The following is a 144,179-nucleotide window of genomic DNA, read 5'->3' on the forward strand; positions in this document are numbered from 1 at the left end:
GCTAGGTACTAAACTAAAAATAGTGGATTAACCACCATTTTACAAACAAAGAATTGCTAACAACTTTTTCATGTATTGTACTTCACATATTCTCAGAAACGAAGTCAGAATACTTGTCTTTATTGAGCTAAATAATAATATGATAAATATACTTTATCACCCATTTTTTTCTTTTTACATTTAACACTGAATATTAAAAATATTAATTACTCTGCGATTTTAGGAACAGGCTTCTATATTTCGTATGCTATTTTACTTAACAAGGAAATGACAATCTCTTTGGCTCTTCTTCTTTTGAAAGAAACTCGTTAATCCGAAAAAATATTTCATAACCTTCTCTACAATTAAGACTGGCTTAATGAAACAGTCTTCGAAAGTCTTAGCGAAAGATGGAAAATCTTAAAATACCTCAAAACGTTCAGCAGTAAGTAACAACTGAAATTTAAAAATAAGAAGTATGTGTGTTAGAGATCCGTTACTGTTATACTACTGATACTGCATTGCCAGAAACATTTTTGCAATTTTATATTTAACATTCTGAAACTCATAATATGGTGCAATTATCTCAATAACCTTTATGGTAAAAATAGCTGCTTCCCCTACTGTTATACAGAGAGAAGGGGCAGGAGGACTGTTGCTTTGGATCTTTCATTTACTATCAAATTCAACCATTTTAAGTCCTTAAAAGAATGGGAAAAGTTGACTCCAGTTGTCACTGGAGATGATGTTCAAATTACACATGTCAAATTATTAATAGAATTCTTTTGTAACATGTGAAGTACACAAAAATATAATAGTTAACAATCATAGCAGTAGTGATGCAGTCAGTTTTGCAGTACTATTGCAAAGAAAGAAATAAACAACAACTACAAAATTGAATCGCTCAGCCATTTTGCTGTTCATCACCCCACTACTAGATGTCTCTACTAGTCACTCCGCAGAGTTTTCCTGACAGAGGTCTCCAGCTGTTCGGGTGAGGACGCCCCCTGGTCAGAGCCAGTTGGCATCACCGCTAAACCCCTTAGTCGAAACGAAAAACACAGTAACACGAGTACCAAGGAAGACAGGTGCAAGTATTACCGAACTATCAGTTTAGTACGTCTTGTTCGAAACATCTGACTTATTATTTGCAGAGGAAAGGAATGGCTGGTGCGAGCCAGGTGGAAGGTCAATCTGGAGGGATCATACAGGCGTTACAGAAGAAAGACAAATCCACATTTCATTAGAGTTGCAAAAGACAGTAATTAACCTGTACAACTTGTACAGGTGTTTGACAGTTCACGATACATACATCTAGGGGTTGTAGAGGGGACGTAATAGATCAAGTTTTACGTAGGAACCCATGTCCAGAAGTGTCATCCAATGAAGCTATATATATATATATATATATATATATATATATATATATATATATATATATATATATATCGACAGAGAGAGCGTGCGTGATTACGTGATGAAGTTACACACTTTCAGGGATGATTGCGATGGATAAATGTATCAGTTTGAGGTAAGGGTCCCTCGTTCCGAAACAGGAAAAAGTCAGAAGCGAAAATGATTATGGTACCTCCGACAGTGCAATACATATGCCGGTACCGTTGTTGCTAAGACTATATGGTAGGCAACTTTCGCATATGGTAGTATGGATGAGAACAAGGAAAAAATGCCCAATAAACATGAGCTCTAAAATTCATATGTAAGGTTGGTTCAAATGGCTCTGAGCACTATGGGACAACAACTGTGGTCATCAGTCCCCTAGAACTTAGAACTAATTAAACCTAACTAACCTAAGGACATCACACACATCCATGCCCGAGGCAGGATTCGAACCTGTAACCGCAGCAGTCGCGCGGTTCCGGACTGAGCGCCTAGAACCGCGAGACCACCGCGGCCGGCATATGTAAGGAACTATGAGCCCTTGCTCATCTTCACTGGTTAGAAAAACATCCCCCCCTATTGACCAAGTGCCCATAGCTCCTTACGTATGCATTTTAGAGCCCAACCACCTCTGAAAATTGCCCACCCTACAGTCTTAGCAGCAACAACTGTGGTGCATGTAACCCACTGACAGAGGTATCTGAGAAGTCTTCGCTTCTAACTTTCGACTACTTTGTTTCCATTACAGGGACCCTCACCTCAAGTTGAGGCATTCACTTTTCTCCATGATCGTAGAAAGTTTGTATCATCACCACGGAACCACCCTGTCTATACGTACATTTACAGGTGCCGGCGCCTATAGCTTCAACGCTCTGTAGCGTCATTGGATGACGTTTTAGGACATGGTTTCCTATTCCAAATTTTATGTACTCACTCGCCCCTCCAAGTCCTATAAGTCTGTAACGAGAATTTTCGAACACCCTGTAAAATTAACGAATGACACTTACCGTGAAGCCCACTTACAATTTCACAATTATAACACCTTGTATCCCCTAATTTGATAACAAACATTCGTGCAATAACTTTCTACGGACATGGGTAGAGAAATGAAAAAAAAATAATAAAACCAAATAAAAAGCAAAAACAGGGTTTCGAAGGCGAGATACAAAACGAAGTCCACGACGATATATATATATATATATATATATATATATATATATATATATATATATATATATAAGCTGTATATGAGAAAAGTGAACACACTGATTTCAAAACCTTTCTCGTCATGTAAAGCGGCCTTTAGGAATCGTATTCGACTGCTTAGCAAAACTGACAGTTGGTTGACCCTAGGTGTAGTGAAATAAAGCTTTAAGCTTCACGAAAAGGAATCTAATTAATTGCCAAAAGAAACTAATTGTGAGCTCAGTGTAGTGTAACTGAAACTCAGTACCGAAGTACATTACGAACGCTGTGCGACGTGAAATGCAATGTTTGACTTGAAATATACACAAAAGTAAATTACTGGTCTACTCGGAAGAAAATAACTGTTTGAAATTAGCAAAACTGTTCACTGAAAATTAATCTGCTTGCTAGCACAACATCTCTCAATACTGACTACACATTGTTTGCTCAAGATCGCAGGGCGAGGTCTGCCCTGGAATAAAAGTGGCTTTCCTCTTGCTAAGCATGCTGTGTTTGTGTCTGGTGTACTGTAGTTCTCGAAACCAAATACAAATCAGCAGATCCACCAGCTAAAGGAAAACAAAACCACTTACTGCTAATTTGCTTCTTTTTGCTTGTCAGAAAGAACCTGTTGCTGCCTATGGCGTAAGGTACAACACACACACTCGACAAAATAGTCAAAACTTTAATATAAATCGTGGAGGCGGGTTCCGCTTTAAAGAAATAGTCCTTGAAAAATTAATCTGTGATTATTGATAACAAGGACTGTACAACATAAGAAGACTCTAACTGCGAAAATGTCTAATTACACGCATCTCAATCAACTTCGCAATTTGTGAGATAATGAAAACAAAGAGATGAAATTAACACTAATTATAAAAGTTATTAATTACCTGAGAGACGTAGCTGAATTGAATAAATAGTCCAGACAAACACACATTTCGTGAAACTTCCTGCAGGTTAAAACTGTGTGCCGGACGGAGACTCGAACTCGGGACCTTTGCCTTTCGCGGGCAAGTGCTCTACCAACTGAGCTACCTAAGCACGACTCACGTCCCGTCCTCAAAGCTTCACTTCTGCCAGTATCTCGTCTCCTACCTTCCAAACTTTACCCACGAAAGGCAAAGGTCCCGAGTTCGAGTCTCGGACCTGCACACAGTTTTAATCTGCCAGGAAGTTTCATATCAGCGCAATCTCCGCTGCAGAGTGAAAATCTCATTCTGGACACATTTCGTGCTTGCGCATGCTTTCATTACCTTTAAAATTGCTTTAAAATCTTCTCCATCTACATAAAGAGGAAGAAAGTATTATGAGTTTATGGAAACAAAGGAGTCGAAAGTTATAAGCGAAGACTTTTCAGATACCTCTGTCAGTGGGTTACATGCACCACTACTGTTGTTGATAAGACTGTAGGGTGGGCAATTTTCAGAGGTAGTAGTGCGGACCGAAACAAGAGTCGAGTGAACTTGGGCTCTAAGACGTATACATAAGGAGCTATGGCCACTTGTTCAATATGGGGGAAATATGTTTCGAACTAGTGAAGATGAACACGTGCTAATAGTTCCTCAGGTATGCATTTTACAGCTCATGTTTACTGGCCATTTTTTTCCTTGTTTTGGTCCATACTACCACCTGTGAAAGTTGCCCACCCTTTAGTCTTGGTAACAACATTACCGGTATATGTGTTCCACTGTCAGAGGTATCGGAATCATTTTCACTTCTAACGTTCGCCTCTTTCTGAACCAGGGACACTTATCTCAAACTGATCCATCTCCATTATCCCTGAAAGTGTGTAACGTCATCACGTAATCACGTTATGTTTACTGGCCTGTAGCTTCATTGGTTCAAATGGCTTTGAACACTATGGGACTTAACTTCTGAGGTCATCAGTCACCTAGAACTACTTAAACTAACCTAAGGACATCACACACATCCATGCCCGAGACAGGATTCGAATCTGCGACCGCAGCGGTCGCGCGGTTCCAGACTGAAGCGCCTAGAACCGCTCGGCGACGCTGCCCGGCTGTAGCTTCACTGGATGACACTCCTGGATATGGTTTCCTATGTAAAACTTGATCTATTAAGTCCCGTCTACAACCCCTAGAAGTGTGTAACGTGAATTGTCAAACACCTGTACAAGTTGTACAGGTTAATTACTGTCTTTTTCAGCATTCGAGATAGCTTCTCCCAGATTCACAAAAAAGCAGATCTCAGAACTGCTGGCTATTATTCCTCAAATGGGAATGCCCCAGCAGTGCACAACCGACTGACTAGCAGGTCAACCGCAGATACAATTAAAAACAGAGTCAAAGATGTTATTAACTACTCATGGCGTGCGCTCAGTATTCTTTGTCCCAGTACAGTAAAGGTCAGTTATTTACAATGTCAGAAATCACGTGAGAAACTTACAGAAAACATAAAAATTCCAAAGAAATTGCGCTGCTGAGCGCCACACTGCCGGTTGTTCTAGTTCGCAGGTACAACAGTACGCCGCCGTACGGAGACTGGTGACGGGATATTTCGCAAGCGCGAGCCGCGGATAACATCGAGCCGGCGTTCTTACGTGGGGCCGCGCGCCACGCGAAATACCTCAGAGCGAGCGGAAGCGGTCTGCTGTTACACAAGGAAGGACATGGTGGAGGGGCGGGAGGCTGATAGTGCCGTGTCAGGCACAACCGGCGCTGTTCCAGAATGTATGGAACACGACACATGTTACGCCACGTAGCGTAGTGAGCCCCAGTAACACACGGAACATACACTCCTGGAAATTGAAATAAGAACACCGTGAATTCATTGTCCCAGGAAGAGGAAACTTTATTGACACATTCCTGGGGTCAGATACATCACATGATCACACTGACAGAACCACAGGCACACAGACACAGGAAACAGAGCATGCACAGTGTCGGCACTAGTACAGTGTATATCCACCTTTCGTAGCAATGCGGGCTGCTATTCTCCCATGGAGACGATCGTAGAGATGCTGGATGTAGTCCTGTGGAACGGCTTGCCATGCCATTTCCACCTGGCGCCTCAGTTGGACCAGCGTTCGTGCTGGACGTGCAGACCGCGTGAGACGACGCTTCATCCAGTCCCAAACATGCTCAATGGGGGTCAGATCCGGAGATCTTGCTGGCCAGGGTAGTTGACTTACACCTTCTAGAGCACGTTGGGTGGCACGGGATACATGCGGACGTGCATTGTCATGTTGGAACAGCAAGTTCCCTTGCCGGTCTAGGAATGGTAGAACGATGGGTTCGATGACGGTTTGGATGTACCGTGCACTATTCAGTGTCCCCTCGACGATCACCAGTGGTGTACGGCCAGTGTAGGAGATCGCTCCCCACACCATGATGCCGGGTGTTGGCCCTGTGTGCCTCGGTCGTATGCAGTCCTGATTGTGGCGCTCACCTGCACGGCGCCAAACACGCATACGACCATCATTGGCACCAAGGCAGAAGCGACTCTCATCGCTGAAGACGACATGTCTCCATTCGTCCCTCCATTCACGCCTGTCGCGACACCACTGGAGGCGGGCTGTACGATGTTGGGGCGTGAGCGGAAGACGGCCTAACGGTGTGCGGGACCGTAGCACAGCTTCATGGAGACGGTTGCGAATGGTCCTCGCCGATACCCCAGGAGCAACAGTGTCCCTAATTTGCTGTGAAGTGGCGGTGCGGTTCCCTACGGCACTGCGAAGGATCCTACGGTCTTGGCGTGCATCCGTGCGTCGCTGCGGTCCGGTCCCAGGTCGACGGGCACGTGCACCTTCCGCCGACCACTGGCGACAACATCGATGTACTGTGGAGACCTCACGCCCCACGTGTTGAGCAATTCGGCGGTACGTCCACCCGACCTCCCGCATGCCCACTATACGCCCTCGCTCAAAGTCCGTCAACTGCACATACGGTTCACGTCCACGCTGTCGCGGCATGCTACCAGTGTTAAAGACTGCGATGGAGCTCCGTATGCCACGGCAAACTGGCTGACACTGACGGCGGCGGTGCACAAATGCTGCGCAGCTAGCGCCATTCGACGGCCAACACCGCGGTTCCTGGTGTGTCCGCTGTGCCGTGCGTGTGATCATTGCTTGTACAGCCCTCTCGCAGTGTCCGGAGCAAGTATGGTGGGTCTGACACACCGGTGTCCATGTGTTCATTTTTCCATTTCCAGGAGTGTAATTGCGTCAGATGACAACTTCAAAAACCCCATCCACCTGAGCCCATTGTATGGAAAATCACACTGTCCTTGGATAAAACGTTCTCGGTTTTCCGGCCGCGTCAATTCGAATAAAATCCTCGAGCTTTCGATGGCCATCTCCTCCATGGAGGATGGAGGAGATGGCCATCGAAAGCTCGAGGATTTGATTCGAAATGACGCGCCTGGAAAACCGAGAACGTTTTATTCATGTTTAAGAGAAGAGTAACACCTGTCTAAAAGAAAATCATTGTCTCGCTGGTAGTACCTTGTGGGGACACTTAGTAATGGTGACGGCGAAGAACCCAACAGTAGTCAGGGCGAAATTGGAGACCTTTGGAACGACTCAGCTGACGGAAGAGGCATCTTCAAAGCAATCTCGAAACACCGCTGCAATGCGGAAACAGGCGTTGACTCGTCAAGGGCTAGAGGAAGGAAACACCTGCCTCTTCTGGATGGTGGTTTTGCTGTCGGTCTGTTATCCGGAAGTGTAGAAAGATACACAATCTACACTCTCACACCAAGCCTCGGAACAAGGCCAGAGATGGAGTAAGGACACGAAAAACCGATTAACAGACGTATTAAAATGTAGGCAGATGGAACGTACAGGGACGAACATTAAATGAAACAGAAAAATCGTTCAAATGGCTCTAAGCACTATGGAATTTAACATCTGAGGTCATCAGTCCACTACACTTACACCACTGCCCATTAAAATTGCTACACCACGAAGATGACGTGCTACAGACGCGAAATTTAACCGACAGGAAGATGATGCTGTGATATGCAAATGATTAGCTTTTCAGAGCATTCACACAAGGTTGGTTCCGGTGGCGACACCTACAACGTGCTGATATCAGGAAAGTTTCCAACCGATTTCTCACACACAAACAGCAGTTGACCAGCGTTGCCTGGTGAAGCGATGTTGTAATGCCTCGTGTAAAGAGGAGAAATGCGTACCCTCACGTTTCCGAGTTTGATAAAGGTCGGATTGTAGCCTACCGCGTTGGCGGTTTATCGTATAGCGACATTGCTGCTCGCGTTGGTCGAGATCCAATGACTGTTAGCAGGATATAGAATCGGTGTGTTTAGGAAGGTAATACGGAACGCCGTGCTGCATCCCAACGGCCTCGTTTCACTAGCAGTCGAGATGACAAGCATCTTATCTGCATGGCTGTAACGGATCGTGCAGCCACGTCTCGATCCCTCAGTCAACAGATGGGGACGTTTGCAAGACAACAATAATCTGCACGAACAGTTCGACGACGTTTGCAGAATCATGAACTATCAGCTCGGAGACCTTGGCTGCGGTTACCCTTGACTGCATCACAGACAGCAGCGCCTGTGATGGTGTATTCAACGGCGAACCTGGGTGCACAAATGGCAAAACGTCATTTTTTCGGATGAATCCAGGTTCTGTTTACAGCATCATGATGGTCGCATCCGTGTTTGGCGACATCGCGGAGAACGCACATTGGAAGCGTGTATTCGTCTTCGCCATACTGGCGTATCACCCGTCGTGATGGCATGGGGTGCCATTGGTTACACGTCTCGGTCACCTCTTGTTGACATTGACGGCATTTTGAACAGTGGACGTTACATTTCAGATGTGTTACGAGCCGTGGCTCTACCCTTCATTCGATCCCTGCGAAACCCTACATTTCAGCAGCATAACGCACGACTGCATGTTGCAGGTCCTGTACGTGCCTTTCTGGATACATAAAATGTTCGACTGCTGCCCTGGCCAACACATTCTCCAGATCTCTCACCAATTGAAAACGTCTGGTCAATGATGGTCGAGCACCTTTCTCGTCACAATACGCCCGTCACTACTCTTGATGAACTGTGGTATCGCGTTGAAACTGCATGGGCAGCTGTACCTGTACACGCCATCCAAGCTCTGACTCAATGCCCAGGTGTATCAAGGCCGTTATAATGGCCAGAGGTGGTTGTTCTGGGTACTGATTTCTCAGGATCTATGCACCGAAATGTAATCACATGTCAGGTCTAGTATAATATATTTGTCCAATGAATACCCGTTTGTCATCTTCATTTCTTCTTGGTGTAGCTATTTTAATGGCCAGTAGTGTAGAACTACTTAAACCTTAGGACATCACACACATCCATGCCCGAGGCAGGATTCGAGCCTGCGACCGCAGCAGCAGCAGCGCGGTTCCGGACTGAAGCGCCTAGAACCACTCGGTCACATCGGCCGGCAAATGAAAGCGAACTAAACAAAATTCTGAAAGAATGTGTAATACTGAAACGAAGAAAATGCTTAATGGCACGAAAGTGCTGGAGGAGTAGGTCAGGTTTTAAAGAGTAGTGACAAACATACCAGCAGCACGTTTTGGTGCAGGAAATTTAATACACAGCGACATGCCCTACGTCTAACTCTGGACTGCCAACAGAAAAAAATTATGATAATGATGATAATGATGATGATGATGAGCTGGAGGAGGAGAGGGACGGGGAGGAGGAGGAGGAGGAGGAGAGTAGGAAAAGTAAAGCAATTCGGAGCAGACTTTTTCGAAGTAGAACCTTTCCTGAACTTTAAATAAGCAGACTTCTATAACTATGACCACTGTCAACTGATTTATAGCTGGAAATAATATGTCTCACTGAAGAATTGTGATCGAACTCGTCGATTTTCATCGGTCTTGGCTCTTCAGGCATTTTCCATTGGGAAATTTTGGCGTCAGAATGAAATTTTCACTATGTAGCGGAGTGTGCGCTGACATAAAACATCCTGGCAAATTAAAACTGCGTGCCGGGACGAGACTCGAACTCAGGACCTTTGCCTTTCGCGGGCAAGTGCTCTGCCAACTGAGCCACCCAACCACGACTCACGCCCCGTCCTCACAGCTTTACTTGCGCCAGTAGTGTATGGTCTGAGACGTCTTGTCACGGTTCCCGCGGCTCCCCTCTTCGGAGTCCTTCCTCGGCATGTGTGTGTGTGTGTGTGTGTGTGTCTGTGTGTGTGTGTGTGTGTGTGTGTGTGTGTGTGTGTGTGTGTGTGTTGTCCTTAGCGTAATTTCATTTAATTAGTGTATAAGCCTAGGAACCAATGACCTAAGCAGTTTGGTCCCATAGTCCTTACCACAAATTTCCAATTTTTCCGCCAGTATCTCGTCTCCTACCTTCCAAATTTCACAGAAGCTCTGCTGGGAAACTTGCAGAACTAGCACTCCTGGAAGAAAGGATATTGCGGAGACATGGTTTTGCCACAGCCTGGGCGATGTTTTCCCGCGAAAGGCGAAGGTCCCGAGTTCGAGTCTCAGTCCGGCGCACAGTTTTAATGTGCAAGGAAGTTTCAGTTTTGGCCACAGTTTTCGACATCATATCCTCACACACATGTTTCATCACCTGCTATAGCCTTAAGAACGAAGAAATTACTGACATAGCCTGCGAGCAGGCATTGACCTGAATCAGCGGGGAAAGTTGAAAAAATGCGTAGGACCGGGATTCGAATCTGAGTCACCTGCTTACTAGGCAGATGGTCTGACAACTTAGTCGTCAGGACACAGGATCATCGCAACTGTATGAACTACCAAAGGACGCCTCCCGTCAGACCCATTTCTCAAGCTATCCACACACTGAAAATGTACTGCCCCTTGCCCATTACCTTCATTACTAGCGGCATTTTGCCGTCTGACGCCGCTAGGCGAGTGCCGATCGCGTATATTTTTGTGTGTGCGTGCTCGGCAGCTCAGTTGGCATCCATCCGTGACAGCGGGAACGTCTGTACGCCTCTGGTTTTCTCAATAATCGAATTTGAAATGTGTGCTGCAATCGAAAATCCCACCAGTTGCGAGATGCGGTCTGTGATTCGGTTTTTGTTGGCAAAAAACCTAAAACCCATAGAAATTTATCGCGAACTGTGCCAAGTGTACGGAAACAACGTAAGGAGCGAATGTTCCGTCCGGAAATGGTTCATTTGGTTTAAAAATGGTCGAACCAACGTTCCATGATGGAGAGAAGAGTGGACGCCCGATCATTGTGACTGACGATCTTGTCGCTGAAATTGATGAAACGATTCGTGAAAACCGTCGCTTCACAGTAACGGAGCTTTCGATTTCTTTTCCGCAAGTTTCACGGACTTTGTTGTTAGAAATTGCCACTCAAAAGCTAGGAGGCTACCACAAATTTTGTGCACGATGAGTGCCCAAAATGCTTGCAGATTACCGTAAATATCAGCGAATGGGGGGAACGATGACATTTCTGGAGGCCTACCACAAACATGGCGATTCATTACTTGATCGAATCACAACCGGTGACGAAACTTGGGTGAGAAACGTCAACTGCGAGACAAAATCACAGTCCATGGAGTGGGGGCACAGAAGATAACGCACTAAAGTACTCCGTAATTCATTCAAATGTAAAATTTTCCCTCATCCGCCCTACAGCCCCGATCTTGCACCAAGCGACTTCCACTTGTTTCCCGAGATGAAGAACTGGCTTGGAACTCAGCACTTTGATGACGACGCGGAACTCCAGGCGGGCGTGACTCACTGGCGGCAGAATTTTACGACGAAGGTATTTCAAATCTTGTCCACCGCTACCTGCCTCAATATGTTTGGTGACTATGTGGAAAAGTAGTACGTCAGTCGTTCTTTCAGAGGTATATAATAAAATGTATTTCTTAATTTTTTAAATGCTAAAACGTTTCCTACCTTTGCAATAGCCCTTGTATGTTGTGTCTTTCAGGCTCTTACGATAATCTGCGAAATGCCCCGAGTAACGAGGATAATAGGCAATGGGCACTACATTCGTTTGAGGATGCGCTGAGAATTTAATTCATAGTGACTGCTGGATAAAAATTAACATGAAATGTCATTGTTGAGACTTTCCAGGCGACTAGTTCGTGTATTTCCTTATTGCCTCTCTCTGCATCTTCGGACGACATTTGTTTAATGTTCTTCGTCATGTGGCTGTCATTGTCAGTGGTTTTCCTCTTCATTAGTGTGACCGTAAGGTGCGATGTGGGTACGTTGAGAGGAACGACGCGGCGACATCCTAAGATATCTGAACGTTCGCCATCATAAAATTTTCGATGAAGATAGAAAAGGACTATCAGCTATAGTTCCTAAATACGCAGGAATTGTGTGGAGCTGGCCGCTGTGGCCGAGCGGTTCTAGGCGCTTCGGTCCGGAACCGCTCTGTTGCTACGGTCGTAGGTTCGAATCCTGCCTCGGGTATGGATGTGTGTGATGTCCTTAGGTTAGTTAGGTTTAAGTAGTTCTAAGTCTAGGGAAGCGATGACCTCAGATGTTAAGTCCCATAGTGCTCAGAGCCATTTGAACCAATGGTGTGGACCTGAGCCACAGCGTGTATCGGAAAACGACAGACGAGAACCGATAACTGCACAGTGTATCAAATCGTCTCTCAAGCCAGAAAAGATGAGTGATTGACAGGACCGTAGCGCGCTCAAGATGAATCTCGAAAACTAGATGCAACAACTGGCGAGCGTAATAAGGTGCGATAAGAACTACTAAAGCTAAATAAGCGTCAAGAAATCTAACATCCAGCGAGGAAACACGTCGGAAGAAGAAATGTTGCGTGCCACCTTATCTGCCATATATCCCTACGGTGGCGAACAGAATCGGTCGTTTATTGCGCAAATGCGGTGTAAGACTATTTACAAACCGATCAAGAATCAAGAGTGTTTCTTGCATCGACAAAGGGCACACAAAGTCGGGAATATACCACACCCCGTAGACATGACAGATCATCTATGTTTGTAATAAAATATAGGTTTTCACGGCCGGTACTGATTTCACTTAAAACTTCCGGGCTGACAGGCCGCGGTCAGTCCATAAAACTTTTCCCACAACGTTTCGTCTCGAACTGCGGGAGACGTCTTCAGAGGTAAAGTGGAGAAGTGCAACCAGAACTCGAGGGAGCGCCGAGTATATGGGTAGTGTAGAGGGCACCAACGTCATCACATGGCGTCGGACACGAGACTGTCTCTGGTGATGCCAACATTCTCGATTGAAAATAATCGATCGTCGTCCTACGTTGACATCTAAATAAGTTTCCTAAACCTATGTTGTATAACCGGGCGATCTATCAGTACCAAAATAGTCGAACGCATAAGGTACACTCATGCTCATAAATTAAGGATAATTGCAGAATGTGGTGCCACAGAACGTGGCACTACACAAAACTGGCGCCAATAGCACAGGCACATAGGGAACACACACGACACAGATCTGTAAGTCCATGGTATTGGTGATAAGTTGAGAAAACCTTCCCGAAACACGTGTGCTACAAAACGCCACAGTTTCCTGTGCATGTACATCAATGTGGTATATGATCACCATGCACACGTACACAGGCCGCACAACAGGTTGGCACACTTTTGCTCAGGTGGTCGAGCAGCTGCTAGGGTATTGTCTCCCATTCTTGCACCCGTGCCTGTCGGAGCTCCTGAAGTGTCGTAGGGGTTTGAAGACGTGCAGCGATACGTCGACCGAGAGCATCCCAGACGTGCTCGATGGGGTATAGGTCTGGAGAACAGGCAGGCCACTCCATTCGCCTGATATCTTCTGTTTCAAGGTACTCCTCCATGATGGCAGCTCGGTGGGACCTTGCGTTATCATCCATCAGGAAGGTGGGACCCACTGCACCCCTGAAAAGGCGGACATACTGGTTCAGAATGACGTCGCGATACACCTGACCTGCTACAGTTCCCCTGTCAAAGTCATGCAGGGGTGTACGTGCACCAATCATAATCCCACCCCACACCATCAAACCACTACCTCATACGTGTCCTTTTCAAGGGTCTTAAGGGATTGGTATCTGGTTCCTGGTTCACGCCAGTTGAAAACTGGGCGAGAATCCCTGTTCAGACTATACCTGGAATCGACTGTGAACATAACCTGGGACCACCGTTCCAATGACCGTGTACTGTGTTCTTGACACCAGGCCATACACGGGCTCTCCTGTGGCCAGGGTCAGTGCAATGCAACCTGCAGGTGTCCGGGGGAATAAACCAAGGCCGTTCAGTCGTCTGTAGACTGTGTAACTGGAGACAACTGTTCCAGTAGTTGGGTAAGGTCCCGAGCAAGCTACCTGCAGTACTCCATGGCCATCTGCGGGCACTGATGGTGAGATATCGGTCTTCTTGTGGTGTTGTACACTATGGACGTCGCGTACTGTAGCGCCTGGACACGTTTCCTGTCTGCTGGAACCGTTGCCATAATCTTGAGACCACACTTTGTGGCACACAGAGGGCCCGTGCTAAGACCTGCTGTGTTTGACCAGCCTCCAGTCAACCCTCGTATTCTCCCCCTCATAACGTCATCAATATGTGTTATTTGGGCCATTGCCAACACACAGTGACCATTAGCACGTCTGAAAACGTCTGCACACTTACTCGCTGCACCATACTCTGACATGCACCAACACACCTCTGCGTATGTGGACTGCTGCCAACGCCACCGTGCGACGACCACATGTCAGATCCACCACATGGGCATACCCTGAGATGATTTAAACCCACAAACCACCCACGAGAGCGTTGTTCCACCATGTATCAGCATTATCCTTGATTTATGTGCATGAGTGTATTTCCGGTTGGGATTGGTAGAGAGCTATGTGAGACCGAACATTCGCCGACACGGGGGTTCTCGCTGCAGAGAAGAGCTACCACACCCATTTGTTCAGCGAAGATGTAGAAATCCACAAAGATGACAACAGCTTCAACAAGAAAGAGGGACGTCTCAAGGTGAAAGGATGCTCATCCTCCGTGCTGCAGAGAACTACAGTTGCATGTATCAGGGGGAGACCACTGGTAATGAACACTGAAAATTTGGGGAGACAGGTACATGAAACACACGGCCTCCAGTTTGAATACAGTGCGCCGCCTGCAGTGGATGATGAAGCTCTGACAATGCCAGCCACTCGCACTGAAAAAATGACAGGAAAATCGCCTAACGTTGGCCAAAGAATGCGAGACCAAAGTCAGTAGTGGGACAAGCTATGTTGTGTTCCACTTTGCAATGTTGCCAAATTTATTCAAGATGACGGCGTATAAAGTTGGTAACAGTGCATGACGTCATCCAAGATGGGGGATTTGGGCGGGAAAATAGAGCAATTTTGCTATCTGCACTAACCTAACCTCCAGAAAAACGGCGCCAAATTTGAATTTTTCGGGTGGTGGGAGGGGTGGGGGTTGGGTTAGTGGAGGTAGCACAATTGGTCATTTTCCCGCCAAAATCCGCCATCTTGGATGATGCATGTGCTGTTGCCAAGTCTACATGCCGCCATCTTGGATGACGTCATCGCCGCCATCTTGAATAAATTTGGCAACGATGCAGAGTGGAACAGAACATAGCTTGTCCCACTACTGAAGTCAACAAGAAATATGTCGCTACCAATAACAGCAAGTTTCATAGTCGCTGTTTCGTATGTTCCTAGTGATAATTTGAACCTGATGACTAGCGATCATTAGTGATCAGTAATCCACTCCTCTGACCTGCCCGCAGGCTGGCCTCTGGAGGAGCGGCTACCCGTTCCCCTACTGCGGGGCGACCGTGGTCGGACCCAGGCATGTCGTGACGGCCGCCCATTGCGTCTGCATCGCCGACGACCCTCCGTCCCTGTGAGTTTGACAACGCAACTATTGCTATGTCATCCGCTTTTTTTTTTGAGTCTTCAATCTTCTGACTGGTCTGATACGGGCCACCACGAATTCCTTGCCTGTACCAACCCTTCCATCTCAGAACTGCAATTACATCCTACGTCCTCCCTTTTTTACTGCATGTATTGCAGTGTCTCCCTTCTTCTACTGCTGTCCATATTTTCTTTTACTAGCCGATTCTGCAGAAAACCTCATTCCTTACCTTATCAGTCCACCTTATTCTCAATTTGCTTCTGTAACACCACATCTCAAATATTTCGATTCTCCTCTGTTCCATTTTTCCCACGGTCCATGTTTCATTACCATACGAGGGTGAGTCAAATCAAAACCTTAAATTTGTAATAACAAATCGAAATTTCGGGCCGTTGTCCTGTAAGTTGGTGAGCGTGGCACAAACAACATGCAGAATGGCGTGTAGGCCGGCCAGAGTGGCCAAGTGGTTCTATGTGCTTCAGTCTGGAATCGCGCGACCGCTACAGTTGCAAGTTCGAATCCTGCCTCGGGAATGGATGTGTGTGATGTCCTTAGGTTAGTTAGGTTTAAGTAGTTCTAATTTCTAGTGGACTGATGTCCACAGGTGTTAAGTCCCATAGTGCTCAGAGCCTTTTGAACCATTTTCTGGCGTGTATGTGGCAGTATCAGTATAAAGATGGCCACCCCACTTGCGACTTGCACCAGGGAAGAACAGCGTTCTGTTATTCGGTTTTTGCGTAGTGAAGATGCGAAACCTACTGAAATTCATCGATGAATGAAGGTTCAGCACGGTGATACATGATTGTCACAGCAGCAAGTCTACGAATGGAGTAGGATGTTCGCAAATGGTGTGACTTCAGTGGAAGATGCTCCTCGTCCAGGTCAGGCACAACGAGTTGTGACTCCACAGAACATTGCAGCAGTTGAAGCCATAGTGAAGGAAAACCGCCGAGTGACACTGAGTGAAACTGCAGCATGTTTACAGATTAGTCATGGGTTAGCACACCACATTGTGCATGATGTACTCCAGTTTCACGAAGTGTCTGCAAGATGGGTGCCACGGCAGCTGACTCCTGAAAGAAGAGAACGACGTGTTGATGCTTGTGAAGAACTTCTTCGGCGCTTTGAACGAGAAGGTGGTGGTTTCCTTGCATGAATAGTTACTGTCGACGAAACCTGGGTTCACTTACACCATCCGGAAACGAAGAGAGCGAGCAAGGAATGGCGACATTCCTCATCACCAAAACCAAAGAAGTTTCGAACAGAACCATCAGCAGTGAAAGTTATGCTGACTCTCTTTTGGGACGAAAAGGGCGTCATTTTGGAGCATTACTTGCCTAGAGGGACCGTTGTCACCAGTGCATCATACACAGATCTCCTAAAAAATCATCTGCGGCCTTCAATCAAATCAAAGAGACGTGGATTGCTGTCAGCAGGTGTCCTTTTTCAACATGACAATGCCTGAAAACCTTCTTGATTCGAAGACTTTGTTCTTTGTCTTCCCTTCGCATTGTTCGGTCTTCGCCCTTCTACATATTATATATTACCCGTGTTTCCCTATATCATACCCCCGTTTTTGTCAGTACTTTTAATCTTGCACCAGCTGACATTTTCGAACGCTTTTTCAGGTCGACACATCCTATGAACGTGTCTTGATTTTTCTTTAGTCTTGCTTCTATTATCAACCGCAACCTCAGAACTACCTGTCTGACCCCTTTACCTTTTTCTTATTTTCAATTTTTACGTTACTTACACTGCAAATAAACAGTGTAATGTGTTAAAAATATTTTCATAAAAGACGTGACGACGAAAGGAAAAGGAAAATTTGGGATTGCAAGATAATTCCCAGCAAAGGATTGTAAGGCGCACACAAAACATTCGTATATGAAAGTGTACTTTTATTAATTTGATTTGATATTTTACACATGCTGAGGCGATATTCACTATGAAAACGAAGAAACAGTATTTGCCTCTACATCTTACACACATTATTGTAAGTAGGCTGTTTAGGTTTTTATGTTGCTAACGCCACGCCATGTAGTGCTCTGTATGAAAATCGCTGACTGTGCTGTGTGCAGTCTGAGGCTGGTTGGACTCATTGTTGGAATATTCGCTATTGTAGCGTTGCACAGTTCGAGGTGAGCCGCCAGCAGTGGTGGATGTGGGGGAGGTGGGAGAGGCCAGAGTTTTGAGAGCGGACGATCTGGACGTGTGTCCATCAGAAAAAGGAAATTTGTAAGACTGGATGTCACGAACTGATATATATATTATGACTGTTGAACGCTATTAAGGTAAATACATTGTTTCTTCTCTATCAAAGCGTTTCATTTGCTAACTATGCCTATCAGTACTTAGTGCCTTCAGTAGTTTGAATGTTTTATTTAGCTGGCAGTATTGGCGCTCGCTGTATTGCAGTAGTTCGAGTAATGAAGATTTTTGTGAGGTAAGTGATTCATGAAAGGTATAGGTTATTGTTAGTCAGGGCCATTCTTTTGTAGGGATTGTTGAAAGTCAGATTGCGTTACGCTAAAAATATTGTGTGTCAGTCTAGTGATGATCAGAATAAGTAAAGGGAGAACTGTCTGAGAACGTTCAGTTTTGCTCAGCTGTTTGAAAATCAAATAACGTAAGAGTTTTTCCAGCACTGTCATTCTTTACATACAAAGGGGAAGTTTCATTATAAACGCCACATTCTTATAATTACATGACTGTCTTTAAATTGTATATAGAGAATGGTAACCGACAATCAATTGGAAACTGAGTTACTCATTGCAAAATTTAGTAAGTGATGTGCTTTGATTTTATTAGTAGAACGTTCCGTGGTCATCCGAGGCGTATCAGCTATGTCTCGATATTCGGATTCTAGCCAGTGACAGCTTTGACATGATGTGTGCGTATGAACAGTAGCAAGTGCCATAAACATCGCTGGCTGTAGGCTTAACGTGTACTGTTGTCCTGCCAAGAAAAAGCTTCCCAGAACCTAAATCTACGCATCGGGAGATGATACGGATACGTATGACTCCGATAAAGATCCTGCCTATATTCCTGAACGGAAACGCACATCAGAAGGTGTTACCAATCAGGCGAAGGTGCATGTTTCGTTAAGCGAAAAGACAGTGTTAAGTCGCGTCGCTTACGACTGTACGTCCATTTATGTGCTAATGCAATGTTGGTCAAGTTAAGCGCCGTCGCTAACGTTGTTGCCGTGTTGTTGGCTTCTAATAAATCATTCTCCTTTTTCTTGTTTTGGTCCACGCTGCCACCCCTGAAAGTTGCCTATCCTACAATCTTAACAGTACCAGTGCATGTATTGCACAGTCACAATTATCAGAACGATTTTCGTTTATATCCTTCGACTCGTTCGTTTGTGGTACACAGATCCTTACCTCTAAGTGATTCATTTATCCATCATCCGTGAAATTTTGTAGCATAAGCACGAATCACCCTCTATGTGCATACATTTACAGACCTGACGTCTATAATTGTAACGCTCCGTAGAGTCGTCGGGTGATGTTTTCAGATGTTGGTTTCTGTGTAAAACTTGATCTGCTGAGTTCTCTCTACAACTTCTACAAGTGAACTGTGAAATTCCCTGTACATTCTGTAAGGTGTCTCTTGCCCATGTATTTAAATTTGACGTATGCAGGGTGTAAATTTTAAGTTGACAAACCAGAAAAACTCCAAAAAATGCTTCACGCGAAAAAATGTGTAGATTCCAGAGTTATTTTCGAGGGGGACACGTGCTGATGGTAAAATTAGCCCGCCACCCTAGCCCCCATGGGGTGGGGTGGGAGGCAGCTTTAAAATTTCAAATGGGAATCACCATTTTTTATTGCAGAGTCAGATTCTGCATAAAAGACTATGTACATTTGGTCTTAAACGTTTGTTTTGATTCTTGGTAGTTGGCGCTGTAATTCAAGAAAATCCATGTTCTCATTTTTGCGTGGAAAATGGTTACGGATACATAAAAAATACTTATTTGCTTCGTAAATCTGGATTCGCAAAAACTAAAACTCTCCCTCTCTCCTGACAGGGTGGGCTATGAGAGACAGGAATTAGAGTTTTACTAATGTAGACCCAAATTTTAATTTTTTCCGCAGATTCCGATTAATTTTGTTTGTTTTGTGGTCATGAGGCCACATAACTTTTAATTATCAAATAAATCATCTGACTAGCTAACTAACTAATCAGACATCCTTCGAAGTAGATAAGTATTTTTTATTTATCAGTAACTATTTTCCACGCAAAAATGAGATCATGAATTTTCTTGAATTAGAGTACCAAATATTTTGGTTGCCTACCGCCCCACCCCAGCGGGCTGGGGTGGTGGGCTAATTTTAGCACCAGCAGATGTCCCCCTCGAAAGCAATCAACTTTGGATTCTACACACTTTTTTCGTGTGGAGCTAATTTTTGGAGTTATTCTGGTTTGTCAACTTAAAATTTATACTCTGTATAAAGGCTATTGACGAGTATATTCTACGAACTATCGAGGGACGTAATCTACTTTTCTGCGGGAGATATTTGGAAGATGCTGAGCTTATATGAGCTTATAGCTCTGAATTTTTATAGGTTCAGAGGAACATGACAGAAATGCATCCTTCCGAAGATGCACCATATCCTGACATTCTGCAGATAGATACAGTTGATGCAAATGACCAGCAGAGCCGACAAAGAAAGTCAGAAGATAGTAAAACATGGAAGTGTCTAGCACCAAATGGAGAAAGATAGAACGAAGCAAAGGCACACACAACAATATAAGGCAAGCGGAGATGGGAGATGTCATATGAAAACATATAGGACCACCATGTGCATCGTGTGAAAAGTATTTCGAGCGTGTAGTGCAGAAGGTAAGCAATGCATATTCGGGAATTTGTAGCGGCGCTTATTTGCCGTTATAACGCAAAATAGGTACCTAAAATGTCGGTTACGGTCGAAAAGTGTTATCCATAAAAGCACTTTTTAAATTAGTGTTTTTGAGGTACTTCTCAGTAATGTTTCGTTAAGTCGTCTAGCAAGTAAACGTTAGTAGGTCGATGGTAAATCACGTTAAGTCCACTCGGTTTACATGTAAACAATGTTAACTAGCATTGACGAAACTTTAAGAATGGAATTATAGAATTTACTTTCTTATATTTGGAAATTTGTGGTAAGGTGTTTTTGGGACCAAACTGCTGGGGTCATCTGTCCCTAAGCCTACGCACTACTTAACTTCAACTTACGCTAAGGACCACACACACACACACACCCACACACACACACACCCATACCCGAAGGACTCGAACCCCGGACGCGGTTACCGTTTTAAGAATACGTCTATACGGGAGATACATGTGAAAACAATCACGTATACGGGTAAAAATATTACACTAAGTGTACATGCAATATCTTCTTTACGAGAATTTGTTGAAGTTTTGCTGCGCGATTTCTCGAAATAACCAAAATTTTCGCTACAGCCAATGTCTTCGTATGGATAAACAAACTTGGTTTAATCAAAATATCCACGGGTATGCTGCCGGTCTATAGTGTCCAACGGGCACAATATTTCGGCGATCAAACATGTCGCCATCATCAGGTGAACTGACGGACTGAGCTCCTGTGAACGTACCGGCACGGAGATCCGTACGCTATGGCTGCTCAGAGGGAACTGGGTTCGGTCGCGGCGGCAGCCGATTTAAATACCCTCCGCCCGCGGCGCGCTCCCTCCGCCGTCCGCGCCCAGCGCCACGGTCGCGCGGTGGAACAGCTTGCGACGGCGTCTGAGATGACGTCGGTGTGATGGCTCTGTCCGCCGTGGTCGTCACAACTATACGTCTGCTCGATTTACTCTTGATTAACCCGATCGCTGGTTCCCAAGCCTTGCTAAGATTATAGCCACAGTCCCGGTTTATGAGGTCGTCATTGGTGCGAATTTCGATGGCCTCTCTAACAACGCTGTCCCAGTATCTCGACGTCTGTACCAGAATCCTCGTGCGGTCATACTCCATGGCGTGATTTTCCGACAAACAATGTTCAGCGACCGCCGACTTGCTCGGATACATCAGTCGAGTGTGCCTCTGGTGTTCACGGCATCGATCCTCGACGGTACGCATCGTCTGACCAATATACGACTTGCCACATTGACACGGAATCTGGTACACGCCGGCCTTCCTCAAACCGAGGTCATCTTTGGCGCTCCCCACCAGTGCACGAGTTTTATTTGGAGGACAAAACACAGTTCCGACCCGGTGTTTCTTCAGAATGCGGGCGATTTTCCCCGAGAGTGCGCCTGTGTATGGAATAAATGCAGTGCCTACCTCCTCCCTCGTGACTTCATCCATCTCAACAGGTTGTGCTGCAGTGGTTGGGCGGAGAGCACGTTGAATCTGCCACTCTGAGTACCCATTTTTTCGAAATACAGTTCTCAGATGTTCCAATTCCTGGGGTAGACTCTCTGCGTCAGAGATAGTGCGCGCCCTATGTACTAGAGTTTTAAGTACCCCATTCCTCTGTGAAGGGTGGTGGCAGCTGTCTGCATGCAAATACAGATCAGTGTGCGTAGCCTTCCGATACACCCCATGACCTAGGGTGCCGTCAGCCCTTCTCTTGACCAAGACGTCAAGGAAAGGTAATTTACCCTCCGTTTCAGTCTCCATAGTGAATTTGATGTTGGGGTGTATGGAGTTTAGATGTGTAAGGAAGTCAAGGAGTTTATCCATACCATGTGGCCAGATGACGAACGTGTCGTCCACGTAACGGAAAAAGCAAGTAGGTTTCCATACGGATGACGACAGGGCTTCCTCCTCGAAGTTCTCCATGTACAAATTCGCTACCACCGGTGAGAGTGGGCTACCCATGGCGACTCCCTCCGTTTGTTCGTAGTATTCTCCATTAAAAAGAAAATACGTGGAAGTCAAGACATGCCTAAAAAGTTCAGTGGTCTTCTCATCAAACTTCTGACTAATCAATTCTAGTGACTCTCGCAGGGGTACCCTCGTAAACAAGGAAACGACATCAAAACTCACCATGATATCTGACTCATCCAACCTGAAGCTATCAAGGCGTTTAACAAAATCCACGGAATTACGGATGTGATGAGGGCATTTACCCACATAAGGACTTAATATTCCCGTCAGGTATTTGGCCAACAAATATGTAGGTGCCCTGATGTTGCTGACAATGGGGCGTAATGGTACCCCCTCTTTGTGAACCTTCGGGAGTCCATATAGTCTAGGCGGTACCGGACCTTGGGGTAACAATTTCTTAGCGTCACCCTCCGGTAAATCTGCGTCTTTGAGAAGCGCCCTCGTCTTGTTCTCCACCTTCTTTGTAGGGTCAACGCTGATCTTCCGGTAGGAATCGTCATTTAGCAGGCTCTGCATCTTATCAGTGTAGTCCTTATGGGAGACAACAACTGTAGCATTGCCTTTGTCAGCTGGTAAGACAACAATTTCAGAGCGCTCCCTCAGATCACGAATGGCCGCCCTCTCTTTACTGCTGATATTTGACTTCATCGGCTTGGATTTCGTCAACGCACGACAAGTTTCACGACGTATTTCCTCGGCTGATTCTGGCGGAAGTCGAGCTGCACACTCGACTGATGTATCCGAGCAAGTCGGCGGTCGCGGAACATTGTTTGTCGGAAAATCACGCCATGGAGTATGACCGCACGAGGATTCTGGTACAGACGTCGAGATACTGGGACAGCGTTGTTAGAGAGGCCATCGAAATTCGCACCAATGACGACCTCATAAACCGGGACTGTGGCTATAATCTTAGCAAGGCTTGGGAACCAGCGATCGGGTTAATCAAGAGTAAATCGAGCAGACGTATAGTTGTGACGACCACGGCGGACAGAGCCATCACACCGACGTCATCTCAGACGCCGTCGCAAGCTGTTCCACCGCGCGACCGTGGCGCTGGGCGCGGACGGCGGAGGGAGCGCGCCGCGGGCGGAGGGTATTTAAATCGGCCGCCGCCGCGACCGAACCCAGTTCCCTCTGAGCAGCCATAGCGTACGGATCTCCGTGCCGGTACGTTCACAGGAGCTCAGTCCGTCAGTTCACCTGATGATGGCGACATGTTTGATCGCCGAAATATTGTGCCCGTTGGACACTATAGACCGGCAGCATACCCGTGGATATTTTGATTATCAAATACGCCGGGAGAAACTCAAGAATCACAAACTTGGTTTACATTCATAAAAGATTCTTTCTCTTCATACAGTATGGCAGCAAAGCACGCACAATGCACCATTTCGCCAAATATTGGCGGGGATAGATGGTGATGTACAGTGGAATGTACTTTGTTTGATGCTGTCTTCTCGGGATTTGATTTCTTTTTCTCTCTTGACGGGTTGATTTTAACAGAAACATTAATCCATTATTCGTATCGAACTGCCGAGGGCTGCTCGAAGGTCGAAATGGAACTGACAGAATACGAATTTCTATACGCTTTAATTACAATCCGTTGTTGGAAAATTATTTTCTGACTCCTCATGGACGCCGTAGGTACAATTCTTTCGTCAAAATTTATTTGCAGTCCTAATTTTCCTTTGTCTTTCCTTGTCATGCCTTTTATGAAAATACTAGCTTACAAAACCGGCATTGCTAGGGTACTGATTTGCCTATTTTCTATTAGAAACGAAAACAAAAACGAACTATCTTTGTGGTGAAGTGTAAAAAACATATCATTTCAATGTATTCGCGAAAACAACTCTGAAATTAGGATACATTCGCACAAAGAAATAAGCATATTGTACAAATGTATAAAGAGCAGGATCCAAATTAAGAAAGCTGATCCCACACAGTTACTGCACGCTGGTGACAGCTGCTTCGCGTGTCTGCCACGCGATTCTATAAACATCTCCATGGTAACGTCTCTTCAAAGGTCTACAGACGGCTATCGTTTTCGCCTACAGCCGTTTGCACATCGCAGTTGGAAATTGTCGAAAGTGCTGATGACAGAGGTGTCACGGATTTCCTTAAGTTGACTTGACTATAACGAGTTTTTCAGTAGTAAAGAACAAACGTATAAACGTTGCAGCATTTTTTCACATATCTCAGTGTTCATGACGTCATACCTCCTGAACTATGAGTGGTACCATGATATAATTTTGTCGGTGCATTCAGCGACAAATATGAATTCTGTCTGCGAAGTTTATTGCGAATACAATTAATAGCACAGAAATGGTACATTTAAACGTTATGCCTGATGTGGCGGTTTTCCACACGTCTCATTGCTGTCTTACCTTCTGAACTATGATAGGTAGGTAGTTCTTATCCTCACAGCGATTGTTGGCGGACAGTAAGTGATGTGTGTAGCAACACACACACACACACACACACACACACACACACACACACACACACACAATTTTTATAACATGTGTAGATTAGTAAAAACAATATACTGTACTGAGCATTGTTTCGATTTATTTGAAGTGTAAGTAACATAACAGTTGAAACTTAAAAAAAAAAAAAAATATTGTCCGCAAGGAGACTCGACCCCACGACCATCGGATTACCTTTCAATACTCTCTCCGCGCTTCCAACCGCTGCATGGAAACTATGCTAACATAAATAGTTGATGCCTCGTCCGAGTGGCGTCACAAATGATACAATTTTTTTTCTAAATGCCTGGCCATCTGGATCTGCCATTTTTGTCACTTTCATTTCTGGGTGAATCCAGCACAGATCATAAACTTGTACGACACCGATGTCGACGAATAGTCGCAGTACCCTTGTCATTTCGCCCAGAAAGAGACTCCACAAGTTTCTGGAGGTATTTATTTATTTCATCACTTTTTTTCCGTCGTTCATTAGCGGCTTCTATATTTTTGGAGACGTGGACCGTCTATATCGCTCGATGAAAGGGTGTTTGTGATACAGGCGTTTCGCTTCTTTTTATTTCTGAAGCATCTTCAGTGACCTGTAGTGCATTACTAAAACAATTATCATACCGTATTGGCCCGAAAATAAGCCGCACTTTTTATCCAGTTTTCACCTTCAAAAAGTTAGGGTGCGGCTTGTATCCGCTACCTTGTCTTTCTAAATACCCATATCGGTAAAAACATAACAGACCTCATCGGGCCGGCCGGTGTGGCCGAGCGGCTTTAGGCGTTTCAGTCTGGAAGCGCGCGACCGCTACGGTCGCAGGTTCGAATCCTGCCTCGGGCATGGATGTGTGTGATGTCGTTAGGTTTAAGTAGTTCTAAGTTCAAGGGGACTGATGACCTCAGAAGTTAAGTCCCATAGTGCTCAGAGCCATTTTTGAAGACCTCATTGGTGTATTGCTGGTGTTAAAATTGTGAAGGCCTATCAGTATGATTTCATTGCCTTGTAATTCAGTTTCAGTTGGATACTGGTAAGAAAACCTGATTCATGCCGATATGAACGACCATTCTAAAAGAAAAGTATCATCAAGTCACGGAATTTGGCGCAGTAGTGATGCAAGCTTCAAAACAGCTGCGCGTTATGCTGAAACCACAACCAAGTAACAGGCCAGAAGAAATTATGGACTGTAGAGTGTAATGTGCGACGTTGGGTTGCTTCAGAAAAAGAAGGAAGAAGACAGTTCCAACGATAAAATTATCCAGAGGACCGAAATGTGCCACATGTCCGGTTTTTTCATATATGCTAGATAAAAGATGAAATGTCTATCTCACGAGAAATAATCCAACTGAAGGCCTTGGAAATCTGAATCGTCTTAAGTACGCCCTAATGAGTATTCCGTGCAAGTACTGGTTGGTGTCGTCGGTTTATATGGAGAAATGGTCTCGGTCTCCGAAAGATTATCGCACTACCACAGAGAATGCCAGAAGATTCCGAGGAGAAACTGGTTATCTTCCAGCACTTCGGCATCCAGTTGCGCAAGTGTGACTCGAATCATTTTCATTGTAATGCCAACTGCTGACGAAACGCCAGTATTTTTTGACATTATGAGCAGTACGACTGCTGACGAAACGCCAGTATTTTTTGACGTTATGAGCAGTACGACTGTTACGTCTGCCACAGACGACCCCTGCCAAGCAGACTACACTCAAGGCACCCCTGTGTACCATATAACATACACAAGCACTTGCAGGCGCAACCAAGAGGAAAACAATTCTTCAAAACAAACAGAACTTGCTAGAGACTAAAGCGAACCTTTTTCTGCAGAGGTCGCCTCACAATACGGGGAAAGATGGAGTACGCCGCCGGCCTCCGCCAGCTTTATAAGGCCAGCGCAGCAGCAGTACAGCCAGTTCCTCGCCGAGCCAGGACCAGCTCTGACGGACCTCACCGACGCTCTTGATGAATGGTCATCTACAAGTTATTTGTTTTTGTGTGTATATAGTGATGGTTCGAGAAGTGTAGTTCAGTTTCAATAAACGACATTATACTGAGTGAGTGTTCTACAATACTGAGTATTCTCCCGTGACAACAAGGAGGGATTAGAACCCACGCATGCAAAGCACCACTGGAGAATACTCAGTATTGTAGAACACTCACTCAGTATAATGTCGTTTATTGAAACTGAACTACACTTGTCGAACAATCACTATATACACACAAAAACAAGTAACTTGTAGACGCCCATTCATCAAGAGCGTCGGTGAGGTCCGTCGGAGCTGGTCCTAGCTCGGCGAGGAACTGGCTGTACTGCTGCTGCGCTGGCCTTGTAAAGCCGGTGGAGGCCAGGGGCGTACTCCATCTTTCCCTGAATCTGTGAGGCGGTGTCTGCAGAAAAAGGTTCGCATTACTCTCTAGCAAGATCTGTTTGTTTTGAAGAATTGTTTTCCTCTTGGTTGCGCCTGCAAGCGCTTGTGTATTTTATATGGTACATGGGTGTCTTGAGTGTAGTCTGCCTGGCAGGGGTCGTCTGTGGCAGACGTAACAATGACAGTTCACATGAAAGCTACAAAAAGTATGCCACTTACAATAACAGGGAATGAAAAAAAGAATAACTTGATTTTAGCTGTTACAGTCGATAGGGCAATGATGATGATTGGTTTATGGGGGCGCTGAACTGTGCGGTCATCAGCGCCCATTCAAAGTCCCAATTTTTTACATAATCCAATTTTTTTAACAGTCCAATCTAGCCACTGTCTTCAATGATGATGATACAGTAATGATGAAAATACAAACACCCAGTTCCCAGGCAGAGAAAACCCCAAACTGGACGGGAATCAATAGGGCAATGTTAACCCCTTATTCATTCTGAAGAGGAAAACTATACCCGTCTTGCTACGTAAGAGAGAAACCTTGTTGTAGTACCCGGAGGAAAGACTTCAAAACTACAGGTGCTAGATGTGGGTATAAAAAGAAAAACATTTAAGGCAACCTTCGGAAAATGTATTCGGATTGGCTCCTGCAAAAAACAATGTTCTTGCATCATCCGGTTCGATGAGGAGGCCATTAGTCACGTCTCTGTACGATTGGATTCTTGCTTCGTGGTCCTCCGTATCATCAGATTCCATAACCAAGGGGTTCAAGAAATGGTGCATACGGAATGTGCTGGACAGCAGTGACGACTACGTACTGTGGGAAGAGAGCAAAGAAAATGATGCGAATCACAGTGAGAGTGACGAAGTGAATACCAGTACTGACAGTAATGACAAAGAATACGATACCAGTATGTTACGTGTCAAAGAGTTGCACCACCTTCTCTGCTGGGCCAGCATATTATGAGATCTTATTTGTATTTTTGACAAAATTAGCTGCAAACTGTTTATTTCTCATTGATTAAGCAAGTTCACGACAAACTTGTTTCGTTATATGTGCGATCATCAAAAGTTTCTGCTCACATTACATTTGTATCCCATTTTATTCTCAGTCAATGTAACAGTATCATGAGATTTTATCTTATACTAACGTCTCGATGAAATGATGTCCATAAATCATTTTGGAATGTTATTTCTTTTATGTACTCTGTTGTTAATATTGGTCACGTATTTATTTTGTATGGAAGAATAATACCGAAATTTGGAATTCTTTTTGATCGTTATAAAATTTTAGATCGTTGCAATGTGAAAGTAATAGTAAATGAGACTTTATCTTATACTTACGTCTAATGGACTGACGTCCATAAATCATCTTAGAATGTAAGTTCTTTAATATACTATGTAGTCAACACAGGTCACATATTAACTTTTTACAGAAATTCCTTGTTACTTTTTGGCAGTTGTGAAATGAAAAACGATTCCAATGATGCTTTATGTTTACAAGATAACTATATCTTACATGGAGATATTTTTTTACCAGAGATGGTGTGCATTATTTAGATGTACAATCTTATAAATCGTCTGAAACTAGGGTTTCCTATGAGAGCCACCATTCCACTTTCTTTGGATACTGATGCATATAACAAACACCTTTTGAATTTTTTTACGAACAGCCAAAATATTTTCGTAATAATAATCCAACTCTGGGAACTATGTCAAGTTATGTTAATATGATTTTATATGTATAATTATTTGTACTTGGGCTCTGAACAGCTGTATTTCTAGAGCTCCTGCTCTTTCCTTTTATATGCTTTCTTGTAGTGTTAATCGTTAAGGTTGTTTATTTGTATCACCGATACGTCAATGTGCAGGTTGTAGTAGTGGTGGTGGTAGTAGTAGTAGTAGTAGTAGTAGTAGTCGTATCCGTAGATCTCTTTTCACAAGGATAGAGGACATGTCAAAGTATTTACAAGTTTATACCAATTTAAAATAAGCTAATTCGTATACACATATATTTACAGACTTCTAGTTAGAGACGATCATTAGATTTACTCCTGGTATACAATACTTTTTCTTACAAGTAACTTATTCAGTAATGTAATGCCACACTGTTCACTTATATCTAATTATGTCACTGCACACAAGATACACACATTGTTTCATAACACTTCACACACACACACACACACACACACACACACACACACACACACACACACACACACACTATTATTATTATTATTAATTTGTATAAAATGTTTTATCAAACCCCTACTCTGCTTTATCTAAGTAATCCTTCCATGTATAAAATGTATTTCATAACAGGTACTTTTTAGTTGCATTTTTAAATAAGTGTATTTTTGCAATTTCTTTAATCTCTTTTGGTAATTTATTGTACAGTTTTATTCCTTTGTAGAAAAAGCTGTTTCGATTTTTATGTTTATTTTTTCTTGGTAAACGTATGTTGAGTCTCTCTCTCTTGTTGCATGGTCATGGACAGAACTGTTTGCGCAATAATTACCAATGCTGTTTTTGATGTGTACAAGTGACTGGTAAATGTACTCACATGGAACACTTAAAAACCCCAGTGTTTTGAACAGATCTTTACAATGAGCTCGACTAGAATTTTGGTTGTTATCTTTATGGCTCCTTTCTGGAATTTAATAATTAAACGTTTAGCTGGCTAAAGGGCCGGTAGCTGCCGGAGGCCAAATAAATAAATAATCTTTATGTGGTGAGTGGAGCTTTTTTCATCGTGTTGTGCTCATCCCGTTTCTTTTTCTGTTGTGTCAATAAAATTTACCGGATAATTTTTATGTTTGAGGTCCGTCTGTTCGTTTAGGATGTCATTCGGTTATCTATCTGAGTGTGTATAAATGTCTGCTTCTTCCAGGATATTAATGGTTTGACCTTTCGGTATCCTACGTAGAATTTTGAAGCCTTTTCGATTGTGTTCGCTCTGCGACTTTTTCGTAAGTGTAGGTAAAAACTTGATTGGTTGCTTTCACAATCTCTCGCATGTTCTTGAAATCTGATACCAAAACTTCGTCCTGTTTTTCCAATCTAAATACTACCACAGTCGTCGCAGGAAATTCTGTGTACACGTTGATTAGAAAATATATGAAGATTGTATATGTTCTTTCGAGCCTTCTTCTTCTGTGCTGGATGCACACGCATTGACCTAACTCTTACGGGACTCGGTAAGACTGTCTGCCGCGAGTAATGAGTGTAATGGACAGGGGCACAACGAATGTAGTGCGTGGACGTTAAGTTTGGGGATGTGAGTCTCACGGGGAGCGTGCAAGTGATAAATCCCTGCAATCGCACTATCCTCTGTGCCCTCGGTGGCTCAGATGGATAGAGCGTCTGCCATGTAAGCAGGATATCCCGGGTTCGAATTCCGCTCGAGGCACACATTTTCAACTGTCCCCGTTGATGTATATCAACGCCTGTCGACAGCTTAGGGGTCTTGATTTGATTATCATTTCGTCCATTAGAAAAGGGGGGGTTCCTCGCTTTTTCACGTTCTCAACTTGGTTCGTAAGTTAGTGGTAGTGGGAAATACTAGTTGTGCCTTCGTATTCCTGAACGATTTGTTTACTTTGTGTGATATGGTGCGTATGTAAGTTGTTAGTACAGAAGTGGGTTTGGCTTTGGTTTTGTCATCTCTTTTCGGTGTTGTGTGTTTACGCATGTTGTCTGCTTTTGGTTTAGTATAAGCTTTGTAGACTCTGAGTACTTTAAGCAGGTCGAGACTATTCTTTCTACTACGTATTATAATGCAGTAATTTCATTTTTTACTCTTCGTTATTTCGGCACTACCAGGAACTTAACAAAGATATGGAAAAAAAGACGTGACCTGTGTTAACAACATAGTACATAAAAGAAATTATGTTCTAAGATGATTTATAGACATCACTCCTTTTAGAAGTGAGAATAAGATAAAATCTTATAATGCTATTATTAAGACATAAATACAAAATCAACAAGAACACTTGATATTGACACATATGCCAAAGCAAGCTTATGCAATCGACGAAAAATAAACAACTTGCAGCCGGCCGGAGTGGCCGAGCGGGTCTAGGCGCTACAGTCTGGAACCGCGCGACCGCTGCGGTCGCAGGTTCGAATCCTGCCTCGGGCATGGGTGTATGTGATGTCCTTAGGTTAGTTAGGTTTAAGTTCTAGGGGACTGATGACCTCAGCAGTTAAGTCCAATAGCGCTCAGAGCCATTTTTTTAAACAACTTGCAGCTAATATTGTGAAACGTATAAAAACGATGTGTTGTATCATATGTCAGAAGAAATGTTTATGGCACTCTTACACATATTACATGTAAGTCCAAGCAAATTTCTGGTAATTTTTCTCATATAAATTAGTGTGCGAATTACTTTGGCGCAATATTTTTTTTATTTCTCCGTCGAAACTAAGGTATGCAGCTTATTATCGGGCCAATATGACATACGCGCAATATAATATTTACAGATTGTTAGTAGTTAACAGTGTTTTGTTATCCTCATGTTTTTAAGTGAGAGACAACGTTTTTAGCGCAACTTGTGTAACATTCAATTACTATTTCTTTCTACTTGCGATTTATGATCGTGTTATTGCACGTGTGCCATTCTGGAGCTCTACTTCGTACGTCTGCTTTACCAGGATGTCTTCTTTTGTTTGTTTCTTTGTAATGTCTGTGTCTGTGTGTGTGTATGTGTGTATGTGTGTGTGTGTGTGTGTGTGTGTGTGTGTGTGTGTGTGTGTGTGTTTTCATTAATTTTTCATTATATAGTCTGGTTAAGTGCAATATAATCATCGGCCACGTAAAAAATGCATTTTTTTGTAAACTAATCACGAAGACATGAAGCAAAATTCTTTACTGGTAAAGATTTGTGGATTATATAGTCTGTATGGTAGATGAACCAATAGAGGCAATAAATATTATACATAAAAATATCAAACTCAGCATAGAAAAAGAAATAAAAATACAGACAGACTTCTTGGACATAACAATACAGAGAGATGACTATAACCACAGACTTGACATTTACGGAAAGCGAACAGCAACATACACGTTATACATGCCACATCAAATAGCACAGGAAACTGTGAACTAGGAGAGCGCGCTGGAAAGAAATACCTCCGAATTTTCTGTGTGCAAAGTCTTAAAGCTTTTTAGATAAAACGAACTTCGTTAGCATTCTCCGTCTTTATCCTCCATGTCTTCATATTTGTTTCTCGACATAGTCACCTTGGCGCCAAACACATTTCTCCCACCGACAGACCAGATTGTTCATATCGTCACAGTAGAATGTTCGACTTTGCTGACGGAACCACAGCCTCACAATTGGTTGCACCGCTTCATGACTGTCGTGAAGTCTTCGAAGGTGTTCTGCTACTTTAATGTATACTGTACAATTTTATACTGGAAAGAACGGTTTCTCTAATAAGTTACATTCATACCATTTCTATTCGTACAGGTGCTCTGCTCTCTGTTATTAAAAAAAACACTTGAAAATGCCTTAAAAAGGAGAAACTAGTCATGAGAAAATAAAATAAATACGAGAAAATGGAAAATGTCGCCTTATTCTAATTTTGTCTGGTGCAATCATATTGCTTAAGAATTTGGGAATTATGCTACTGAACTCTACCTAGTAGTGGTGTAGTGTTTGCAACAGAGCCGTTATATATTTTAGACTATCGCCGAAGTTGCTGAAGGTGTCCGTTGGGAGTATCAAGTACACAAACGCCAAGAAGATCCAAGCGGCGGCCATTTTCGTGCACTCTCTGTTCAACGCAGCCACGATGGAAAACGATATAGCAGTCATCAAGGTAAGTCACACTTGCTGTAGACGGAATGTTATCAAGCTGTGACGTACTTCTCGAAAAACGAGTCTCGTTAGTCATGATTTCTTTGCATAAACTTTCCAGTTTTTGACACTCTTATTGAGTTTTGTGTCATTTGGGATGATACCGATATCAAATACGAGAGTTTGTCAAATGAAAACCTTAAATTTGTAATAAAAAGTCCAAATTTTGCGCCGTTATCCTGTAAGTTGGTAAGCGTGCTACAAACAGCGTGCAGAATGGCCTGTAGCTGGCGGCATAGTGCAGATGCACACATACCGTCGCGGTATCAGTATAAAGATGGCCGCCCCACTTGCGACTTGCACCAGGGAAGTTATTCGGTTTTTTCGTAGTGAAGATGTGAAACCTACTGAAATTCATCGATGAATGAAGATTCAGCACGGTGATGCATGATTGTCACAGCAGAAAGTCTACGAATGGAGTAGGAAGTTCGCAAATGGTGTGACTTCAGTGGAAGATGCTCCTCGTCCAGGTCAGGCACAATGAGTTGTGACTCCACAGAACATTGCAGCAGTTGAAGCCATAGTGAAGGAAAACCACCGAGTGACACTGAATGACATTGCAGCGTGTGTACAGATTAGTCACGGGTCTACACATCACATTGTGCATGGTGTTCTCCAGTTTAACAAAGTGTCTGCAAGATGGGTGCCAAGGCAGCTGACTCCTGAAATGAGAGAACGACGTGTTGACGCTTGTGAAGAACTTCTTCGGTGCTTTGAACGAGAAGGTGATGGCTTCCTTGCAAGAATCGTTACTGGGGACGAAACCCTGATTCACTTCCACCAACCGGAAACGAAGAGAGCGAGCAAGGCATGGCGTCATTCCTCATCACCAAAATCAAAGAAGTTTCGAACAGAAGTATCTGCATGGAAGGTTATGCTAACTCTCCTCTGGGACGAAAAAGGCGTCATTTTGGAGCATTACATGCCTAGAGGGACCACTGTCACCAGTGCATCATACACAGATCTAAAAAATCATCTGCGGCCTGCAATCAAATCAAATGACATGGATTGCTGTCAGCAGGTGTCCTTTTGCAACATGACAATGCAAGGCCCCACACTGCCCGTACAACAGTTGCAGCATTTTGAGTGTCTTCCTCATCCACCATACTCACCAGACCTTGCCCCAAGTGATTTCCATATGTTTGGACCACTCAAAGACGCAATGGGAGGAGAGAAGTTCCGTTCTGATGAAGAGGTACGCCACGTGGTGCAAGAGTGGTTGCACGGACTACCATAAGATTTTTTTCTAAAGGCATTTACGCACTTTGTAAGCGCTTGAGGACTTGCATTGAGCGTGGGGGGAGATTATTTTGAAAAGTGATACAAAATGGTTCAAATGGCTCTGAGCACTATGGGACTCAACTGCTGAGGTCATTAGTCCCCTAGAACTTAGAACTAGTTAAACCTAACTAACCTAAGGACATCACAAACATCCATGCCGAGGCAGGATTCGAACCTGCGACCGTAGCGGTCATGCGGTTCCAGACTGCAGCGCCTTTAACCGCACGGCCACTTCGGCCGGCAAAAGTGATACAGCTTTGAACCACTTCTGCACAATAAATAATATTTACAGAAATATTTAAGGTTTTCATTTGACTCACCCTCGTACATATGAGACACGGTATCGTAAGACCACTATGTGGTTTGAGTTCAATCTCAAGAATACCATTAATAGGCGTGTAGAAAATTTCCTCGTTGTTCAGACAGCTTGAAATCGGTGTTAGAATTCAAGCTTTGGAAAGTTATGATCACCTTCTTCGTCAGGAGACGATTGTCTGCTGGGAGTGAAGTTTGGTTCAGTTATAATGACTCATTCGTTGGATGACGCGTTGGAAGTGATATCACCCAACTGCTCACAAGCTTGAAGGACACTATGAAGGGAAGACAGGGTTCATTCATGGCAGGAGCATCTCCTGACAAAGAAGATGGTGGTAATCTTCGAAAGCTCGAGTGCTAACTCCGATTTCATATTGTCTAAATGGCGATGAGATTTTATATAAGAATGCCACATTTATTTCAGCACTTCACTTGCACTTTTCACTGTGGTGGTTGCACCGAGTGGTTCCATCCTGTACGTCCGCCCCGGTAGCTTAGTGGTCGCTGACACGGTAGCTCATCATGTTCGGTCAGAGAGCTGGTTGGCCTCTGTAATAAAAAAAACTGAGTGGAAGGATCAACAAACGAACTTGAACGGGTGTCATGTGACGTCCGCAACGACCAAACACAACGATCAACAACGAACAAAATGGAAAAAATGGTGGTCAGTTCGACAGAATGTCAATCCTAAGGGCCCGGGTTCGATTCCCGACTGGGTGGGAACTTTTCTCCGCTCGGGGACTGGGTGTTGTGCTGTCCTAATCATCATCATTTCATTCCCATCGACGCGCAAGTCACCGAAATGGTGTCAAATCGAAAGACTTGCAACCGGTGTATGGCTCTACCCGACGGGAAGCCCTAGTCACACGACATCTTACCGCATAGTGAAATGTCGTGTTCGACCACGAAATGTGTGGATATCAACGCTCCAAGGTAAAGGGTAGTTGTACTGATTAATCTTATGCCACTCCCTAAAGCCTTTTCTTGTAGATTCTGAGTAGCGGTGCACTTGAACTCTTTTCCTCGGCCATTTATAAGGAAACCGCGTGATTTGAGCGCTGGGTGTGATGGTCCATCGCAGAGGCGTCAAGACAAGGGGTGAAATGTCGGTAAGAGAGGATGGGGGTAGCAGTCTGACGACCTTCCTATTTATGACACGCCTCACCGCGCCACGCTTTTGTACCATAACAGAGGAAGTTTGTACCGAACTTTGCGTCAGATTTCGAATTTATGAATCGTATTGGAAGACAATTATGGTGTTTCAAAAAAGCTTCCCATTAATTCATCATGAAATAGAGACAAATCGCCCTTGCAGAATAAGGATAGACGAACTGACCTAGTCCCACTACTGGTCACAGCTGAGCTGACACTTGTTGCCATATGCAAGGATGATCTACACAAATCGTTAACCCACACTCATCAGTACAGTTGTACAACAGGGAGATGTCCCTCAATAAAGCGAGAAGTATGGCTTTAATGGGGAAGAATCTAAATCTTAACAGATAACACAGTCCTCAATAAAGGATAAAAAAAAAAAGGTTCTGAGAACTATGGGACTTAACATCTGTGGCCATCAGTCCCCTAGAACTTAGAACTACTTAAACCTAACTAACCTAAGGACATCACACACACCCATGCCCGAGGCAGGATTCGAACCTGCGACCCTAGCGGTCGCGCGTTTGCAGACTGTAGCGCCTAGAACCGCTCGGCCACCGCGGCCGGCGGGCCCACGTCCCGTTCCTAATCCATTACATACGGAAAAATTTCTACACATCTTTCTTACATTCACTGCGCCAGATTTGCACCTGGTAGCCTAAACTCGAACTAATTTTTTTCCAGTGTCAATTGGTTCTGCATTAACACCTTGGAATATCTACCAAGTTTCGCTGCAATACGACAGTTTCAGCGCACAGTGGACCTCTTTGAGTAGCTGCACTTTAATTGAAACCACCTAGTACTTGGATGGAGACTGGCCAATTCCCCAATAACACTTCAAACACCAACCGAGAGACAGAACAAATTAGGGAGACAGACTGAGATCTGACACTCCACTTGGCTTAACAGCAGATACGAACAGGGAAAAGTTTCTGTACAAAATCTTATGTAGGGTGGTCCAGATGAGTCTCCTGCAACGGCCTTGCCACAGTGGTAACAGCGGTCCCTGTCAGATCACCGAAGTTAAGCGACGTCCAGATTGGCTAGCACATGGGTGGGTGACTGTCCGGTCTGCCGAGCGCTGTTGGCAAGCAGGGTGCAGTAAGCCCTTGTGTGGCCAATTGAGGAGCTACTTGGCTGAGAAGTAGCGGCTCCAGTCACGATAAGTGACAACGGCCAGGAGAGCGGTGTGCTGACCACGTGCCGCTCACAAGGGAACCTCCCCATCGCACCCCCCTCACATTTAGTTATAAGTTGGCACAGTCGATAGGCCTTGAAAAACTGAACACAGATCAATCGAGAAAATAGGAAGAAGTTGTGTGGAACTATCAAAAAAATAAGCAATATATACAAATGAGTAGTCCATACGCAACATAGGCAACATCAGGGATAGCGTAGACTCAGGAGCGCCGTGGTCCCGTGGTTAGCGTGAGCAGCTGCGGAACGAGAGGTCCTTGGTTCAAGTCTTCCCTCGAGTAAGTAGTTTATTTTCTTTATTTTCGCAAAGTAATGATCTGTCCGTTCATTAACTGAAGTCTCTGTTCAATGTAATATGTTCAGTGTCTGTGTTTTGCGACCGCACCGCAAAACCGTGCGACTAGTAGACGAAAGGACGTGCCTCTCCAATGGGAACCGAAAACATTTGGTCGCAAGGTCATAGGTCAACCGATTCCTCCACAGGAAAACACGTCTGATATATTCAATACGACACTGGTGACGGCATGTGCGTCACATCACAGGAGTATGTTGTCGACCCACCTAATTTGATCTTATGGATGTGATAATCACTCCCAAAAAAGTGATGAAAACATAAGAATTTGTCGCATAAACTGCAACAAATGAATGCAACAGTTTCACAGTCGCCCAGTTTTCCCTGTGCTCTATCAAAACATATGTTTTTAACGTTTTCAAATTTTTCCGTGTGCAGACCGTCAAATCCCGCATATGTCCAATCAAATCTGAACATGTCCTGGAATAATCACTCCCAATAAAGTGATCAAAACATAAGAGTTTGTCACGTAAACTGAAAATAAAAAATTAAAGTTTTCACTCGAGGGAAGACTTGAACCAAGGACCTCTCGTTCCGCGGCTGTTCACGCTAACCACGGGACCACGGCACTCCTCAGCTCACAGTTTCCTTGATGTTGCCTATCTTGCGTATGGACTACTCAGTTTGTATATTTTGCTTACTTTTTTCGTAGTTCAACACAACTTCTTCCTGTTTTCTCGATTGATCTGTGTTCAGTTTTTAAAGGCCTATCCACTGTGGCAACTTATAACTAAATCTGAGGGGAGGCTCCCTTGTCAGTATCCGCATCCGGTGATGCCTAAGGGCTGAGGATGACACGGCGGCCGGTCGGTGCCGTTGGGTCTTCAAGGCCCGTTCGGACGGCGTTCGCTTTTCTTTCTTATCTAAAATCATTAACAGTAGTTGGGAAATAAAAAGAGAAACTGAGTGAGGGATTTGATGTTTTGTCCCTCTGCGAATTCCGCTGTTGCAGTTGAAGCAGCTCATCCCAGTGGGGGAGGAAGTGCTGGTGCATCCGCTGGCGCTGGCACACAGGAGTCCCGCCCCCGGCACGTCGTGCAACGTCAGCGGCTGGGGCGTCACCACCTTCGTAAGTGACCACTGCTGACACTTGTCAGCCTAACATCTAGAACTGTGAGCTACTATTTCTGCAGTAAAGGAACTCCGTGAAGATAATTTCTATTCTGGCTGGAGCCATAGTCATGGTAAATTTTTTCAAACATTCTGTAACCACTATATGTAAAACACATGTTTTGTTAGCACTTCAGTAACTTTTATAACAAGGACTCTACAAAGATTTTATTTATATTCGTCAGTTAGTATGCATCTCAGTCCAATAACCATATGATTTTTGGTTTCCGCCCAGGCCCCTTTCGGTATCCAATTCTCAGACCATCCCCAGCCCCTGAATCCCCCTCCCTCCAATCTTTGCCACCCACTCTATTGCCACCCCTATCCAGTCTGAATAATGCCTCATGTGCTGTTGGCTCCACAGATGCATCCATGTTCCTTCCCTAACCCCAACATTTCGTTGGGTTGTGCTTCTCTTGATTGGCTGTGGTGATGTGATGGACTCTTGGGAACATTTGCATAGTGTTGTTGCAGTTTTTTCACGATACATATTACTACTCGCCTATATAGTGCACCATGTTTTACGTAATTAACTATATTACAAGGTAGAAATTCCATGGTTTGTTTGTTTGTTTACCACATGCTCTATTACTCAAATTCCATGTTTGTTAGCCATCTGCTGTGGCCGAACGGTTCTAGGCGCTTCAGTCCGGAACCGCATTGCTGCTACGGTCGCAGGTTCGAATCCTGCCTCGGACATGGATATGTGTGATGTCCTTAAGCTAGTTAGGTTTGTTCTAAGCCTAGGGGACTGATGACCTCAGATGTTAAGTCCCATAGTGCTCAGAGCCATTTGAACCATTTTGTATTCCTGATTTTCCCGGAACATGTTTGTACTTCCTCCTTTCATCAATCAACTGAAGTATTTCTTCTGTTACCCATGGTTTCTTCGCAGCTACCTTCTTTGTACCTATGTTTTCCTTCCCAACTTCTGTGATGGCCCTTTTTAGAGATGTCCATTCCTCTTCAACTGTACTGCCTACTGCGCTATTCCTTAGTGCTGTATCTATTGTTGTTGTTGTTGTCTTCAGTCCTGAGACTGGTTTGATGCAGCTCTCCATGCTACTCTATCCGGCTGTATCTATAGCGTTAGAGAACTTGAAACGTATCTCGTCATTCCTTAGTACTTCCGTATACCACTTCTTTGCGTATTGATTCTTCCTGACTAATGTCTTGAACTTCAGCCTACTCTTCATCACTACTATATTGTGATCTGAGTCTATATCTGCTCCTGGGTACGCCTTACAATCCAGTATCTGATTTCGGAATCTCTGTCTGACCATGATGTAATCTAATTGAAATCTTCCCGTATCTCCCGGCCTTTTCCAAGTATACCTCCTCGTCTTGAACAGGGTATTCGCAATTACTAGCTGAAACTTGTTACAGAACTCAATTAGTCTTTCTCCTCTCTCATTCCTTGTCCCAAGCCCATATTCTCCTGTAACCTTTTCTTCTACTCCTTCCCCTGCAAATGCATTCCAGTCGCCCATGACTATTAGATTTTCGTCCCCCTTTACATACTACATTACCCTTTCAATATCCTCATACACTTTCTCTATCTGTTCATCTTCAGCTTGCGACGTCGGCATGTATACCTGAACTATCGTTGTCGGTGTTGGTCTGCTGTCGATTCTGATTAGAACAACCCGGTCACTGAACTATTCACAGTAGCACACCCTCTGCCCTACCTTCCTATTCAAAGGGAAATGCAAAGGCTCAATTTAGAGATGCTACCACTGTTGTTTAATCCATAGGCGACGTCGTTGACAAGGTTTTTCTTTCTGCTGTTGACAGAAGGGCGTGAAGCCGAGGGAGACGCTGCGCTACGTGGAGGTGCCCGTGGTGGGGGCGGAGGACTGCCGGCGCCAGCTGCCGGGACTGCTGGGAGAAGGCATGCTGTGTGCCGGGGGCCAGGGCGGCCGGGACGCGTGCAGCGTGAGTACAGCACACAGCCTGCGGCCTGCCGCCCTAACCAGCCCTTTACGACCTACAGTCGTAAATTTGTAAATATAACCACGAAAAAATAAAGTTACTATATTAACTTTTTACGTTCATTCGATCTACAAGCTGAACACCTGGTGCTGCCCCGGTAGATATTTATTTTAATTCCATTGGGCCAGGTCTGCAGCTGGTGGTCTCGCGGTCGCGTTCTCGCTTCCCGAGCGCGGGGTCCCGTGTTCGACTACCGGTGGAGTCAGGGATTTTCACCTGCCTCGAGATGACTGGGTGTTTGTGTTGTCCCCATCATTTAATTATCACTCATCAAAGTGACGAGTTTGGACTGAGCAAAGGAAGGGTATTTGTACGGGCACATATAAACGGGTAGTTGAGCGCCACACAAACCAAATATAATCATCATCATCATCGTCATCCATTAGAGCAGTTGTGGTCAATATGGTCTGCGCTGCCCATTCGTAGGAGTTTCAGCTTTCATGATGGGCGGTAGGTGGCAGGGATTTTAAAAACATTTTCATTAGGTTTTAATAAAATATTGACAAAGTATTTGTAAGTAATTATTGTTATATAGTCAGCAAAATTCTTGTGGGATTGAGGCAGCATTGTCATCTATAAAATCCCGACGTTTCGGCGACTGTTGCAAGACGCCTTCATCAGAGTGTATTGCTAACTGCTGAGAAGAATTTGACTGACTACGACAACGGCCGCGGAAGCCTACGTTTACATATTGTTATATATTTTTATTTGCTTTATCTTTGATTTTCACATTTTACTAAGTAAGTTGGCAACAGCCTTGCCGCAGTGGCTACACCGGTTCCCGTGAGATCGCCGAAGTTAAGCGCTGTCGGGCGTGGTCGGCACTTGGATGGGTCACCATCTAGGCCGCCAAGCGCTGTTGCCATTTTTCGGGGTGCACTCAGCCTCGTGACGCCAATTGAGGAGCTACTCGACCGAATAGTAGCGGCTTCGGTCAAGAATACCATCTTACGACCGGGAGAGCGGTGTGCTGACCCCACGCCCCTTCTATCCGCATCCTCCACCGAGGATGACACGGCGGTCGGATGGTCCCGGTAGGCCACTCCTGGCCTGAAGACGCTTTTTCTTTTACTAAGTACAGTTAGTACCCAATCTACGAATTACCTTACTTTGGAACTTGGGGCCAGTTGGAATATTTTGCTATTAACAGAGATACCTCTTGCGCTCCCTGCAGCCTCTGTGTTCCAGTACCTCTCTGTCAATCTGCTCTTCCCCACACTTTCTGTACCTCTACTCCTGCCCCTCTCCTCCTTTCTCCCTCTATCTCCTATTCCCTTTCTCTTTATTTCCTCCTCCTCTTCTCAAGCTTTGTCCACTCTCCCTCCCTTTACCATGCACATCTCTTCCTCCATCATATCTATGTCCGTGTCCTCTTCCACCCCCCCCCCCTCTATCTCTCTCTCTCTCTCTCTCTCTCTCTCTCTCTCTCTGTCTGTCTGTCTCTCTGTGCGCGCGCGCGCGGGTGTGTGTGTGTGTGTGTGTGTGTGTGTGTGTGTGTGTGTGTGTGTGTGTGTGTTTTCATCTCTTCCTTCCCTCCTCCTCTCTCCACATGATCACCGCCAGTCCCATCGGATGAAATTGCAGTCTCAGCGGAGGTTCGAGTCCCCCATTGGGCATGGGTGTGTGTGTTTGTCCTTGGGATAATTTAGATTAAGTAGTGTATAGGGACTGAAGAAAAACAAATGGTTCAAATGGCTCTGAGCACTATGGGACTTAACATCTTAGGTCATCAGTCCCCTAGAACTTAGAAGTACTTAAACCTAACTAACCTAAGGACATCACACACATCCATGCCCGAGGCAGGATTCGAACCTGCGACCGTAGCAGTCCTGCGGTTCCGGACTGCAGCGTCTAGAACCGCACGGCCACCGCGGCCGGATAGGGACTGATGACCTTAGCAGTTAAGTCCCATAAGATTTCACACACATTTGAACACATTTGTTTGATGAAATTGCAGCCGCCGCTGTGGCAAAGCGGTTCTAGGCGCTTCAGTCTGGATTCGCGCTGCTGCTACGTTCGCAGGTTCGAATCCCGCCTCGGGCATGGATGTGTGTGATGTCCTTAGGTTAGTTATGTTTAAGTAGTTCTATGTCTAGGGGACTGATGTTTAGATTTTAAGTCGCATAGTGCTTACAGCCATCTGAACCATTTTTGATGAAATTGCAATGAAGTGCAGACCATTAGCTGGTTCCAGGCTTTGATAAGCAATGGTATGTCCGAAAGAACAGATACCATCTCCATATAGTCCCATAGGGGGTGGCTCTTACCACCCTCCACCCTCCCCCCAGCCACAGTACTTCTTTCCAGACAGCAAGTAGTATGTGTACGACGTTTGATAGAAATCAATTCAGGGGTTTAGGAGCAGCATTTTAGCCGTGGGTCTGCCAAAGTACGTCCGTTTCTCGTATTTCAAGTGTATTTAACATATTTCTACGGATATTTTACCTGCTCCACAATTAACTTCGTCCTGCACTTCCAGTTTCACACAGCTCAACCTCTATAACTTCGTATCTCCTGCGCTGTGTGTCGTACAGTGACACAACTTTGCAGGTACACTCAGTGGCATATTTTTGTAGTGCCTGCGAAATCTGTTGCGAAGAGCTATCTGTAAAGACGTAATAAATTAGTACCTCAGACAAGATGCAGCAGTTTTTCACATAACTCAGTGTTAATGTTGTTGTTGTTGTTATTCCTTTCTTCTTCTTCTTCTTCTTCTTCTTCTTCTTCTTCTTCTTGTCCATTGCGCGAATTAGGCAAATTGCCTGTTGCAGTACCCCTCTCTTGCATGGTCTTCCTATACTTCTCCTTCGAGAACATTTATAATTTAGAGCGTTTACCAGGACTCTTCCTCCAACCATGCTGTCTACATGTTCCTTCCATTTTCTCCTATTTTCCTTTATTTTCTCGATTATGTTATATTTTCTTAAATATTTATTTATGTCTTCATTTATTTATCGGTCTTCCATTGAACATCTTTCCACTCTTCTTAGAAACCTCATTTCTTTGGCCTGTGTTCCACTTTCTTAGTGTCTTGTTGTTGCCTATGCTTCACGTCCGTAAGTAAGATTGTTCATTTCATTCAGCCCTTCCTGTAATTCTTCTACACTTCCACTGAGAACAGCAGTGTTGTCAGCGAATCTTACCACCGATATCCTTTCATCCCGAACAGTAATCCTACTCGTGAGCCCTTTTTTTACTTCTGCAGTACTTCTTCAATGTACTGACAAAACAGTAAGGGAGAAAAACTGTGTCCTTGTCATACACTCCTTTCATTCCGAGCAGTTCGTTCTTCGTGTTCCGTTCTTATTGTTCTCTCTTGGGTTTGTATACACTCAATATTACCCGTCTTTCCACATTACTCCTATTTTTCTCAGAGTTCTCTCACATTTTTACCTTGTCGAACGCTGTTTCATGGTCGAAAATGAAACTATGAACTTGTCTAACATATTTTTTTGCTTGCTACCATTTTCAATCAAAACGCAATGACTGCCTCTCTGATGCCCCTAGCTTTCTGAAGGCAAACTGATCCGCACACAGAAGATTCTCTTTTCTTTCCCATTCCTCTGTGAATTATACTTCTAGCATGGAAGCAGCGTGAGTTGTTAAGCTGACTGTGCGATTATTATCACGCTTATCCTTCCTATCAAATGGCTCTGATCACTAAGGGACTTAACTTCTGAGGTCATCAGTCCCCTAGAACTTAGAACTACTTAAACCTAACTAACCTAAGAACATCACACACATGCATGCCCGAGGCAGGATTCGAACCTGCGACCGTAGCGGTCGCGCGGTTCCAGACTGAAGCGCCTAGAACCGCTTGGCCACACTGGCCGGCCCCTTCCTATCTTTGGGACTATGTGGATCATATTGAGACCCTTAGTAGTCAAGGGAAGGTAGGATTCGTTTACGATTGTGGACGGGAACGTAATCAGTTACTATTGGCTGCCTTTTACAGTTACACATATTTATTTTTAAAACAGTAATTCCAGACCCAACAATAAATAAAAGAAAATACCACGCGTTATTAATGAAGGAATGAACACCCGTGTAAATAATAGTGTTTTAAGCGGGTTACAATTTAGTAAATCACCATAAAATACAGATAATGTTAAAAAAAAGCCACTGTGATCGCGGCTGAAGGCCTTACACGTCAAGAATGGCAATAAATTAAGAATGCTTAAGAACTCGCTGCAATTACAACTTGCAGGTATTGAAATATTAAAAGTAAGTGGCCACAAACACAGCAGAAGGTATCAAACGCCAGGAATGGCAGTAAATAAGGTTTTAAGGCTTACTGCTAAAATACAAATATCGAACTTTTTTTTTCAAAGCAAGTAACCACAATCATGGCTGGTGTAAAACAGCAAATGCAAGCAAAGGTTAATTAAAGAAACAAGCAACTGCCCACCAAACGGGTGAAATAACCTGGTAACACAACCCTTATACTGATAGATTTATTGCAGAAGGCAACCAGAACTATTAACTAGACATACACAACCTTTAATGTAGGCATTACAAGGTATGGTAATAAATAATACAATAGTAAAACAAAAGGACCAGCCACAGACGGTGCTCCCAGAAATCGACCTCTGAGAAGGTCCGGCAACAGACACTTCCGCGAGAGGGATGAGATAGCCAGCAAAGAGTTGCATTCACTTCACAAGATGGTAACACATACTAGTGGCAGTCTAACGAATGACTAATGACGATCTTGCTGCAGCTACCTTGTGGTGTCACCGCCAGACACCACACTTGCTTGGTGGTAGCTTTTAAATCGGCCGCGGTCCCCTAGTATACGACGGACCCGCGTGTCGCCACTGTCAGTGATGGCAGACCGAGCGCCGCCACACGGCAGGTCTAGAGAGACGTACTAGCACTCGCCCCAGTTGCACAGCCGACTTAGCCAGAGATGGATCACTGACAACTACGCTCTCAATTGCCGAGACGATAGTTAGCATAGCCTTCAGCTACGTCATTTGCTACGACCTAGCGAGGCGCCATAGCATTTGATATTGAGATTATAACATGTACCGTCAACAGCGATGTACACCAATTGTGGATTAAAGTTAAGTATTATATCAACTACGTACTTTATTTGCTACTGTTAATTCCCTTAACTGTTCCAAACCTCACGCCAGTCAGCGTGTAATTAAACGCGTGCATTTCGGCCTCCTCTAGCAACACAGTGTTGGCTCTTCTGCCAACACTTCATACCTGATGTCCGAAAAACCAAATGCAACGATGGAACAATAAGCCGACAGGCGGTCTGTTCTACGTCCCCACAATACTGTGTTTCGAGCGCCCGGAACGAGAAAGGAACCACTACCAGATTTCCGTCCGATTCCACAAATCCGAAAATCTGAACAAACAAGTCACAGTACATAACACCACACAAACTAACAATAACTGAAACCCCACTCGATTTACGTGCGAGGCAGAACCGAAATGTAACCAACCAGAATCAGAAATCACACGTCATTGCGGAAACAATCGCAAAGCTAGCCAAAACCAAGTACCAAATGGGTGAGGCACACAAACGCACACTGAACTCACTGCGACAACTCTGACGACGGTTGACAGAATGAACCAAATTTCTTCACTGCTTTATTAATTCACAGTTGAGTAACCACATCGTCTAGTCACTGAGCCAAGTGCTTTTTACGCAGTAGGGTCTTCAAATACTAAGTGGTACGCAGATCCACCAAACTGCACATGACGGCGCAATGATGATCTCTCACAACATCACATACGTATTACGGGACCCACACGGGTGACTGACTTCGCTGTCCTTGGACTGAAATGCACTCATCTTAAAGCTGGCTGGCCCCGGTTTACGACGAGGCCGTGCACCCTCGTAACCACAGCCCTTCCATCCGGCAGTCCATGCGTGCCGGCAGCAGTTCCGACGTGTTCTCGCATTGGGCGGATCTCGCTCCTCCTGAGTCCCCGACCGAACTGGCCCACTCACACGACCCACAAAAACAACGACGTCGCCCGAAAGATAGAGCAACAGTTGCTACATATCGATAACCGCTGCTGCTGCCACTAGCGGACAGGCAACGCTTGCGAAACGTTGTGGTGTCAGTCAACATGAGAAGAAAGACAACCACCCGCAACAATGCCAACTAAACGATACCGTCTGGCCTGCAACAGAGGGTGGAAACCTACAAACAGCACCAACGCGAGCCGCAGCACTGCTCACATACACTACAGCCCATTAAAATTGCTACACCAAGACGAAATGCAGTGGACAAATATATTACACTAGAACTGACATGTGACTACATTTTCAGGCAATTTGGGTGCATAGATCCTGAGAAATCAGCACCCAGAACAACCACCTCTGGCCGTAATAACGGCCTTGATACGCCTGGGCATTGAGTCAAACAGAGCTTGGATGGTGTGTACAGGTACAGCTGCCCATGCAGCTTCGACACGATACCACAGTTCATCAAGTGTAGTGACTGGCGTATTGTGACGAGCCAGTTGCTCGGCCACCATTGACCAGACGTTTTCATTTGGTGAGAGATCTGGAGAATTTCCTGGACAGGGCAGCAGTCGAACATTTTCTGTGCCCAGAAAGGCCAGTACAGGACCTGCAACATGCTGTCGTGCATTATCCTGCTGAAATGTAGGGTTTCTCAGGGATCGAATGAAGGGTAGAGCCACAGGTCGTAACACATCTTAAATGTAACGTCCACTGTTCAAAGTGCCGTCAATGCGAATAAGAGGTGGCCGAGACGTGTAACCAATGGCACCCCATACCATCACGCCGGGTGATACGCCAGTATGGCGATGACGAATACACTCTTCCAATAATATGCGTTCACCGCGATATCGCCAAACACGAATGCGACCATCGTGATGCTGTAAACAGAACCTGGATTCATCCGAAAAAATTACATTTTGCCATACGTGCTCCCAGGTTCGTCGTTGAGTACACCATCGCAGGCGCTCCTGTCTGTGATGCTGCGTCAAGGGTAACCGCAGCCATGGTCTCCAGCTGATAGTCGATGCTGCTACAAACGTCGTCGAACTGTTCGTGTACATGGTTGTTGTCTTGCAAACATCCCCATCTGTTGGCTCAGGGATCGAGACGTGGCTGCACGATCCGTTACAGCCATGCGGATAAGATGCCTGTCATCTCGACTGCTAGTGATACGAGGCCGTTGGGATCCAGCACGGCGTTCCGTATTACCCTCCTGAACCTACCGATTCCATAGTCGGCTAACAGTCATTGGATCTCGTCCAACGCGAGCAGCAATGTCGCGATATGATAAACCGCAATCGCGATAGGCTACAATCTGACCTTTATAAAAGTCGGAAATGTGATGGTAGATGTTTCTCTTCCTTACACGACGCATCACAGCAACGTTTCACCAGGCAACGCCGGTCAACTGCTGTTTGTGTACGAGAAATCGGTTGGAAACTTTCCCCATGTCAGCACGTTGGAGGTGTCGCCACCGGCGCCAACCATGTGTGAATGGTCTGAAAAGCTAATCATTTGCATATCAAAGCATCTTCTTCCTGTCGGTTAAATTTCGCGTCAGTAGCACGTCACTTTCGTGGTGTAGCATTTTTTTAATGGCCAGTAGTGCATATTTCCTGAAGTCTGATAGTATGTCTGCAGATTCATCGGTTGTACACACCATCCTGAGTAGTCGTATGGTTCCCCACTTCCTCTAGCGATTTTAGGAACCACGAAGAAATGTTATGGATCCACTGTAGCTCATTTCATCGTAGACTCTGTCTTAAACTAAATCCCCTATGTCTTCCATATCTATTACCATCACTTATCGTATCACGTCATCAGACGATTCATTACCCTCGTGAGGGATGTTCAAGCTCTATTTCCACCCATCCGCACTCTCTGTGTTTAGCTTTGGAATTTCTCTTGAGCCGTATAGTGGTATTACGCCCTGCAACTCACATTATATCGTAGTTACGCGGGCAGTCTGCTTTCTTACAGGTAATATTCGAGGGCTGACAAGCTGACGGCGACCGAAGCACCAGTTCTTTCCTGCTCTGGCCAACTGACAGGAAGCAACGCTGATTGTAATGCCGGGGCCATGGGCTCTGAGCAGGCAGTCCACTTCGAGTGGTCTTCTTAGACGAGGCGCGAATTTTTATCCCTTTCTTCATCCAGCGCCAACGGCCTTGCCGTAGTGGTAACACCTTTTCCCGTCCGATCACCGAATTTGTCGGGCTGGGCTAGCACTTGGATGGGTGACCATCCGGTCTGCCGAGCGCTGTTGGCAAGTGGGGTGCACTCAGCCCTTGTGAGGCAAACTGGTGAGCTACTTGACTGAGAAGTAGCGGTTCCGGTCTTTAACCTACGACCGGGAGAGCGGTGTGCTGACCACATGCCCCTCCATATCCGCATCCAGTGACGACTGTCGGCTGAGGATGACACGACGGCCGGTCGGTACCATTGGGCTTTCCAAGGCCTTTTCGGACAGAGTTCTTCATTCAGCAGCTCCCTTTCGAACGGCAGAGATTACAATGGAATGCTTCGTGTAAGTGTTTCTGCGAGTGAGCTTCTACGAATTCCGGTGTGTTCCATTTGCGATACACCGGACTTAACTACACTACTGGCCATTAAAATTGCTACACCACGAAGATGACGTGCTTCAGACGCGAAATTTAACCGACAGGAAGAAGATGCTGTGATATGCAAATGATTATCTTTTCAGAGCATTCACACAAGGTTGGCGCCGGTGGCGACACCTACAATGTGCTGACATGAGGAATGCTTCCAACCGATAGACAAACAGCAGTTGACCGGCGTTGCCTGGTGAAACGTTCTTGTGATGCCTCGTGTAAGGAGGAGAAATGCGTACCATCACGTTTCCGACTTTGATAAAGGTCGGATTGTAGCCTATCGCGATTGCGGTTTATCGTATCGAGACATTGGCTCGCGCTGGTCGAGATCCAATGACTGTTAGCAGAATATGGAATCGGTGGGTTCAGGAGGGTAATACGGAGCGCCGCGCTGGATCCCAACGGCGTCGTATCACGCTTGACGCTGCATCACAGACAGGAGCGCCTGCGACGAACCTAGGTGCACGAATGCCCAAAACGTCATTTTTTCGGATGAATCCAGGTTGTGTTCACAGCATCATGATCCTCGCATCTGTGTTTGGCGACATCGCGGTGAACGCACATAAGAATCGCATATTCGTCATCGCCATACTGGCGTATCAGCTGGCGTGATGGTATGGGGTGCCATTGGTTACGTGTCTCGGTCACCTCTTGTTCGCATTGACGGCACTTTGAACAGTGGACGTACATATCAGATGCGTTACGACCCTTGGCTCTACCCTTCATTGGATCCCTGCGAAACCCTACATTTCAGCAGGATAATGCACGACCGCATGTTGCAGGTCCTGTACGGGCGTTTCTGGATACAGAAAATGTTCCACTGCTGCCGTGGCCAGCACATTCTCCAGATCTCTCACCAATTGAAAACGTCTGGTAAATGGTGGCCGAGCAACTGGCTCGTCACAATAGTCACTACTCTTGACGAACTGTGCTATCGTGTTGAAGCTGCATGGGCAGCTGTGCCTGTACACGCCATCCAAGCTCTGACTCAATGCCCAGGAGTATCAAGTCCGTTATTACGGCCAGAGGTGGTTGTTCTGGGTACTGATTTCTCGGGATCTATGTACCCAAATTGCGTGAAAATGTAATCAAATGTCAGTTCTAGTGTTATGTCTAGACAAGACAGCCTAGACACAATGAGAGGAAGCCGAAAGGCACGCGCTTAAACTCACGCAGGCTGGCGTGAGGTCTGAAACAGGATACGTAATGAATGCTATAAAGAAAAGTACGTAGCCTCTGGAATACTTAACTTTAATCCACATTTGTAGAACATCGCTCTTGATGATACATTAATAGAATCTCAATATCTATACTGGTAATGGCGCCTTGCTAGGTCGTAGTAAATGTAATTGAAGGCTATGCTAACTATCATCTCGGCAAATGAGAGCGTAATTCTCAGTGAACCATGACTAGCAACGTAGGCTGTACAACTGGGGTCTCTCTAGACCTGCCGTGTGGTGGCGCTCGGTCTGCAATTACTGACAGTGGCGACACGCGGGTTCGTCGTATATTAGCGGACCGCGGCCGATTTAAAAGCTACCACCTAGCAAGTGTGGTGTCTGGCGGTGACACCACATCTAGTATAATATATTTGTGCAATGAACACCCGTTTATCATCTGCATTTCTTCTTGGTGTAACAGTTTTAATTGCCAGTAGTGTATATCTTCGTTATACTGGAACATTAATACTGGACTGTCACTCACTCAGAGCCTTGTTCACGATAGTTGATCCTGGGACTGTCCTGTCAGTACATAAACTTTTTTGTAGCGTAGTGCTTTGTGTGATTACTAGCTAGTAACATTTTCGAACAGTGTAAGCTTTCGTTGCAGACGCATTCTGCCTTCGATCATATTTGTGTTGATTCGATTTTATCACAAGTCTTCAGCCGCCGTTACCATTTCGTGATTAACCTCCGTTTGGAACTGTTCGTCTGCTTACAATTATTAGTCACTTCACCCCAAGTACTGTTTTGTGTTCAAATCAATAGGATTTACTTCATTTCTGACTTTATCAAGAATTGCGCCCTGCCGAGCGGTTCTAAGCGGTACAGTCTGGAGCCGCGCGACCGCTTCGGTCGCAGGTTCGAATCCTGCCTCGGGCGTGGATGTGTGTGATGTCCTTTGGTTAGTTCGGTTTAAATAGTTCTAAGTTCTAGGGGATTGATGACCTCAGATGTTAAGTCCCATAGTGCTCAGAGCCATTTGAACAAACTTGCGCCCTCTTATCTCAAATAAACTTAATACTCACTGAGCCGTGGCTGGCTCATGCTATGCGCTGGATTAAACCTTCGTTGCGATTCTGTGTTTGGTTTCCTGCAGTTATCGCGATTTTGCTCTCTCCTTCTGTGGGTGGCAGCAGCGGTGTGTATCGACATTCGCACCCTAGACTATCCTTGACCTGGCGCTTACAATTTCCGGCTGTGCGCTGTGCGAGGAGTCGGTCGGTTGGCCTGGACACGAAGGTTGAGTTTTGATGTAACCTACCAGCAATTGTGTCGTTTGGAGTTCGTTGCCGGCTGTTGAGATATTCCCGCGAGCAACAACGTGGTTTTCAAGTTGGAAAATTCTACACACCCACTGGTGGAGTTTCACTGTATTTGGTTATTTAAATTGAAGTGCAGCAGCGGAATCTTCTGCCTTGTGGCCGTCAACGTTCCGGTTACCTCCCCTCGCCATTGATGTACATTTCAGGCAGTGTAGTTTCCTCATCGTGTTGTTGCTGTCCAGCACGGTGTTTTTTGCTCTTGTAATGTTTGATCAAATAATAAACTTGTATGTAACTCCACCACTGCCGAAGTCCGGGGCCTCATTTCGCAAGTGATGAGGAAGGAGGAGGGGGAGGAGTAACACCTCGTTAAAAAAAACCTGGGTCCATCTGGCTCCGGATGGTAGCACCCTGTAATGGCCCCTGCCTAGGGTTACTGGGTGAAACCTTGTCAACGGTCTCAAAGGCGGAAGAGGAAGTTCAGATTCCCAACGGCGGAGAGAGCGGAAGAACTACCTCCAGAACTCACAATCTTGGTTGTACATTTTGTGGCCTTTTGGCCACACCCAAAATAACTTTCATAAATCATGGAAGTGTGTGATGTAAACTATTTTACCCCAGGTGGACGATCCACCGTACGCCAGTACGTCAGCAGACATTCGGATTCTGGGGAGTCTGCAACATTGCACAAAGACAAGTCGGAGTGTCTTGGATTCTCATCCAAATTTCAATATAGGCAATCAACGTACCTAGCAACTTTCAATGCAAACTCATTGTTGAAAACCGGAATACTAAAACATCTAACAGATACGCTAAAGAACCACAACATACTCATAACAGCCATTCAAGAAACACGATACATGGATACAGATACCTTCGATTCCGAAGGTTTTAGGATATACAAAGGGAAAGTGGGACCGAGAGTAATCAAAAATGTACCACATCTTGGGACAGCCTTTATAATCAACAAACAAATCTTGAACTCAATAGTTGGCTTTGATTCCCAATCAGAAAGAATCTCAAGTCTTACATTCACAAGCACAAGCAAAATCTACACAATTATCAATGCACATGCCCCTATAAACGAGGATAACAGGAAAAACAAAGAAAAAGTGGAGGCCTTTTGGAATCATCTAGATTACATTATTCAGAAAATCCCAGATAAAAACATCATCATTCTTCTTGGAGATTTTAATGCACAGATTGGTAAAGAAAAAAGATATAAGAAAATAGTTGGAAACTATCCTGCACACAAGAGAACAAACAGAAATGGTGTGAGACTAATAGAACTTTGCCAAGCACACAATTTAATTGTTAAACCCACAGCTTTCAAGAAACTACCACGGAGACAAAAGACATGGGTATCCCCAAAGCCTAGCCTTGGGGAATTTCAACTTGATCATGTGGCAATCAAGAAGGTTTCCAGCAAAGAAATCATGAACGTTAGGGTACTCAGGGGTGCAAACTTGGATTCAGACCACTACCTTTCTAAAATTAAGTTCAAAGTCATCCCAAACAGGAAACGCAGCATGAAACAAATTAAGGGTCGGAAGTATAGCACAGAAAAGATATTAAAATCAGATGAATTCACAAAAGCAACAGAAACCATTCAGACACAAAGCTGGGGGGATATCAAGGAAAACCTCATTACTACAGCTGAACGGATAGCACCTAACAAAAAAAGTAAAAAACATGCCTGGTGGTCGCTGGAATGTGATGCCCTCATTGAAACAAGAAAACAGGCATGGCAAAATTGGCAATCACAGAAAACAGAAGAAAATAGACTGAATTTCATTACAGTTAGAAAACTGGTAGATAAAAATATAAAAAAGATTAAGAAGACACATGAAAACAAAACTCTCCTCCAAATTGATGAAGAATTTGCTGAAAACAACACAAGGAGCTTTTACAGAACTTTCAAACAAAGGTTATCAAGATACAAAGCACCCACCCTCCAATTTCGAGATGTAAATGGGACCATCGCTCACAACAACACGGAAAACTGCAAAATACTAGCAGGCTACTTTGAGAAACTCTTGAATTGTGAACCCATCCTTGAAAAATTTGAATCCATTCCAAACAACCGTGAGAAGCCGGATTCAGAACCACCGACGACTGAAGAAGTACAGAAGGTCATTTCAGAACTTAAAAACAACAAGGCGTCCGGAGAAAATCAAATAGTGGCCGAACTATGGAAAAAGGCTGACAAAAATGCAGTTACATCCCTAAAGTGTGTTTTCGATCAAATCTGGAAAGAAGAAGAGGTCCCCGCAGAATGGAGAACAGCTCTCATCCACCCTATCCACAAGGAAGGTCTGAAGACAGACCCCAACAATTACAGAGGAATATCACTGCTGGATATAACGTACAAGATTCCTTCTAAAGTTCTTTTGAACAGGGCAGAGCCGCAATTGGATCCGCAAATCGGGGAATACCAGGGAGGTTTTAGAAAGGGTAGATCGTGTTCGGAACAAATACTAAAACCTCAAAAACATTATGGCATACCAAAAATCAAGGGCAAAGACATAGGTAACCTACTTCATTGATTTCAAAAAAGCATATGATTCGATTGATAGAGAATCTCTGTTATCAGTCCTGGAAGAAATTGGTTTGGATAAGAAAACAACTAATATTATAAAAGTGACCCTTACAAATACATTATCGAAAGTTAAATTTATGGGCGAACTATCGGAACCCTTTGAAATAAAAACGGGAGTGCGACAGGGCGATGGGCTGTCACCGTTGCTGTTCAATTGTGCGCTTGAGAAAGTAGTCAGAGAATGGAACACAAATATTAAGAGTGGTATAAGACTGGGTTGCAAAAAGAAGAACCTTAAAGTAAATTGCATTGCTTTTGCAGATGATATGGCCCTGTTTGCTGAAACAATGGAAGAAGCACGGGAGCAAATCCTTGAACTAAAGAAACAAGCAGCTAAAATTGGTCTTCACATCTCCTCTGAAAAAACTAAGATATTGACAAACATCAAGAACTCATGTAAATACCTCAAAGTTCAAGAACAGAAGATTGAAATAGTAAAAGAATTCAAATATCTCGGAGAATGGATTACTTGGAATGCTGGGGAAAGCAAAGCAATGGAATCCAGAAAAAATAAACTTGAATTGGCCTGCCAACTAACAAAAAATACATACAACAAAAATTCCCTTTCATGGGGGTCCAAAATTACACATTACAAGACAGTGATTAAGCCAGAAGCACTGTATGCAGCAGAAACATGAATTTCAAAGGACAAATGGAGAAACTGGAGGTAAAGGAAAGAAAAATTTTAAGAAAAATCATTGGGCCAAAATTTCAAGACAATAAGATTATATACATCAAAAATGAAACTCTCTACAAGAAAATTGAAAAACTTTCAGATTCTATGCGAAAAAGGAGAATAAATTTTTATGGTCATCTTCTCAGAATGAATTCCAATAGATTAACTAAACAAATCTTTGACTTCTTGCGTAACCGAAAAACGAAGCCCAACTGGTTTAAAGAGACTGAGAAAGACGTAGTGAAATTAAATATTTCAGAAAATTCACTTATTGATCGAACTGCTAAATTAATTACTAAAGATGAAAACATAAGGTTCCAAGACAAATCCACACAAAAGTCCAAATCCTTCATCTCGGAAGAAGAGAGGAGAAGAAGATCAGAAAGAATGAAGAAATACTGGGCCCTAAGAAAAGAACAACGCACAAAGAAATGATTGATCCAGCGTACCCCAAAGAGGGTGAAACGAAAGAAGAAGAAGAAGAAAACTTGTATGTGTCGAGTGTAACTGACAGCCCCTTATTTTTGCCCCTTTCCACAATTTGAACTACCTGTCCGGTCCTGCAGGTTAAGCTGGGCGTCTCACTCACTGTATACCTGGGCCTTCACTTTGTAACCACCAGCGGCGGATACTGTATTTGCATCCTTAATGTTGTCACGCTTGCTTGTTATTTCACGGAAGATTGCTTTTACTTTTCTACACTCGGACTCAGTCTTTCCTATGATCATTTGTTTTCCGAATTATTCATAGTTTTCCTCGAGCCTTTTCACCTTGGCTTCACTGAATTTCCTATCTGTTTCATTCCTGAGTGATTTAAATTGCTGTATTTCTATCTTTCCTTGGATATTTTTGTATTTGCTTCTTTCGTCGACCGTGTCATCTTCAACCGTACTACCTTTGGCTTTGTTATCACAGTATTTATAGTCTTAGAGAACTTCATTCCTCAGTACTTCAGTATTCCACTTCTTTCAACATTAATTATACCGGCATTCTTTTAAATTTCTATATACTTTTCGTTAATACTGAATTGTGATCTGACTGTCGCATATCCGCTTCTGAGTTCGCTTTGCAATCCAGTATCTGATACCGAAATATCTGTATGACCGCGATGCAATACAGCAGAAATCCTGCAGTGTATCCAGTTCTTTTAAAATTATGCCTCTCCTCTTGTAGTTTTTGAAAAGAATATTTTCTATTACTAGCTGAAATTTAATGCGGAACTTAATATTCTCTCTCACTCTTATTACATCTCCTATTCCTTCCCCTTCTGCCTTTTTCAATGCGAATTATGTGCCTGATTGGAGTTTATTAACGTCAACTGCAGACGAAGTATTTTCAAATTTATTCAAGATTTATTCCGACCTGTCCTTCTACAGCTCCTCTTTTGCTCACAACTGCTTTTGTGAATTATTTCATATTTGTGGTACACAAAATGCAAAAAAATCAATCAACACATACCCATAATGAGATTTTCATTCTGCAGATTAAAACTGTGTGCGGGACCGAGACTCGAACTCGGGACTTTTGCCTTTCGCGGGAAAGTGCTCTACCAACTGAGCTACCCAAGCACGACTCACGACCCGTCCTCACAACTCTAATTCTACCAGTACCCCGTCTCCTACCTTCCAAACTTCACAGCGCACACTCCGCTGCAGATTGAAAATCTCATTCTGGAAACTTTCCCCAGGCTGTGGCTAAGCCACGTCTCCGCAATATCCTTTCTTCCAGGAGCGCTAGTTCTGCAAGGTTCGCAGAAGAGCTTCTGTGAAGATTGGAAGGTAGGAGACGAAGTACTGGTGGAATTACAATTGTGAGGACGGGTCGTGAGTCGTGCTAGGGTAGCTCAGTTAGTAGAGCACTTACCCTCGAAAGGCAAAGATCCCGAGTTCGAGTCTCGGTCTGCACACAGTTTTAATCTGTCAGGAAGTTTCATATCTGCTCACACTTCACTGCAGAGTGAAAATCTCATTCTGGAAATTTTGCATTTATTTACGTATGTATATGTGCGAAATTTCATGAAAGTAGGGGAACAAGGTTGAGAACTTACGAGAACTATCGATGAGATTAGTAAGATTCAACAATTTATCGGGAGATTATAATGTCAAGAACGGCCGGCGACAAGCCAAGTAATCCGAATTAGCGCTGCCGGCGCCAAGCGAATCAATTTATACGAGACGTGTGGACGGTAAAGTGTTAAGAGAAAATGTGAAAAGCTGAAAAATATGACCTATGTAACAGGACCCCCTAACGCGTATAGGTAAAGACCGCAAGATGTGAAAAATATATTCTTGTCTCATTGTCGTCTTGCAGTCCGAAGACTGGTTTGATAGGGCTCTCCACACCAGTCTAACCTGTGCGAGGCTCTTCGTTTCGGCTATGTATACCGCAACGGACACCCACTAGAAGTTGTCTACTGTGTCCAAGCCTTGATTTCCCTCTCCCCCTTACTTCGTTATGAAATTGACTATTGCTTGATGTCTCCGTAAGTGTCGTATCAAACGACCCCTTCTTTCTGTCAACTTCTGCCACATATTTCCGTAAATTCGAATCAGCACCTCATTAGTTATGCTTTTTACCGATCTAATTTTCAATCTTTTAGTGAAGCCGGCCGGGGTGGCCGAGCGGTTCTAGGTGCTACATTCTGCAACCGCGCGGCCGCTGGTTCGAGTCCTGCCTCGGGTATGGATGTGTGTGACGTCCTTAGATTACAAAATTGTTAAGGCTTTCGTGGCCACTTGTTGACAAACTGCCTATTGGCTTCTGTCTCGAGTTCTTCGGCCGACGTTCATATAATGATTTTTCTGACGTTTCGCCAGCACGAGTGGCTGACATTGTCAAAGCTTCACCCTCCATTGCCGGTGGTGAACTGGAGGCGAGCTCGCGGCCGCAGACTATGTGTACCTGGCGCGCCAACGTCCGAGGGCTTCTCCGCGGTCATTTCCGGTGCGGTTCTCCTGTTGCTACCTGCGACGGTCGTTCGCTGCAGTACGGGAAGCCAGGATCCGTTTACCTTAAGGCATTCCTCTTTCTTGTTCAAACTGTTCGCGTGTTTTTGTATTTCTACAGCTTCTCTGAACAGGCGCGTGTGATAGTGCTTCTCTACAGCCAGAATTTCCGTGTCGGCGAATTTTATTACGTGGTCAGTCTCATTCAGTGCATGCTCTGCCACGGCCGATTTCTCCACCTGCCCCAACCTGAAATGTCGCTTATGCTCTTTGATCCTGGTGTTGATGGATCGTCCAGTCATTCCGACATAAACTTTTCCGCATGTGCATGGTATACGGTATATTCCCGACATTGCAAGTGGGTCTCTTTTCTCCTTCGCCGATCTAAGACACTCTTTGATCTTCCTTGTCGGTTTGAAAATCGTCTTTACGCCATGTTTGCGCAATATACGGCCGATTCTGTCCGTCACTCTGGGAATGTATGGCAGAAAGGCCGTACCCGACATTTCTTTTTCTGGTTCCTTACTTCGCCGAGTGTTTGGCTGTGTTACACTTCTAATATAATTTGTGAAGTACCCATTGCTCCTCAGGACAGTTTCCAGGTGTTCAATTTCTCGTTTGAGGTGTTGCGGCTCACATATGAATGAGACCGACCACGTAATAAAATTCGCCGACACGGAAGTTCTGGCTGTAGAGAAGCACTATCACACGCGCCTGTTCAGAGAAGCTGGAGAAATACAAAAACAAGCGAACAGTTTGAACAAGAAAGAGGAAAGCCTTAAGGTAAAGGAATCCTGGCTTCCCGTATTGCAGCGAATGACCGTCGCAGGTAGCAAGAGGAGAACCGCACCGGAAATGACCGCGGAGAAGCCCTCGGACGTTGGCGCGCCAGGTACATATAGTCTGCGGCCGCGAGCTCGGCTCCAGTTCACCACCGGCAATGGAGGGTGAAGCTTTGACAATGCCAGCCACTCGTGCTGGCGAAACGTCAGAAAAATCATTATATGAACGTCGGCCGAAGAACCCCTTAGGTTAGTTAGGTTTAAGTAGTTGTAAGTTCTAGGGGACTGATGACCTGCGAAGTTAAGTCCCATAGTGCTCAGAGGCATTTCTTTTAGTGTAGTATGTTTCAAAAGATTGTATTCCTCTATCGAAATGGTTCAAATGGCTTTGAGCACTATGGGACTTAACAGCTGAGGTCATCAGTCCCTAGAGCTTAGAACTACTTAAACCTAACTAACCTAAGGACAGCACACAACACCCAGTCATCACGAGGCAGAGAAAATCCCTGACCCCGCCGGGAACCGAACCCGGCGTGGGAAGCGAGAACGCTACCGCACGACCACGAGCTGCGGACATTCCTCTATCGTCTGACATTTTTGGCGTCGACACTTCACACTAAGACAATACCTTCAGAAAAAACTTTCCTAATGTTGGCATTCGTTGATCTCAAACTATAAGATTTCTTTTTTCGTGTGGTTCAATGGCTTTCAGTTGGACGCCACTTCGGCGACTTGCCTGTGCCCGTCATACATCAGTTATCCGACCGGGACGCGCGGTTTGAGGCGCCCTGTCACGGACTACGCGGCCTCTCCCGCCGGAGGTTCGAGTCCTACCTCGGACATGGGTGTGCGTGTTTCTCTTACTATAGGTTAGTTTCAGTAGTGTTTAAGTCTAGGGACCAATGACCTAAGCAGTTTTTCTCCCTTAGGAATTCACACGCATTTGAACATTTATCCGACCGAAGGGGACGTAAAGTTTAACGTGGAATGACAAAAAGGTGTCTCTTCTGACGAACCTCGACATCACTGAGACGTGAATGTTACATTATAAGGCAGGCCTAAATGTCAAGAGACCAAATTAGGGTTTCCATTCCGCTCTGCACTTATGCGCTTTACCTCTCTCGACCACGACGTCCGACAACTTCTCTGGACGTTATGTCCAGCTGTGTAAGGTCCCCTTTCAACCCTAACCTCTTCGTTTTAATATCGATATTATAACATAACAAATTTACCCTAATACGCTGATCATGTTTAGTGAATTGCGAATCATTTATAAATCATTATTTACACGTGTACAGAGCACATGGTATTCGTTTTAATCCCGTTGATTAGTTATTCAACTGCGAGTAACCGACAATTCTGCAGAGTACTCCGAAAGCCGTCTCTCGAAGCCCTTTTTATACACTCACTTAAAACGACGGTGCTTACAAATTATTTACCGTTAGTCACAGTCCTCTTATGGTTTGTGATGATTCTGTTCATCCGCAAGCAAGTCAGCATCTTTTTATCGTACCGCCAGAGCCGCAGATTGTCTCCCAAATCGTTTCTACAGATAAGGAACAGAAGAAGACCTACAACACTACCTTGGGGAACGCCAGAAATCACTTCTGCTTCACTCGATGACTTTTCGTCAATTATGATCTCTGATACGAAATCACGAATCAAGTCGAAAAACAGACGGTGTTCCATAAGCACGCATGTTTGTTACAATCCGCTTGTGTGGTACAGTGTCAAAAGCCTTCTGGAAATCTAGAAATATGGAATCAATTTGAAATCCCTTGTCACTTCGTGTGTGTAAAGAACTACATATGTTTCGCAAGGAAATGTTTTCTAAATCCGTGTGGCAACAGACCTTTCTCTTCGAGGAAATTTATTGTCTTCGAACACAATATAAGCTCCAAAATTCTGATGCATATCGACGTTAACGATATGGGCCTGTAATTTGGTGTACTACTCCTATTACCCTTCTTGAAGATTGGTGTAACCTGTACAACTTTCCAATATTTGAGTACGGATCTTTCGTGGAGCGAACGGTTGCATATGATTGTTAAGGATGGAGCTAGTGCATCAGCATACTCTGAAAGGAACCTAACTGGTATACAGTCTGGACCAGAAGACTTGCTTTTGTTAAGTGATGCAGAGTGAAAATCTCATTCTGGAAACCTCCCCCAGGCTGTGGCTAAACCATGTCTCCGCAGTAACCTTTCTTTCAGGAGTGCTAGTTCTGCAAGGTTCGCAGGAGAGCTTCTGTAAAGTTTGGAAGGTAGGAGACGGAGACTGGCAGAAGTAAAGCTGTGAGTACCGGGCGTGAGTCGTGCTTCGGTAGCTCAGATGGTAGAGCACTTGCCCTCGAAAGGCAAAGGTCCCGAGTTCGAGTCTCGGTCGGGCACACAGTTTTAACCTGCCAGGAAGTTTCATATCAGCGCACACTCCGCTGCAGAGTGAAAATCTCATTTTGGAAACACCAGGTAGTTTGTGCAGTCGAGGCGGATTTTTCATAATTATTAACTCATAATTAAGGTTGTACGTGACCCTCAGTGCTCGAGTCCTTCTCGCTCTTGGATAATTTTTATTTAGGCTACCAGTCCCACACACTTCTCTACTAAATCTATTCGCAACACATTTTGCAGAAAGTATCCAGCCATACCACCGGATGTACCTGTAAAATTACATCAATGCACTACACACAGTTAGGAAATATGGCGTCGTAAACATTGAAGTGCGTGAAAATCTAGCTTTCCTTAACACGGAGAGCAAATTACCCACACTATACTTATCCAGCGCTCGATTCCTTGACTAATCGACAGTAGGGTTACTGATGTTCGTACATTCTATGGTAATCAAATTTAATATGATCTAAAAAAAAGAAAGAAAGCAAGGAAATTTCGTCCTAAGACAGCACAGCACATTCCGTCACTTTCCATAGTCTTATTCTTTGGTGTCTTTTTTCCTCTCAAAACAAAGGTTCTGCTTTTCGGGAAGAGTTAGCTGCTATATTGGTTGGTTGTTTTGGGGGAAGAGACCAAACTGCGAGGTCATCGGTCTCATCGGATTAGGGAAGGACGGGGAAGGAAGTCGGCCGTGCCCTTTCAAAGGAACCATCCCGGCATTTGTCTGGAGCGATTTAGGGAAATCACGGAAAACCTAAATCGGGATGGCCGGACGCGGGATTGAACCGTCGTCCTCCCGAATGTAGCTGCTATATTCTCTACGTGCGAAATGTGGTAATTTTTTTTTCAATGATGTGAGATTTTACCACAGCTGGCCACATGAATGTTTGTTGGAGGCCAAGTAGAAACTCATAACACGTAAAGGCACAGTCTGAAGATGGTCACTATGGAACGAAATCGATAGTCTGGCGGCAATTTATATTCACTGACTGGAATTACTCATTAGAATTTTATACTTTCTGTATCCGCTTGCTTTATTCGCGTCTATGTTGCAGCTTCTAAATCTAAGTGGGGACACTGAACGTATTCAGAATAGGGCAGCACGGATGGTCACATATTTGTTTGTCTTCTCGGAGAGAGACATGGAGACGATGGAAAACCTGAACTCACAGACTCTTGAAGTCCGCTGACATCTCCAGTCCCGATTCTTTATAGAATCGAACTCCCATGTATCAACTACTGTGCGGAATCAGTACGAGTATTTAATTTAGGGGCGACTAGACACATCAACAAGAACAACAAACAACAGGATTAGCGTTGCCATAACTTAACAAATAGCCTCTAGTCCCCTGATGTTACATCAACGCCCGTTCCCAACTGGCCATGGTTGATTGGCTAATGGATATGGGTGCCTTCAATAACTGCTTACACAACATTACTGTTTTACGTAATTTATTAACAACAGTTCACTGAAGAAACAAGTCTTAAGACACTTCACAGAAAGGCTGGTTAAATAATTGTTCCTTTGATTAATCGGGTAATAAATCCTCAACCAATAACAGTAGCAAACAACATCACTTCGAAACAAAAACTTTTTTTTTTGGTCATCAGTCTACTGACTGGTTTGATGCGGCCCGCCACGAATTCCTTTCCTGTGCTAACCTCTTCATCTCAGAGTAGCAACCTACGTCCTCAACTATTTGCTTGACGTATTCCAATCTCTGTCTTCCTCTACAGTTTTTGCCCTCTACAGCTCCCTCTAGTACCATGGAAGTCATTCCCTCATGTCTTAGCAGATGTCCTATCATCCTGTCTCTTCTCCTTATCAGTGTTTTCCACATATTCCTATCCTCTCCGATTCTGCGTAGAACCTCCTCATTCCTTACCTTATCAGTCCACCAAATTTTCAACATTCGTCTATAGCACCACATCTCAACAGAATCGTAAAGGTAGAAAAGTACCTTACAAACTTCAGATTGGCTCTGAGCACTATGCGACTTAACTTCTGAGGTCATCGGTCGCCTAGAACTTAGAACTAATTAAACCTAACTAACCTAAGGACATCACACACATCCATGCCCGAGGCAGGATTCGAACCTGCTATCGTAGCGGTCGCTCGGTTCCAGACTGTAGCGCCTAGAAGCGCACGGCCACTCCGGCCGGCAAACTTCAAATTCACTTTCATTTAACACGCAGATATAAAAACATATACGAAACTCACAGTTACCATATCTGTCAAATTCTATTATTTATAACCCGCTGCACTACAGCGCAGTACTGACAATTTCAAATCTGTTCAAAATGGTTCAAATGGCTCTGAACACTATATGACTTAACATCTATGGTCATCAGTCCCCTAGAACTTAGAACTACTTAAACCTAACTAACCTAAGGACATCACACAACACCCAGTCATCACGAGGCAGAGAAAAGCCCTGACCCCGCCGGGAAGCGAACCCGGGAACCCGGGCGCGGGAAGCGAGAACGCTACCGCACGACCACGAGCTGCGAACTTCAAATCTGTCCAATGAGTAATTCTGATAACAGAAAATTGTTGGGTTCGGTTGTTTGGGGGAAGAGACCAAACAGCGAGGTGATCGGTCTCATCGGATTAGGGAAGGATGGGGAAGGAAGTCGGCAGTCACCCTTCAAAGGAACCATCCCAGCATTTGCCTGGAGCGATTTAGGGAAATCACGGAAAACCTAAATCAGGATGGCCGGACGCGGGATTGAACCGTCGTGCTCCCGAATGCGAGTCCAGTACAGAAAATTATGTTCACAAATAAGAAACATAATAACTTTATGACAACACCCATCCAGCATTGGCCACACTTTCACACAACAGTAAATCTCGTTGAAAAGTGACAGTTACTGCGCCATCTACACACAGTTAAGTAAACTAACACCGCAGATGTCACTGAAGGCTAACACACGTACCGTAGTCCACTGCTTTCTTCTCCAATATCGAGACACCCTTATTGCGGGCGAAAATGCTACAGCACAGCGTGTTCAGGTTGGGCCCGCGATGTCTTGTTTATCTGCCGTGGCAGAACACCCACAAACGACATGGGCCACAGCTCGCCGTAAATTGCGTCCAGACAATTGCAGAGCCCGCGGCTTCTCGTTCCACAGCAGCGTTGAATTCCGAAGCGTCTCGCTTTCACCACCAGTTCATTTCGACAAAAACCACTCCGTCTACAGGTCACAAGTGACCCATCGGGACCACCCGACCGCCGTGTTATCCTCAAAGGAGGATGCGGATAGGAGGGGCGTGTGGTCAGCACACCGCTCTCCCAGTCGTTATGATGGTATTCTTGACCGAAGCCGCTACTATTCGGTCGAGCAGCTCCTCAATTGGCATCACGAGGCTGAGTGCACCCCGAAAAATGGCAACAGCGCATGGCGGCCTGGATGGTCACCCATCCAAGTGCCGACCACGCCCGACAGCGCTTAACTTCGGCGATCTCACGGGAACCGGTGTATCCACTGCGGCAAGGCCGTTGCCCCCATTTCAACAGCATGCAAAAATTATTAATCCACAATTCGACCCGTCATGCCTTCCTCGCTCGGTACTGTTTACTCCTCCACTCCTCGTCGCCAGAGAGTCACACCAACTCGGGGTTCCAGTATCTCTGGCGACGCCGATATCGATCTCCACACTCGCTGCCGGAACACAATCGTGCCGAAAATTGTCACACGACTGATCAATTTAGCAATGAGTTAATTTGTTAAATACATGCCGTTAATCAGGTAAAACCTTTATGGTTGGAGATATAAAACCCTAATTATGTTGCTTTTCTTAGTTTCTGATAATTCACTCACAGACTAATGAAAAAGCCACAAATTTGTGTTTGCTACATTACATATCTTGAACTACCTGCCGCACAAACATATACGAGGAGCGTTGAATAAGTTGTTGCTGTTTTGGTCTTTAGTCCAGAGACTGGTTTGATGCAGCTCTCCATGCTACTTTATCCTGTGCAAGCTTCTTCATCTCCCAGTATTTACTGCAACCTACATCCTTCTGAATCTGTTTAGTGTATTCATATCTAGGTCTCCCTCTACGATTTTTACCCTCCACGCTGCCCTCCAATACTAAACTGGTGATCCCCTGATGCCTCAGAATTTGTCCTACCAACCGATCCCTTCTTCTAGTCAAGTTGTGCCACAAATTTCTCTTCTCCCCAATTTTGTTCAATACCTCCTCATTAGTTATGTGATCTACCCATCTAATCTTCAGCATTGTTCTGTAGCACCACATTTCGAAAGCTATTTCTCTTCTTGTCTAAACTAGTTATCATGCATGTTTCACTTCCATACATGGTTACACACCATACAAATACTTTCAGAAACGACTTCCTGACACTTAAATCTAGATATTAACAAATTTCTCTTCTTCAGAAACGCTTTCCTTGCCATTGCCAGTCTACATTTTATATCCTCTCTACTTCGGCTATCATCAGTTATTTTGCTCCCCAAATAGCAAAACTCATTTACTTCTTTAAGCGTCTCACTTCCTAATCTAATTCCCGCAGCATCACCCGATTTAATTCGACTACATTCCATTATCCACGTTTTGCTTTTGTTCATGTTCATCTTATATCTTCCTTCCAAGACACTGTCCATTCCGTTCTACTGCTCTTCCAGGTCCTTTGCTGTCTCTTCCAGAATTACAATGTCATCGGCAAACCTCAAAGTTTTTATTTCCTCTCCACTAATTTTAATTCCTACTCCAAATTTTTCTTTTGTTTCCTTTACTGCGTGCTCAATATACGCGGTTCCAGACTGAAGCGCCTAGAACCTCTCGGCTACATCCGGCAGGCGTGGGACAAATGTATTAGTTGCAATGGTGAGTATTATGAAGGGGATGTGGTTGTTTTGTAAACAATTTGAATATATATATATAGCTTTTAAAAAGAAATTCCGGTATTTTTGGGTATCCTCTCGTACATTCAGTGATTCTTATGAGTACTGGCTGCAAATGTGTTGGGGATAGGTCCGCTAGTAAATAAATTATGCATCAAAACTTCAGTGATGTTTAAGTTTTGTTGCGTGAGCAGCGAAAATGTACTTTGTGAGGAGAGTGCCATGACGAATAAATTCTAAAAGGTTTTAAATTTTGTTTATGGTTTGTAGGAAGTTGACAAGTGGTCTCATTCTCAAATACATGATGAATATAGTCAGGGTAATTCGAGCGTCTTGAGTTACACCGTCTTAAGGCATATTTTCCAACTTTAACTCTTGACTTGTTGCGTTTAACGTATGATTATATCCCTTAATAAGCAGACTATGTGAGCATTAAAATTTTTAAAGTCGGTCAAAAATTGTGTGAAATACTCAAATTTTTGTGCCCCTGGGAGACGTTATACAGGCAACCTGCATCTGGAATAGGTGAGTGGGTAACCGTTTCAGCCATTTACTAGTACAGATGTGTGGCTCTGGACATGTCAGATATGATTCAGCGGAAATACTGGGCTTAACTTCGCCATGCCGATGAGAAAAGATATATCTCGCTTTGGAATCGCAGTTCTGACGGGAAGAGGCATACAGTCCCTCCGGGAGAAGAGGAATCACTTTCGTAGCGTTACAAGAAATCTGGAATAATTCTGCCGCATAATATTTGTTATAGGTTTAATAACACCACGAAGATATTTCTATGTTTTTCGAAATTACTGCGGCGTATTTTGTCTGACGAGAAATTTTGCACGATCGTACTTGTACAAGCTGATAAAATGTGTTTTAACTGATGCTGTCGGTTCCTGCCATATTGTTTGGTGTTGCAGAAAAACGCCACGATTAATTCTCTGCCGGTTGTTGGTGCTGGTAGTCAGCAAACAGAAGCCGCGCACGCCTAATTAGTTGCCGTCAATGGACGGGGCAGCTGTTGCCGACAGCGACACATTTTCAATATCGATGTTGATGCTTAATAGGGTATTGAACGTAATTCGTGTGTTAATTAAAAAAATTAAACTTTGTCTTACCTTACTGTTGGTTAATAATGTATTGAAATACATCTGCGTTTAATAATAATACAGAGAGTTAGTGAACAGTTACGAGTAAAAGAATCAGCAATTAATAATTTTAATTCGTTTCGATTGTTTGCAACATTTGGTCACACCTTGTCTTCATTCTGAGTTATTTTAATTTTGTTCATCCTCTCGTGTGATTTCAGTAGTAACATTGTGCTCTAGAGGGACATTTAAATAAAGACTGAGTTACTGTTCGTATCTCCCGAGAACATTCACAATACCATGAACATGTCGTTTATCTTGCACTCTTGTTCCATCTCTAGTTTTGTATATCTCTTACAGTAAGTATAGCCAGGTATTTCATTACGTATGTTGGTGCTGTGATCTTCTGTCCAAAAACAACCTACATCCATCTGAATATGCATACAATACTCAAACATTTCTCTCCTCCTACGAATCTTATTCCCCACACTCCCTTCCACTGCCAAACTGACGGTTCTTTGAGTTGAGGAAGAGTCTTTTCACCATTTCTCCCTTTACTCCAGTTATGACGTATTCGATTTAGTACCTCCTCATAACTTATTTAATCTGCTCGTCCAATTTTCAGGATTCCTCTGCAGCACAAAATTTAAAAAGATTTCGTTTTCTTTCTCGATTGCTTCTCGTCCATTTCACAATCCCATACAAGGATAAACTGCGGACACATACGAGAAGGGGGTTCACTAGTTAATTTCAAAAACCAACAGCCTCAGTTGCAAAGTTTACATAGATTTACCTAGGTTTCAGTCGGGATAATCCAACCTTCTTCAGAATAAAAGTAACCAGCGTTTGTCCATAGTGGACATCGTCAAACTAAAACTACAATTCCATAAATTATCGTCAGACTGTAAAAACTTATCTGAAACTGCAGCAGGACGCTGGCTCCGATGTCACGCCGTAGAGTGGTGCAATGCGGGCATACAGGTGCTCCCAATAACGTGGCGAAGACCGGTGCAGTGGACGCGCAGATCATGTTGAAAAATAGGGTTTTGTAGCCGAAAGAGTGGGTATTAATATGGTGTATTGGATTCCTGAATGAAACGAACCTGCTTTCAGGAGAAAAAAAAATAGCATTGCCTATTGAATGCCCCTCGTAGGCCTTCTATAAATGACTGAACGCAACTGTAGTGAAACAACTCCAATATCGAGAGAATATTCAGGTATACGCTGTGTTTCCCTTCAGTGATATCGAGCGAGGATGAACCTACCCGAAAGTAATTAAGGTGAAGTTGACCGCAAACGAGAAGTGGGTTTGCCTACGACCAGACATTTTTCTCGCGTTGTGCAGTAAGTGAATTACCAGTAGATGTACGACTCCAGTAAAAAGGTAAAAACGGAGAGAGAGCTGAAGTTGCGGTAACACGGTGCGTGAGCGCCTTCCATTCACGGCGTAACTCGCACACCGCACGGCCATTACTCACGTCCTAAGCAGACCGTCGCCAAGTCCGCTGGCTCGCAGTCAGAGGGAGGGGGGGAAAAATGTCCACTCCTGTAAATTGCCGTGCTGCATGGGGGAGGGAGCGGGGAGGGGGGGGGGAGCGCCGCTGGCGCCGTTTCAGAACACTTTGTAACACCTGTCGCCCCCGACCGTTCCTCTTTCAGACTGCATTTATCTTTCCCGCAAAGTGCTGAGCGCTGCTTTGCGGGCAAACGTACTGCCGCTGTGTTATTTACACTCCTGGAATGGAAATGGAAAAAAGAACACATTGACACCGGTGTGTCAGACCCACCATACTTGCTCCGGACACTGCGAGAGGGCTGTACAAGCAATGGTCACACGCACGGCACAGCGGACACACCAGGAACCGCGGTGTTGGCCGTCCAATGGCGCTAGCTGCGCAGCATTTGTGCACCGCCGCCGTCAGTGTCAGCCAGTTTGCCGTGGCATACGGAGCTCCATCGCAGTCTTTAACACTGGTAGGATGCCGCAACAGCGTGGACGTGAACCGTATGTGCAGTTGACGGACTTTGAGCGAGGGCGTATAGTGGGCATGCGGGAGGCCGGGTGGACGTACCGCCGAATTGCTCAACACGTGGGGCGTGAGGTCTCCACAGTACATCGATGTTGTCACCAGTGGTCGGCGGAAGGTGCACGTGCCCGTCGACCTGGGCCCGGACCGCAGCGACGCACGGATGCACGCCAAGACCGTAGGATCCTACGCAGTGCCATAGGGGACCGCACCGCCACTTCCCAGCAAATTAGGGACACTGTTGCTCCTGGGGTATCGGCGAGGACCATTCGCAACCGTCTCCATGAAGCTGGGCTACGGTCCCGCACACCGTTAGGCCGTCTTCCGCTCACGCCCCAACATCGTGCAGCCTGCCTCCACTGGTGTCGCGACAGGCGTGAATGGAGGGACGAATGGAGACGTGTCGTCTTCAGCGATGAGAGTCGCTTCTGCCTTGGTGCCAATGATGGTCGTATGCGTGTTTGGCGCCGTGCAGGTGAGCGCCACAATCAGGACTGCATACGACCGAGGCACACAGGGCCAACACGCGGCATCATGGTGTGGGGAGCGATCTCCTACACTGGCCGTACACCACTGGTGATCGTCGAGGGGACACTGAATAGTGCACGGTACATCCAAACCGTCATCGAACCCATCGTTCTACCATTCCTAGACCGGCAAGGGAACTTGCTGTTCCAACAGGACAATGCACGTCCGCATGTATCCTGTGCCACCCAACGTGCTCTAGAAGGTGTAAGTCAACTACCCTGGCCAGCAAGATCTCCGGATCTGTCCCCCATTGAGCATGATTGGGACTGGATGAAGCGTCGTCTCACGCGGTCTGCACGTCCAGCACGAACGCTGGTCCAACTGAGGCGCCAGGTGGAAATGGCATGGCAAGCCGTCCCACAGGACTACATCCAGCATCTCCATGGGAGAATAGCAGCCTGCATTGCTGCGAAAGGTGGATATACACTGTACTAGTGCCGACATTGTGCATGCTCTGTTGCCTGTGTCTATGTGCCTGTGGTTCTGTCAGTGTGATCATGTGATGTATCTGACCCTGTCAATAAAGTTTCCCCTTCCTGGGACAATGAATTCACGGTGTTCTTATTTCAATTTCCAGGAGTGTAGTTGTGCTGCAGCGTGGCTCCGAATTCTACTACCACAGAATTCCCTGATGTTATCAGCATCTGCAGTTACGTACGTAGATACCTACACATGTCGTTCCACTGTAAGGTTATTTCGCAACAAGAGTGTTGCATTGTCATGAGACAGTAGACGTTCCCAAATTCAGCTGGCCGAAGTGGCCGAGCGGTTCTAGGCGCTACAGCTGGAACCGCGCGACCGCTACGGTTCCATGTTCGAATCCTGCCTCGGGCATGGATGTGTGTGATGTCCTTAGGTTACTTAGGTTTAAGTAGTTCTAAGTTCAAGGCGACTGATGACCTCAGAAGTTAAGTCCCATAGTGCTCAGAGCCATTTTTTTGTTCCCGAGTGCCTGCAAGAGACAGTTCTGCTGCGGTACGGATAACTGGTGAGTGACAGCAGGGAGTGGAATGTTGCAGCGACTGGAAACTCAGCCCATAGCAGAAATACGCAGGACAGTGTACGTCTTGTGGGTGAAAGCTTCTAAACTGCACACAGACTGGCCGCAAAATTCTGGCGGTATGTGGACCAAACACAATGTCGCGTGCAGCCACAGTGAAACCGCACCAGCTAGTGTTATACAACTAGCGTAGGGTACCGTACACTGTCGTAAACAAGCATAGACACAGTAGGTTTCCTACTACCTTTTGTCGGTTAAGATCGTAACCGCGTTGCCTATACGTTAAGTGTGTTGCATACGTCATTTCGATCGCTTTGTCTGCGTATTCAATCAGCATCTTACTAGACACCTAGAAATCGGAAGCAGTGAACCGTCTGGAAACTGAGTGAGGATATATAAAGGGGCAGGTAACCTACAGAACATACAGGGTGTTTCAAAAATGACTGGTATATTTGAAACGGCAATAAAAACTAAACGAGCAGCGATAGAAATACACCGTTTGTTGCAATATGCTTGGGACAACAGTACATTTTCAGGCGGACAAACTTGCGAAATTACAGTAGTTACAATTTTCAACAACAGATGGCGTTGCAAGTGATGTGAAAGATATAGAAGACAACGCAGTCTGTGGGTGCGCCATTCTGTACGTCGTCTTTCTGCTGTAAGCGTGTGCTGTTCACAACGTGTAAGTGTGCTGTAGACATCATGGTTTATTCCTTAGCACAGAGGATTTTTCTGGTGTTGGAATTCCACTGCCTAGAACACAGAGTTGTTGCAACAAGACGAAGTTTTCAACGGAGGTTTAATGTAACCAAAGGACCGAAAAGCGATACAATAAAGGATCTGTTTGAAAAATTTTAACGGACTGGGAACGTGACGGATGAATGTGCTGGAAAGGTAGGGCGACTGCGTACGGCAACCACAGAGGGCAACGCGCAGCTAGTGCAGCAGGTGATCCAACAGCGGCCTCGGGTTTCCGTTCGCCGTGTTGCAGCTGCAGGCCAAATGACGCCAACATCCACGTATCGTCTCATGCGCCAGAGTTTACACCTCTATCCATACAAAATTCAAACGCGGCAACCCCTCAGCGCCGCTACCATTGCTGCACGAGAGACATTCGCTAACGATATAGTGCACAGGATTGATGACGGCGATATGCATGTGGGCAGCATTTGGTTTACTGACGAAGCTTATTTTTACCTGGACGGCTTCGTCAATAAACAGAACTGGCGCATATGGGGAACCGAAAAGCCCCATGTTGCAGTCCCATCGTCCCTGCATCCTCAAAAAGTACTGGTCTGGGCCGCCATTTCTTCCAAAGGAATCATTGTCCCATTTTTCAGATCCCAAACGATTACTGCATCCCGCTATCTGGACATTCTTCGTGAATTTGTGGCGGTACAAACTGCCTTAGACGACACTGCGAACACCTCGTGGTTTATGCAAGATGGTGCCCGGCCACATCGCACGGCCGACGTCTTTAATTTCCTGAATGAATATTTCGATGATCGTGTGATTGCTTTGGGCTATCCGAAACATACAGGAGGTGGCGTGGATTGGCCTCCCTATTCGCCAGACATGAACCCCTGTGACTTCTTTCTGTGGGGACACTTGAAAGACCAGGTGTACCGCCGGAATCCAGAAACAATTGAACAGCTGAAGCAGTACATCTCATCTGCATGTGAAGTCATTCCGCCAGACACGTTGTCAAAGGTTTCGGGTAATTTCATTCAGAGACTACGCCATATTATTGCTACGCATGGTGGATATGTGGAAAATATCGTACTATAGAGTTTCCCAGACCGCAGCGCCATCTGTTGTTGAAAATTGTAACTACTGTAATTTCGAAAGTTTGTCTGCCTGAAAATGTACTGTTGTCCCAAGCATATTGCAACAAACTGTGTATTTCTATCACTGCTCGTGTAGTTTTTATTGCCGTTTCAAATATACCGGTCATTTTTGAAACACCCTGTATTTGTTCTACATAGCTATCCTCCGGGCTATTACTTAAACATGGTTGGTTGGTTGGTTCGAGGAAGGAGACCAGACAGCGAGGTCATCGGTCTCATCGGATTAGGGAAGGACGGGGAAGGAAGGCGGCCGTGCCCTTGGAAAGGAACCATCCCGGCATTTGCCTGGAGCGATTTAGGGAAATCACGGAAAACCTAAATCAGGATGGCCGGACGCGGGATTGGACCGTCGTCCTTCCGAATGCGAGTCTAGTTGTAAGTAGGCTGTTTATCTTTTCTTATTGGCAACGTTACGTAGCGCTCTGTATGAAAATCACTGGCTGTGCTGTGTGCAGTCTGTGTCCAGTTTGCATTGTTGTCAGCCATTGTAGTGTTGCAAATAAACAATGTTTTCAGCCTTCAGTTGCAAGGTAATTTTATTCGAATAAAATTACCTTGCAACTGAAGGCTGAAAACATTGTTTATTTGCTGTACATTTCACAGTTGCTGACACGCTGCAATATGTTAAAGATTTGTAAAATTGTAGTGTTGGGCAGCTGGATGTGAACAGCGCGTAGCGTTGCGCAGTTGGAGGTGAGCCGCCAGCAGTGGTGGATGTGGGGAGAGAAATGGCGGAGACTTGAAATTTGTAAGACTGGATGGTATACATATTATGATTATTAAGGTAAATACATTGTTTGTTCTCTATTAAAATCTTTCATTTGCTAATTATCCCTATTAGTAGTTAGTGCCTTCCATAGTTTGAATCTTTTATTTAGCTGGCAGTAGTGGCGCTCGCTGTATTGCAGTAGTTCGAGCAGCCGGCCGCGGTGGTCTAGCGGTTCTGGCGCTGCAGTCCGGAACCGCGGGACTGCTACGGTCGCAGGTTCGAATCCTGCCTCGGGCATGGGTGTGTGTGATGTCCTTAGGTTAGTTAGGTTTAAGTAGTTCTAAGTTCTAGGGGACTTATGACCTAAGATGTTGAGTCGCATAGTGCTCAGAGCCATTTGAACCATTTTAGTTCGAGCAACCAAGATTTTTGTGAGGTAAGCGATTTGTGAAACGTATAGGTTAATGTTAGTCAGGGCCATTCTTTTGTAGGGATTTTTGAAAGTCAGATTGCGTTGCGCTAAAATTATTGTGTGTCAGTTTAAGCACAGTCGTGTATAAATGTTCAAAGGGGACATTTCACAGTTGCTACCACTGCGCCACCTCGCTCGGTACTTAAACATGAACAGTATTTATAGCAACATTGAGACCGTCAATATTTAATAGTGGTTTCATTCCGAAATTGGTGGACTGTAACATGAAACAGCTGAATATTACAAAAAAAAAAAAAAAAAAAAAAAAAAAAAAAAAAAGATTTGTCATATGGCGCTAGAAAACGCACTCCCGAAAATGGCTCAAATGGGTGTGAGCACTATGGAACTTAACATCTGAGGTCATCAGTCCCCTAGAACTTCACTTGAACCGAACTAACCTAAGGACATCACACACATCCATGCCCGAGGCAGGATTCGAACCTGAGACCGTAGCGGTCGCGCGGTTCCAGACTGAAGCGCCTGGAACCGCTCGGCCGCAGCACCCGGCCCACTCCCGAACGTTGTTTATACAGACTTGCTGAAAATTTTGAAAAGCAGTGTGATGTGTCAGTTGTGCCGCCTTGCCTTGTAGGGCAACATTCATTGATAGTTACTTGGCAAGCAGTAGTAAAGTTTTTGAAATTATTTCGAATTTTAGGTGACGATGAAACGAATGTCATTAGAGTTTTAATGTGAGACCTACACGAGTCAATACACATAAGTTCCATCGCAATAGAGAAGTCTACTCACATCGAAATTAGCGGGATAAATACGTATGCAATTGCAAAGGAAATCAAAGTTTAGGAAGACGGACTTAAAAGTTTGAGGTTTACCGTGACGTATTTTTTCAGAGACGGCAAAGGAGTTGAAAGAACAGTTGAACGGAATGGACAGTGTCAACAAAAGAAGTTGTCAGATGAATATCAACGAAATTAAAAGGAGGTTAGTCAAATGTAGTGGTATTGAATCTTGTTGTGTTGACAGAGTTAGATTAGGAAAACGGACACTACATTTGGACAGCAAAATAAACGACAATGGCTAAAGTAGAGGCTATATAACGTGCAGGTCAGTAATAGCAACGAATGCGTTCCTTAAAAAGAGAAACTTGTTGACATCGAATACAAATTTAAACGTTAGAGACTCTTTTGTGAAGATACTAGGGGCGTTCAGTAAGTAATGCAGCACACTTTTCTTTTTGAAAGCAGGTCGGTTTCAAGCAGAATTCCAATACACCATATTATTTATTACTTCCCATTCTTTCGGCTACAAAACCAATTTTTCACCATAATCTCTGTTCAGTGTGATGACCTTACGCCACCTTACTGGCGAAGCCTGTACGCCCGCATGGTACCACTCAACTGGTCTACATCTGCGGCAACGACGTGCTGCATCAATCACCACCCCATCATCTACGCACTGCTTCCCGAGAAGTCCATCAATCATTGGGCGAAACGGGTGGAAGTCGGAAGGTGCGAGATATGGGCTGTGGGGGTGGATGAGGAAGAGCAGTCGAATCAAGTTTTACGATCTCCTCTCAGGTGCCCAGACTCATATAACGCCTTGCGTTGTCATGGAGAAGAAAATAAATGAAATCGTTTCTTCAAGTTCCTGAGGATGGCACAACACACATCAGAGGTGACAGTTGCACCGTGAGAGAGGAAATCTTGCAGAATAACCGCTCTAGAGTCCCAGCTGACCGGCTGATGATGCGGCTCAAATTGCTCTAAGCACTATGGGACTTAGCATCTGCCATCAGTCCCCTAGACTTAGAACTACTTTAACCTAACTAACCTGAGGCCAATAAAAACAGCCAAGCCCGATGCAGAATTCGAACCCGCGACCGCAGCAGCGATGGCGCAGCTTTGAATTTTTTTGCACCAACAAATTCCGCAACTTTTCAACCCAAATTATTTGAGAAAAAAAATTGTTCATTCGTTACTGAACGCCTCCCTAATACGAACTGTATTATTATTATTATTATTATTATTATTATTATTAGTGGTATTAACATTTGTTATAGTAAATGTTGACAGAAATTATGTTCTTATGTGGTGTACGAGCAGTATAGGAAAGACGTGCAAGTATCACAGTTTTGCTACATACACTACTGGAAATGGAAACAAGAACACATTGACACCGGTGTGTCAGACCCACCATACTTGCTCCGGACACTGCGAGAGGGCTGTACAAGCAATGATCACACGCACGGCACAGCGGACACACCAGGAACCGCGGTGTTGGCCGTCGAATGGCGCTAGCTGCGCAGCATTTGTGCACCGCCGCCGTCAGTGTCAGCCAGTTTGCCGTGGCATACGGAGCTCCATCGCAGTCTCTAACACTGGTAGCATGCCGCGACAGCGTGGACGTGAACCGTATGTGCAGTTGACGGACTTTGAGCGAGGGCGTATAGTGGGCATGCGGGAGGTCGGGTGGACGTACCGCCGAATTGCTCAACACGTGGGGCGTGAGGTCTCCACAGTACATCGATGTTGTCGCCAGTGGTCGGCGGAAGGTGCACGTGCCCCTCGACCTGGGACCGGACCACAGCGACGCACGGATGCACGCCAAGACCGTAGGATCCTACGCAGTGCCGTAGGGGACCGCACCGCCACTTCCCAGCAAATTAGGGACACTGTTGCTCCTGGGGTATCGGCGAGGACCATTCGCAACCGTCTCCATGAAGCTGGGCTACGGTCCCGCACACCGTTAGGCCGTCTTCCGCTCACGCCCCAACATCGTGCAGCCCGCCTCCAGTGGTGTCGCGACAGGCGTGAATGGAGGGACGAATGGAGACGTGTCGTCTTCAGCGATGAGAGTCGCTTCTGCCTTGGTGCCAATGATGGTCGTTTGCGTGTTTGGCGCCGTGCATGTGAGTGCCACAATCAGGACTGCATACGACCGAGGCACACAGGGCCAACACCCGGCATCATGGTGTGGGGAGCGATCTCCTACACTGGCCGTACACCACTGGTGATCGTCGAGGGGACACTGAATAGTGCGCGGTACATCCAAACCGTCATCGAACCCATCGTTCTACCATTCCTAGACCGGCAAGGGAACTTGCTGTTCCAACAGGACAATGCACGTCCGCATGTATTCCGTGCCACCCAACGTGCTCTAGAAGGTGTAAGTCAACTACCCTGGCCAGCAAGATCTCCGGATCTGTCCCCCATTGAACATGTTTGGGACTGGATGAAGCGTCGTCTCACGCAGTCTGCACGTCCAGCACGACCGCTGGTCCAACTGAGGCGCCAGGTGGAAATGGCATGGCAAGCCGTTCCACAGGACTACATCCAGCATCTCTACGATCGTCTCCATGGGAGAATAGCAGCCTGCATTGCTGCGAAAGGTGGATATACACTGTACTAGTGCCGACATTGTGCATGCTCTGTTGCCTGTGTCTATGTGCCTGTGGTTCTGTCAGTGTGATCATGTGATGTATCTGACCCCAGGAATGTGTCAATAAAGTTTCCCCTTCCTGGGACAATGAATTCACGGTGTTCTTATTTCAATTTCCAGGAGTTTATTTGTAACCAGATGGTTGCCTGTCTAATGACTTCCAAGGGCAACAAAACATCCATTTTTCATTGTTTCATGTAACCACTGACGGAGTTTAAAATTTTAAAATGTTGTCATAATTTACTCATTAGCAGGTACAATCAGATGTTTAAGGTTTAATGCAATGAGGGAAGTAGTAAAGTCAAAAGCGCGCTCGTGCGCGCGCGTGTGTGTGTGTGTGTGTGTGTGTGTGTGTGTGTGTGTGTGTGTGTGTGTGTGTGTGTGCGTGTGTGTGTGTGTGTGTGTGTGTGTTTTGAGGAAGCATTAACTCAAGCCGCGGAAATTTCGCGGACTATTTTCATCCCGGATTTGAGAATGAGAACATTTAGCGATTTCCAGCAAACGTTAAACACAAATTAAGACCTTACAGAAACATTTTCTCTCAGACATGGCCCGATTGAACGAGAAAAAACTTTATCGCTTAGTACGTTTGCGCTTCTTACACGGTAAAATATTCATCTTTTGGATTTGCAGCTCCTTGTGTTGACATTGTTTGCAGTTAAAATTGTAGAATATGAGATCCGCCAGTTATGCAAAACACCGTTTTTTTCTCAGTACCGAGACATGTTTCAGCACCATTGTGCCATCATCAGTGGGTTTCCGTTTTATTTATTCTGTAATGTGAGCATTTTTGTTAGCTGATTACAAAATTATGTAAATGTTCAGTTCAAACAATAGTTCGTTTCTTTTTGTTAATACTTTTACACTTGGTGTGCATGATGCTTCCGGATAACTTGTTTATTATATACTACGGGTAGCTTGTCATCTGCAACCAAACGATGTTGATGAGAAAAATTTGCTGGGAGTTAACCTATCATCTATAATGTTATTTGGTTTGTCGCGATGTTTTCGCGCCTATATTCGTTTACTTACATTTTCGTGTGGCAAGTTTTTACGTAAGTAAAAGGGAATAGAGGCGCGAAAACATCACGACAAACCAAATAACATTATAGATGATAGTTTAACTCCCAGCAAATTTTTCTCATCAACACAGTTTGGTTGCAAATGACAAGCTACCCGTAGTATACAGGGTGAGTCACCTAACATTACCGCTGGATATATTTCGTAAACCACATCAAATACTGACGAATCGATTCCACAGACCGAACGTGAGGAGAGGGGCTAGTGAAATTGTTTAATACAGACCATAAAAAAATGCTCGGAAGTATGTTTTTTAACAAACACCTACGTTTTTTTAAATATAACCCCATTAGTTTTGTTAGCACATCTGAACATATAAACAAATATGTAATCAATGCCGTTTGTTGCATTGTAAAATGTTAATTACATCCGGAGATATTGTAACCTAAAGTTGACGCTTGAGTACCACTCCTCCGCTGTTCGATCGTGTGTATCGGAGAGCACCGAATTACGTAGGGTTCCAAACGGAACGGTGATGGACCTTAGGTACAGAAGAGACTGGAACAGCACATTACGTCCACATGCTAACACCTTTTTATTGGTCTTTTTCACTGACGCACATGTACATTACCATGAGGGGTGAGGTACACGTACACACGTGGTTTCCGTTTTCAATTACGGAGTGGAATAGAGTGGGTCCCGACATGTCAGGCCAATAGATGTTCAATGTGGTGGCCATCATTTGCTGCACACAATTGCAATCTCTGGCGTAATGAATGTCGTACACGCCGCAGTACATCTGGTGTAATGTCGCCGCAGGCTGCCACAATACGTTGTTTCATATCCTCTGGGGTTGTAGGCACATCACGGTAGACATTCTCCTTTAACGTACCCCACAGAAAGAAGTCCAGAGGTGTAAGATCAGGAGAACGGGCTGGCCAATTTATGCGTCCTCCACGTCCTATGAAACGCCCGTCGAACATCCTGTCAAGGGTCAGCCTAGTGTTAATTGCGGAATGTGCAGGTGCACCATCATGCTGATACCACATACGTTTCCAGTGGGACATTTTCGAGCAACGTTGGCAGATCATTCTGTAGAAACGCGACGTATGTTGCAGTGCTCTCCGATACACACGAACAGCGGAGGAGTGGTACTCAAGGTCAACCTTATGATACAATATCTCCGGATGTAATTAACATTTGACAATGCAACAAACGGCACTGATTACGTATTTGTTTATATGTTCAGATGTGCTAACAAAACTAACGGGGTTCCATTAAAAAAAACGTAGGTTTGTGTTAAAAAACATACTTCCGTGCATTTTTGTATGGTTTGTATTAAACAATTTCACTAGCCCCTCTCCTCACGTTCGGTCTGAGGAATCGGTTCGTCAGTATTTGAAGTGGTTTACGAAATATATCCAGCGGTAACGTTTCGTGACTCACCCTGTATAATACACAAGTTATCCGGAAAATTCATGCACACCAAGTGTAAAAGTATTGACAAAAAGAAACGAACTGTTGTTTGAACTAAACATCTACATAATTTTGTAATCATTTAACAAAAATGTTCACATTACAAAATAATTAAAACCGAAACCCACTGATGATGGCACAGTGGTGTTGAAACATGTTTGAGTACTGAGAAAAAAAAGGTGTTTAGCATAACTGGCGGACCTCACATCGTACAATTTTATGCAGTAAAACTTCAGATTCAGAGAAAACGCTGTAATTTGTACTTCTTTACTACTAACTCTTTTCGCAACAAATTTTGTAGGCAGCATCCACGTATATCAATGAACGTATCATTATGCGATTCATAACTCGGGAGATACGACGTCATAGTCATTTTGGTCAAATTACTCAGATTGTACACTCATCCTGTGTTTGATAATGAGATCTAATGTGTACATGAGAGTTCGATTCTTTAACAAAATCGTGGATATAGGGTTACTAGTTGTACCTATGCGTCTCATAGTCTCTATACAAATGCAGATTGTAGTTCTTTATGTTTCTTCAAATACTACTGTTAACTATGGTCTTTCTATAATATTGGCTGTTACCGATTTGAAGACGTTTAACGATGAAACCAGTCATCATAATAAAATGCATATGCCACAAATGGCTGAAAATAATTATAGTACAAGTGCCACCATGATCATCAACTGTCAATGCGAAATTTGATTGTTTTTAACATTAGTTATACAAAGATAACGAAGGAGAAATTTGGAAAGAGACCTAAAGACCAGGGAGAAGAAATAAAAATTTTGAACCTTGCCGCTGACACTGTAACTGTAACTGTGCCAGAGACGGCAAAGTACTTCGATGAGTAGCTGAACGGACTCGATAATGTCTTGAAAAGAGGTTCTAAGGTGAACATCAACGGAAGTAGAACAAGGGTAATGGAATGATGTCTAATTACATCAGTTGATGCTGAGGAGACTGGATTACGAAAATGGTTCAAATGGCTCTGAGCACTATGGGACTTAACATCTATGGTCATCAGTCCCCTAGAACTTGAAACTACTTAAACCTAACTAACCTAAGGACATCATACACATCCATGCCAAAGGCAGGATTCGAACCTGCGACCGTAGCAGCCGCGCGGTTCCGGACTGAGCGCCCAGAACCGCTCGGCCACCGCGGCCGGCGACTGCATTACGAAGGAAAATACTAAACTGATATTTGGCAGGAAAGTAAATGATGATGGCCGACGAAAGTAAGAAAGGAAGTGCTGCTGCCTGTAGGAACAAAATCATTGTTGAAAAAAAGGATTCGTTAATACTTCATTGTGAAGTGTTTTCTCTGGAGTAATACGAGGTGCATTCAAGTTCTAAGGCCTCCGATTTTTTTTTCGAATTAACTAATCACCTGAAGTCGATGAAACTGGTGTTACTTCTCTACGTAATCGCCCTGCAGACGTACACATTTTTCACAAAGCTGACGCCATGATTCCATGGCAGCGGCGAAGGCTTCTTTAGGAATCTGTTTTGACCACTGGAAAATCGCTGACGCAATAGCAGCACGGCTGGTGAATGTGCGGCCATGGAGAGTGTCTTTAATTGTTGGAAAAAGCCAAAAGTCACTAGGAGCCAGGTCAGGTGAGTAGGGAGCATGAGGAATCACTTCACAGTTGTTATCACGAAGGAACTGTTGGGTAACGTTAGCTCGATGTGCGGGTGCGTTGTCTCGGTGAAACAGCACACGCGCAGCCCTTCCCGGACGTTTTTGTTGCAGTGCAGGAAGGAATTCGTTCTTCAAAACATTTTCGTAGGATGCACCTGTTACCGTAGTGCCCTTTGGAACGCAATGGGTAAGGATTACGCCCTCGCTGTCCCAGAACATGGAAACCATCATTTTTTCAGCACTGGCGGTTACCCGAAATTTTTTTGGTGGCGGTGAGTCTGTGTGCTTCCATTGAGCTGACTGGTGCTTTGTTTCTGGATTGAAAAATGGCATCCACGTCTCATCCATTGTCACAACCGACGAAAAGAAAGTCCCATTCATGCTGTCATTGGGCGTCAACATTGCTCGGCAACATGCCACACGGGCAGCCGTGTGGTCGTCCGTCAGCATCCGTGGCATCCACCTGGATGACACTTTTCGCATTTTCAGGTCGTCATGCAGGATTACGTGCACAGAACCCATAGAAATGCCAACTCTTGAGGCGATCTGTTCAACAGTCATTCGGCGATCCCCCAAAACGATTCTCTCCACTTTCTCGATCGTGTCGTCAGACCGGCTTGTTCGAGCCCGAGGTTGTTTCGGTTTGTTGTCACACGATGTTCTGCCTTCATTAAGCTGTCGCACCCACGAACGCACTTTCGACACATCCATAACTCCATCACCACATGTCTCCTTCAACTGTCGATGAATTTCAATTGGTTTCACACCACGCAAATTCAGAAAACGAATGATTGCACGCTGTTCAAGTATTTAAAACAGTTCTCATTCTCGCCGCTGGCGGTAAAATTCCATCTGCCGCACGGTGCTGCCATCTCTGGGACGTATTGACAATGAACGCGGCCTTATTTTAAAACAATGCGCATGTTTCTATCTCTTTCCAGTCCGGAGAAAAAAAAATCGGAGGCCTTAGAACTTGAATGCACCTCGTAGTAGAGGTACAGCTTTTGAAATGCAGTGATACAGAATAATGTGCAACATTAGATGGTTAGATCGAATGTTTAATGAGGAGGTACTGAATCGAACTGGCGAGCAACTAAATTTGTGACGCAACTTGACTACAAAGGGGCTCGGCTCGTACGACATATTCCGAGGCATCAAGGAATTGTCAGTTTGGTAACAGAGAGAAGTGTGTGTGGAAAAATTGTAGAGGGAGACCGAGAGATGAATACGGTAAATATATTGAAATGAATGAAGGTTGCAGTCGCTGTGCAGTGATGATGAGGTTTTGCACTAACTGCTATAAATAGAGTCAACAAATTATTTGTCCGCACATATCCCAAAGACAAATAAGAGACGTGATGTACAAGTACAGACAAACAAATGACTACAATTTCAGAAAAATTAGATAATCTAGTCAAGAGAAAGAACGCCAGAACTTGAAGAAGTCAACAATGCGTTGGTCCACCTGTGCAAGCAGTAACTCAATCTGGCATTGATTAATTGTTGGACTTCCTCTTGAGCGATAGCGAGCCAAATTGCGCCCAGGTCACACGTCAGATCATCAAGTTCCGATCTACACTCATCCTCATAAATTAAGGGTAATGCTGATATATGGTGAATCAACGCTCTGGTGGGAGGATTGCGGGTATGGGTATGACCATGCGGTGCATTTGATATGCGGTCGTTGCACGGTGGCGCTGGCAGCAGTCCACATACGCAGAGGTGTGTTGGTGCATGTCAGAGTACAGTGCAGCGAGTATGTGTGCAGACGTTTTCAGACGTGCTAATAGTGACTGTGGGTTCAAAATGGCTCAATGAATACATATTGATAACGTTATGAGGAGTAGAATACTAGGGCGGCTGGAAGCTGGTCAAACACAGCAGGTCGTAGCACGGGCCCTCCGTGTGCCACAAAGTATTATCTCCAGATTATGGCAAAGATTCCAGCAGACAGGAAGCGTGTCCAGGCGCTACAGTACGGGACGTCCACAGTGTACAACACCACAAGAAGACCGATATCTCACCATCAGTGCCCGCAGACGGCCACGGAGTACTGCAGGTAGCCTTGCTCGGGACTTTACCGCAGCCACTGGAACAGTTGTCTCCAGACACACAGTCTACAGACGACTGAACAGACACGGTTTATTCGCCCGGAGACCTGCAAGTGGCATTCCATTGACCGCTGGTCACAGGAGAGCCCGTAAAACCTGGTGTCGAGAACACAGTACATGGTCATTGGGACAGTGGTCCCAGGTTATGTTCACGGACGAGTCCAGGTTGAATCTGAACAGTTATTCTCGCAGGTTTTTCATGTGGCGTGAACCAGGAACCAGATACCAACCCCTTAATGTCCTTGAAAGGGACCTGTACGGAGGTCGTCGTTTGATGGTGTGGGGTGGGATTATGATTGGTGCATGCCTTTGACACAGGAACTGTAACAGGTCAGGTGTATCGGGACGTCATTTCGCGCCAGTATGTCCGCCTTTTCAGGGGTGCAGTGGGTCCCACCTTCCTCCTGATGGATGACAAAGCACGGCCCCACCGAGCTGCCATCGTGGAGGAGTACCTTGAAACAGAAGATATCAGGTGAATGGAGTGGTCTGCTTGTTTTCCAGACCTAAACCCCATCTAGCACGTCTGGGATGCTCTCGGTCGACGTGTCGCTGCACGTCTTCAAACCCCTAGGACACTTCAGGAGCTCCGACAGGCACTGGTGAAAGAATGGGAGGCTATACCCCAGCAGCTGCTCGACCACCTGATCCAGAGAATGCCAACCCGTTGTGCGGCATGTATACGTGTGCATGGTGATCATATCCTATACTGATATCGGGGTACATGCGCAGGGAACAGTGGCGCTTTGTAGGACATGTGTTTCGGGAATGTTTTCTCAACTTATCATCAGTACTGTGGACTTACAGATCTGTGTCATGTGTGTTGCCTATGTGCCTATGCTATTAGCGCCAGTTTTGTGTAGTGCCACGTTGTGTGGCACCACATTCTATAATTATCCTTAATTTATGAGCGTGAGTGTAGTTGCAGAGCCCTGCCCATAATGCTCCAAACATTCTCAAGTGGGAAGATACGGCAACCGATGGTCAGGGTAGAGTCTGGGAAACACGAAAACAATAGAAACTCTCGCCGTGCACGGGCGGAAATTATGTTGCTGAAACATTAGAGCCCAGGACTGCTTGTCATGAATGGCAACTGCATTTTTATCATCCGTTTTTCTGCACACGTAGATCACATTTATCGACTTTCGTCTCATTTGGATAATTCCTTGGTGGTCCTTTTCGTCCTTTTTTTGTTTTAGAGAGTATCTGAAAAATGCAGTTAACGGGATCTTACGTAATTAATATTGCAGTGACACGAAATAGTGCTAACATTAATATTCTTTTTATAATGATTTAGGACCATGACCGAAACACAATCATCGCAATGAATGTGATAACGTACAAGGAAGTTCCATATCGGCGCGCACACGCTGCTGCAGAGTGAAATACACCATTCTGGACTATGTTTTTATTTCAAACCAAAACCTCCTGTCATGGAATCAATATTGGAAGTAACGATTTTGTACATCAAAAGCCATTCATTTTGATCTAGACGGGGGTCCATTATTCAGAAACAAACATTTTTCAATAACTAGCTAGGAGCCATAAAAGGCGTAGCTACTAATAAAGTCTACAGTGGTGACCAATTTCCTCCAGGGAAAGACTAGTTTCTTAGCAGACCCTAGTGATGAATACATCATTGTTGTTGTTGTTGTGGTCTTTAGTCCTGAGAATGGTTTGATGCAGCTCTCCATGCTACTCTATCCTGTGCAAGCTTCTTCATCTCCCAGTGCCTACAGCAACCTACATCCTTCTGAATCTGCTTGGTGTATTCATCTCTTGGCCTCCCTCTACGATTTTTACCCTCCACGCTGCCCTCCAATACTAAATTGGTGATCCCTTGATGTCTCAGAACATGTCCTACCAACCGATCCCTTCTTCTAGTCAAGTTGTGCCACAAACTCCTCTTCTCCCCAATCCTATTCAACACCTCCTCATTAGTTATGTGATCTACCCATCTAATCTTCAGCATTCTTCTGTAGCACTAGGGGCAAGATAGATACTGCCTACAGGAAAATTAAGGAGACCTCTGGAGAAAAGAGAACCACTTGTATGAATATCAAGAGCTCAGATGGAAACCCAGTTCTAAGCAAAGAAGGGAAAGCAGAAAGGTGGAAGGAGTATATAGACGGTCTATACAAGCGCGATGTACTTGAGGACAATATTATGGAAATGGAAGAGGATATAGACGAAGATGAAATGGGAGATATGATACTGCATGAAGAGTTCGACAGAGCACTGAAAGACCTGAGTAGAAACAAGGCCACCGGAGTAGACAACATTCCATTAGAACTACTGACGGCCTTGGGAGAGCCAGTCTTGACAAAACTCTACCACCTGGTGAGCAAGTTGTACGAGACAGGCGAAATACCCTCAGACTTCAAGAAGAATATAATAATCCCAATCCCAAAGAAATCAGGTGTTGACAAATGTGAAAATTACCGAACTATCAGTTTAATAAGTCACAGCTGCAAAATACTAATGCGAATTCTTTACAGACGAAAGGAAAAACTAATAGAAGCCGACCTTGGGGAAGATCAGTTTGGATTCCGTAGAAATATTGGAACACGTGAGGCAATACTGACCCTACGGCTTATCTTAGAAGCTACGTTAAGGAAAGGCAAACCTACATTTCTAGCATTTGTAGACTTGGAGAAAGCTTTTGACAATGTTGACTGGAATACTCTCTTTCAAATTCTGAAGGTGGCAGGGGTAAAATACAGGCAGCGAAAGGTTATTTACAATTTGTACAAAAACCAGATAGCAGTTATAAGAGTCGAGGGGTATGAAAGGGAAGCAGTGGTTGGGAAGGGAGTGAGACAGGGTTGTAGCCTGTCCCCGATGTTATTCAATCTTTATATTGAGCAAGCAGTGAAGGAAACAAAAGAAAAATTTGGAGTAGGTATTAAAATCCATGGAGAAGAAATAAAAACTTTGAGGTTCGCCGATGACATTGTAATTCTGTCAGAGAGAGCAAAGGACTTGGAAGAGCAGTTGAACGGAATGGACAGTGTCTTGAAGGGAGGATATAAGATGAACATCAACAAAAGCAAAACGAGGATAATGGAATGTAGTCGAATTAAGTCGGGTGATGTTGAGGGTATTAGATTAGGAAATGAGACACTTAAAGTAGTAAAGGAGTTTTGCTATTTGGGGAGCAAAATAACTGATGATGGTCGAAGTAGAGAGGATATAAAATGTAGACTGGCAATGGCAAGGAAAGCGTTTCTGAAGAAGAGAAATTTGTTAACATCGAGCATTGATTTAAGTGTTAGGAAGTCGTTTCTGAAAGTATTTGTATGGAGTGTAGCCATGTATGGAAGTGAAACATGGACGATAAATAGTTTAGACAAGAAAAGAATACATCATTAATAATATCAAATAATGCGCGTGTTACGTAACGTCGGTCAGCTGCACATATTCAATGCAGTGATTTGGTCAGTGTAAACAAATGGTGTACACCGATTATCTGTTTGCTGCCGCGTAGCTACAATAACGTAAAAGTTATTATACACACCCTTCAGTCTATTGTATACGTACATGTTTTGTAAGAAGTTTGTTAAAACCTCTCAAATGAATGCATTTTTAAGATTTTTTGACTTATTCCAAATGCATGAGGACCATTTCATTTAGGATCTGACGGTGAAAAATAAACATATCTTTAAATTCAGATTTTTGTATTTGCTATTTACATCCTTGGTGATGTTGACTTATCGGTATTTAGTGGTGTTCTAAGCCACAGCTCTCTGCCGAAAGTTTCATCCACTACTGCAGAAAACCATCTAAGAGACTGTAAAAGCACGGTTAATTTTGAGATGTAAACTTGTTTAGCAAACACAAACTGCTGAACTGTTTATTAGCAACAATGTTTAACGACTAAAGTTTTAATAGCCTCCGACAACCCCCTTTCGTGACGACCTCATTTCGGAGAGGAAGACAGCCCTGGAGCTCCTTCAGGTACGTAAATCTGCTGTCGAAGACACTCATTGACGATTAGGCACCATAGAGATTCCAAATTTTCGGGATGTTTGCCACATTAGAAAGAGACCCAGACATTTTCAGCGGGATGAACATTAGTGACTCTACTGGCCAATCTACATATGACACAGTCTTCTTCAAATGAGCAACGCACGCGTGCAGCTCTGTGATCAAACTTCGTCTCATTATAGGATATGGATCCCGCATTTTTGCAATCACAGCTCTTTCTTTTTACCCAAACATGTCAAACTCTGCCATCAACTGTAGATTTTTGTTTACTGAAAACTGTAGAAAGTATTTCAGGTTATAACTGATTTAACAAAGTGAGGCCTAAAGAAAGTTTTTGTTCGTTTTGCTTCTTAGCGTGATTTTACATCGTATGGTTTTGCAGGACCAAACTACACTCCTGGAAATTGAAATAAGAACACCGTGAATTCATTGTCCCAGGAAGGGGAAACTTTATTGACACATTCCTGGGGTCAGATACATCACATGATCACACTGACTGAACCACAGGCACATAGACACAGGCAACAGAGCATGCACAATGTCGGCACTAGTACAGTGTATATCCACCTTTCGCAGCAATGCAGGCTGCTATTCTCCCATGGAGACGATCGTAGAGATGCTGGATGTACTCCTGTGGAACGGCTTGCCATGCCATTTCCACCTGGCGCCTCAGTTGGACCAGCGTTCGTGCTGGACGTGCAGACCGCGTGAGACGACGCTTCATCCAGTCCCAAACATGCTCAATGGGGGACAGATCCTGACATCTTGCTGGCCAGGGTAGTTGACTTACACCTTCTAGAGCACGTTGGGTGGCACGGGATACATGCGGACGTGCATTGTCCTGTTGGAACAGCAAGTTCCCTTGCCGGTCTAGGAATGGTAGAACGATGGGTTCGATGACGGTTTGGATGTACCGTGCACTATTCAGTGTCCCCTCGACGATCACCAGTGGTGTACGGCCAGTGTAGGAGATCGCTCCCCACACCATGATGCGGGTGTTGGCCCTGTGTGCCTCGGTCGTATGCAGTCCTGATTGTGGCGCTCACCTGCACGGCGCCAAACACGCATACGACCATCATTGGTACCAAGGCAGAAGCGACTCTCATCGCTGAAGACGACACGTCTCCATTCGTCCCTCCATTCACGCCTGTCGCGACACCACTGGAGGCGGGCTGCACGATGTTGGGGCGTGAGCGGAAGACGGCCTAACGGTGTGCGGGACCGTAGCCCAGCTTCATGGAGACGGTTGCGAATGGTCCTCGCCGATACCCCAGGAGCAACAGTGTCCCTAATTTGCTGGGAAGTGGCGGTGCGGTCCCCTACGGCACTGCGTAGGATCCTACGGTCTTGGCGTGCATCCGTGCGTCGCTGCGGTCCGGTCCCAGGTCGACGGGCACGTGCACCTTCCGCCGACCACTGGCGACAACATCGATGTACTGTGGACACCTCACGCCCCACGTGTTGAGCAATTCGGCGGTACGTCCACCCGGCCTCCCGCATGCCCACTATACGCCCTCGCTCAAAGTCCGTCAACTGCACATACGGTTCATGTCCACACTGTCGCGGCATGCTACCAGTGTTAAAGACTGCGATGGAGCTCCGTATGCCACGGCAAACTGGCTGACACTGACGGCGGCGGTGCACAAATGCTGCACAGCTAGCGCCATTCGACGGCCAACACCGCGGTTCCTGGTGTGTCCGCTGTGCCGTGCGTGTGATCATTGCTTGTACAGCCCTCTCGCAGTGTCCGGAGCAAGTATGGTGGGTCTGACACACCGGTGTCAATGTGTTCTTTTTTCCATTTCCAGGAGTGTATATGGTGTCCTGCACCTGATAGCTTGTCATATGAAAACCAAAGGATGTAAATGTAAATTTCATTGGCCTGTTGACACCTCTCTTGATCTTTAAAAAACGTGATTTTGACGTGTCAAAATGTTTTGCATATATAATTTTGCATATATAATTGTTACTACTCGCGTTTTGTTGTGACCGATGTTGCTCTTTTTGGTTCCAAGTACACTGCTCGCGCATGTTAAAGTACTTTATACACGCCCTTTTACTTCGTAAAAAGCGGTGAGCAGTGTGTTATTTGTTTCCTAATTCCGTCGGCGATCATTTGTACGTGAAAGTTTTCTTCTATTGTCAATTTATGCTATAGGCTCAAAAAATGGTTCAAATGGCTCTGAGCACTATGGGACTCAACATCTTAGGTCATAAGTCGCCTATAACTTAGAACTACTTAAACCTAACTAACCTAAGGACATCACACACACCCATGCCCGAAGCAGGAATCGAACCTGCGACCGTAGCAGCCTCGCGGTTCCGGACTGCAGCGCCAGAACCGCACGGCCACCGCGGCCGGCTATGCTATAGGATGTGGCTGGACTTCAGTAATATTAAATCTGTTGCTATTGTAGTTCTGTCGTGGTTACGGACTAATAAGTGGCACATTATTTGACACATTAAAGAAACTTTACAGAAAAGGCAACAGAAACAGCTTAAGGAGTTAACACACACACCTTCGGTTAACATATATCACAGCTGTGGATATAAAAGGATACGTGTATTTGTACAGTGTGCTTGTTAAAGATTAAAAACAGTTTTCCTTTATAAAATTTTACTTACGAGGTTTCTGCCTCTTTTTCACATATCCTGCAAACCACTGCTTTTTACTTCTTTGTTAGCCGGAATTGAAGTGGAAAGAAACTTCATTATACTTATGAACTTGGCATTTTTTTGCCTTTTTGCGCTTTCTGTTTCGCCTCGTTGGCGTTCTTTGCACTTCACCTCATTCTGGAAATAGAACTCCAGTTACGTGTGTTCGCACCCAGCACAGCATTACAGTGTTTAGGTTTGTTCGTTTGTTTTTCGTGTAGGTTGTGGCCGTCGCCAACTTGTGACGTATATTTTAATAATATATATGTCTCTCTCTCTCTCTCTCTCTCTCTCTCTCTCTCTCTCTCTCTCTCTCTCTCTCTGTGTGTGTGTGTGTGTGTGTGTGTGTGTGTGTGTGTGTGTGTGTGTGCGCACGCGCGAAAAAAAGTTGAATGACTGGACCTGAACTTCCATGCTCTTACATGTTCTGTGATGTGAAACATCCTTCTGATTTAAACTACGCGTTTTCCATAGCATGTATTACATTTCGGTTGACATGTTCCTAATGTCTGATACACTCGTCCAGTAGATCGACTTTTCCTTTTGTTTCTGGAAGATACCTTTGAATCGAATTGTTAGTTTGAGGGGTATATGTATGCCTTGTTTTTTGAAAAATAGTGGGTATTCTACTTTAGTATTTGATTTTGTACGTTTCTATTTCTTTCTCACTTTGTGCTATTTCTTTTCTTGTGTTTTGTCTGTGTGCTTGTAAGAGATTCTGTCCTAATGTTGGTGATAGCTGGGTATCTGCTCTTTCCTGTCTCTTGGTTTTATTGGTCAACTTTGTTATGATGTTTGTTGCTATTTGTACTATGGTATTCATTTCTTTTGGTAGACAATTGCAGCAAACCGGTATTAGGGATACTGGTCCGTAATTCTGCGGGTCCGTTCTTTTACCCTTCTTATATGGAGACGCTTTTTCCAGTCGTCTGGTACTTTGCGCTTGCCTAGAGGTTCGGATAAATGCAGTCAAAGTAAGGGGCCAAACCGAAATGTGATTCCATCCGAACCCGGCGACTTATTTGCTTTCAACTCCTTCAGTTGTTTCTCAATAGCACGGATGCTTATTGTTATGTGCTCCATATCAAAGTCTGTGCAATAGTTAAATGACGGTATGTTCGTACGATCCATCTACGTGAACCGTTTCTTAAACGTGGAATTTAAAACTTCGGCTTACGCTTTGCTGTCTTCTATTACCACACCAGATTGGTCAACAACTGACTGTGAATGGAACCTTTAGACACGCTTAGCATTTTTACATGGAACCAGCTTACAATCATGCGGCACTGCGGAGAGACTTTTTGAACACCCCGTAGTAGCATACGTACATATAGTTTAGTGGAGGTCGTCGCAAGCTGTGACGCCACCACCTGGAAAGTTTGACAGGTTTGCTGTTGGAGTCCTTAGCTCCGCCCTCCCTTATGCCCCCACTGACGACGCAAGACATACCCCCACCCTTCTACTACTTCAGGAACTTTTACATTGAACACAGCTATGTCCGTATCACAGTACAAGTCCGTTTGTCACCGTGACGAGTCCGTTTGCCACCGTGACGAGTCCGTTTGCCACCGTGACGAGTCCGTTTGCCACCGTGACGAGTCCGTTTGCCACCGTGACGAGTCCGTTTGCCACCGTGACGAGTCCGTTTGCCACCGTGACGAGTCCGTTTGCCACCGTGACGAGTCCGTTTGCCACCGTGACGAGTCCGTTTGCCACCGTGACGAGTCCGTTTGCCACCGTGACGAGTCCGTTTGCCACCGTGACGAGTCCGTTTGCCACCGTGACGAGTCCGTTTGCCACCGTGACGAGAATGTTGCCACCGTGACGAGAATGTTGCCACCGTGCCGAGAATGTTGCTACTGTGGCGAGACTGTTGCCACACTGGTATGGTTGTAATCTAGTGTGGTGTGATCATGTGCAGGGCGACAGCGGGGGCCCTCTGGTGTGTGACGGCATGCTGGCCGGGGTGGTGAGCTGGGGCGTCGAGTGCGGCGTGGCTGGCTACCCCGGAGTCTACACCGACGTCGCCGCCTTCGCCGCCTTCCTCGCCGACGCCACTGGAAGCGATGGCCCCGACGTCGACGCTGCTGACGCTTCCCAGGCGCCAAGCGTAGCGACGCTCGCGACCTCCAGTGTGATCGCCACTTTGATTGGCAGGCTCTGAACCCACACCGACATCCTGATGATCGTCTCATCATGGTTCTGAGACAGTGCCACCTATTCCGAATTACATCCGTTTGCGCTCTTATGGATACCAAAATAATATAGTGCACCTATTATATCAGCCACAACCATCAGATTAAAGAACTGTAATAACTGTAAGATTGTCCTTTACAGGAACTTTAATTACCACTAATATCTTGAACAGTTATGAGGGTCCACCTTTTCAAACTTTACAGTATTCTGAAAGACAAAATTTTATTTTAGAATCATTTTTTTCTTAATGCTGAACAAGCATGTAACAACTTAAATTACCTACTTTTCTTTTTTTGACGCTTCTAATTTCTCCTGTACTCTTTCATCCACATTCCCTTCTCCTTTTTTTCTGTCCATGTTGTTCTTATAACTAATTTCTTCTATCTCAACAGGCTTCTAACTTTAGTACTTTAACCAGAGAGGCAGTTTCTTTGTTATTTCCGATTCTTTCGCAATACAATAGTTTGTCTCTAAGCATTTTATTATTTCTGTAATATATGCTATTGTTGATCACTTTTTTCCACAAGTCCAGCAATATTACATCATTTATGTGGCCTTATTGTCCGTAGCTGCTTTACAAGTCCTGAGGGTATTTTTATTTCGTTGTTACAAATACAAGAAAAAGAGATTTTTCTCAATATACGCGTTCCACTTTATTGAAGTAAAGCACAACAGTGCACTGTAATTAAACATATTTACAATTTGATTTACTTTTTAGGTCGAAAAGCAGATCGTTAACAAATTATTTGTTTTGAGTTACGGTAATTTCCACTTTGTTTTTCGGCTGCATCAGGAAATGCAGTCTGCTAGCACGTCTGTGGTTTCTTTCTTACTTAGGCACTGATAAATCAGGTCTGATTTTACACTGTTTGGTAAAACTGCAAAATGCAACGGCAAAACGAATAGTTCCGCAATTATCGGTAGCTAGCGGACAAAGAAACCAAAGACGTGCTAGGAGACTGCATTTACAGACTTAGGCGAAAAAATCAAACAGAAATTACCATAACTAAAAACTTTTTGAAAGAGACGCAGGCGATTTCTTGTCGTTTCTTTGCTGATCCGCGCCGCCTATTGAGGTCGTCGCGGGAAATTTTGTAAACACCTTTATTAGAAAAGTTAGGGAAGTCTATTTTTCGTTATCTCAACTTTATTAAGTTACTAGTAGTGCGAAATGCTACTTGTGTTTTCGTATTCCTTAACAATTCGTTTATTTTCTTTGATGTGTTGCCTTTATCTGTTGTTAGTACATGTATTGGTTTGGCTTTGGTTTTGTCATTTCTTTTCGATGTTATGTCTTTATGTATGTTTTTACATTACACAAAGAGGAGGGAATGTTAGTATCAGATTTAGAGAAAGCAACCAGTCAAGTTTTTATATATACTTGAAAGTAAAAATCATAAAACGAACACAATCAAAAACGCTTTGAAAATTCTATATAGGATACCAAAAACGGTAAACCATGAACATTAAGGAAGAACTAGAAATTTATGCATCCGAATGACATCCTGAACAATCAGACAGTCCTCAAACGTAAAACTTCATTGATATAATAGAAAAAGGGAAGGGGTTAAGAGGTCACGATAGACAATAAATAATAGACAACATTAAGATAGCACGTCTACAATAATGCACGATATCTCTGACAAATAATATCTCTGAATATCCCCATAATTTAATTGTAAACATAAAGCATCGTTAGAACGATTACAACTGTCAAAAAATAACACGAAATTTCTGTAGGGAGTAAATATGTGAACTATGTTGACAATATAATGCACGCATTACATTTTAAGATAATTTATAGATTTCACTCCATCTACAAATAACATAAAATCTCATAGTGCTGTAACACAGACGTCGAATAAAATGGTATATAAATGTCACTTCAACAAGATCACTTGATAATGGCTAGTATGCCGAGACAAACCTGTCGTGAGCTTCCGTAATCAACAATAAATAAACAATTTGCAGCTAATTTTGTCAGAAGTATAGAGAAGATTTTCTATGATGACCCTAAGCAAGCTGTGTGCACGACAGAGAAGTAGTTACATGCTACTGTGTTACACTTTGCGGCACATAATATCCCTGCTTCTGTACCGTGTTTCGTTTACATCATCTGTCTTAGTTATTTACATGCCCCAGATGGTGTATTAACTGTTTTATTTAGCGAACAGTTCGAATTCCTGTGTGGCCTATGTCTGAAATGTAGGGATCTGTTTACATTTAGCGTGCAAAAGCTGTTCCTTTCTGTGGCAATTCAAAATGTATCCTATTTGTAGAGTATCTACAACTATAAAAGAAAGTGGAGTAATTCACAACTGTTTATTACAATAATTTTTACCAGGTACTGAAAGATTCAAAGATTCATCCGATTTGCCAAGTCTACGTCTTATACACGAAGGCAGAAGTGAGGTTGGGTTGGACGTCTACTCAGGTCCAGGACTACAAATCGTTGTACTTTGTGGCTCACCTGTGAAGGAGACCGCATATAGGAGGCTTGAGCGACGAGTACTGCTCGAGTGTTATGGATCCGTACCAGTTGGCATTAAAGGAAGACATCGAAGTAATTCAGAGACGGGCTGATAGCCAGCTTGCTGGTAGATTCGGTCAACACGCGAGTGTTACAAAGATGACTCACGAAATCAAATATCAATCCCTGGCGGGAAGCCGCAGTTCTTTTCGTGGAATACTACTGTGAAAATTAGAGAATCGTCATTTGAAGCTCACTGCAGAACGATTCTACAGGCACCAACATACACTAATGGCCATTAAAATTGCTACACCAAGAAGCAATGCAGATATATTATACTAGAATTGACATGTGATTACATTTTCACGCAATTTGGGTGCATAGATCCTGAGAAATCAGTACCCTGAACAACCACCTCTGGCTGTAATAACCGCCTTGATACGCTTGGGAATTGAGTAAAAGAGACCTTGGATGGCGTGTACAGGTACAGCTGCCCATGCAGCTTCAACACGATAACACAGTTCATCAAGAGTAGTGACTGGCGTATTGTGACGAGCCAGTTGCTCTGCCACCATTGACCAGACGTTTTCAATTGGTGAGAGATCTCAAGAATGTGCTGGCCAGGGCAGCAGTCGAACATTTTCTGTATCCAGAAAGACCCATACAGGATCTGCAACATGCGGTCGTGCATTATCCTGCTGAAATGTAGGGTTTCGCAGGCATCGAATGAAGGGTAGAGCCACAGGTCCTAACACATCTGAAATGTAAAGGCCAGTGTTCAAAGTGGCGTCAATGCGAACAAGAGGTGACCGAGACTTGTAACAAATGGCACCCCATACCATCACGCCGCGTGATACGCCAGTATGGCGATGATGAATACACGGTTCCAATGTGCGTTCACCGCGATGTCGCCAAACACGGATCCGACCATAATGATGCTGTAAACAGAACCTGGATTCATCAGAAAAAATGACGTTTTGCCATTCGTGCACCCAGGTTCGTCGTTGAGTACTCCGCCGCAGGCGCCCCTGTCTTTGATGCAGCGTCAAGGGTAACCGCAGCCACGGTCTCCGAGCTGATAGTCCATGCTGCTGGAAACGTCGTCGAACTGTACGTGTAGATGGTTGTTGTCTTGGAAACGTGCCCATCTGTTGACTCAGGGATCGAGATGTGGCTGCACGATCCGTTACAGCCATGCTGATAAGATGCCTGTCATCTCGACTGCTAGTGATACGAGGCCGTCGGGATCCAGCACGGCGTTCCACCGATTCCATAGCCTGCTAACAGTTATTGGCTCTCGACCAACGCTAGCACCAATGTCGCAATACGATAAACCGCAATCGCGATAGGCTACAATCCGACCTTTATCAATGTCGGAAACATGATGGTACGTATTCTCCTTCTTACACGAGGCATCACAACAACGCTTCACCAGGCAACACCTGTCAACCGCTGTTTCTGTATGAGAAATCGGTTGGAAACTTTCCTCATGTAAGCACGTTGTAGGCGTCGCAACCGGCGCCTACGTTGTGTGAATGCTCTGAAAATCTAATCATTTGCATATCATAGTATATTCTTCGTGTCGATTAAATTTTGCGTCTGTAGCACGTCATCTTCGTGGTGTAGCAATTTTAATGGCCAGTGGTGTACATTGCGCCTAAGGATCGAGAACATAAGATACGAGAAATTAGAATACACACGAAGGCAAACAGGAGTCGTTTGTCCTTTGTTCTATTTGTGATTGGAACAGGAAACGAATGAATTGCAGTAGTAATGAGTATCCTCCCCGAGGTAGTGTACGCTGCTTTTGGAGTTTGTAGGCAGATGTAGATTATTTATTTCATAATACCAAACAAATCTCGTAACCCGAGGTTACTCGAACGTCGACATAGGTGCGCGGAGTAGCCGCGAGGTTTGAGGAGCCATGTCACGGATTGCGCGGCCCCTCCCCCCGGAGGTTCGAGTCCTCCCTCGGGCATGGGTGTGTGTGTTGTACTTAGCAAAAGTTAGTTTAACCCGCCGTCATTCGCGCGTATGACTGGTGTCATCCACAAAGCAAGAGGTCTACTTGTACACTTTGAGCGGCCTTTATGACTGGTTTTTTGATATTTTTATTAAATCTAAATATAACACATTTAATATTTTTACACAGTATAATATATTGTAATCTTTGAAACACTTTGACCATTCGAAGAACAATATCTTCAGCTGAATTACGGACATTACATGGTACCTCTTGTTGCTTACCGACGTGATCTTCTAAATTCAAAGAGTAAGCTGTTTCTACATTAACCAAAGTAAACACTTTTAACCCATACATTGCTGGTTTGCTAGGAATATATTGCCTGAACGGTCAGTTTTCTCTGTATGCCAAAAGCTGTTCGTTAACAGTAAGTAATTCACTAGGTGAAAAATATTTTTGGCAATTGTTCGTGAATAGTTCAAGTATCTCTCTGGTAGCTGTGGTAGCAGCCAACTTGACAATCTCTCTGCGAACACCTCTATCACGGATATTATCAAACCTCCGACATCTCAACTGATACCTGAATCGATTTTCACTTACGCATAAATAACATGATTCAAGTCCGTTTCCCTTTGAGTTATCCCACAATTTCGATATACTCTTCCTAGAACATCTCAAAGATCCACATAGATATAACAAACCAATGAAAGCTCTGATCTCTATCGCATGTGTTTCTTTAGCGTCCCTTTCCCCAGAGAAGTTACCACAATTGATGTACCGGGTGATCAAAAAGTCAGTATACATTTGAAAACTGAATAAATCACGGAATAATGTAGATAGAGAGGTACAAATTGACACAGATGCTTGGAATGACATGGGATTTTATTAGAACCAAAAAAATACAATAGTTCAAAAAATTTCCGACAGATAGCGCTTCATCTGATCAGATTAGCAATAATTGGCATAACAAAGTAAGACAAAGCAAAGATGATGTTCTTTACACGAAATCCTTAATATGTCCACCATCATTCCTCAACAGCAGCTGCAGTCGAGGAATTAGGTTGTGGTTAAAATGGCTCTGAGCACTATGGGACTTAACTTCTGAAGTCATCAGTCCCCTACAACTTAGAACTACTTAAACCTAACTGACCTAAGGACATCACACACATCCATGCCCGAGGCAGGGTTCGAACCTTCGACCGTAGTGGTCACGCAGTTCCAGACTGAAGCGACTAGAACCGCTCGGCCACTCCGGCCGGCCTAATAATGTTGTGAACAGCACTGTAAAGCATGTCCGGAGTTATGGTGAGGCATTGGCGTCGGATGTTGTCTTTCAGCATCACTAGAGATGTCGGTCGATCACGATACACTTGCGAGTTCAGGTAACCCCAAAGCCAATAACCGCACGGACTGAGATCTGGGGACCTGGGAGGCGAAGCATGAGGAAAGTGACGGCTGAGCACACGATCATCACCAAACGACGCGCGCAAGAGATCTTTCACGCGTCTAGCAACATGGAGTGGAGCGCCATCCTGCATAAACATCGTTTGTTCCAGCAGGCTGGGGATGATGCTGCGACTGCTGGCGCATCCTATTCTCTCTCTCATTACAGCTCCTTTTATACACGATTGTCAGGCACAGTCACTGACGTTTTGCTGTCCAGCGCCATCTGTAGGACAATTTGTGATTTTTTTGTGTTAATAAAACCCCATGTCATACCAAGCATGTGTGTCAATTTTTACCTCTCTATCTACACTCCTGGAAATTGAAATAAGAACACCGTGAATTCATTGTCCCAGGAAGGGGAAACTTTATTGACACATTCCTGGGGTCAGATACATCACATGATCACACTGACAGAACCACAGGCACATAGACACAGGCAACAGAGCATGCACAATGTCGGCACTAGTACAGTGTGTATCCACCTTTCGCAGCAATGCAGGCTGCTATTCTCCCATGGAGACGATCGTAGAGATGCTGGATGTAGTCCTGTGGAACGGCTTGCCATGCCATTTCCACCTGGCGCCTCAGTTGGACCAGCGTTCGTGCTGGACGTGCAGACCGCGTGAGACGACGCTTCATCCAGTCCCAAACATGCTCAATGGGGGACAGATCCGGAGATCTTGCTGGCCAGGGTAGTTGACTTACACCTTCTAGAGCACGTTGGGTGGCACGGGATACATGCGGACGTGCATTGTCCTGTTGGAACAGCAAGTTCCCTTGCCGGTCTAGGAATGGTAGAACGATGGGTTCGATGACAGTTTGGATGTACCGTGCACTATTCAGTGTCCCTTCGACGATCACCAGTGGTGTACGGCCAGTGTAGGAGATCGCTCCCCACACCATGATTCCGGGTGTTGGCCCTGTGTGCCTCGGTCGTATGCAGTCCTGATTGTGGCGCTCACCTGCACGGCGCCAAACACGCATACGACCATCATGGGCACCAAGGCAGAAGCGACTCTCATCGCTGAAGACGACACGTCTCCATTCGTCCCTCCATTCACGCCTGTCGCGACACCACTGGAGGCGGGCTGCACGATGTTGGGGCGTGAGCGGAAGACGGCCTAACGGTGTGCGGGACCGTAGCCCAGCTTCATGGAGACGGTTGCGAATGGTCCTCGCCGATACCCCAGGAGCAACAGTGTCCCTAATTTGCTGGGAAGTGGCGGTGCGTTCCCCTACGGCACTGCGTAGGATCCTACGGTCTTGGCGTGCATCCGTGCGTCGCTGCGGTCCGGTCCCAGGTCGACGGGCACGTGCACCTTCCGCCGACCACTGGCGACAACATCGATGTACTGTGGAGACCTCACGCCCCACGTGTTGAGCAATTCGGCGGTACGTCCACCCGGCCTCCCGCATGCCCACTATACGCCCTCGCTCAAAGTCCGTCAACTGCACATACGGTTCACGTCCACGCTGTCGCGGCATGCTACCAGTGTTAAAGACTGCGATGGAGCTCCGTATGCCACGGCAAACTGGCTGACACTGACGGCGGCGGTGCACAAATGCTGCGCAGCTAGCGCCATTCGACGGCCAACACCGCGGTTCCTGGTGTGTCCGCTGTGCCGTGCGTGTGATCATTGCTTGTACAGCCCTCTCGCAGTGTCCGGAGCAAGTATGGTGGGTCTGACACACCGGTGTCAATGTGTTCTTTTTTCCATTTCCAGGAGTGTACATTATTCCGTGGTTTATTAAGTTTTCAAATTTATACCGACTTTTTGATCACCCGGTATATATTAGTGCATGTTGCGATAGTGCTTATTATGTTTTCATCCAAGAACAAATTCAGAATTTCTATGTCTGTCTTTTTTTATACGAGCTTGTTTTTTGGTCCAGGCACATACGTAATAAAATTACAAGATCTGCTTCTAACACTGGTAGGATATTTATTTTTCCTCCGTTTAGTTATTCCATCTTTCCCTAAAAAATGCATCCTCTTGAGTTACTTCTTCCTGTCATTCATATTCATCATTTTCCGAGACTTCTTGTTCCGCTCCTGAATCGTGACCGCTTTCACGGACAGGATCCTCAGATTCCTAGTCAGCGCTATCACTGTGAGCATCTTCATCACTCAGCTCATTCAACCATTCCAACCATACATTAGGATCTCTACTAAACTCTGTCCCAGGTTTATTGCCTTTGGCATTTCTTCCACAATTTAAAAATGAAAAGAATACTAGGTACCACGGAAGGTAACTGCAATCAAGTTTCAATAAGTGTGAATCGATCTTTCATGTTCATAAATTTAATCTAGGAAAGCAATAAAGAAATACAGACTTACTTTGTTTCAGATTGTGGCAGCAGAGCTCCCGCGGATGACAAGTGTCCTCCAGACTATAATTATGTTTTATAAACAATGTATCTTTCGTAACTGAAATCCAACAATGATTGGAGCTAACATCCGGAGAGATAACAGAAACGTACTGAAAATAGCGCGAACTCAATCCAGCCCTGTCAGACAAATTTGAGCGCGAAAGTCATGTGGGGACGAGTGTGATCCGCGTTAGCAACGGAGGATTAAGTAATTTAAGTAGTGTGTACGTCTCGGGGCGGTGACCTCAGCAGTTAGGAATTCACACGCATTTCAACATTTGAACTTTGACTTGGAGTGGACTTTTTAAGAGTAAAAGTCAATAACTTCCCTAATACTATGTACTCGTATAAAAATACAGTGTAAAATCATTTTTTAGTATTCAGACTTGAGAAATGTTTTTCACTCCATTGAATTTTGAGATATCCAGAGATCATATTTATCCGCAAAACAATTTTGTGCCTCACACAGGAAATTGATGCAATTAAATGAAATACCTACAGTATCCCACCACGCAAAATATTGAAGAAGTGATATAGTAGAATATTTTATTAAAACTGTATTTAGTAGCACAGGGCGGGAAAAGTGGGGATGCAATTTTTTGCCCTGAGCAATGCTACTGCTTGCCGAGAAATGGTCATACTAGATCTAATGTACACCATGATTGTTCAAAAAATGGTTCAAATGGCTCTGAGCACCATGGGACTCAACTGCTGTGGTCATCAGTCCCCTAGAACTTAGAACTACTTAAACCTAACCAACCTAAGGACATCACACACACCCATGCCCGAGGCAGGATTCGAACCTGCGACCGTAGCAGCAGCGCGGCTCCGGACTGGAGCGCCTAGAACCGCACGGCCACCGCGGCCGGCACCATGATTGTTGTCAATGAATTCAGTGGAAACTCGTAGCGTGTTTTTTTTTATTGTAAAAGCCTTAGTGATTTTCCGTTGTCTAATGTCATATTAACTTTTTACCTAGAACATGTTTTTGGTATTATGCGTCCTTGTCGAGATATTTAGTAGTTTCGAGTTAAAGGAAATATATATTCATACAATAACGATTTCTGTTGGCCGGGAATGCCTATTTTTGCCATTGATAGTCTGCTTTTGATGCCCTCCTTGCTTCGTCCGTCATGGGTTATTTTACTGCCTAGGCAGCAGAATTCCTTAACTTCGCCTACTTGGTGAGCGCCAGTTTCAATGTGAGGCTTCTCGCTATTCTCATTTCTGCTAGTTCTCATAAATGATACAGTAGCAACATTTTGACCTAGGCCGCACAGGCATGGTTGATTCTGTTCCGGAAGGAAGACAGCCGAAGATGTCTAGGCGTTCGAGGACCTGCTTCGCAGTAGTCGCAGATTTTTCGACGACGCGGACGACGACACGAGGGTTCTCTAATGGCTGCGTGACCAAGAAGCGTATTTTATTGTCGGGGAGTTGAACGACTCGTTGAACATTGCGACTGTAACATATTGAGACATGGAGACTCTTTCGAAGAATATTGTCGCGTATCTGTGTAATGGAAGCAAGACTGAAGAAAAATCAAGACAAGTTGAAAGGACTTGTCGACCTGGAAAAAGCGCTCGACAGGGTAAAATGGTGCAAGATGTTCGAAATTCTGAGGGAAATCGGGATAAGCTACAGTGAAAGACGGGTAGTATACAATATGTACTAGAACTACACTCCTGGAAATGGAAAAAAGAACACATTGGCACCGGTGTGTCAGACCCACCATACTTGCTCCGGACACTGCGAGAGGGCTGTACAAGCAATGATCACACGCACGGCACAGCGGACACACCAGGAACCGCGATGTTGGCCGTCGAATGGCGCTAGCTGCGCAGCATTTGTGCACCGCCGCCGTCAGTGTCAGCCAGTTTGCCGTGGCATACGGAGCTCCATCGCAGTCTTTAACACTGGTAGCATGCCGCGACAGCGTGGACGTGAACCGTATGTGCAGTTTACGGACTTTGAGCGAGGGCGTATAGTGGGCATGCGGGAGGCCGGGTGGACGTACCGCCGAATTGCTCAACACGTGGGGCGTGAGGTCTCCACAGTACATCGATGTTGTCGCCAGTGGTCGGCGGAAGGTGCACGTGCCCGTCGACCTGGGACCGGACCGCAGCGACGCACGGATGCACGCCAAGACCGTAGGATCCTACGCAGTGCCGTAGGGAACCGCACCGCCACTTCCCAGCAAATTAGGGACACTGTTGCTCCTGGGGTATCGGCGATGACCATTCGCAACCGTCTACATGAAGCTGGGCTACGGTCCCGCACACCGTTAGGCCTTCTTCCGCTCACGCCCCAACATCGTGCAGCCCGCCTCCAGTGGTGTCGCGACAGGCGTGAATGGAGGGACGAATGGAGACGTGTCGTCTTCAGCGATGAGAGTCGCTTCTGCCTTGGTGCCAATGATGGTCGTATGCGTGTTTGGCGCCGTGCAGGTGAGCGCCACAATCAGGACTGCATACGACCGAGGCACACAGGGCCAACACCCGGAATCATGGTGTGGGGAGCGATCTCCTACACTGGCCGTACACCACTGGTGATCGTCGAGGGGACACTGAATAGTGCACGGTACATCCAAACCGTCATCGAACCCATCGTTCTACCATTCCTAGACCGGCAAGGGAACTTGCTGTTCCAACAGGACAATGCACGTCCGCATGTATCCCGTGCCACCCAACGTGCTCTAGAAGGTGTAAGTCAACTACCCTGGCCAGCAAGATCTCCGGATCTGTCCCCCATTGAGCATGTTTAGGACTGGATGAAGCGTCGTCTCACGCGGTCTGCACGTCCAGCACGAACGCTGGTCCAACTGAGGCGCCAGGTGGAAATGGCATGGCAAGCCGTTCCACAGGACTACATCCAGCATCTCTACGATCGTCTCCATGGAAGAATAGCAGCCTGCATTGCTGCGAAAGGTGGATATACACTGTACTAGTGCCGACATTGTGCATGCTCTGTTGCCTGTGTCTATGTGCCTGTGGTTCTGTCAGTGTGATCATGTGATGTATCTGACTCCAGGAATGTGTCAATAAAGTTTCCCCTTCCTGGGACAATGAATTCACGGTGTTCTTATTTCAATTTCCAGGAGTGTGTATATATATATAGCAGAGTTAGTTCGTGACCGGCACAAATATCTCACGAACTAAGCGTCAAACGATAAAATTACAAAGAACGAAACTTGTCTAGCTTGAAGGGGGAAACCAGATGGCGCTATGTTTGGCCCGCTAGATGACACTGCTATAGGTCAAACGGATATCAACTGCGTTTTTTTAAATAGGAGCCCCCATTTTTTATTACATATTCGTGTAGTACGTAAAGAAATATGAATGTTTTAGTTCGACCACTTTTTCGCTTTGTGATAGATGGCGCTGTAATAGTCACAAATATATGGCTTTCAATTTTAGACGGACAGTTGGCAACAGGTAGGTTTTTTAAATTAAAATAAAGACGTAGGTACGTTTGAACATTTTATTTCGGTTGTTCCAATGTGATACATGAACCTTTGTGAACTTATCATTTCTGCGAACGTATGATGCTGTTACAGCGTGATTACCTGTAAATACCACATTAATGCAATAAATGCTCAAAATGATGTTCGTCACCCTCAATGCATTTCGCAATACGTGTAACGACATTCCTCTCAACAGCCAGTAGTTGGTCTTCCGTAATGTTCGCACATACATTGACAATGCGCATTTTGTCAGACGTTAGCAAACGATAGCAAATATCTTTCAACTTTCCCGACAGAAAGAAATCCTGGGACGTCAGATCCGGTGAACGTGCGGGCCATAGTATGGTGCTTCGACCAATCCACCTGTCATGAAATATGCTATTCAATACCGCTTCAACCGCACGCGAGTTATGTGCCGGACATCCATCATGTTGACATCGCCATTCTGTCATGCAGTGAAACATTTTGCACTAACATTGGTAGAACATTACGTAGTAAATCAGCATACATTGCACCACTTACATTGCCATCGATAAAATGGGGACCAATTATCCTTCCTCCCATAACGTCGCACCGTACATTAACCCTCCAAGGTCGCTGATATTCCACCTGTCGCAGCCATCGTGGATTTTCCGTTGCGCAATAGTGCATATTATGCCGGTTTACGTTACCGCTGTTGGTGAATGACGCTTCGTCGCTAAATAGAACGCGTGCAAAAAATCTGTCATCGTCCAGTAATTTCTCTTGTGCCCAGTGGCAGAACTGCACACGACGTTCAGAGTCGTCGCAATTCCTGGTGCATAGAAATATGGTACGGGTGCAATCGATGTTGATGTAGGATTCTCAACATCGCCGTTTTTGAGATTCCCGATTCTCGCGCAATTTGTCTATTAGTGAAGTGTGGATTAGCCGCGACAGCAACTAAAACACCTACTTGGGCACCATCGTTTGTTGCAGGTCGTGGTTGACGTTTCACACGTGGCTGAACACTTCCTGTTTCCTTAAATAACGTAACTATCCGCCGAACGGTCCGGACACTTGGATGATGTCGTCCAGGATACCGAGCAGCATACGCCAGTTGGGCATTTTGATCACAAGAGCCATACATCAACACGATATCGACTTTTTCCGCAATTGGTAAACGGTCGATTTTAACACGGGTAATGTATAATGAAGCATATACCGTCAGCACTGGCGGAATGTTACGTGGTACCACGTACTTATACGTTTGTGACTATTACAGCGCCACCTATCACAAAACGAAGAAAGTGCTCCAACTAAAACAGTCATATTTCTTTACGTATTACACGAATATGTAATAAAAAATGGGGGTTACTGTTTAAGAAAACGCAGTTGATATCCGTTTGAGCTATGGCAGCGCCACCTAGCGGGCCAACCATAGCGCCATCTGGTTTCCCCCTTCAAGCTAGACGATTTTCGTGGTTTGTAGTTTTTTCATTTGATGCTTATTTCGTGAGATATTTGGCCCGGTCACTATCAATGGACGACCCTGTATATATATATTAGTTAAGGCTCACCGGCCATTTGACCAATTTGACCATTTCTTCTGTGCGGAGGCATAAACAGTGCCCGAGCTCTTACAGAAATCGGCAGGAAGCCGCGAGTAATGAGTATAATGTGCAGGGACACTACGAACATAGTGCGGGACAGTAAGTTGGGAATGTGGGTCTCACGGGAGGCGTGCCAGAGGTAAGTCCCTGCAGTCGCACTATCCTCTGTGTCGTCAGTGGCTCACATGGATAGAGCGTCTGCCTTGTAAGCAGGAGATCCTGGGTTCGAGTCCCAAATGGGGCGCACATTTTCAACTGTCTCCGTTGATTTATATCAACGGCTGTATGCACCTAGGGGTATTCACTTCATTGCAGCGACAAACTTGATGTCAGAATTGGAGATCACAAAGTAGATGAAGTTAAGGAGTTCTCCTACCTAGTCAGAAAAGTAGGGCGTTATGGTCAGAGTAAGGAGGGAAAAAAAGCGGACTAGCGCTGGCAAGAACGACATTCTTGGTCAAACAAGTCTACTAGGATGAAACACATGTCTTAATTGTAGGAAGAAATTTCTGTGTCTATTTGGAGCACAGCATTGTGTGGTAGTGAAACATGAACTGTGCAAAAACCGGCAAAGAAGCAGCATTTGAGACATGATGCTACAGATGAATGATGAAAATTGACTTGACTGATAAGGTTAGGAATGAAGTGGTTCTCTGCAAAATCGGAGAGGAACATGCGGAAAACAGTGAGATAAGGAGAATGGACAGGATGAAAGGACATCTGGTAAGACATCAGGGAATGTCTTCCACAGTACTAGAGGGAGCTATAGAGGGGAAAAGCTGTAGAGAAGAAGAGAGATTGGGAGACATTCAGCAAATAATAAAGAACATAGGTTGCAAGTACTAGTGTGAGATGAAGAGATGGGCACAGGAGAGGAATTTATGGCGGGTCCCACCAAACCAGTTAAAAAAACTGGGCGACTCTGAAGCGTAGCGCAGCGTTAAGTAAACGTCCTCGGCCTGCCATAATAATGTGTAACTTACTTTCAGGTTGTACTCATGTTGAGGGTCTACTGCCAGAGACTGCTCCAAGCGTCAATCGTCAGCAAGTCGTCTTCCATTTCAGTACAGTGTTGTGGCGTTGGAGCGTCTCGGTATACGACAGTATCTACGGCAAACTACACTCACGCTCATAAATTAAGGATAATTGTAGAATGCGGTGCCACACAACGTGGCACTACACAAAACTGGCGCTAATAGCATAGGCACATAGGGAACACACACGACACAGATCTGTAATACCAAGGTATTGGTGATAAGTTGAGAAAACCGTCCCGAAACACATGTGCTACAAAACGCCACTGTTTCCTGCGCATGTACCCTGACATCAGTATAAGATATGATCACCATGCACAACGGGTTGGCATACTCTGGATCAGGTGGTCGAGCAGCTGCTGGGGTATAGCCTCCCATTGTTGCACCAGTGCCTGTCGGAGCTCCTGAAGTGTCCTAGGGGTTAGAAGACGCGCAGCGATACGTCGACCGAGAAGATCCCAGACGTGCTCGAGGGTGTTTTGGAGAACAGGCAGGCCACTCCATTCGCCTGATATCTTATGTTTCAAAGTCCTCCTTCACGATGACAGCTCGGTGGGGCCGTGCGTTATCATAAACCAGGAGGGATCTGGTTCCTGGCTCACGCCAGATGAAAACCCAGCGAGAATCACTGTTCAGAGTGTATTTGGACGCGTCCGTGAACATAACCTGGGACCACTATTCCAATGACCATGTACTGTGTTCTTGACACCAGGCATTACGAGCTTTCCTGTGACCAGGGGTCATTGGAGTGCACCTTGCAGGTCTCCGGGCGAATAAACCATGTCTCTTCAGTCGTCTGTAAAGTGTGTGTCTGGAGACAACTGTTCCAGTGGCTACGGTAAGGTCCCGAACTAGGCTACCTGCAGTACTCCGTGGCCGTCTGCGGGCACTGATGGTGAGATATCGGTCTTCTTGTGGTGTTGTAGACTGTGGACGTCCCGTACTGTAGCGCCTGGACGCGTTTCCTGTCTGCTAGATTCGTTGCCATAATCTTTAGATAACACTTTGTGGCACGCAGAGGGTCCGTGCTACGACCTGCTGTGTTTGATCAGTCCCCAGTCGCCCTAGTATTCTAACCCTCATAACGTCATCAATATGTGTTCTTAGAGCTATTTTCAACACACAGTCACCATTAGCACGTCCGAAAACGCCTGCACACTTACTCGTTGCACCATACTCTGACATGGACCAACAAACCGGTGTGTATGTGGACTGCTGCCAGCGCCACCGTGCGACGACCGCAGGTCAAATGCACCGCATGGTCACACCCCGAGGTGATTTAAGCCTTCAGACGGCCCACCATGTATCAAAACATGGTTCAAATGGCTCTGAGCACTATGGGACTTGACTGCTGAGGTCATCAGTCCCCTAGAACTTAGAACTACTTAAACCTAACCAAGGACAACACACACATCCATGCCCGAGGTAGGATTCGAATCTTTGACCGTAGCGGTCGCGCGGCTCCACACTGTAGCGCCTAGAACCGCTCGGCCACTGCGGCCGGCTCACCTTATATCACCATTATCCTTAATTTATGAGCATGAGTGTAGCTCACGGACTCACTCTCTCAGTGACCTTTACAGAGGGCAGCACGGGCAGAGCGCGTATGATGGGAGCTGGAAAGTGTGAGCGAGGCGGCGCCGGTGTAAGGCTCGCCTGCGGAGTTTCCCTGGCCCGGAACGCCGGCCGGCCGAGAGAAACGCAGTGTGTTCCGGCCGGCGCTCCCAGCGTCTGCAGGAAGCGTTGCGTGCCGCAGACGCGGCGCCGGAACCTCGTTACACGTCTCGCTGGTTTAAGGCGCTGCTTCATTCCTACTGCTGGCGCTTTTCAGCTTCTCCTGAGAAGTCCCTAATGTCGACGATCACGGGAAAGACGAGCACGTCACTTAACATCGGTTCGTGAGCAAGTACCGTATTTCACGGACTGAAAGACTCACACTTCTCTTCGATAAATTACCTCCAAAATTGTCCACTGCTTAATTTAGAATTCCCGCCAGTCTTAAAAATGGCCAAATATTCGACACCACTGGAAACCTATCTATATCTCTAATAAATGATACTCGAAATCCTCAGATGCTGACAGGTGTTGTTGATTTTCCCTCAATGGGGACAGCTGAAAATGTTTGCCCGGACCGGGACTCGAAACAGAGATCTTCTGCTTACATGGAAGACGCTCTATCCATCTGAGCCACCGAGGAGCCACATGAATAACGCGACTGCACGGACTTATCCCTTGCATGTTTCCCGTGAGACCCACATTGCCAACTGTCCACAATCTACATACGTAAGGTACCTAATACACTACTGGCCATTAAAATTGCTACACAACGAAGATGGCGTGCTACAGACGCGAAATTTAACCGACAGGAAGAAGATGCTCTGATATGCAAATCATTAGCAGTCACACAAGATTGGCGCTAGTGGCGACATCTACAGCGTGCTGACATGAGGAAAGTTTCCAGCCGATTTCTCATACACAAACAGCAGTTGAACGGCGTTGCCTGGTGAAACGTTATTGTGACGCCTCGTGCGAAGAGGAGAAACGCGCACCATCTCGTTTCCGACTCTGACAAAGGTCGGATTGTAGCCTATCGCGATTGCGGTTTATCGTATCGCGACATTGCTGCTCGCCTTGGTCGAGATCCAATGACTGTTAGCAGAATATGGAATCGGTGGGTTCAGGAGGGTAATACGGATCGCTGCGCTGGATCCCAACGGCCTCGTATCACTAGGCATCTTGTCCGCATGGTTGTAACGGATCGTGCAGCCACGTCTCGATCCCTTAGTCAACAGATGGGGACGATTTCAAGACAACAACCATCTGCACGAAGAGTTCGACGACGTTTGCAGCAGCATGGACTATCACCTCGGAGACCACGGCTGCGGTTACCCTCGACGCTGCATCACAGACAGGAGCGCCTGCGATGGTGTACTCAACGACGAACCTGGGTGGGCAAATGGCAAAACGTCTTTTTTCGGATGAATGCAGGTTCTGTTTACAGCATCATGATCGTCGCATCCGTGTTTGGCGACATAGTGGTGAATGCACATTGGAAGCGTGTATTCGTCATCGCCATACTGGCGTATCACCCGGCGTGATGGTATGAGGTGCCATTGGTTATACGACTCTGTCACCTCTTGTTCGCATTGACGGCACTTTGAACAGTGGACGTTACATTTCAGATGTGTTACGACCCGTGGCTCTTCCCTTCATTTGATCCCTGCGAAACCCTACATTTCACGACCGCATGTTGCAGGTCCTGTACGGGCCTTTCTGTATACAGAAAATGTTTGACTGCTGCCCTGGCCAGCACATTTTCCAGATCTCTCACCAACTGAAAACGTCTGGTCAATGGTGGCCGAGCAACTGGCTCGTCACGATTCGCCAGTCACTACTCTTGATGAACTGTGGTATCGTGTTGAAGCTGCATGGGCAGCTGTACCTGTACACTCCATCCAAACTCTGTTTGACTCAATGCCCAGGAGTATCATGGCCGTTACTTGGGGCCAGAGGTGGTTGTTCTGGGTACTGATTTCTCAGGATCTATGCACGCAAATTGCGTGAAAATGTGATCACATATCAGTTCTAGTATAATATATTTGTCCAATGAATACCCGTTTTATCATCGTCATTTTTTGTTGGTGTAGCAATTTTAATAGCCAGTAGTGTAGATATTTGTCCATCCACTCATTACTCGCACCCACTACGGTGACGATTCCCATAAGAGTTCGGGCAACCTGTGCGCATCCTCACAAGCCAAGGTCAGTGGCCGGGTAGCCTTTAACTATATATGAAGATAGTAACTGTTCTCACGGGAAACGTGCATGGAATAAGTCCGTGCAGTCGCGCTATTCATCTGTGTCCTCGGTGGCTCAGATGGGTAGAGCGTCTGCCATGTAAGCAGGAGATCCCAGGTTCGAGTCCCGTCGGGGCACACATTTTCAGCTGTCCCCATTGAGGTATATCAACAACAACTGTGGTACCTGAGGGTTTCAGTTAATTATCATTTATTCTAGAGATGCTGCACGGTCATCAATGGTATCTGTCCTTTCGAGAACAGTTACTATCTTCATCTATCTATATCTGGCAACAATGGATTTTACTGGCAGCAGCAGTGCACCAATGCGACGAACATGAGTTGCGGGAATTCACAAACTTGGTAGCACTGTTTCCCTCCAGCCCCGCTGTCACAAACCCAGAACACTGTCTAAGCATAAGATGCGTCATTGGAGTCTACGGTGCCAGTGAACTAGAACTGAAAGTGATTTGTACTGTCGGTAACCCTACAATACTTTTGTTAGTAGCTAGTCTCGTAATGGAAAAAAGAAAAGGTATTAATATTATGCGGAATATAAATTGAAAGTAATAGCATAAGCAAAAGAACAAGGAAAATGAGCAGCTCAGTGACAGTTCGGCCCTCCTCAACAGGAAAACTATTCGCGATTGGCGGTCTAGTAAAGAAGAACGGAGAAAAACGACAAAGACCAAATGTGCCAATAGAGGACTGAATGATAAGTGGCCAAAGCTAGAAGATGACTATTGAAATACACTCCTGGAAATGGAAAAAAGAACACATTGACAGCGGTGTGTCAGACCCACCATACTTGCTCCGGACACTGCGAGAGGGCTGTACAAGCAATGATCACACGCACGGCACAGCGGACACACCAGGAACCGCGGTGTTGGCCGTCGAATGGCGCTAGCTGCGCAGCATTTGTGCACCGCCGCCGTCAGTGTCAGCCAGTTTGCCGTGGCATACGGAGCTCCATCGCAGTCTTTAACACTGGTAGCATGCCGCGACAGCGTGGACGTGAACAGTATGTGCAGTTGACGGACTTTGAGCGAGGGCGTATAGTGGGCATGCGGGAGGCCGGGTGGACGTACCGCCGAATTGCTCAACACGTGGGGCGTGAGGTCTCCACAGTACATCGATGTTGTCGCCAGTGGTCGGCGGAAGGTGCACGTGCCCGTCGACCTGGGACCGGACCGCAGCGACGCACGGATGCACGCCAAGACCGTAGGATCCTACGCAGTGCCGTAGGGGACCGCACCGCCACTTCCCAGCAAATTAGGGACACTGTTGCTCCTGGGGTATCAGCGAGGACCATTCGCAACCGTCTCCATGAAGCTGGGCTACGGTCCCGCACACCGTTAGGCCGTCTTCCGCTCACGACCCAACATCGTGCAGCCCGCCTCCAGTGGTGTCGCGACAGGCGTGAATGGAGGGACGAATGGAGACGTGTCGTCTTCAGCGATGAGAGTCGCTTCTGCCTTGGTGCCAATGATGGTCGTATGCGTGTTTGGCGCCGTGCAGGTGAGCGCCACAATCAGGACTGCATACGACCGAGGCACACAGGGCCAACACCCGGCATCATGGTGTGGGGAGCGATCTCCTACACTGGCCGTACACCACTGGTGATCGTCGAGGGGACACTGAATAGTGCACGGTACATCCAAACCGTCATCGAACCCATCGTTCTACCATTCCTAGACCGGCAAGGGAACTTGCTGTTCCAACAGGACAATGCACGTCCGCATGTATCCCGTGCCACCCAACGTGCTCTAGAAGGTGTAAGTCAACTACCCTGGCCAGCAAGATCTCCGGATCTGTCCCCCATTGAGCATGTTTGGGACTGGATGAAGCGTCGTCTCACGCGGTCTGCACGTCCAGCACGAACGCTGGTCCAACTGAGGCGCCAGGTGGAAATGGCATGGCAAGCCATTCCACAGGACTACATCCAGCATCTCTACGATCGTCTCCATGGGAGAATAGCAGCCTGCATTGCTGCGAAAGGTGGATATACACTGTACTAGTGCCGACATTGTGCATGCTCTGTTGCCTGTGTCTATGTGCTTGTGGTTCTGTCAGTGTGATCATGTGATGTATCTGACCCCAGGAATGTGTCAATAAAGTTTCCCCTTCCTGGGACAGTGAATTCACGGTGTTCTTATTTCAATTTCCAGTAGTGTAGATGCAAGGACACCGTGAAAATGGCAGTGGAATTAATACAAATGTGATAGCGCTACAGTGGACCTTAACAGACTTTAAGGGCAGAGTTGGTTTGCTCTACAGAGTTATGAAGCATCATGGACTTAGCATGTGAACCATCTCAGAAAATACCACAGTAGTATGAAGTGAAAATATTATCTTACTGTGGTGTCACCGCCAGACACCACACTTGCTAGGTGGTAGCCTTTAAATCGGCCGCGGTCCGTTAGTATACGTCGGACCCGCGTGTCGCCACTGTCAGTGATTGCAGACCGAGAGCCGCCACACGGCAGGTCTAGTCTAGAGAGACTCCCTAGTACTCGCCCCAGTTGTACAGCCGACTTTGCTAGAGATGGTTCACTGACTACATATGCTCTCATTTGCAGAGACAACAGTTTAGCATAGCCTTCAGCTACGTCAGTTCCTACGACCTAGCAAGGCGCCATATCCTTCAAGAATGTATTCTGAACTGATAATATTGTGAATCATGTACCGTCAAGAGCGACATTCATCATTAATGGATTAACGTTAAGTACCAAACTCGCTACGTCCGCTTTCTGAATTCTAATTCCTTGACATGTTCCAGACCTCACGTCAGTATAGTTCTTCCCTCCTCACGCCAGCGTGCGTGAGCTAAAACGCGTGCATTTCGGCCTCTTCCAGTAACACGGTGTTGGCTCTTTCAGCCAACACAACACTTACCATCGCTTAATTATTCAACAGAAAACCAGTGTGGAACCAAGCCAAATAGCGAATATGGACGAAACTCCTCTGACATTTGATGTGCCGAGTAACAGAACTGTTGCCATGAAAGTTGCTAAAACTGTAGTTATGAAAATGCTCTACACTGTTGTCCTTCCACGTTGTCCTGACTGCACTAAATCCAGTGATCATTTCGAGCGCAAAACAATGCCACAACCATATGAAATATCGCCAGGTGGTGCTGTTCACGTAAGGGCTCGATGGACGATGCTGGTATGTTCAAATGTGTGTGAAATCTTATGGGACTTAACTGCTAAGGTCATCAGTCCCTAAGCTTACACAGTACTTAACCTACATTATCCTAAGGACAAACACACACACACCCATGCCCGAGGGAGGACTCGAACCTCCGCCGGGACCAGCCGCACAGTCCATGACTGCAGCACTCCCCTAGACCGCTCGGCTAATGCCGCGCGGCGATGCTGGTATGAAATGAATTAACAAAGTGTGGGGGCGAAGGAAAGGTTCTTTATTGAAGAAGCGTTGTCTTCTTGTGCTTGATCAGTTTTGTAGGCTTTTAAAAGTTCCTGTGAAAGAGAAACTAACAGAGGGAAATACAGAGCTCGCTGTTATTCCGAAAGGACTCGCTTCACAATTGCTACCTCTTGACGTGACGATAAATAAAAAATTGAAAGTGTATATGAGGGAGAATACAACAAATATATCACGGATGAAACCAAACCTGAGTTGACGTCGATAGTACCTTTAAAACGACCTACAATCATACAATTGTGTTAGTGGATAAAACAGTCGTGGTCTTTATTGTTAAATTATTATTGTCAAATCTTTCGAGAAGTGTGGGTAAGTAACGCTCTCGATGGCAGTGATGACCATCTTGTATATCAAGAGGACAGTGAAGAGGAGTAACAAGAAGTAGAACAAGAAGAAGAAAGTTCATATGACAATTTTCGGGGATTTTAAAGGTCAGTTCGCTTTTATAAACTAAGAAGTGTTTTAAGTCGGTTTTGCAGTCTAGTAATAAAAATGGTAAAAATGTTATTTTTTTAATAGTGCTTAAAAATTACGGTGCGTCTTATAGTCCACGACGCCTAATAGACCCAAAATACGGTATAGGGAAATTAAAAATATATCTTAAGGGGGTTTGTATATAAAAACTGGTTTGTATGTAAAAAGCTGGTCAAAAATGTTGAATTTTTCTGCCACTAGATACTTCTGTAGCGTGCTCTAAAATTCACCTTGCCATCTGACCTCATCAGTTCATCTCAGTCTTACGAGAGGGAAGGGAAAATTGTATTTTGAAAACTCCCGAAGCAAGATGATGAAGTATTGTAGAAATTTCCTGGATGTTCAAGGGAAACCTTCAAATGAAACAGACGATTAATCTTCATCATCACCGGAAGCTGAGTTTCAGGAAGAAAACGTACCTTGTGGTCTCTGCAGCATTAGGTATTACGACCATAGATCTGCGAAGAAATGGAAATGGCTAAGATGTGATAAGTACAGCGTATGGTTTCACGATATTTGTGTGGGGGCTGCTGGCCGTAAACAATGTCGTTGTGAAATGGGTGTAACAACTACTGAAACATTAAGTGCAACTGGGGTGCAATCTTCCATGTTTTGATTAATTGTATGGCAGATAGCAATGATTCACATAGCCTAATTTGCGATACAAAAAGCCCCACAAATTTTTAATTTTCCCGATGTTTCAACATCCTATATATTGTTATCTACAATTAAGACGACTCGTTTTTGAAGCAATTAGTCTGTATCATACAAAACTTATAACAGTGACCTATTCTCCAATACAATTTAACATGTGTAATAATATACCTAGCACAACTGTGGGGCCCAAAAAGTTACAATGATTCATTTAGCCCGACCTTACCCTAGATGAATAAAATTTTGTCTTTGGGCGTCTCTTTTAAACGCGGTTGTGGAAGACTTCCTTCGGGTTTTATGTTCCATATGTATGCATTTCTATAACAAATCGTAGTTGCGCGAATCGTAAATGGGCTCACTGCCTTCTGTATTGTGAGATATCTTCTCTGATGGCAGGAAATAATAAAATTTCGAGAGATAGAATCGCGCAGGGAAGGGGGCGTGGCTCTGCACATTGATTGAAACTTGATAGCTTTTACAGCATTTATAGTACGAATTAAACCCTGAAAATTATAATTTTTCTCTCTTCTCGCACGTGTGATACCGGCAGTTTTCTTTGGAGTTGGCGAAACAGGGAAAAATGATTATTTCTGACTTTCCGAATGTGTTGAAGGATTTGAAGTTGTAGGGACTGCGTTTCCTACCGATTCTGTAGTAACAGAACAAGATACATCATTCACGAATATAGACGAAGGAAGGAATTTGTGCGATGGTATTTAGTTGGGACTGAAGGGGAAAATTCCTGTGCGCTCAACGCTTCACATCATTTTCTATAGTATCTCCACGCCTCCCGGCGACTTCGAAAATTTTACCAGAAAGGAATTTTATTTATGTGTGTTTGCAAGTGGGAATATTCAGGTTCCAAATAATTGTTAAAATTCATGGTCATTTCACCGAAACAAGCAGCGAAGCGCATCACACAAAATAAAGGACAGCTGAAGGTTCACGATGAATTTTACCGAATTTTGTAATGGAGGTTGACGGGACTAATATGTATAAATGAATGTGCTTCTTGGTGGTAATACGCCTTTAATGGCTTGAAAACAGTTCTGTCCCGCGGCTGCAGAATGTACGTAGTATGTGGTGGTGAGACATACTAATTCAATGTGATTCTTCACACAGTATTGCGGGCATTGGAGAGGAAGGTGTGAACCGTGACCGTCCACAAGTAAAAGACATCTGCCTAGTGAACGGTGCTTGCTGAAGTGTTGGAGCCAACTCGCAAACAAATCATATTTTTTGTAGCCCGTATCTGATATAGACGCTTTTGTACCTGGAGTGGTTCCCAGCTTGTATTCTTCTCGGATTCTTTTGCCTCTGAAGCTGCACCATGGAATGTATGTCCTAATGGCATTACAGGCAACAACGAGTCACATTTTCTCACTTCTCCAAACTCGTCAATGCCACAACTTCTCTTTTTTTCTTTTTCCCCACAACTTTTTCAGGCCTATTGTTCATGGGAAACGCACTTACGTCCATATTATACGTGCTTTGAGCTTTAGTTTTCAAATCAAATCCGTGCAAGACAGATTTCAAAATATTGTAAAATGTTTTAACTACTTCATCGTTTAATTCCATGGCTTGTACTTTAGAAAGTGCCTCAGGCTTTCTTAATGAAATATCTTCCCTATGTCGTTTCATGAAAGAAAGGTACCAATCCTTACCAGCCACTTTCGTATCTTCTCCCCATGGAACCACAATGACATTGATTTTAGCATACACAGCTTTTTGAGGTATGTCCAAAACCATGGTTAGATACTCTTCATTCATCCGCTCAAATTTCTTTCTTGTTCTGCTGATAACAGAGTTCGATAGACGGTTCAAATGGCTCTGAGCACTATGGGACTCAACATATGAGGTTATCAGTCCCCTAGAACTTAGAACTACTTAAACCTAACTAAGGACATCACACACATCCATGCCCGAGACAGGATTTGAATCTGCGACCGTAGCAGTCGCGCAGTTCCGGACTGAAGCGCCTAGAACCGCTCGGCCACTGCGAGTTCGATAGCCCATTTTTCTTCTTCTTTGAGGGATCACTTTGTGTGTGATTGTGTTCCATTCCTCTAAGGAGACGAGTTTCTTAAACCCGTCTGTTAGGGAGTCGTAAATGGCACATTTTAAGGCCCAGCTGCAGCGCGCATGCTTTTATGCCCTTGTAAAATACTGGTTATGGTGCCTGCCATCGACTCTTCTGACCACGATGAACATGAATGGCTTCGCTTCTATGTTCTTACCATCCGAAAAAAGTGAATAATCAAAAATTCTTTTTGTAATTATTAAATTAGTATCTCTTGCTAATTACTATAGCCTAAATTAGAGCATGATTTAATTGTCTTTGTAAGGTATAATAATTAGGCTACATGAATACTTCAACAAACAAGAAACCAGAAATAATTCATGTCATATTCCGAGTCAGAAAGCCCCACGAAGTCTGATTCGCATAGCCCCATTGCCTGATTGTTTTTAAAGTGTAAGCAGTTGCTCAAATTTTCAACAGATGCCGCTAGTTGTTCTGTTGACCGTCGTGATTGATGCTATACAACAGGTAGCGGAAAGGTTTATAAATAGCATTCATGTACTCCAACACCAGATCTTATTTCAAACTGACTTACCGTTGCATGGCGGAATTTGTAGACAGTACTGGGTGATTGCAGTCTGGGTTAAATATATTTGCAAATCGCTTCTTGCAGCTTATACACGTCTTGTCTACCAAAGATTTTGTCACATAATGGCGTCCGAGTTCTGCACACGGGCTGCTCAGTAGATTATTTTCTTATTCCTTCCCACATAGCCTCATGATTCACAAAGCCCCACCTTATCCTACTGTTGTTAAAACTTTCTCGTATGATACTTGTCTGGCGTTCAATAATTGTAATACTGGAAAAATCAGGATTCTTATGAGACTAGGATTTGATGTACATTGGTTCACTGAAAATCTATTGACTAAGCCGTTCAAACTGCTACTTCTGATATGCCAGTGGAGGATTTTACAAAAAGGGCACGCCACAAGGATCATTCTAGATCAAGGTACTTATTTCTGGCATAAATGCTAAAAAATCTTTTTTTCCTAAATTTCCCCCATCTTTCACTTTTGAAGCGCATAGGGAAGACTTTCTGCTTAGCTATTGCAGATAAAAAGGTAGAATTAACTACAGATTCTGTATTTACTATAACATATCTTCCTGTGGAACATAATTTTTCGAAGTGCATTACTGTCAATTGCTATGTATCATAAACATAAAGTTTTAAAAAATGTTGCTAGAGTTCTAACACTGATATTAAAAAACTTTTACACATATTTTTTTACTAATTACTAAGAATAATTTAACACATTTTCAAAGTGATAAGCAAACATTTGAGAATAGTTATCCGCATTTGACATTTTGTGTTCTGCAACGTCCTGATCATACAACTTGACAAAAGGAACTTGAAAAAATACTGCAGATTATAACCAATAAGATAATGACACCATGTGCAAAATTTGGTTCAGTCCCTGAAACTGTAGAACTTAGATATTCTTATATTTACTCACGGCTTTCCTCTGTCCTCCTTCAAACAGTGTGATATTTCCATTCGATGTCATACGTCAGAAATTTCTGGCAATGTTAGTTTGCAGAAGAGTATTATTACACATGTTAAAATGTATTGGAGAATAGGTCGCAGTTGTAAGTTTTGTATGATACAGACTCATTGCTTCAAAAACTAGTCTTCTTCATTGTAGGTAACAAAATACAGAATGTTGAAACATCGGGAACATTAAAAATTTTTGGGGAGCTGGAAAAACCGGAACAGAAGACAATCAAAGCATTTTAGATTTGGTGCTACAGAAGAATGTTGAAAATGAGTTAACAAATGAGGTAAGGAATGAGGAAGTTCTCCTCCGCAGAGGAGGAAAGGAATATATGGAAAACACTGACAAGGAGAATGTATGCATGAGATCAGTAAAAAAAAAAACGTTATTATCTTTCGAACAACAAGAGTTTCCCATTCAACTTTACTTGACGCGAGCATGTCCTCGACAAAATTCTGTAGACTGTTTCAAAACTGAGTTTTTTTATGGTGATTGATTAACGAATGTTGAACGAAGCTGTTCGAGCCATTGTGGTTAAGATTTTACGAATATGGTAATAATATCACTACAGGAGAACCTTCAGGACAAATACCGATTTTTTTTTTCACAACACACTATATTTTCGAACGCTCACAGGGAAAAAGCTACTTGGCCAATTTTATGATCCGCCTTTATTTTGACTATAATAAATGAGAAATTTAGAACCATAGCGCCATTAGCAAGCAAGTGTAAAAACTAAAAACGATCATTGGAGCAGATTCGGTTTCATTCTCATCACTCACTTTCACATAGTTATGGCGCCACCTTCGGAGAGCAAAATCTCTATTTTATGAGAACTTCATGTTAGAAACTGTTGCAGTTAATAGTTGATCTTTGCTCTCAAAACCATGTTGTGATGTTACCTTCTGTCCTACAAGCTACATTATTCCCTATAACACTTGTGTCATGTAAGAAGAAAATTATTTTGAGTGATCTATGTTTAGTGCAGGTGACATACAAGGTGCAGTGACATCAGTGTGAGTACAGGATATGTTCAACGTCAACGTTTAATAACAACTCTCACAGATGACAGGTAGCAACAACAGCAATGGAGGATATATATGAAGCACGTCGGAGAAGGCTAGGAGGGGGGAGGGGGGAGGGAAGATAGTGCAGATCGTAATGTGGATTGATCATTGGTTTTCACGCCAAAGGTCGAAGCCTTAGGAAAACGGCTTCGTTTCTAAACTGTTCGCGATCCGCCATGGTTATCGTATACCGTTCATGCTCAAATGGTGCTATCCAAAATGGAGGCCGAGGCAACTGTGGTTCATCAAGGGCCATAGATGACAGGGATAAATGACGGCGGCGGAGAAGTGTACGGGTGAAAAGGCGTGCGACTATTGAGCAACTGACCATCCAGATGAACCAAGGGGCTACCAACAGTGTATTCACAATGATACGAGGTGCATTCAAGTTCTAAGACCCCCGATTTTTTTTTCTAATTAACTTCTCACCCGAAATCGATGAAACTGGCGTTACTTCTCGACGTAATCGCCCTGCAGACGTACACATTTTTCACAACGCTGACGCCATGATTCCATGGCAGCGGCGAAGGCTTCTTTAGGAGTCTGTTTTGACCACTGGAAAATCGCTGAGGCAATAGCAGCACGGCTGGTGAATGTGCGGCCACGGAGAGTGTCTTTCATTGTTGGAAAAAGCCAAAAGTCACTAGGAGCCAGGTCAGGTGAGTAGGGAGCATGAGGAATCACTTCAAAGTTGTTATCACGAAGAAACTGTTGCGTAACGTTAGCTCGATATGCGGGTGCGTTGTCTTGGTGAAACAGCACACGCGCAGCCCTTCCCGGACGCTTTTGTTGCAGTGCAGGAAGGAATTTGTTCTTCAAAACATTTTCGTAGTGCCCTTTGGAACGCAATGGGTAAGGATTACGCCCTCGCTGTCCCAGAACATGGACACCATCATTTTTTCAGCACTGGCGGTTATCTGAAATTTTTTTGGTGGCAGTGAATCTGTGTGCCTCCATTGAGCTGACTGGCGCTTTGTTTCTGGATTGAAAAAAGGCATCCACGTCTCATCCATTGTCACAACCGACGAAAAGAAAGTCCCATTCGTGCTGTCGTTGCGCGTCAACATTGCTCGGCAACATGCCACACGAGCAGCTGTGTGGTCGTCCGTCAGCATTTGTGGCACCCACCTGGATGACACTTTTCGCATTTTCAGGTTGTCATGCAGGATTGTGTGCACAGAATCCACAGAAATGCCAACTCTGGAGGCAATCTGTTCAACAGTCACTCAGCGATCCCCCAAAACAATTGTCTCCACTTTCTCGATCATGTCGTCAGACCGGCTTGTGCAAGCCCGAGATTGTTTCGGTTTGTTGTCACACGTTGTTCTGCCTTCATTAAACTGTAGCACCCACAAACGCACTTTCGACACATCCATAACTCCATCACCACATGTCTCCTTCAACTGTCAATCAATTTCAATTGGTTTCACACCACGCAAATTTAGAAAACGAATGATTGCACGCTGTTCACGTAAGGAAAACGTCGCCATTTTAAGTATTTAAAACAGTTCTCATTCTCGCCGCTGGCGGTAAAACTCCATCTTCCGTACGGTGCTGCCATCTCTGGGACGTATTGACAAAGAACGCGGCCTCATTTTAAAACAATGCGCATGTTTCTATCTCTTTCCAGTCCGGAGAAAAAAAATCGGAGGCCTTAGAACTTGAATGCACCTCGTAGTTCGGTGAACGTTGCTGCCTAAGACCTCCTCAGAAGGCGCCTGATTCATGCACCCACGATGACTGGCATTTGCACGCCAGTACCGCAGACGTCCACTGGGTGGCGACATGTGGCCTTCTCAGATGAATCACTTCTTTTGCTCCATCCGACAGACAGCCGCTGGCGTGTACGGCGTGAAACGTCTGGAACCAGGAGGGGGCGTTATGGTCTGGAAAACGTTTCGTGCCGTTTGCTGGCTGGTCTCTTCAGTCTGGATGGCACACTGGATCAGCAGAACCATGTGTGTGTGCTTGGGGCCAATGTGCACTCCTACGTGTAGTTTGTTTCTCCTTGGCACGATGACATTTACCAGCAGGACGTCCGCCCCGATAGCTGAGTGGTCAGATTGATGGATTGCCGTCCTACGGGCTCGGGTTCGATTCCCAGCTGGGACGAGGATTTTCTCCGCTCAGGGACTGGCTGTTGTCTATGTCATCAACTCATCACCACCTGGCGCGCTGATCGCCCAGTGTGGCGTCGAATGTACACTACTGGCCCTTAAAATTGCTACACCACGAAGATGACGTGATACAGACGCGAAATTTAACCAACAGGAAGAAGATACTGCGATACGCAAATGATTAGCTTTTCAGACCATTCGCACAAGGTTGGCGCTGGTGGCGACACCTGCAACGTGCTGACATGAGGAAAGTTTCCAACCGATTTCTCATACACAAACAGCAGTTGACCAGCGTGGCCTGGTGAAACGTAGTTGTGACGCCTCGTGTAAGGAGGAGAAATGCGTACCACCACGGTTACGACTTTGATAAAGGTCTGATTGTAGCCTATCGCGATTGCGGTTTATCGTTTCGCGACATTGCTGCAACCGTTAGTAGAGATCTAATGACTGTTAGCAGAATATGGAATCGGTGGGTTCAGAACGGTAATATGGAACGCCGTGCTGGATCCCAACGGCCTCGTATCACTAGCAGTCGAGATGACAAGCATCTTATCCGCATGAGTGTAACGGATCGTACAGCCACGTCTCGATCCCTGAGTCAACAGATAGGGACGTCTGCAAGACAACAACCATCTGCACGAAGAGTTCGACGACGTTTGCAGCAGCACGGACTATCAGCTCGGAGACCACGGCTGCGGTTACCCTTGACGTTGCATCACAGACAGGAGCGCCTGCGATGGTGTACTCAACGACGGACCTGGGTGGACGAATGGCAAAATGTCATTTTTTCGGATGACTCTAGCTTCTGTTTACAGTGTCACGATGGTCACATCCCTGTTTGGCGACATCGCAGTGAACGCACATTGGAAGCGTGTAGTCGTCATCGCCGTACTGTCGTATCACCCGGCGTGATGGTATGGGGTGCCACTTGTTACGCGTTTCGGTCACCTCTTGTTCGCATTGACGGCACTTTGAACAATAGACGTTACATTTCAGATGTGTTACGACCCTCGGCTCTACCCTTCATTCGATCGCTGCGAAACCCTACATTTCAGTAGGATAACGCACGACCGCATGTTGCAGGTCCTGTACGGGTCTTTCTGGGTACAGATAATGTTCGACTGCTGCCCTGGCCAGCACATTCTCCAGATCTGTCACCAATTGAAAACGTCTGGTCGTTGGTGGCCGAGCAACTGGCTCGTCACATTAAGCCAGTCACTACTCTTGATGAACTGTGCTATCGTGTTGAACCTGCATGGACATATGTACCTGTACACGTCATCCAAGCTCTGTTTGTCTCAATGCTCAGACGTATCAAGGCCGTTATTATGGCCAGAGGTGGTAGTTCTGGGTACTGGTTTCTCAGGATCTGTGCACCCAAATTGCGTGAAAATGTAATCACATGTCAATTATAGTATAATATATTTGTCCAATGAATACCCGTTTATCATCTGCATTTCTTCTTGGTGTAGCAATTTTAATGTCCAGTAGTGTAATAAGACTTGTACCAAGCCGGCCGGACCTGCCCCGTACGGGGTCTCCTGGCCAATGACGCCAAACGCTCATTTCCATTTACCAGGGGGACAATGTTAAGTGTCACACAGCTCACAGCGAACGTGCGTGGTTCGGAGAGCGCCAGGATTAGCGTACTTTCCTGCCCACCAAACTCCCAGGATTTAAAACCAATCGACAATCTGTGGGACCACGTCGATCGGACTGTTTACTCAGTGGACCTTCATCCGAGAAACCTGGCTCAACTGGCCACGCCACTCGAGTTGGCCTGGCTTCACTTATGTGCCGGTACCTTCCAGAACAGCAGTGACACTCTTACAGCACGTCTTGTTCTGTAAAAAGTGGTTATTCAAGCTTTTGACAGATATCATGTCCATTATAATTATCCGGGCTGTTATGCCGTGGTCGGTTGATGAATTCTGTGGTGATTCCCAACGTTTCGTCTCCGACTGCGGGAGACATCTTCAAGGGGGTCCGTAGCTTGATGGAAGGTCCAACACACACACTGGCTCGCTACTGTGTGTGTGTTGGACCTTCCATCAAGCTACGGACCCCCTTGAAGATGTCTCCCGCAGTCGGAGACGAAACGTTGGGAATCACCACAGAATTCATCAACCGACCACGGCATAACAGCCCGGATAATTATAATGGACATGATATTTCCGGCCGTGAAAGTTTACATTTTAGTATTTTTGACAGATAGTCACATTATTGTGACTGGACAGTGTCTGTCTAGAAAAGTAACGGAGCTGGAACAGACCCCTATGACATCCCTCTTACGTGGGCTCAGTTAGGTTCAAAATTCTTCCCTATAACAATGGAGCATAACTTTCTGCTTTCCATAATATTTCGAATTATGCAGAAGTATTGTATGGTCGATATAATCAAATACGAAGGTAATCTCAAAAGTAAGGTATCCTACATAAACCTGTTTATTTCTACGACGGTTTACATCAGTTTACAGCGTGAACATTTAGCTATTTTTCGACATAATCACCATACCTGTCGATGTACTTCTGTAGATGCTGTGGTAGTTTTTGTATGCCCATGTCATACCAGCTAGCCGCCATGCTGTTCGGAAAGATATGAACCACTTCTTTCACCTCGTCGTCGGAGCTGAATCGCTTTTCGGCCAAATGTTCTTTTAACCTAGGAAACAGGTGATAGGCACTGGGCGCCAAGTCAGGACTATAGGGTGGGTGGGTGATTATGTTCCACTGAAACTGTTGCAGGAGAGCAACGGTTTGAAGAGCGACGCGTGGGCGAGCGTTGTCACGGAGAATGTGTACGCCCTTGCTCCACATTCCTCTTCTCCGGTTCTGAATTGCCCGTTTGAGTTTTTTCAGAGTCTCACAGTACCTGTCAGCGATAATTCTGGCCCCAGTGGGCATAAAGTCGACCAAAAATACCCCTTTCCGGTCCCAGAAAACGGTTGTCATGACTTTATCGGCAGACTGTGTTTGTTTGAATTCCCGCGGCTTTGGCGAAGAAGGATGCCGCCACTGGCGTGATAGATGCTTGGTCTCAGGTGTAAAGAGGTACGACGTTTCGTCACCCGTGACAAATGAGTCCATAAAGTTGTCCTGTTCGGTTGCAAGGCGGTGAAGAAATGCGCGGGAAGCATCAACTCGTTGCCGCATGTGGTCCTCAGTCAGCACGCGTGGCACCCATCTTGCGCACACCTTCCGATAGTTCTATGTTTCCGTTAAAATTGTTTGAGCGGTGCTTCGGGAAACCTCAGGAACCAACGTACAGAGATCATCCAGGGTGATCCACCGATCCTGACGCAGGCTTTGCTCAGCCTCCAACACTGCCTTCTCAGAAATTGACGGTCTCCCGTTCCTTTGTTCGTCATGAATTTCGGTCCGACCACCTGCAAACTCTCTACACCACTGACGAACATTTTTGTCATCCATGCACGACTCACCATACACTTCCGTCAATTGGCGATGGATTTCAATCGGCGCAGTGCCCTTTGCGTTTAAGAATCGAATAACTGCGCCCAATTCACACTTGGCGGTAACATCCAACGGGAGCTCCATTCTCAACGGCTGCCAAGCCAAGACTGAGCGCCGGCCGGAGTGGCCGAGCGGTTCTGGGCGCTACAGTCTGGAACCGCGTGACCGCTACGGTCGCAGGTTCGAATCCTGCCTCGGGCATGGATGTGTGTGATGTCCTTAGGTTAGTTAGGTTTAAGTAGTTCTAAGTTCTAGGGGACTGATGACCTCAGCAGTTGAGTCCCATAGTGCTCAGAGCCATTTGAACCAACCAAGACTGAGCGACTCAGCGCGGCGTGCGCATGTTTACACACAGCGCCTGAAAAAATGGTTCAAATGGCTCTGAACAGTATGGGACTTACCTTCTGCGGTCATCACTCCCCTAGCTCTCAGCACTATGGGACTTAACTGCTGTGGTCATCAGTCCCCTACAACTTAGAACTACTTAAACCTAACTAACCTAAGGACATCACACACACCCATGCCCGAGGCAGGATTCGAAACTGCGACCGTAACGGTCGCGCGGTTCCAGACTGTAGCGCCTAGAACCGGCCACCCTGGCCGGCACAGCGCCTGAAGCACTCTTCATAACAGTGTGACCAACTGCCACACAAAAAGAGCCCCGTACTTTTGGGATTACCCTCGTTCTGTAAGATGCTGTTAACTCTTGATAAGTGTCTTCTTTAACCAGCCGTCTTTCGTGTGCTCCATTTATTTACATGTCTATTACAGGCACTTTTTGCTTTTGTTTTGGTAACACATTCATCGATTTCGGCACTTTCTCTACGGCATCGGCTAGAGTTAGGTCTTTGCCTGTGGTCTTTGGAGGGAGTGTGGCTCAGCCAACGTATAGCAAGGCATGGTTGCCTTACTTCGGCACACTGGTTTTGAAACGAGGAAGAGTGAGTTGGAATATTGTGGTGGTTGCTGTTGTGAGCAGGCAGTGTTGATCGAGAAAGTAGTCGTCAGGAAGTTGTATATAGTTGTCTCATTTATATTCCTTTTTGCACTGCTATGGATACCTGCCACTAGCATGAAGTACTGACCGTCACTACAGTAACATGCGCTGAAAGGGAGGGAGAGAGCGCTCTGCATAGATACGGTAATGAACCCACATTGATTAAGTCAGGGTAACAAGCATATACCGCTCCTCTCTCTCTGTTTGCTGAGCAATGCAATTTAATTTGCTTCTCTTCCTTCCGACATGGCGTGTTGTACCAGCCCGACAGGTTAGCCAAGAGCTCTAACGCGCTGCTTCCTGGTCTCGGGGTGCCGCGCCGGACCCAGATCGAATCCGCCCGGCGGATTAACGACGAGGGCCGGTGTGCCGGCCAGCCTGGATTTGGTTTTTAGGCGGTTTTCCACATCCCGCTAGGTGAATACCGGGCTAGTCCCCGCAGTCCGCCTCAGTTACACGCGTTGCAGACATTTGAAACACTTCTGTACTATTTCACGATTTACACTAGACGCAGACAGTTGGGGTACATTGATTCCGTCCTGGGTGGGGGGGGGGGGGGGTACAGGGTGGCGGCAGGAAGGGCATCCGGCCACCCCTAAAAGCTAACCTTGCCAAATCCGCCGACCCTGCAATCGCTGTGGGACTGTGGCATAAGCAAAAGAAAGAAAAGAATGGCGTGTTGCGCCGGTGTGGTGGGTCTGCTTACATCTTGTTGAATGTGTAATAAAGCAGCACCAGTGGCTAACATCGATGTGCGGCAAAAGTTGCTCTGTTTACGTGATTGAGTGTAGCAAGTGGATAGCTGCCTCTTTCACCAAACGAATCTCTGACTTTTCATATCTTTCTCAAACCTGTGTTATTGAAACGATCATTGTACGTCTACATTGAGAGCATCAGGCGTTTGAGTAACATGAGTTAGTTGATTCTGTGGTGTCACCGCCAGACACCAAACTTGCTAGGTGGTAGCTTTTAAATCGGCCGCGGTCCGCTAGTATACGACGGACCCGCGTGTCGCCACTGTCAGTGATTGCAGACCGAGCGCCGCCACACGGCAGGTCTAGAGAGACTTCCTAGCACTCGCCCCAGTTGTACAGCCGACTTTGGTAGCGAAGCTACACTGACAAATACGCTTTCATTTGCCGAGACGATAGTTAGCATAGCCTTCAGCTACGTCATTTGCTACGACCTAGCAAGGCGCCATTAACAGTTAATATTGAGATTGCACTTATGTATCAGCAAGAGCGATGTACACTAATTATGGATTAAAGGTAATTATTCCAGCAACTACGTTCTTTCCTTACTAGACTCAACTACTTTACTGTTCCAGACCTCACGCCAGTCTGCATGAGCTTAACGCGTGCATTTCGGCCTCCTCTAGCAACACGGTGTTGGCTCTTCAGCCAACACATCTGATTCTTGTAAGAATATCGTAATTTCTAATTGCAATAATCATAATCAAATTAGTGTAAATCTCTTATTTTCATGTTCAGTTCACACCTTTCCTTAATTGACTGAAGTAATAATTTTATCAGATGGCACAAGCAAACACCTAAGTCGCGTAGTGCAAAATGTTCAAATGTGTGTGAAACCTTATGGGACTTAACTGCTAAGGTCATCAGTCCCTAAGCTTACACATTACTCAACCTAAATTATCCTAAGGACAAACACACACACCCATGCCCGAGGGAGGACTCGGACCTCCGCCGGGACCAGCCGCACAGTCCATGACTGCAGCGTCTGAGACCGCTCGGCTAGCGAGTAGTGCAACGTCTACGTGGAAGCAGTTAGAAATAAATATGAAGACAGTAACTGTTTTCGAAAGAACAGATACCATTGATGACCGTTCAGCTTCTCTAAAATAAATGATAATTAAAAGAAACCCTCAGATGCCGACAGGTGTTGTTGACATACACTCCTGGAAATTGAAATAAGAACACCGTGAATTCATTGTCCCAGGAAGGGGAAACTTTATTGACACATTCCTGAGGTCAGATACATCACATGATCACACTGACAGAACCACAGGCACATAGACACAGGCAACAGAGCATGCACAATGTCGGCACTAGTACAGTGTTTATCCACCTTTCGCAGCAATGCAGGCTGCTACTCTCCCATGGAGACGATCGTAGAGATGCTGGATCTAGTCCTGTGGAACGGCTTGCCATGCCATTTCCACCTGGCGCCTCAGTTGGACCAGCGTTCGTGCTGGACGTGCAGACCGCGTGAGACGACGCTTCATCCAGTCCCAAACATGCTCAATGGGGGACAGATCCGGAGATCTTGCTGGCCAGGGTAGTTGACTTACACCTTCTAGAGCACGTTGGGTGGCACGGGATACATGCGGACGTGCATTGTCCTGTTGGAACAGCAAGTTCCCTTGCCGGTCTAGGAATGGTAGAACGATGGGTTCGATGACGGTATGGATGTACCGTGCACTATTCAGTGTCCCCTCGACGATCACCAGTGGTGTACGGCCAGTGTAGGAGATCGCTCCCCACACCATGATGCCGGGTGTTGGCCCTGTGTGCCTCGGTCGTATGCAGTCCTGATTGTGGCGCTCACCTGCACGGCGCCAAACACGCATACGACCATCATTGGCACCAAGGCAGAAGCGACTCTCATCGCTGAAGACGACACGTCTCCATTCGTCCCTCCATTCACGCCTGTCGCGACACCACTGGAGGCGGGCTGCACGATGTTGGGGCGTGAGCGGAAGACGGCCTAACGGTGTGCGGGACCGTAGCCCAGCTTCATGGAGACGGTTGCGAATGGTCCTCGCCGATACCCCAGGAGCAACAGTGTCCCTAATTTGCTGGGAAGTGGCGGTGCGGTCCCCTACGGCACTGCGTAGGATCCTACGGTCTTGGCGTGCATCCGTGCGTCGCTGCGGTCCGGTCCCAGGTCGACGGGCACGTGCACCTTCCGCCGACCACTGGCGACAACATCGATGTACTGTGGAGACCTCACGCCCCACATGTTGAGCAATTCGGCGGTACGTCCACCCGGCCTCCCGCATGCCCACTATACGCCCTCGCTCAAAGTCCGTCAACTGCACATACGGTTCACGTCCACGCTGTCGCGGCATGCTACCAGTGTTAAAGACTGCGATGGAGCTCCGTATGCCATGGCAAACTGGCTGACACTGACGGCGGGGGTGCACAAATGCTGCGCAGCTAGCGCCATTCGACGGCCAACACCGCGGTTCCTGGTGTGTCCGCTGTGCCGTGCGTGTGATCATTGCTTGTACAGCCCTCTCGCAGTGTCCGGAGCAAGTATGGTGGGTCTGACACACCGGTGTCAATGTGTTCTTTTTTCCATTTCCAGGAGTGTATATTGATGGGGACAGATGAAAATCTGTGCCGCGACCCGGCCATTGACCTTCGTTCGTGCGAATGTGCCCAGGTTGCCAAACTCTTACTTGAATCGTCTTCATAGTGGACGCGAGTAATTAGTGAATGGTCAAAGTATCTATGCGGAACATTACGTATGTAGTCTCACGGAAAGCATGCAAGGGATAAGTCCCTGCAGCCGCGCTACTCATCTGCGTCCTCGGTGGCTCAGATGGATAGAGCGTCTGCCATGTAAGCAGGAGATCCCGGGTTCGAGTCCTGGTCGGAGCAGATATTTTCAGCTGTCGTCATGGAGTTATATCAACAACACCTGTCGGCAGCTGAGGGTTTTGGTTCAAATGGCTCTGAGCATTATGGGACTCAACATCTGAGGTCATCAGTCCCCTAGAACTTAGAACTACTTAAACCTAACTAACCTAAGGACATCACACACATCCATGCCCGAGGCAGGATTCGAAGCTGCGACCGTAGCAGTCACGCGGTTCCAGACTGATGCGCCAAGAGCCGCTCGGCCACACCGGCCGGCTAGCTAAGGGTTTCAATTAATTATCAGTTAGAAATAAATATTCTTCTGACTCGTCCAAATCAGCTCAGTCAAAACTATTTCTATTCGTAGTAAATATCTGTAAATAACCATACCTGCATTAAGAGATTACTTTCACATCACAGACTGTAAGTTATCCTGAAAACTTCGAGACGGCAAATGATAACGGAAAGACAATATTTGATTTCCAGAACGAGTTTTTCACTCTGCGGCGGAGTGTGCGCTGATATGAAACTTCCTGGCAGATTAAAACTGTGTGCCCGACCGAGACTCGAACTCGGGACCTTTGCCTTTCGCGGGCAAGTGCTCTACCTCTTGCCCGCGAAAGGCAAAGGTCTCGAGTTCGAGTCTCAGTCGGGCACACAGTTTTAATTTGCCAGGAAGTTTCAATATTTGATTTACTTGAGACAGTTATGGTAATTAGTTATCTAGCTACCAACATCTAGTTCCCTAGTCTATTACTCTTCTGAAGTCTGACTCGCTGAAGATTATTAAACTACAGTTCATTAATGCATGTTGTACAGGCTATTCAAGTTTCTGTAGTGAACTGAGGAAGATTGAATTAAAGAAATAATAGTTTGTGTTTGTTGGACACGTTGCTCGCTATCTCGTAAGCAGAAAATAGCAAGACAATCGCCGTAGAATTCTGTACGCTGCGCACGGCTGCAGCTGCTATTTCTTGTGATGCTGGAACTTCAAAGCACTTCAGATTGGAGACTACCATGCTCTCCGTGGAGTATTGATCATTGGTCCCCATAAACAGAAAACTTTTATTTGATATAACGATTTTAACGGGAGAAAATTCTTCCATATGTATCGCCAGAATGCAAGAAACCTGGAAACCACGATCATTCCTCATGGATTCTAGCTGTCTGAATGACGTCTATCTATAGCGGTTTCTTACCTCTGTTGGTTTTGTCGAAGAAAACTATTTCACCTTGTTAAACCGTTTGTTAGCTAAATGAATTCTTTTATACCTATAGAATGCCGTAGCCAAATCAGAACGAAAGTAAAATCATTAGTAATTCATCTAGTTACGTACAGGGTAACGCTCGTTTCTCAACAATTCTCGGAAACGTGAAGTCATTTTGACATCGCGCGCAATATCGACGACCACATGATCGGCTATCGACTTTGTTACAATGAAGAATATGAATATTGTTGTTCCTCAATTCGCTCGCAGTAATTTAAGCTGTCGTCTTAGGTTCCCGCCTAACTAAACACTCGGAAGCCGCTGCATATTCGTAAACAGAGAGACAAGTTTTTGTGTGAAGAAAAAAAATACAAATTTTACTGCAGCTCATTTTAGTCGCAGCATTTAAAGCTGTTCTCTTAGGTTCCAAGCTAACCACACACTCGGAGAGAACCACATATTCGGAAATAAAGAGTCAAATATTAGTGAAAAGACAGAATATGAATTTTATTTCTTCTCGTTTCAGATGCAGCAATTTAAGCTGTCCTCTTAGGTTCGTGCCTAATTAAATATTCGGGAATCACTAAACATTTATTTAATCCTTCGTTCTCACATCAGAATGAATGTAAACAACACACAATATTGCAGAACATACTTGTATTAGATTCGTAAGAAAGTTAACAAAGCTAAAATGAAAAAAAAATTGCATGCAATAGGGATGCGAACCAACAACTTTAGACTCCAGAAACCATGACATTCATTATACTAAGATTCAACCATTTGATGTTTAACTCTCGTCTCGGTTATCATATTCTATCGTGGGAGCTTGTATCGTTGATCTGCTATAAGTGACATTTAATGATAATAATAATCATTTTGTGATAAATTTTCAGTGCTCCGTTACACTGAAACTGCATACTGCAAATTGCAACACAAGTGTGTCTCATACTTAATTTGTAAATTATTGACGATAAAAACTCATTCCTCAGAGGGCACTGTTATATGAAGGCATTAACCAGCCCGTGCGGTTCTAGGCGCTTCAGTCTGGAACCGCGATGCTGTTACGGTCGGTCGCAGGCTCGAATCCTGCCTCGGGCATGGATGTGTGTGATGTCCTTAGGTCAGTTAGATTTAAGTAGTTCTAAGTCTAGGGGACTGATGACCTCGGATGTTAAGTCCCATAGTGCTGAGAGCCATTTGAACCTTTTTAAGGCATTAACCGTCGATAAATCAATTCGTGACATTTTACTACCAGTAATTCCAAGAATGACATGTTTTTGTAAATCTCCGATACGTGCGCATGAGATCTTGTGAGTGGTCCTTATCGAATGCTAAGAAAAGTCGATGGCCGATCGTGCGGTCGTCCATATTGCGTGAGACGTCAAAATGATATCATGTTTGTGGGAATTATTATGAAACGAGCGTTAGCCTTACATACAACAACGGAAGCAGAAGAGAGGGGAGGTGGTATGACGTCACGAAGTCGAAGCCAATGTCCGCCATCTTAACTAACCCGAAACATTACGTTCACCGCATTCATACCCCCACAGTTCACCGCGGTTACACTTCCCCGTGACGTCACTATGATTGTGTCGTATTACTAGAGGAAATGCGCTTCAAGAACAGAAAACGTTCGAAATTGCCTTCCTTACACTATGCTATTCATGTAAGCTCTATAATATTTGGTATTTAAAACAGTTATTGCGCGCAGACGAGAGGACTAATAAACAAGAAGCACTCGTAAGCAGTAGTCTGCTAATATTTTGAGCTACTTAAAATGGCGTCCACTCTGGATTCAAAACAACATACAGCGTAAGTTTGTAGTGCTACATCACTCCCTCTTCTACCTCCATGCATACAACGAATCAGAGATGATCTAGATCCCCGACTAATGCAGCGCTCACAAGACTTCATAATTATTATATTGTCGCTGCATGCAATTAACTCGCAGTTGGAAAAAAATATCATTTATAATTGTTACGCGAAAGTCGGCGTATATCACATTTAAATAACAAGTCTCTCAGGTCTGTGACCTGTGTTAATACTATTTCGTGTCAATACGTTTTGACTTATGACAAATTAATACTCGCACATCGCGTACTTATATCTGATCCATTATAAGCGGCTTTTCATCTTTTATTCATTTGTCTGGTGATACCGTAGCATCGCGACGATACTTCAACGGGATATGTCTGTTACATACATAAATGCATCATTCTGAGTTTCTGTTTTAATAATTAGACACAATTGTCTTTTGATTTGAAGCTGGGTTCTGTTTCGGGAAATTCAAAGGTTAAACAATATCAGTATATCACCAATATAGCAAAAGGTAATATCACCCATATAACAAAAGTTCCTCTTGACATGAACCACGGACCTTGCCGTTGGTGGGAAGGCTTGCGTGCCTCAGTGATACAGATAGCCGTACCGTAGGTGCAACCATAACGGAGGGGTATGTGTTGAGAAGCCAGAGAAACGTGAGGTTTCTGAAGAGGGGCAACAGTCTGGATGATTGATTGATCTGGCATTGTAACATCAACCAAAACGGCCTTGCTGTGCTGGTACTGCGAACGGTTGAAAGCGAGAGGAAACTACAACCGTAAGTTTCCCGAGGGGATACAGATTTATTGTTTGCTTAAATGATGACAGCGTGTTCCGGAGGTAAAATAGTCCCCCATTCGGATCTCCTGGTGGGGACTACTCAGAAGCACGTTATCAGGCGAAACAAAACTGGCATTCTACGGATCGGAGCGTGGAATGTTCAAATGGTTCTAAGCACTACTGGACTTAACATCTGAGGTCATCCGTCCCCTAGACTTAGAACTACTTAAACCTAACTAACCTAAGGACATCACACACATCCATGCCAGAGGCAGGATTCGAACCTGCGACCGTAGCAGCAGCGCGCTTCCGGACTGAAGCGTGGAGTGCACATCCCTCAATCGGGCAGGTAGGTTAGAAAATTTAAAAAGTGTAATGGATAGGATATAGTAGGAATTAGAAAAAAATGGTTCAAATGGCTCTGAGCACTATGGGACTCAACATCTTAGGTCATAAGTCCCCTAGAACTTAGAACTACTTAAACCTAACTAACCTAAGGACATCACACACACCAATGCCCGAGGCAGAATTCGAACGTGCGACCGTAGCAGTCCCGCGGTTCCGGACTGCAGCGCCAGAACCGCTAGACCACCGCGGCCGGCAGTGGGAATTAGAGAAGTTCTGTGGCAGGAGGAACAAGACTTCTGGTCAGGTGAATATTAAATCAAAGAAAGGTAATGCAGGAGTGGGTTTAACAATGAAAAAAAAAAAGGAGCGTGGGTAAGCTACTACGAACAGCATAGTGAACGCATTATTGTAATCAATATAGACACCAAGTTCACGCCTACCACAGAAGTACTAGCTTCGCAGATAATGAAGAGATTGAAGAAATGTATGATGCGATAAAAGAATTTATTCAGATCGTTAAGGGAGACGAAAATTTAGTTGTCATGGGGGACAGGAATGCGATTGTATTAAAAGGAAGAAAAAAAAAAAAGTTGTAAGTGGATATGGACTGGGATAAGGAATGAAAGGGGAAGCTGCCTGGTAGAGTTTTGCACAGAGCATAATTTAATCATAGCTAACACTTGGTTCAAGAACCTTGAAAGAAGGCTGTACACATGGAAGAGGCCTGGAGACACTGGAAGGTTTCGGGTAGATTATATAATGGTAAGACAGACATTTAGAAACCAGTTTTTAAATTTTAAGACATTTTCAGGGGCAGATGTGTACTCTGGCCAAAATTTATTGGTTATGAACTGTAGATTAAAACTGAAGAAACTGAGAAAAAAGTAGGAATTTAGGGAGATGCATAAACTGACAGAGCCAGAGGTCGTTGAACGTTTCAGAGCGTGCATTAGGCGACTATTGACAAAGGCAAGGGTTAAGAGCTGAAATAGTAAGGGCAACAGACGTTCAAATGGCCAAAAACACAGAGCCTAGTAGGAATCCTTGGGTAATCAGGAGATGCTGAATTTAATTGTTGAAGGGAAAAAATATAAATCTGCTGGAAATAAAGTAGGCGAAAGGGAACACAAAGGCCTCAAAATGAAATTGATTTTTATTTATTTATTTATTTTCTTTTTGGAGCGCAAAATGGCTAAGCAGGGATGGCTAGAGGGCAAATGTAATGATGTACAAGCACGTATCACTAGAGGTGAGATAGATACTGCCTTCAGGAAAATTAAAGAGACATTTGGAGAAAAAAGAACCACTTGTATGAATGTCAAGAGTTCAGATGGAAACCCTATCTACAGCAAAGAAGGGAAAGCAGAAAGATGGAAGGAGTATATAGAGGGTCTATACAAGGGCGATGTACTTAAGGGCAATATTATGGGAATGGAAAAGGACGTAGTTGAAAATGAAATGGGAGTTACAACAGTGCGTGAAGAATTTGACAGAGCACTGAAAGGCTTAAGTCGAAACAAGGCCCCGGGGGTAGACAACATTCCATTAGAACTACTGACAGCCTAGGGAGAGCCATTCATGACAAAACTCTTCCATCTGGTCAGCAAGATGTATGAGACAGGCAAAATACCTCTGACTTCAGGAAGAATAATTCCAATTACAAAGAAAGCAGGTGTTAACAGGTGTGAAAATTACCGAACTATCAGTTTAATAAGTCACAGCTGCAAAATACTAAGACGAATTCTTTACAGATGAATGGAAAAATTGGTAGAACCCGACCTAGGGGGAGATCAGTATGGATTCCGTATAGATGTTGTAACACGTGAGGCAATACTAAGCCTACGAATTATCTTATAAAGTAGTTTAAGGAAAGGCAAACCTACGTCTCTAGCTTTTGTAGACTTAAAGAAAGCTTTTGCCAATGTTGACTGGAATACCCTTTTCCAAATTCTGAAAGCGGCAGGAGTAAAATACAGGGAGCGAAAGGCTATTAACAATCTGAACAAAAGGTGATGGCAGATGTAAGAATCGAGGGTCATGAAAGGGAAGCAGTGGTTGAAAAGAGTGTTATTCAATATGTATACTGAGCAAGCAGTAAAGGAACCAAAAGAGACATTTGGAGTAGGAATTGAAATCCATGGAAAAGAAATAAAAACTTTGAAGTTTGCCGACGACACTGTATTTATATCATACACAGAAAAGGACCTGTGAGAGCAGCTGAACGGAATGGACAGTGTCTTGAAAGGAGGATATAAGATGAACATCAACAAAAGCAAAACGAGGATAATGGAATGTAGTCGAATTGAATCAGGTGATGCTGAGGGTATTAGATTAGGAAATGAGACACTTAAAGTAGTAGATGAGTTTTGCTATTTGGGGAGTAAAATAACTGATGATGGCAGAAGTAGAGAGGATATAAAATGTAGACTGGCAATGGCAAGGAAAGCGTTTCTGAAGAAGAGAAATTTGTTCACATCGAGTACAGATTTAAGTGTCAGGAAGTCTTTTATGAAAGTATTTGTACGGAGTGTACCCATTTATGGATGGGAAACACTACTGATAAATAATTTAGACAAAAAGAGAATAGAACATTTCGAAATGTGGTGCTACAGAATAATGCTGAAGATCAGATGGGTAGATCACATAACTAGTGAGGAGGTACTGAATAGAATTGGGGAGAAGAGGAATTTGTGGCACAACTTGACTAGAAGAAGGGATCGGTTGGTAGGCCACGTTCTGAGGCATGAAGGGATCACCAATTTAGTACTGGAGGGAAGCGTGTAGGGTAAAAATGGTAGAGGGAGCCCAAGATATGAATACACTAAGCAGATTCAGAAGGATGTAGGTTGCAGTAGGTACTGGGAGATGAAGAAGCTTGTACAGGATAGAGTAGCATGGAGAGCTGCATCAAACCAGTCTCTGGACTGAAGACAACAACAACGAAAAAAGGTACGTTTGCCAAACAGAAGTACATGTTTCTGTGTAGCTGAAGTAGAGAATAGTCGGATTTCAGCTAGTTATTTCAATTGACTGACGTACACTGTACACAATTATATGCGGACGATGAGCGATTGGCCATCACTATTTTTGTCGCAGGCTACAGGCAAGGTTCTAAGCCATCCTTGAATTGTCCAACCGGTGCTGAAAGGACTTACCTGCAGGTTTCTGCATAACGCCACTCACTGATCACGAGGTACATGATGTCTCCCATTTCTGCCGTTAAGTGTGCATTGAGGACGAAAGGGGGGGGGGGAGCTTACAGACGAAAAGGGTCGGCTGTTTGTAATAATTTTTATAACTGCATACCTGTTGAGTGGATTTGTCTGGCTGCAGTGATCACAGAAATACGAATAAGGAATCGCAGCTCGAACACATTCATTCTCCCAAACTCCCACGCAAGCTTTCACTTCTTGCTCCCTTTTCCAACAACACACTGCTTCCCACTCTACACTCACATTCCGCAAAAATACATTCTGAGACAAAGGAACGATCCGCCACGAAGCAAGTAGCCGAATGGAACGGAAGTCTGTAGATGTGATGTACAGACAAACAAATGATTACAGTCGCAGAAAAATTGAATGGTTTATTGAAGAGATAGAGCTTCACAAATTGAGCAAGTCAATAACGCATTGGTCCACCTGCGGCACTTACACAAGCATTTATTCAGCTTCAAATTGATTGATACAGTTGTTGGATGACCTCCTGTGGTATCTTGCCAAATTCTGTCCAGTTGATGCATTAGGGTGGTCAAAATCTCGAACTGGTTGGAGGCCCCGCTCATAATGCTCCCAGCATTATTGAGGAGTGATGCGGCGACCTTGCTGTGCAAGTTACAGTTTGCCAAGCACGCAGACAAGTTGAAACTCTTGACGCGTCTGGGCGGGCATTATCTTGCTGAAATGTAAGCCCTGGATGCCTTGCTAACAAAACAGGGCATAGAATATCGACGACGTACCTCTTTTCTGATCGGGTCCTGCTATGAAAAGAAATAGTATCGCAGACCATCAGTCCCTGTTGTCGGGCCGTAATGGTTGGCGACAGTCTGGTTGCTATCCCGTTACTGTCGGGGGCTTCTCCAGACTCGTCTTCGCTGGTCATCGAGACTCAATTCGATGCAGGAGTACAATTGTGCTCCAGCCAATGAGGTTCCATGCCGAAGGTGTGTCTGCAGATGCGCCCGACAGTGGTGGGATCCCAACTTGACTGTCTTCCGCCGTACCGACCGACAACCAGGCTGCCATTTCTCATCCTGGCAGATCACTTTCGTTGCCATCCACGGCAGTGGTGCGTCGACGACATTCTAGTCCCAGTTTTGCTGCTCTTCACGGCAAGCCATCGTGTGCTTACATTTCAGCAACATGATAACCACCCGCACATGGCAGGAGATCCTGCTCACTGTCCTTGTGCTTGCCAAATCCTTCCTTGGTCAGCAATGTCGATGGACCTCTCCCCAATTGAGAATGTTTGGAGCATTATGGGCAGCACCACCAACCATCTCGGGATTTCGACGATCTAACGCGCCAGTTGGACGGAATTTGGTACGATATCCTCCAGGAGGACTACTCCATCAATCAACGCCAAGCCGAATAACTGCTTGTATAAGTGTCAGAGATGGACCAAAGCGTTATTGACTTGCTCAATTTGTGTAGTTCCTTCTCTTGAATAAATCATCTAATTTTTTCTGAAGTTGCAATCATGTGCTTGTGTGTACATGTGCATCGCCTCTACCGATTTCTCTTCCATTTGGAGAGTTCCGTTCTATTATTGAGAGCTGTCGGTTCACTGGTGGGTGGTAGACGGTTATAGACTGCTAGTGGCTCACAGGTGTTATACGCGTCTCCACCGTGGAACTGCCGCACTCTCCACGATTCTGCGGCCTTCTCGCTGAGCTGCACAGCAGGGAGGGGAAGGGAGACAGTGGCAGGTGGGTGCTTTATGCCGGCGCCTGTAGCGTGTCCGCCAGTCCAATTAAGAGAGCGCGCCCACTGCTCGCCCATCACGTAATTGGGAGCTGTCGGTGCTCAGGAACCAACCAAGGTTCGAGGTGAACGTCCGGTCGACGTTGACGCCATTAGATACGCTGCGCGGTCTCAGATGGAGTCGAGGTGAAAAAAGGACTAACGTACGGCCTCGACGATCTAACTATGCCTCTAAGTTCTCGCAGTACAAAATTCTCTCAGAACTGCAGCGCGAGTTCAAGAACTGAAATAAGAAATTCGTATGAAACACAGAGAGTGGGTGCAGTCCATACCAGGAGTTTGGTCCAAGCCGGCAGGTGTGGCCGTGCGGTTCTAGGCGCTTCAGTTTGGAACCGCGTGACCGCTACGGTCGCAGGTTCGAATCCTGCCTCGGGCATGTGTGTGATGTCCTTAGGTTATCTAGGTTTAAGTAGTTCTAAGTTCTAGGGGACTGATGACCACAGATGTTAAGTCCCATAGTGCTCAGAGCCATTTTTAGTTTGGTCCAACAGTTCACGTGTACTAGGTGTAAATTAATAAATCGTAATTATTTAGTATTGGTTAAAAACAATCTTGGTTCCAATTTTAGTTTTTTATTTTTGAACTACGCGTTTCGCCTTATTTAGGCATCTTCAGGTGATCTTAATTTGGTATTTCATAGAAGGATCCCTTAGTCAGTGTAGCCAAAGGGCGTCGTCGAATATATCAGGCCAGGCCAACATCGCCTTCGTTACACTCAGTAAAAACTTTTCTTGGTGTCACTCACGTCCATCTAGAAAAGTTTTTACTGAGTTTAAAGAAGGCGATGTTGGCCTTGCCTGATATATTCGACGACGCCCTTTGGCTACACCGACTAAGGGATCCTTCTATGAAATACCAAATTAAGATCACCTGAAGATGCCTAAATAAGGTGAAACGCGTAGTTGAAAAATAAAAAACTATAATTGCAACCAAGACTGTTTTTAACCAATACTGTTAAGCACTGGTTTGCTGTATGCCACATATGGATTTTAAGAATTTCTTTCGTAATCATTTATCCATAGTACCACGTTTATTACGTGAACACAGTTCACAAAAATACTTCAGAATATAGGCCAGCTTCAGCCATAATTTCGCAATGATATCAACCCAACTTTGGAAGAGAATCACAAAAATACAACTATTGTCAGCCACAACGATCTACATCAGCATTATCTCACAGCGAACCTGCAGGCACTATTGTAACATACAGGGTGACAATTATTGAACTATATGAAAAAGAATCGTCATAATTTCTGAACGGTTTGCATTAGCACTTTAAAAGTTCACGGTTAGCAGCGGGGAATGATGGGAATTAGTATCTACATCTACGTGATTACTCTGCTATTCACAATAAAGTGCCTGGCAGAGGGTTCAATGAACCACCTTCAAGCTGTCTCTCCACCGTTCCACTCTCGAACGGCACGCGGGAAAAACGAGCACTTCAATTTTTCTGTGCGCACCCTGATTTCTATTATTTTATCGTGATGATCATTTCTCCCTAAGTAGTGGGGTGCCAACAGAATGTTTTCGCAATCGGAGGACAAAACTGGTGATTGAAATTTCATGAGAAGATCCCGTCGCAACGAAAAACACCTTTGTTTTAATGATTGCCACTCCAATTCCCGTATCATGTCTGTGACACTATCTCCCCTATTTCGCGATAATACAAAACGAGCTGCCCTTCTTTGTACTTTTTCGATGTCATCCGTCAGTCCCACCTGATGCGGATCCTAAACCGCCCAGCAATACTCCAGAATAGGGCGGACAAGCGTGGTGTAAGCAGTCTCTTTAGTAGACCTGTTGCACCTTCTAAGTGTTCTGCCAATGAATCGCAGTCTTTGGTTTGCTCTACCCACAATATTATTTATGTGGGCATTCCAATTTCGGTTATTTGCAATTGTAATCCCTAAGTATTTCGTTGAATTTACAGCCTTCCGATTTGTGTGACTTATCTCGTAATCGAAATTTAGCTGATTTCTTTTAGTACTCATGTGAATAACTTCACACTTTTCTTTATTCAGGGTCAATTGTCACTCTTCACAGCATACAGATATCTTATCTAAATCATTTTGCAAGTCGTTTTGATCATCTGATGACAACACTGTAAATGACAGCATCATCTACAAACAGTCTAAGACGGCTACTTAGATTGTCTCCTCTGTCGTTAATATAGATCAGGAGGAATAGAGGGCCTATAACATTTCCTTGGGGAACGCCGGATATTACTTCTGTTTTACTTGATGACTTTCCGTCTATTACTACGAACTGTGACGTTTCTGACAGGAAATCACGAATCCAGTCGCACAACTGAGGCGATATTCCGTAGGCACGCTTGCAAGGAACAGTGTCGAAAGCCTTTTGGAAATATAAAAATATGGAATAAATTTGACAGCTCGCGTCAATAGCACTTATTAGTTCGTGAGTATAAAGAGCTAGTTGTCTTTCACAAGAACGATATTTTCTGAAACCGTGCTATGTGTCAATAAATCGTTTTCTTCGAGGTACTTCATAATGTTCGAATATAGTATATGTTCCAAAATCCTACTGCAAGTCGACGTTAGTGATGTAGGCCTGTAATTCAGCGGATTACTCCCACTTCAAATGGTTCAAATGGCTCTGAGCACTATGGGACTCAACATCTTAGGTCATAAGTCCCATAGAACTTAGAACTACTTAAACGCAACTAACCTAAGGACATCACACACACCCATGCCCGAGGCAGGATTCGAACCTGCGACCGTAGCAGTCCCGCGGTTCCGGACTGCTGCGCCAGAACCGCTAGACCACCGCGGCCGGCTACTCCCACTTCCCTTTTTGGGTATTTTTGTGACCTGAGCAATTTTCCAGCTTTAGGTACTTATCTTTCTGTGAGCGAATTATATATAACAATTCCTAAATATGGAGCTATTTTATTAGCATACTCTGAGAAGAAACTGACCGATATACAATCTGGACCGGAGGCCTCGCCTTTATTAAGTGATTTACGCTGCTTCGTTACTCCGAGGATATCTACTTCTATGTTTCTCATCTTGGCAGTATGTGTATGGTGTGGTTTGATTTAGCGACGAGTGCCAGCTTCATTTGGATGGGTTCGTCAGTTAGAAAAACTGGCGCGTTTAGGGGCTGAGAATACGCATTTCGCGATCGAGAAATCTCTTCACCTCCAACGGGCGACTGTGTGGAGTGGAATGACCAGTCGCGGAATAGTAGGTGCAATATTCCTTGATGGCACGATGGCTACCGAACGGTACGTCAGGGTTTTGGAAGATGACTTCATTACCATTATCCAAAGTGACCCTGATTTCGACAAGACAAGACGGAACTCGATTCCATCGAAGCAGGGGAGTGTTTGATGTCATGGAGGAGCAGTTGGGGACCTCATCCTGGCTCTGGGGCACCCAGAGGCCACTGGCATGGTCCTAGATTGGCCGCCGTATTCTCCGAATCTGAACACATGTGACTCCTTTTTGTGGGGCTATGTTAAAAACAAGCTGTAAAGCAATAACCACAAAAACATTGCTGAACTGAAAGTAGCCATTCAGATGGTCATCCACAGCGTCGATGTTCCGACACTTCAGCGGGTCATGCAGAATTTCCCTATTTGTCTACATCATCCCCAGTGGTGGCAGGTATATCGAACATGTCGTAACCTGAATTTGAATATCTGTAGTGACGTTTACACGTTCAATAAAGTATGTGGACGCCTTAGTTTGTAACTAATTTACTGTTTTTCACACTAAACTTCCTGGCAGATTAAAACTGTGTGCCGGACCGAGACTCGAACTCGGGACCTTTGCGTTTCACGGGCAAGTGCTCTACCAACTGAGCTACCCAAGCACGACTCACTCCCCGTCCTCACAGCTTCACTTCTGCCAGTACCTCGTGTCCTGCCCTCCAAACTTTAGAGAAGCTCTCCTGTGATACTTACAGAACTAGAACTCCTGAAAGAAAAGATATCGCGGAGACATGGCTTAGTCACAGCCTGGGGGATGTTTCCAGAATGAGATTTTCACTCTGCAGCGGAGTGTGCGCTGATATGACGAGGTACTAGCAGAAGTAAAGCTGTGAGGACAGATCGTGAGTCGTGCTTGGATAGCTCCATGGGGCAGCTGGCACTGTAGCTCAGCGTGTTCGGTCAGAGAGACGGTTGGCCTCTGTAATAAAAAACTGAGTGGAAAGATCAACAAACGAACTTGAACGGATGTCATGTGACGTCCGCAACGACCAAACCCACCATAAAAGAGTTTGTCCTTTCTGTATTAAATTAATCATGATGGAGAGGGCGATTGTAAAGTCCGTTAACATTTGAAAGGTCAATATCTCAAAGAATAAAGTAGACATAAAGGTAATAACCGAATCAAACGCTTGAAATGATACGGGGTTTTACTGAAACAAAAAAGTACACAAAACGACAAACAGCTGTCGCTTCATGTGATATAAAAGCCATAATTAGAATGACAATTGATTTTTAGTAAAGACGATGTTCAGTACAAAAAAAAAAAAAAAAAAAAAAAGATCAACGAGTAGGCAATGTCGAGGGAGAATGCTGTGTGCTGTGAACAGCAGTGGACAGTATATCAGTAGATAAGGTGGGAAACTGCTGCCGACGGATGTTGTCGTTTAGCATCCCTAGAGAGTTCGGACGATCGCGTTGGACTTGCGACTCGAAACCAACAACCAATAATCACACGGACCGAGGTCTTGAGACATGGGAGGCCAAACACGGTGAAGTGGCGGCTCAGCACGCGATCCTCACCAAACGATGTGCGCAAAAGATCTTTCACACGTGTAGCAATGTGGGTTGGAGGGCCAACTTGCGTGAAAGTCGGACCTTCCAGCCAGACTCCCTCTCTCAGGCCAGCTGATTTTATACACGATTCTCGTGCAGCGTCACTGAAAGGTTGCTTTTCGGCGCCATCTGTTGACTAATCATTACACTCCATTTTGGTATCAATAAAACCACATGTCATTTGAGGCATGTGTGTCAATTTTTACTCCTCTACTTTCCTAATACCGTGAATTAGTGCATTTTCGAATGTTAACGGGCTTTTGGGACACCACACATATTAATGTGGGAGCAAATATATTTTAGTCAAATATTTCTTCCATAGGTCGTTCTGTCATTTTGGCACAATGAAATAAATGCTTTCTTACGACATTTAAAACCAATGATTAATTTTTCTGCTGATTACAAAATTGATCTGTAATACTTCTGAAAGAAATATTCATTTTATTATCATTATTATTATTACTATCGTATGCATCAATTACAGTAATACGCATTTAGCAAAACAAAGAAATACACTCCTGGAAATTGAAATAAGAACACCGTGAATTCATTGTCCCAGGAAGGGGAAACTTTATTGACACATTCCTGGGGTCAGATACATCACATGATCACACTGACAGAACCACAGGCACATAGACACAGGCAACAGAGCATGCACAATGTCGGCACTAGTACAGTCTATATCCACCTTTCGCAGCAATGCAGGCTGCTATTCTCCCATGGAGACGATCGTAGAGATGCTGGATGTAGTTCTGTGGAACGGCTTGCCATGCCATTTCCACCTGGCGCCTCAGTTGGACCAGCGTTCGTGCTGGACGTGCAGACCGCGTGAGACGACGCTTCATCCAGTCCCAAACATGCTCAATGGGGGACAGATCCGGAGATCTTGCTGGCCAGGGTAGTTGA

At 45.0% G+C, this 144,179-nt stretch overlaps 1 protein-coding gene, 1 non-coding gene and 1 pseudogene across 2 annotated transcripts; 2 read left to right on the forward strand and 1 right to left on the reverse strand.

The window, feature by feature from the left end:
• The first annotated feature begins 15,279 nt into the window (after positions 1-15,279).
• LOC126109471 (trypsin alpha-3-like) lies at positions 15,280-91,801 on the forward strand. Its single transcript, XM_049914499.1, has 5 exons — positions 15,280-15,364; positions 32,749-32,884; positions 38,175-38,291; positions 40,127-40,267; positions 91,559-91,801. The coding sequence occupies exons 2-5, from the start codon at positions 32,858-32,860 to the stop codon at positions 91,799-91,801; spliced, it is 528 nt and encodes a 175-aa protein (XP_049770456.1). The 5' UTR covers positions 15,280-15,364; positions 32,749-32,857.
• Positions 60,728-60,802, forward strand: Trnas-cga (transfer RNA serine (anticodon CGA)). The gene has a single exon. It is a non-coding gene; the product is annotated as a tRNA-Ser (tRNA).
• Positions 64,190-64,307, reverse strand: LOC126109920 (5S ribosomal RNA; annotated as a pseudogene).
• Positions 91,802-144,179: the final 52,378 nt, after the last annotated feature.

This window comes from Schistocerca cancellata, chromosome 12 (genome assembly GCF_023864275.1).
Source record: "Schistocerca cancellata isolate TAMUIC-IGC-003103 chromosome 12, iqSchCanc2.1, whole genome shotgun sequence".
NCBI classification, from domain to species: Eukaryota; Metazoa; Arthropoda; class Insecta; order Orthoptera; family Acrididae; genus Schistocerca; species Schistocerca cancellata.

Bases quoted from the DNA above. Each gene is read 5' to 3' on its own strand.
- LOC126109471 (XM_049914499.1), top strand. From the start codon at position 32,858: ATGGAAAACGATATAGCAGTCATCAAG. The intron at 32,885-38,174 runs GTAAGTCACACT...CCGCTGTTGCAG, and splicing joins ACGATATAGCAGTCATCAAG to TTGAAGCAGCTCATCCCAGT. The intron at 40,268-91,558 runs GTGAGTACAGCA...GATCATGTGCAG, and splicing joins GCGGCCGGGACGCGTGCAGC to GGCGACAGCGGGGGCCCTCT.